The sequence below is a fragment of the Salvia miltiorrhiza genome, chromosome 1 (assembly GCF_028751815.1).
Source record: "Salvia miltiorrhiza cultivar Shanhuang (shh) chromosome 1, IMPLAD_Smil_shh, whole genome shotgun sequence".
NCBI classification, from domain to species: domain Eukaryota; kingdom Viridiplantae; phylum Streptophyta; class Magnoliopsida; order Lamiales; family Lamiaceae; genus Salvia; species Salvia miltiorrhiza.
This window is the reverse complement of record NC_080387.1, coordinates 28,794,502-28,936,333: the sequence shown is the minus strand read 5'-3', so window position 1 is coordinate 28,936,333 and position 141,832 is coordinate 28,794,502. Positions and strand designations below refer to the sequence as shown.

At 38.8% G+C, this 141,832-nt stretch overlaps 13 protein-coding genes, 3 long non-coding RNA genes and 1 pseudogene across 19 annotated transcripts in view; 8 read left to right on the top strand and 9 right to left on the bottom strand.

Moving 5' to 3' along the window:
- Window positions 1–2,012, bottom strand: part of LOC131005811 (WAT1-related protein At1g25270-like) — a 2,519-nt gene extending 507 nt beyond the window's left edge. Inside the window, exons 1-5 of the mRNA XM_057932906.1 lie at window positions 1,819–2,012; window positions 1,130–1,192; window positions 629–745; window positions 303–555; window positions 62–220 (exon numbers count right to left, since the gene is read on the bottom strand). Of these exons, the coding sequence (XP_057788889.1) occupies window positions 62–220; window positions 303–555; window positions 629–745; window positions 1,130–1,192; window positions 1,819–2,012 (786 nt within the window). The remainder of the gene's footprint in view (window positions 1–61; window positions 221–302; window positions 556–628; window positions 746–1,129; window positions 1,193–1,818) is intronic.
- Window positions 2,013–6,970: 4,958 nt separating this feature from the next.
- Window positions 6,971–10,551, bottom strand: LOC131005804 (uncharacterized). The gene is made up of 2 exons (XM_057932894.1): window positions 10,426–10,551; window positions 6,971–7,528 (listed from the first exon to the last, which is right to left on the bottom strand). The coding sequence occupies exons 1-2, from the start codon at window positions 10,549–10,551 to the stop codon at window positions 6,971–6,973; spliced, it is 684 nt and encodes a 227-aa protein (XP_057788877.1).
- Window positions 10,552–21,137: 10,586 nt separating this feature from the next.
- LOC131018594 (uncharacterized) lies at window positions 21,138–25,382 on the bottom strand. Its single transcript, XR_009100087.1, has 3 exons — window positions 24,096–25,382; window positions 21,908–21,970; window positions 21,138–21,399 (listed from the first exon to the last, which is right to left on the bottom strand). It is a non-coding gene; the product is annotated as an uncharacterized LOC131018594 (long non-coding RNA).
- Window positions 25,383–31,960: 6,578 nt separating this feature from the next.
- Window positions 31,961–35,190, bottom strand: LOC131018586 (uncharacterized). The gene is made up of 3 exons (XR_009100086.1): window positions 34,920–35,190; window positions 32,730–32,792; window positions 31,961–32,222 (listed from the first exon to the last, which is right to left on the bottom strand). It is a non-coding gene; the product is annotated as an uncharacterized LOC131018586 (long non-coding RNA).
- Window positions 35,191–42,791: 7,601 nt separating this feature from the next.
- LOC131005779 (zinc finger BED domain-containing protein RICESLEEPER 2-like) lies at window positions 42,792–45,248 on the top strand. Its single transcript, XM_057932864.1, has 6 exons — window positions 42,792–42,949; window positions 43,118–43,422; window positions 43,504–44,097; window positions 44,364–44,441; window positions 44,680–44,897; window positions 45,210–45,248. The coding sequence occupies exons 1-6, from the start codon at window positions 42,792–42,794 to the stop codon at window positions 45,246–45,248; spliced, it is 1,392 nt and encodes a 463-aa protein (XP_057788847.1).
- A 2,292-nt stretch (window positions 45,249–47,540) lies between these two features.
- LOC131018578 (WAT1-related protein At1g68170-like) lies at window positions 47,541–53,925 on the bottom strand. Its single transcript, XM_057947294.1, has 9 exons — window positions 53,386–53,925; window positions 53,110–53,172; window positions 52,477–52,593; window positions 52,159–52,405; window positions 51,927–52,085; window positions 51,710–51,861; window positions 50,505–51,634; window positions 50,317–50,367; window positions 47,541–47,770 (listed from the first exon to the last, which is right to left on the bottom strand). Exons 1-7 carry the CDS (start codon window positions 53,586–53,588, stop codon window positions 51,385–51,387), a joined length of 1,191 nt encoding a protein of 396 aa, XP_057803277.1. The 5' UTR covers window positions 53,589–53,925; the 3' UTR covers window positions 47,541–47,770; window positions 50,317–50,367; window positions 50,505–51,384.
- A 2,790-nt stretch (window positions 53,926–56,715) lies between these two features.
- On the top strand, window positions 56,716–59,501 carry LOC131018573 (uncharacterized). 2 transcript variants are annotated; one of them, XR_009100084.1, is made up of 4 exons: window positions 56,716–56,825; window positions 57,021–57,092; window positions 58,630–58,705; window positions 59,301–59,501. It is a non-coding gene; the product is annotated as an uncharacterized LOC131018573 (long non-coding RNA). The 2 variants fall into 2 exon arrangements; XR_009100085.1 differs by having other exon boundaries at window positions 56,780–56,920.
- A 10,976-nt stretch (window positions 59,502–70,477) lies between these two features.
- Window positions 70,478–71,041, bottom strand: LOC131005760 (uncharacterized). The gene has a single exon (XM_057932827.1). The coding sequence runs from the start codon at window positions 71,039–71,041 to the stop codon at window positions 70,478–70,480; it is 564 nt and encodes a 187-aa protein (XP_057788810.1).
- Window positions 71,042–71,290: 249 nt separating this feature from the next.
- On the top strand, window positions 71,291–76,388 carry LOC131018557 (uncharacterized). The gene is made up of 2 exons (XM_057947275.1): window positions 71,291–73,393; window positions 76,075–76,388. The coding sequence occupies exons 1-2, from the start codon at window positions 71,655–71,657 to the stop codon at window positions 76,082–76,084; spliced, it is 1,749 nt and encodes a 582-aa protein (XP_057803258.1). The 5' UTR covers window positions 71,291–71,654; the 3' UTR covers window positions 76,085–76,388.
- Window positions 76,072–78,014, top strand: LOC131018566 (vacuolar iron transporter homolog 4-like). The gene is made up of 2 exons (XM_057947283.1): window positions 76,072–76,153; window positions 77,236–78,014. Exon 2 carries the CDS (start codon window positions 77,297–77,299, stop codon window positions 77,915–77,917), a length of 621 nt encoding a protein of 206 aa, XP_057803266.1. The 5' UTR covers window positions 76,072–76,153; window positions 77,236–77,296; the 3' UTR covers window positions 77,918–78,014.
- A 2,737-nt stretch (window positions 78,015–80,751) lies between these two features.
- Window positions 80,752–85,191, top strand: LOC131018549 (peroxidase 43-like). Its single transcript, XM_057947266.1, has 4 exons — window positions 80,752–82,557; window positions 82,621–82,806; window positions 82,879–83,041; window positions 84,659–85,191. The coding sequence occupies exons 1-4, from the start codon at window positions 82,336–82,338 to the stop codon at window positions 85,069–85,071; spliced, it is 984 nt and encodes a 327-aa protein (XP_057803249.1). The 5' UTR covers window positions 80,752–82,335; the 3' UTR covers window positions 85,072–85,191.
- Window positions 85,192–85,893: 702 nt separating this feature from the next.
- Window positions 85,894–88,179, top strand: LOC131018536 (putative clathrin assembly protein At1g03050). The gene is made up of 2 exons (XM_057947254.1): window positions 85,894–86,765; window positions 86,853–88,179. The coding sequence occupies exons 1-2, from the start codon at window positions 86,141–86,143 to the stop codon at window positions 87,911–87,913; spliced, it is 1,686 nt and encodes a 561-aa protein (XP_057803237.1). The 5' UTR covers window positions 85,894–86,140; the 3' UTR covers window positions 87,914–88,179.
- Window positions 88,180–88,328: 149 nt separating this feature from the next.
- On the bottom strand, window positions 88,329–88,884 carry LOC131018546 (60S ribosomal protein L31-like; annotated as a pseudogene).
- Window positions 88,885–89,007: 123 nt separating this feature from the next.
- LOC131018540 (mitochondrial arginine transporter BAC2) lies at window positions 89,008–95,099 on the top strand. Its single transcript, XM_057947257.1, has 6 exons — window positions 89,008–89,558; window positions 89,672–89,747; window positions 90,293–90,388; window positions 92,639–93,155; window positions 93,686–93,821; window positions 94,693–95,099. Exons 1-6 carry the CDS (start codon window positions 89,442–89,444, stop codon window positions 94,885–94,887), a joined length of 1,137 nt encoding a protein of 378 aa, XP_057803240.1. The 5' UTR covers window positions 89,008–89,441; the 3' UTR covers window positions 94,888–95,099.
- Window positions 95,100–114,076: 18,977 nt separating this feature from the next.
- On the bottom strand, window positions 114,077–115,156 carry LOC131018530 (NAC domain-containing protein 104-like). The gene is given in 4 exon segments (XM_057947249.1): window positions 114,077–114,460; window positions 114,541–114,562; window positions 114,564–114,792; window positions 114,859–115,156. Coding segments are annotated over 4 exon segments (549 nt in total). The 5' UTR covers window positions 115,022–115,156; the 3' UTR covers window positions 114,077–114,325.
- A 6,799-nt stretch (window positions 115,157–121,955) lies between these two features.
- LOC131018519 (probable WRKY transcription factor 19) lies at window positions 121,956–126,360 on the bottom strand. Of its 3 annotated transcripts, XM_057947245.1 has the most exons (3): window positions 126,063–126,358; window positions 123,681–124,216; window positions 121,956–123,590 (listed from the first exon to the last, which is right to left on the bottom strand). In XM_057947245.1, exons 2-3 carry the CDS (start codon window positions 123,901–123,903, stop codon window positions 122,074–122,076), a joined length of 1,740 nt encoding a protein of 579 aa, XP_057803228.1. In that variant the 5' UTR covers window positions 123,904–124,216; window positions 126,063–126,358; the 3' UTR covers window positions 121,956–122,073. The 3 variants fall into 3 exon arrangements, with proteins under 3 accessions (XP_057803228.1, XP_057803221.1, XP_057803225.1); XM_057947238.1 differs by having other exon boundaries at window positions 121,956–124,216; window positions 126,063–126,360; XM_057947242.1 differs by lacking the exon at window positions 126,063–126,358 and adding an exon at window positions 126,007–126,053 and having other exon boundaries at window positions 121,956–124,216.
- A 4,414-nt stretch (window positions 126,361–130,774) lies between these two features.
- Window positions 130,775–131,468, top strand: LOC131018513 (uncharacterized). Its single transcript, XM_057947234.1, has 2 exons — window positions 130,775–130,953; window positions 131,039–131,468. Exons 1-2 carry the CDS (start codon window positions 130,885–130,887, stop codon window positions 131,423–131,425), a joined length of 456 nt encoding a protein of 151 aa, XP_057803217.1. The 5' UTR covers window positions 130,775–130,884; the 3' UTR covers window positions 131,426–131,468.
- Window positions 131,469–141,832: the final 10,364 nt, after the last annotated feature.

Genomic DNA, 141,832 nt, shown 5'->3' with positions numbered 1-141,832 from the left:
CACCATGTTAAATAAAAAAGGTTATGGTCTAATTTTTCTTCATCCTTTGTAAAATTACTACCATGTAAGCAGCGGTTAGAAGTGTGAGGTTCCACCCCAGTTTCCACTTGCTGCGATCTCTTTCAATGCAAAGAGCATAAACAATAGCTTGAACAGATCCCATGATTGAGGTCAATGCTGTGCTCGAATAATGACATGGATATGATTGACTCATCTTAGTCTGCAGTGTTCTCCAGTTATAAAATAAAATAAAATTGATAAATATAAAAAGAAGCATTTAAATGAATTAATTAATATATTGCCTGAACGATCAGTCCAACTGACGCAGAGAAGCAGCAAGCAAGCGCCAGCAGAAGGCCCAAAACGTTGTTCCCGGAGTTGTGGTGGGCTTCTGCCACGTGTCCTTGACTCTTTTGCAGGAGGTCAATGTGGGTTGACAAGAAATTGACCTCAAACCCCTTGTAAAAAGTCAAAAGCATAGCCCCTCCAATGCTCAAAAGTGTTCCCATCAACTTTGCTTTACCAGCCATGGTCTTCAACCCCAACGCCTCCAGCCTATATTTTTTTTTTTATATACATAAAGTTATATATATAATATAATTTAATTAAATCATAAATAAGAAAATACCGAAAAATAACAGCGAGCACAAGGGTGATGGCGGGAATGAGATTGGTCATCGCTGCGGCAAATGTGGCTGAGGTCAGCACTAAGCTCTCTGCGTATAAATTTTGGGCCATGGATCCTCTGCATTCATTAAAATGCCCAAAATAAATAAGTAGTCATTTTGATTTAGTAAAGATAAAATAAATTTCATCCAAAATAAATTCTCGAACCTTATTGAATAGACAGTCTACATAAAGTCAGCGTGCATGTACGTAAGAGTTAACACAAGATATATGTGTTATGACAAGATGGATCATATGCCTAAAATAGCTATTGTCGTGACTAGTGATTGTGAAATTCAATTTTGCTTCTTTATATGAGGATACCCATTTCTCAACCACAACAAGATCAAAATGTAAGATGCAAGAATGAAACATAATTGAAAATACACGTAGGCGAGTTAAATGGTAACATGCACGAAATATTTCCTATATACATACGCATCTTTTTAGTTTATCAACTTACCCAAACAAAGCACTAGCAAATGCTTGCAAGACAATCTTCCAAGTCAATTTAGGCCTGCTTTTTCTGCAAACACAAACAAAATCTATCATCTCAAAATTGCATTAAATAATATCTTAATTTCAATTTGCATACTTATTTGGTAACCAAATAGAGCAAAAATAATTAAAAGAAAAAGCTTCAACAAAACCCCGACCATTTCCAACTTATAATTCTAGAGAATATAGTCAAAAACGCCATTGGATCATCTTTTCACAAAATTATGAAAACAAATGCACGCGCGCGCGCACAATTAATGTGATAATCTAACTCATACACGCATACATACAAAAATGTTATTCCCTTCGTCCTAATTCAATAGACCACGTTTCCTTATTCGGATGTCCCATTTCAATAGATCACTTAACTCATTATTTACACTAAATGTCACTGTGACCCACATATAATTATCTCTTTTTATTTATAAATAATTTCTTCATTTTTCTCTCATATATATTTTTTGGTCAAATATATCTAAAAAAAAATCACTTTCTCTTTTCTATTTTATTAAAATCTACCGTGTCTTAACTTTCGTGTCCAAGCCCTATGACCTATTGAATTGGGACGGTGGAAATATAATCTAATAGATTTGACATGAACATGCTCATCGCTAGGTATATATGTAGGATAACATTACTCAGACGGGCACGGACCTTTCGAGGAGGAGGGCGAGAGGGACAACCGTGGCAGCGGCAAAGAGGAAGCGGTAAGCGATCAAAATGGGCAAGCTGACGCCATTGGTTGCGACCATTTTGTAGAGGATATTAACTCCGGCGAGAGCTAATTGCACGGTCACCATCATCATCATCGGCTTCAACCCATCCAATATCTTATACAACTTTCCCATTTTTCACCCTTTGCTTTAAATTGACGAGTGTAGTGTCTTCCCACAATGTGTGTATGTGAAAGCAAGGAAAAGAGGCCACGATAACTTGGGGGTGTCTCGAAATTGGAAATGGGAAAGGGAAATGAATAATATTGGACAATAAATTAATGTTTGAGAAAAGTGACTGAAAAGATATGTAGAGTTGATAATTAAAAGGTGTGGCTTCGATGAGAGAGGAGTCGGATTTGTAATATATATATATAGAGGAATTAAGAAGGAGTTGACAATATCAAACCAAATTCTATTCATGCACTTTACCCATTTTTATGTTTGAATGGCGAGATCAAAAGTTCACAATCGCTATACATATCATATATATACATAAACTCCACCTATTTGCTATAGTTGCAAACTACACGGAATGAATAAATTGAACTTGAAAAATTAGGTAAAAATGAACTTGATTTAGAAGTGTGATTTGTACATGTAGTGGTATTTCATTAGAATGTATAGTTATTGTACTTTTTTTCTTCATCTATAAGAGCTCTATGATATTACAATGATCTGTACAGATCATATTGAGTACATAATAAAATTCATAATTATATCATTTATTAATTTGCATAATAGATTAAACTATCTTACTATAAATTAAAATATTAAATTATCAAAATTTCATTCTCATAAAGCAGATAATTTAATGCATTTAACCAAACATAATATTAATATTTTATACTACAAAATAAAATATCTCAGTCAAATATATTAAACCTTATTTGATACTTTTTTTTTTTTGGCAAAGTCATGATAGATGTTAGTAGTTCCAATTCGCTCCCAAGAGGGATCGAACCCGGGTCACTTCACTTAAGTGAGGACCCGGTGGCCAGTGGGCTAAGCCCCCTGGTTGATACCTTATTTGATACTATCAAGCAAACAAGCCCTTAATGCTTAATGTACGTAAATTATGATTATATTGGAAAAACGGATTATACAGAGATTGACTTTGTCGATTACATATATAAGAAAGAAAAAGAGAAAAGACTTTGATTCCTAACATGTCTTGAATCGGACAAACTAAGTCTTAGAGTTGAAGATTAATTCAACAAATTATATGTTGTTAATAAATATGTCAGATAATTAAGCTTAACTGTGTACATGTGATTTAAGATATTAAAAGGAAAAAGGTCAAGAATTTTAAAATAGGGGTAATTGCCTGTAAATCCATAACTGTTTACCCGAAATTGGTTTTTGCTCCTATTTTGGAAAATGTGGCCCCTAAATACATAACCTTTTATTTTGTCTCGTTTTTCTCCTGTCACCGATTTTTTCTTAATCCGACACCGAAAATTACACGGTGGTAGCCAGAATTGATGTGTTGGCAGCCGAAAATTGACACCTAGGCACATTTAGGACATCTGGAAAAAAAATTTAAAAAAAAATAAAAAAACCATCCACATCATCATCTTCCCCAATTCCCTAACTTCCAAACCCTAATTTCCCCCTCCCCAGACCCCTTCGCCCCTCCCCCTTCCTAGACCCCGTCGGACCTCGCCCTCCCCAGACCCCCTTGTCCCCCCTCTACCTCCCCAGACCCCGTCATCCCCCCTCTACTTCCCCAGACCCCGTCAGCCCTCCGCCCCAAATTGATTTCCCTTCGATTTCCGCCTCTGCTTCGATTTCCCAGGCGGTGGTTGCTTCGATTTCTCATTCCCAATTTGCTGCTGATTTTGCGGTCGTGCTCGAAGGATTTGGAAATATAGCTCCTTATGTACTACCGATTCTGCAAGCTGCTTTACGCAGCAAATGCTTCGTGCTGCCATCTTTCACTTCTGTCAGTGTGTGCGTGTGTGATTGTGTAAGTGGGCGGCGGCAGCCGGTGGCGATGGTAACGGCAAGGGCTGCGACGACGGGTGGGGTGGGGGAGGGGAGAGGAAGTTAGGGAATTGAGGAAGATGATGATGTGAATTTTTTTTATTATTTTTTTAAATTTTTTTTTCTACATGTCCTAAATGTATTTAGGTGTCAATTTCCGGCTGCCAACACATCAATTTCGGCTGCCACCGTGTAATTTTCGGCGCCAAATTAATAAAAAATCGGTGATATGAGAAAAATGAGACAAAATAAAAAGTTATGTATTTAGGAACCACATTTTTTAAAATAAGAGCAAAAACTAACTCCGTGTAAACGTTATGAATTTACAGGCAATTACCCCTTTAAAATATATGTTTGAGTCATGGGGTGGGGCGGGTGGGATTTTCTTCTACAATCTTGAGTATGAACTATTAACTAATATACGATGTATATATATTATATTAAAAATAGTAAAACAACACTACTATTATTTACTATATACAATATGTATGCATAACATGACTATAAAATAAATATCACGCGCTTTCTAATTTTTGTTTGTGGAAGGGAATACTAATCAACATTATATATATATATATATATATATATATATATATAGGGTGTGGTTTCAGAGAGAACTACATTATTTGTGAGAACGGGAGAACCATCAAATCTAATGCATCCACTGTAAAAATTAATGCATTTGCTGTTAAAATTAATGCACTAATTTTTTTTTAAAAAAATGCTCCCTTCAGGATTCGAACTCAGGATCTGCATTCATCCAACAAGATGATGCATCCATCGTAGATCTTGATGATCGAATGACTGAAAATGGTTCTCCGGTCTTCTTTTATTTATGGTTCTTTCTTGAACCTCTCCCTATATATATATATATATATATATATATATATATATATAGGGTGTGGTTCTAGAGAGAACTACATTATTTGTGAGAACGAGAGAACCATCAAATCTAATGCATTCACTGTAAAAATTAATGCATTCGCTGTTAAAATTAATGCACTAAAAAAAAAAAAATTGCTCCCTTCAGGATTCGAACCCAGGATCTACATTCATCCAACAAGATGATGCATCCACCGTAGATTGGCTGAAAATGATTCTCCGTTCTTTTTTTTATTTATGGTTCTTTCCTGAATCTCTCCATATATATATATATATATATATATATATATATATATGGTGTGGTTTTAGAGAGAACTACATTATTTGTGAGAACGGGAGAACCATCAAATCTAATGCATCCACTGTAAAAATTAATGCATTTGCTGTTAAAATTAATGCACTAATTTTTTTTTAAAAAAATGCTCCCTTCAGGATTCGAACTCAGGATCTGCATTCATCCAACAAGATGATGCATCCATCGTAGATCTTGATGATCGAATGACTGAAAATGGTTCTCCGGTCTTCTTTTATTTATGGTTCTTTCTTGAACCTCTCCCTATATATATATATATTAGGGCAGCATAACTAAATACTAATAATATAGAATTTGATGATTTGAGAGAGAGAGAGAGAGAGATTTAATGAAGGGAAGAAAACGAGGTTAAATGCTATTTTCCGAAGAATGGAAGAAGAAAGCAAAATGTAATGTACAAATTTGTTTGTTTGTGACATTGTGTCTGTTGGGAGCTGCCAAATGTTTAATGTAGCGGTGCTCCGCAGTCCGCAGACACGTCATAAACCTGCATGCCTTCTCCACTTTTACCTCCTATCTTATTTAAAGCTTATTTAATTTACTCCATTTCAAATTCAATTAAGATTTTATTTTATTTTCTAGACCATAGTATTAGTAATATAGAATTCTCATGATGCGACGCCCGATAATAATTATAATTTAAATAAAATATATAATTAAATTAAATAATAATTATGATGTATATATAAATATTACTCCCTCCGTCCACGAAAAAGAGTCCTGTTTCTCCTCTTTTTTTTGTCCACGAAAAAGAGTCCTGTTTCACTTTTTTGACAAATTTACCCTTATTTTGTTTCACAATTTACTCTTGTTGCCATTGATGGGCCCACCACAATTCTAATTTAAACACTTTTAACATTCCTTAATTAAGTGTGTTTAAAATACATCATCCCCAATTTAACGTCTGGAATTAAAATACCCCACCCCCAATATTATTTCTCAAACTTAGAGTTAAAACTTTGTTTCACATACGAACCCTAAAGTTTCTTGCGCCGCATCACTTTCCTCTGAAAACCCTAAGTTGAGCGCCGCCTGCATCGGTGAAGCTTTCCTCGGCGATTACTCATTCCACCTCCGATTTATCATCGCCTCTCACCCCTGATTGATGGAGCATGAACCATTTCTCACTTCTCTCTGTAAAATCGGTGATTCTACCGAAGAATCACCGGATCCGTTGCCATCTCCGATGAATCTCTATAAATCCAGTGATTTCACAGATTATCCAGTGATTTCACCGATTATCATCATTTATTGAGGCGTTGGAAGCACCCCAAGATCTGGTGGCCGTCGATAGCTTCGTCCAGGATGAAGAAGGCCGGCCATTGGATACGGTGGTGCCTGAAACGGAGGGAGATTTGGCCGTGGATGGCTTCATCCAGGATGAAGAAGGCCGGTCCCTTGATACGGTGATTTTGTTCCTAATTTTCTTATGGGTTGGTGGTGGCTGGCGATGCCTTGCATGCCTTATCTATGGGTGTTTTATGGCTGGTGATGCCTTGCATTTCTTTGTTGTTGGTGTTTGGTGGCTGGTGATGCCTTGAATATCTTATCTATGGCTGTGTTGATGCATTGTCTGTCGTATGTGACTGAAAACCCTGTGTTGATGCACTGTGTTCTTTGTTTTTGTTGGTTAATCCCAATCAGGTTGTAGCCACCACTAGGTATTCCCTAGTTTAGGAGGTTCTTCCTGTGTTATGTGGGTTATATGCTGAAAACCCTGTGATGATTCTGTTCTTTGTTGTCTGAGGGAATTAATGTGGCTGAATTTATGTCTATGATGCAAAATAACATTACATTAAGCTGAGACAATCAAAAGGGTTTACATTACAAACAATCTAGCCAAAAAAAAAAACCTTCTAGGATTGTTTGTTCTGGTAAACCTTCTAGCCAAAAAAAACCACAAAAACAAGAACTAATCCATAAGTGCAACCTGCTCTAGTGAGTGAACCAGTGAATCGAGGTTGTAGATTGTGCCTTGTTCCATTTGCTGCTGTCTTAACTCCTCCAAACAGTCCCTCACGAGTTGTTCTTCCACCTCCAAGCATTCTGGGAGAATCCCAAGTCTTAAGAGTCTTTCCTTGTTGATGTGTGGAATTTTGTAATTGTTGTTGCCCCTGCATTTTATGATTTCATGGTAGCAGCCTTGTAGTGTGAGGAAAACATTGTTTAACTTCATAGGATCAAGCTCTTCAAATGCCTCTTTTACGTTGTTGAGCAGATCATCTACACCATTAGCCAACTTGTCATCTTGTAGTGATTGAATTGCTCTGAAAAACCCTAGGTCATTCACGTTTGTATCCGGCGAGTTTGGTGGTTGGCAAATCAGTTGGATATTAAATCCATCTGACGTGGCAGCTGCTATGAAATCAGGGTCTGTTTGTAACTTCATGTGGGAATTTGCATTATCCCATTGTAACTTGATATTCATGTTTGCACCACGCGGCCACTTGGCTTTAATTGCTGGAATGATCTGAAAAATTAAATGCATAGTATGAAGAAACCTAAATGATGAAGCATATAATGCAATCTGATAGGAAAAAGAAACGATGAATAACTTACTTGGTTGATTAAGCAATCTTTGATTACTTCTTTTGTGATTGCTTGTATTGGCCTTGTTTCCATATAAATTTTAAAATATTTAATTTTATACAATAATCATATGTGTACTACCAAAAAAGCTAGAAGATTAACAAAACAAACCTTTTAATATTCCATAAAATTAATTTTCAAAAATAAAAAATTACAAATTGATTGTGACGAGGAGTAAAATATGTTGCCAGTTGTGATCATGACACATGTGTATCATAATACAAGGAGATGACGATTGATAAAACAAATATCAACACCTAAAATAGTACTCCTTCTGTCCACAAAAAAGTGCCCCATTTGGGTGCCGGCACGGATACTAAGAAAGTTAAAAAAGTTGTTTTGAGTGGGGTAAAAATTACAATAGGGGTAGTTCTAATAACATTGATTAGTTTGTTAATATTTTCTTGTCTTTTAGTTGTTGAGAGTTTAAACAATCCTACTCTTTATTGAGTTTGATTTTAATGTTAAAGACTAGTATTTAATTTTTATGCCTATTTTAATTGTTGTGTTTTTTTAACATATTCATTCTTGTTTTTTTATGCCTTTTTAATGTTAAAGACTATTTAATTTTTATTTTATTGTACAATTGTAGAGAAATCAATTGATTAGTTGGCACTAATATATAAAAATAAAATTAAATTTACTTTAATTTGTCAAAATATAAATATAAAAATTATTATCCACACATATATTATGTGTGGTTTAAAAAAATTAATAGAGGGTGCACACCAAATATAAAAATAAACTTCATTAAATAAAATAAAACTTAAAAAAGAACTACCGCCATATAATAAATGTTACAAATAAATTTTCTGCTACACATTTTAAATGTCAATAATAATTGAAAGTTTCAAATTGTTTCACCTACACATTTTTCAAAATATGTGTGGGTAAAACATCAATTAAGATTTGCATAAATAATTAATTAAAGCCAAATTATAGAAATGTAGCTAAAAATATTTTCCCATGTTTCTTACATGTCAAGAATAAATAATGATAAAAATTCATTACCCACACATAGATAATTTTGAATTATGTGTGGTTAATAACTTTTATTAGTTTGCCACGTTGGCGCAACAAATTTAAAAATAAATTTTATTATCCATAAATAAAACTTAAAAATAACCGTAAAATAATAAATATCACGAAAATATTTTTGCCACACATTTTAAAAGTCAATAACTAATGAATTTTTTTGGTGTGAATTACCTACACATTTTGAAACTATGTGTGGCTAAACTACCACACATTATTATGTGTGGGTAAAAACTCAATTTCTTGTAGTACAGAATTCACACGTGAAGTCGAGTTAATTTTCAGAACATATTTATTATTCCATTGAGCTAATCAACAAACACACATAGCCCAAAAGCCATTAAATCGGGCTGTAGATACAATTTGGAGGGTTTGTGTGTATTTCTTCCACTTGTTTGAGTTTAGAGAAAGAGTAATTTAATTTTGGGGGAAATGGGATTGATTAGGCGTGGGGGAGTTGGTTTCGTAGTTTTAATTAACGAGTTAATTGTGTGGGTTAATTGCATAGATTAAATAAAAGTGTGGATTTATTAGTGAGTTAATTGTGAGGGTTAATTGCATAGATTAAATAAAAGTGTGGATTTATTAATGACATAAGTTGTAAATAAATTAAAAAGTAAATGGTATGAATGTACAAAAAGGTAAACAGCGCACTTTTTCGTGGAAAAAAAGGGGGTAAGTAGGGCACTTTTTCGTGGACAGAGGGAGTACTAATCAACACACTAAATAAAATGATAAATAACACGAGGATTTTACGTGGTTCGATCGTGAAGATCTACATCCACGGGTGGGGTTTTTGGATTTTTTCACTAGATCTTTGGGAGTGTACATTTTACAAGGTGAAGAAATGAAGGAGGGTCCCTAAACTAATAATAAAACTTCTATTTGTATGCATTAAGGTAAACTAATTTATGCTAAGATTAAATATGATATTTGTCAAAATTATAGATTCATTATTGGTTTAATAGAATCAACCAATTATAAGATCCTATATAAAAATATATTATAACACTAAATTAACTCCCATTAAGAAAAATAATCTTAATTAAGAGATTAAAGTATTATTTACAAATATAATTCTAAGTAATAAAAAATCAAAATTCAATCAACTAACCTACGCAACCATCAAAATTGTAAAAATTTAATTTCATAATCTCTCATATATACTAAAAGTTATTGACTTTTCCCCTTTCGATGAAAAAAGGTTTTACTTTTTCTTTTTCGCTAAATTTATTTTAAATAAAATACAAATATACATCTTAAATAAAAGATCATGAAAAGATGTTAATTTGATATATGATAAGTATATAGGAATTAGATTTAAAATAAGAACTAAAACATCATGTATTTTTAGGGGAAAACTGCCTGTAAATCTAAAAAGTTTTCACGAATTCTGAAATTGCACCTATGCTTTAAAATTTACTTAGGATTCATAATCTTTTGTTTTCTTCTAAATTATGTTCGGTCATCAATTTACACCGACGTAGCGGCCAGAAATGACACTATGATGGTCGAAAATGACACTTATATATTGATGAAGCATGAAATCAACCCTTAACTAATAAGCAATAGATGAGGCAGGATTTACGTGGTTCGGTCATTAAGACCTACATCCACGGGCGATCTTCGAGTGTTTTCACTATATTGAGAGTGTTTACATATTACAAGTGTGTTGCTTGAATGAATTACCCTCTTCTTTCCATGTACAAGAGCCCTATTTATAGATAACTAATTGAGCCTAACCCTAAAGCCCATGAAGCCCAACTTGGTGGTAAAGCTGACTCTCGGCAGAGCTGTCTCTGGTTGAACTCCGGCTCTGGCAGGGCGGGCAGCTCTGCTCTGGCAAGGCGGGCAGCTCTGCTCTGGCATGTCGTCTCCGGAAGCGCTGCCTTTGGTAGGGCTGTCTTTGGTTAAGCGGGCTCTTCAGGCATCTTCGACTGCGCTGGCACCTCTCGACTGCGCAGGCTCTTCGTATTCATTTATTATCCCGAGTCTTTAGTTAAACCTGCGCTGGTTAGTTTATTTAATAATAATAATAATAACAATAATTAGGTAAAATGTCCCTGTACTGCTAAGCACAGCGCTGATGGGTATTACAGTCCTCATCAGCTACTCCCCTCTAGTCTGGTTGAACTGTGTCTTCTTTGTTCAACCAGTGGTGTGTGGTGTAGAGTCAGCGTTGTGCTGCTCTCCTATGTCAATTAAACATATATAATTCCCTGCAACTTATTAGATAAAAATTGTCAATCTTTACAAAACAATGATGACAAAGTATTTCAGCACTGCAAATGAACTAGGATAAAAGTGATAGTAGTTTTTCCATTTGATTCTTTGAATGTCATCAATGATGACTGACTTATAAGGCTCAAATTTCCGCAGAGCGGCTTAGTTGCCACTTAAGGCTAATCCATTGTCTAACTTTCGCGGCTTACGATGTTTCTGCGCGGAGCATAGACATTGAGGCCTGCGCTGCCATGAAGGCCTAAGTTTTGCAATTAATGCCTGCGAAGCCACAAAGGGCTAGATTTAGCAATTAATGCCTGCGAAGCCACAAAGGGCTAGATTTTGCACTTAATGCCTGCGAAGCCACAAAGGGCTAGATTTTGCAATTAACGCCTGCGAAGCCACAAAGGGCTAGATTTTGCAATTAATGCCTGCGAAGCCACAAAGGGCTAGATTTTGCAATTAATGCCGGCGAAACCACAAAGGGCTAGATTTTGCAATTAATGCCTGCGATGCCACAAAGGGCTAGGTTTTGCAATTAATGCCTTAGTTTTGATAACTTAGACGATCAGCGCCGCAGATGACTTAGATAATCTGTGGTAGCTTAGACGAGACAATCACACTGACTGCGCTGACATAACCGCACTGGCTGCGCTGATATGCACTGACTGCGCTGAGATAGCCGAACTGGCTGCGCTGATATAATCGCACTGGCTGCACTGAGATAGGCGTATTGGCTGCGCTGAGATAATTGCCTTGACTGCGCTGAGACAATTTATGTAATTTGCGTTGTAGATGACTTAGATGAAGATGACTGCACAGACTGAGATGACTGAGATAGTTACGCTGATAATTTGAGCACTAATTGTACTGAGATAACTGAGATAGTTAAGATGGCTGCGCAGGCTGAGATAACCTGTCCTGACTGCGCTGAGAAAGCTCAGATACATTCTGAGGCTTACAGTTCCGGATCGTGGCTAAGTTATCATTTAATGTTTTAATATCCGCTACGCAGCTGAGTTGCCGTTAAGGCTCAAATATCCTGCTAAGTTTTTCGAGAAAACACACATGGTGGTATATACTCCACTCCCCCCCTTAGTAACATGTGCATGATTCAACAAAACATGTTATATGTATGCTTGTGATTGGTGTTCCTACTTTTGATGCTAGTGATAGCGCTGGTATGACTATGGTCCCAAAGTATGTTATTCAAATTATGTTTCAAGCCCTAGCACATATGCAGAAGGTATGCAACTTCATGTACTTAGTCAATTTATATTTCAAGTCTAGGCACATATGCAGAAGTTGTGCAGCTTCCAAGATATAATTATTATTGCATAAATCCCAGCATAGATAATATAAGTCATGCTTATGCCCAAAAGCTAAGGTATAACATTTTCCAAATCTCAATCATGCTTTGATGAAATAACTAAGATCATGTAACGACAAGTTTTCATTTTTCGAAGTACCTGAGTCACCACTTGTTAGTGGATTAGCTTTTCGTGTTATGGTGATTACAATATTTGTTCAAATGTTTTCCCGAAATATGTTTATCCTGTGCTGTAAGAATCCTCAAGTACCAATGTTAGTAAAACATGAGAGCCCCTCTTAATAGGGCTATAAACCAATTATTGAGAATCAAATTAGAAGACAAGTTATCTGGTCTGTCTTGTTGTAGCAAAATGTCTCATGCAGAGCTGAAAATATTCGCCCAGAGCATCCCGGTCAGAGCTGAAAAATACTCTTTCAGAGCAGCCCGGTCAGAGCTTAAAAATATCCATCCAGAGCATCCCGGTCAGAGCTGAAAATACCCTTTCAGAGCAGCCCGGTCAGAGCTGAAAAATACCCGTTAAGAGCATTCCGGTCAGAGCTGAAAAGTATCCCTCCAGAGCAGCCTGGTCAGAGCTGAAAATATCCATCCAGAGCAGCCCAGTCAGAGCTGAAAAATATCCGTCCAGAGCAGCCCGGTCAGAGCTGAAAAATATCCGTCCAAAGCATCCTGGTCAGAGCTGGAAATATTCATCCAGAGCAGTCTGGTCAGAGCTGGAAATTTTGATCTGGAGCAGCCCGGTCAAAGTTGGAAATTTTGATCTGGAACAGCCGGTCAGAGCTGGAAAATTTGATCTGGAACAGCTTGGTCAGAGCTGGAAATTTTGATCTGGAGCAGCCCGGTCAAAGTTGGAAATGTTCGACTAGAGCATCTCGGTCAGAGCTGGAAATGTTACCTTCCTCGGATTTCACGTTGGGAATATACGCTATTGAAACAGAACAGGATATAATTGTTCCCATGATTAGAACATGATTCATAATCGCACAGATCCCAAGAAAAATGCAAAATCACATAGGTCCCAAGAATACTTCCAAAATAATATGGGTTATTTCGTATTGCACTATATGCACCACCTTAACTATCATTTCTTCATGCAGAGTAGCCGGAAATCGGCCAGGTTCCCAGAAATCAAAACAAAATCTCCAGATGAAGAACCCAAGGACATAAGAGATCGCACAGAAACACACCCAAAATCATGCAAATCTCACACATTAACTGGAATAATCACACGATTGTCCTACTATTCTACACAAAACACACAGTTGGAATGATCGGATGTAGAAGCGCACTCAAAGATCTAGTCTAAAACCCGACTTCTTCTCCAAAGTTTCGCTAAAACATGCATATTTGTTGAAATTATGAAGAACAGTGCCCAGAAAATATCCCCAACTCACGCCTTAGCCCAGATTTCCCACAGACGGTGCCAGTTGATGAAGCATGAAATCAACCCTTAACTAATAAGCAATAGACGAGGCATGATTTACGTGGTTCGGTCATTAAGACCTACATCCACGGGTGATCTTCGAGTGTTTTTACTATATTGAGAGTGTTTACATATTACAAGTGTGTTGCTCGAATGAATTATCCCCTTCTTTCCATGTATAAGAGCCCTATTTATAGATAACTAATTGAGCCTAACCCTAAAGCCCATGAAGCCTAACTTGGTGGTAAAGCTGACTCTCGGCAGAGCTGTCTCTGGTTGAACTCCGGCTCTGGCAGGGCGGGCAGCTCTGTTCTGGCAAAGCGGGCAGCTCTGTTCTGGCATGTCGTCTCTGGAAGCGCTGCCTTTGGCATGGCTGTCTTTGGTGAAGCGGGCTCTTCAGGCATCTTCGACTGCGCTGGCACCTCTCGACTGTGCAGGCTCTTCGTATTCATTTATTATCCTGAGTCTTTAGTTAAACCTGCGCTGGTTAGTTTATTTAATAATAATAATAATAACAATAATTAGGTAAAATGTTCCTGTACTGCTAAGCACAACGCTGATGGGTATTACAGTCCTCATCATATATATATAAATTCCCCTCTCTCCCCTATTGTGTTCCTCCTTCCCCCAATCCAAACCCTAATTTTCCCACCTCATTCGCCGCCCCCATCCCGACGGCCTGGACGCAGCTTAGCAGTGAGCCCGCCCCCGCCTGCTTGCTTGACTTCGGCCTTTACTTGCCGATGACAACAAATGACATTCCCCTCCCTTTGAACCATCTCTCTGCCACCCCCTCCCCCTCACGCCAACCGCAACAAAAGTGGCGTCACCATCGTCATTCCTCCTTTACGTCTTCTCTTTCGTCTCTCTTTCCCCAAATTTTTAAAAAACCCCTAGAAATAGGCGAGGTCATAAATCTCTTCGATTTGTCTACATTCGATTTCCTAAAAGCGGTAGAGGATTAAGGTTTGAAGATTGGGGATGGAGGCGAGTGAGGGGGTCCAGCGGAATGAGCGAGAGAGAGATGGTGAAGGCGACGACCTTCATCGATTGAAGGAGAAGGCAATGGTGCGCCTGCGTCGGTGGTGGTTGTTGCTGCTATCGCCATTTGGCTGGGAAAATGGAGAATGAAGAAGGGTTGTTGTTGGGGGGTTTTTGGAGAAAGAGTATGCGGCGGCTCACCGCCGGGAGGGGGGAAAATGAGGAGGGAGGGGTGGGGGAGGGGAAATTAGGGTTTGGGGGGATTTTTGTTTTTGTTTTTACTTTTTATTATCTTCCAAGTGTCATTTTTTAGTTCAAGTCTCATATTAGAGTCCAACAATCGTTTTCGGCGGTCACAATGTCATTTTTCGACGTCCATGTCAGAGAAAATCGATTATCGAACATGAATTAGAACAAAACCATATGTTATTGATCATGTGGAAAATTTTAAAGAATAGGTGCAACTTCTATTTTTAAATTGAAATTGACTTTGAATACTGTATCAATTATGACCTTATGTTGTCTTCAGGGTTAAGTAACAATTACACCCCTAACATAGACACCCTTATGGAATCTAGCCCCCTATACTTGACATTGGATCAATCAAACACCCGATGTCCCAATTTAGTTGCAATTAAAACCTCCCCCCAAACGATCGTTTAACGATGTTACTTATTTTTTTTTTAATTTATAAGTGGTGGGATCCACCACATCTAATATGAACCCTTTCTTCTTCGCCAAGCTCGCCGGAAATGGCTTGCGGCCATGCTCTGCCTCTCCCCTTGCGCAGACGAGTGTGACGTATAAAGCAAGAACTAATGAATTAATTGAACTATATTGTGTTTTCTCGATCTTAAATCTTGGTTTGGCATGAGAGGGCTAGGTTTTTGTGTTGCGGTGGTGAGTTGAGGCGTGCCATGCGGCTGACCATTCGGATCGATATTCAGAGGGCAAAAAAGAGTTATTCAAGGAGGAGATTTAGGTGGCGGCGTTTGTTGGTAGCCGTGGGTGGAGCAGGCGAAATCTTCGCCGAAATTCACGAAGAATAAGGGGGCCAGGGGATTTAGGGATTTTTCTTGGAATTGGGGGTTTTGGTGATGGAGGGTCAGAGTAGAAAGAGGGATTGACAGGGAAGACAGCTCCGGGCTGGAGAAATGGCGGTGGCAGCCGCCACTACATGTGCAGCAGAGCCGTGACCGCGCACGGCGTAGAGATGAGTGGTGGAGAAAGTCAAGAGAGTTGGAGAGATAGAGAGAGAAGGCGCTGCAAATGAGGTTTCCGTAGCGGCGGCACCCTTCGCCAAAGCAGGAGGTTGCGGATCCATCAGATCTGAATTCAACGCTACTGGTCCCGTCCACCTTGGAAGAAGGTAGATGGAGACGTCAAAGTTGCCGCCTTGCACCTCGGGAGAGGGACGACGCTTGTCACACTCGTCCGCGCAAGGAAAGAGGCTGAGCATGGCCTCATGCCATTTCCGGCGAGCTTGGCGAAGAAGAAAGAGTGGAATTTGCAATATTACATGTGGTGGATCCCACCACTTACGAAAAAAAAAAAGATAAAGAAAATAAGTAACAACGTTAAACGACCGTTTGGGACATCAGGGGCTTGATTGATCCAATGTCGAGTATAGGTGGCTAAACGCCATAGGGGTGTTTTATTAAAAAAAATCACCAATTCAATTGAAAATCAATTTAAAATTGGTTTTAACTGAAAATTTACCTTTTCAATATATTATAGATTATAGATATACAAAATTATTTATTTTAAAATTGATTTTGAATAAAAGTTCCCAAGGGACATTCAAGCGGTGAAAATTCTTGTATGTGGACAACAAAGTCTAGGATGCAAATTCCCTCTCTCCCAAACTCACATGTGTATGTGTGTCTGTATATATATATATATATATATATATATATATATATATATATATATATATATAGGGAGAGGTTTAAGAAAGAACCACTAAATAAAAGAAGAACGGAGAACCATTTTCAGTCATTCGATCATCAAGATCTAAAGTGGATGCATCATCTTGTTGGATGAATACAGATCATGCGTTCGAATCCTGAAGGGAGCAATTTTTATTTTTATTTTTTTGAGTGCATTAATTTTAACAGCGAATGCATTAGATTTGATGGTTCTCACGCTCTCACAAATAATGTAGTTCTCTTTAGAACCGCACCATATATATATATATATATATATATATATATATATATATATATAATACAAAATTATTGAAAGTTAGTTATAAATATGTACAATGAGATCATCAAAACGGCAAATGAAATTAATGAGCTGGCTAATTGTGTCAGATCAGATCATCTATCTCATAATTTACTGTGTGCCACCGTGTTTCATTCTTAATTTTTCTCTTTTATTATAATTTATTATAAAAAGAAGATATTTTATTATATAATAAATTCTAATTAAATATTTATCACTAAAATTTAAAATTTTAAAAACTTATATATCCTAACTTTAGATTTATTAATCTAAGTAATTTATTATTAATTCAAATAAATATAACAATAATTATAAATCCTAATTGGATGATGAGTGAACCGTAGTTAATTATCTTTATAAGATTATATTAAATATAATGAATTCAAATTGAAGAAAAATAATTATAAATAGAGAAATTAAGAGTTGAACACGGTAAATTATGGGACAAAAAAATCCCATCCGCTAATCGTATAGCCTTACACTAATTTATTGATCTTGCTCATTGTAATTAACAAGTATGCTTTGCAACTAAGAATTATTCGAATAGTTTTGGTAAAATGGAACCGTTTTAATTTGCTTGAAGAAGATAAAAGAAACTTAAAGGCAAAATCAAACAAAGTAGGGGTGAGCAAATCTAAATCGGATCCGTTACTCCAATTCGAACCGACAGATTTAGTTTGGATCGGATCGACCCAATCGACACACACGATCCGGGCCGAGTTAATTTTGGGGGACAAATTATTTTTCGGGTCGGTCTGGGTCCAAATCCGTTCGAATCCACTGATTCCGAACCTACTCATACCTATAAAATAATTATTTAATAAATAAATTGAGTTTTATCTAATATCTAACCTAACTAAAACTGATATTCCACTAAAAATTTGGTCCCTATTCTTCGAATTTCAAATCAAAACTTGGATTAATTTGAAGATTCCACATTTGTTTCTATGAATTTGTTGTGCTTGGATTATCACGTAATTGATTGATTTTAATTTATGATTTTATTGTGGTTGTTGATTGAGAATATTTGAGACCAAGAAATATGTTGTATTGAATTTTTCAAGTTTTAATTTTGAAAATTGGGTGTAAAATAGAACAAAACACAATCTGAAAATTCTGGCAGATCGGACCCGAACTGAACTCGATGTTCGATTTCGGTCCGATCCAGGGCTGGTCCCCAACCAATTTTTGATCGGCGTCGATCCATCTTTTTAAAATTTTCGGGTCTTTGATCTAAACGGGTCGATCCAAATCGTTTGGGATCGAACATGATGTTCACCCTAAAACAAAGTCAATAATAAGTGCGCGTCATGGCGTACGTTGAGTTCCATTTAGGGGTGTGCAGCGGGTCGGACCCGGACCGACTCGTCGGGTTTGCAGACCCGAAAATTTTAAAAAAACGGACCGACCCGGACCGAAACTCTCGAGCGGGCCGACCCGGGACCGGACCGAACCTGAGCAACGGGTCCGGTTCGGTCCGGGTCAGACCCGCTAATAACCTAGCTTTTTTGAATACATATAACTCTATGACTAATTTCAGAAAAATGAGTTAAAATAAGTTAAATAAGCAGTACTTAACGGAGTCGGCGTTGGGATCGTCGGCGGCGAGGATTGGGCGGCACGACTGAGCAGGGAGCACGACCCTGTGCCGGCGAGGACTAGGCGGGCAGACTGGAGTCTAGCGCCTCTGGGCAACACAACAGCAGAGAAAACTGAAGTATGGGCGTGCTGTGCTGCGCAGCTAGTCGTCGCGGGCTGGACTAGAGTCGGGATCGATCCGGGCGTTGGGTGGGGCGGGCGGCAGGTTGAGTGGGACTGGGGTGGCAAAGCGGCGGCTAGGGTTGGGTTTGAGTGGGAGGGACACACGCACGTAGGGTTATGGAGAAGAATTGATTTCACTTTTCAGATTTAGTTTCTTTAGGATTAGTTTAGATATGAATTTTAAATTTTATAAATATTATTTTAAATATTAAATATATAAAAAAATAATTAATTTATTAATATATGGGTCGGTCCGGGTTCGACGGGTTTCGACCCGGACCGACCCGGGAAATTTTCGGTCCATGAAAACAGACCCGGCCCGGACCATACATAGCTCTTGGGTCGGCTCGGTCCGGACCGAACCCGTCTGTCCGGCGGGTTCGGTTTGGGTCTGCACACCCCTAGTTCCATTAGGGTTATTAGTTAGCATGAAAAAGAATTAAAAGCACTCTTTAAAAAAAGAGGAATTAAAGCGGATTAAATTCATTTTGTTTTTATAGTTTTTTGAATTTTGAAGGCAGATTTTTTTTTCCCTGATTTGGAGGAAATGTCACAAAGACTTTGGACTTTGGAGTTGTAACTTGTAACGCTTCCCCAAAAATGCCGCATTTATTAAACCACCTGGCAATTGGCATAATGCTATTTTATACATTAATTTGACAATTTTATTTTTCTTTCCTAACTTTATGGTGGTACTTATGATTTATTTATGTGGTAATATGCGTGTTCAAAAGTTATGATGGATTAATATCAGAAAAAGAATTTCCACTTTTGCGAAAAAGAATAATGCGCATGTCTTGCCTAAATTGATTATATATTACTAGTAGTATTGTGTGAACAATAATGCTATTTGGACAAAATTTGTCCGGACAAAATATGATGAAATACTTTATAAAATAAATTTATTTATAAATTTTGGTTCAAAATAAAAAGAAATTTAGCTAGTTTTATTGTTTTCTTTATATTGTATTTTTTGTGATTTTTTAATAAACTTTTTAATTATTATTATTTTTAAAGTACACAAACTACAAATAAAATAACCAAAAATAAAGAAAATGTTAAAAAATTACTAAAAAATTATAATATGGGAAAAACAATAAAAGTAATTAAATCCTTTTAAACTTGAATCAAAATTTATAAATAAATTGATTTTTAAAAAAAAATAATCTTATTTTTGTCCGGACAAATTTTGTCCAAATAGCACTGCTCGTGAACAATAATGCTTCAATGAAATAACCACTCTTTCGTACCGGATACAATTATAACTCAATCACATCTTCAACTATTTGGGCTTATTTTATTTCGTTGATTTTTATTTTTTTTTCTTATTCCACATTCTTTTACGAAGATGTATCATCTTTAATTGCAGTATATCAAAAGAAAAAGGGCTATTAAAAGAAAATTTTTATCACATTTTAATGGAATCGCCTTTGTTATAATACCATGTTCTTTAGGGTTGGGAAAAAAAGTTTCTCACATTTTTGTCAACCATTTAGATGAGATTATTCCTTAAGGTTATGCAAGAATTTCACAGGTATGGGAAAATTCCAAAGGGAGGTAACTCTTCCTTTATTGTACTCATTCCCAAGAAGGAGGATTCAGGGGCGCTTGAAGACTACCGGCCTATATCCTTGATCGGAAGCATCTACAAAATCATCGCTAAGATCCTTGCGGGGAGAATGAGGATGATGATGGACTCCATCATTGCCGAAAATTAGAGTGCCTTCATTACAGATAGATATATCTTGGATAGCGCCGTGATTCTCAACGAAGTGGTGGGAGAAGCAAAGAGAAATAGAAAGGGCAGAATTGTGTTTAAGATCGACTTCGCGAAGGCTTACGACTCCATCGAATGGGATTTTCTTGACACAATGCTGGACCGCTTTAACTTTGACCCTGTTTGGAGGAAGTGGATCTCAGGATGCCTTCAGTCGGCATCGGCGAATGTTCTGGTGAACGGGTCGCCGTCTGGGGAGTTTCACCTCGAAAGGGGACTTAGACAGGGAGACCCGCTGTCCCCATTTCTCTTTCTAGTTGCAGCCGAAGGCCTCCATTCCCTCATGACAAAAGCAGTGGAGAAAAAGCTCGTTCACCCGGCCATTATCGGGAAAGATGAAGTTAGGATCTCACATTTGCAGTACGCGGATGATACCATTTTCATCCTTGATGACAGTGAAAGCAACGCTTCGGCAATGCGGTATGTGCTGGGTATCTTTCAGTTACTCTCAGGTCTCGCGGTTAATTTTGATAAAAGTAGCATTGTTGGGCTCGGTGTTGACAAAGAGAAAGTGGAAAGAATGGCCGCCGAACTGAGATGTAAGGTGGGATCAAACCCGTTCAATTATCTGGGGCTGAAAATCGGTAATGGCTTAAACAAGGTGGTGAACTGGAATCATTTAGTGGATAAGGTCAAAAAGAAGATCCAATGTCACGACCGGTCCTAATTAAGGATAATTAAGCCGGGAAATCGTGGCTAATGGAGGGAGATTAGAAGCGGGGTAGAAAGGGGAATAATCAAACAAGAAAGGATCGTATTTCATCATTGTTAACAACATAGATATCTATAATATAACAGAGTTTTTGTCGTATAGACTCAAATAACTAACAAGTTCGGATAACTCCGACTTATCCAAAATAACATAAAACTTCTGAGTACGCAGCGGAATAAGGTTCTGATTACATGTATGAAGACATGTAACCCTAGAGTTCATTAATACATAATAAGACAAAAGAGTCCCGCTCGTCACTTCATCACCATCGGCAGCTGCTCAACCTGCACATTTAGAAATATATGCAGGGCTGAGTACAAAAGTACTCAGTGGGCACATATGCCTACTATGAAATATAACATGCTTCGTAAAGTTGTAAATTGTCATGCCATCATAAACAGTACAGCAAGGGAGTTTTTCTCTAAAAAGGCCCAAGCTTACTAAATTCATTTGTGATTCTTAAAGTTCGTCTGCAGACTAAGTTCTCTTGTAATCTATCATATCTGGAACTGTGTGCCGGAGAGGTGGCCACCTCTCACGGTCACTTGACCGGCCAACCCGCTAGATGACTCACGGTCACTGGTGTACACTAGCCCTGGCAGGATAGCTATCAACTGCTCAAGACCCGAATTCGATTACATGATAAAAGTCACATCAGATAGATATCATACTGAAATTTAAATATTTTATGGCAAGACAATATTTGAAATAACTTCAATTAATTTAATCATGAAATAACTTGCTTGAACGTAATATTTAAACTCATTTGATATATATGAAAGTAATGCCCACCTGATAGCAAAGCTTTGCTACAGATTAGTGACTCCTTGACGAGCTCTTATTCTTGCGCTCGACCTTTAATCCGAGAAAATAACGTAAGACTTTAAATCGAGGGAAAATTCTCAATTAAATGAGAATGCGTAATTAAACTATGCATGAATCTCGTATGCATGAACTATTATTCTGAGATAATAATCAGGGAATTTCTATTGTTAATCCAGGCTATCGGATTTAAACAAAAGCTAAGTCTCGTCTCATGAAGCCGGATAATTAACAAAAATTAATCCGTTCTCTTCGGGGTGTTCTAATCCGTCAATTAAATAAACCCCGCTCCTCGTAGTCAATAGAAAATAAATACTTCAACTTATTCGCTTTATAATCTCATAATTAATCGGGCTTAATAAATAAGAACAAGTAATGTTATAAAATAAAAAAATAAAATAAAATAAAAAGGCTCAACATAAGGCACATAAGAATCACAATCAAACATCATCAAAACATGCTCTGCTTTTACACTGACTCAACTTCAAAATTTAATCTGTTCAGACTCCGACATCTCCTGGACTCGAGACTCATACCGAAAGAAAGATCTTCGAGTCTAGTTTCATATAAAAAAAAATAGAGTCGAAAACTCCAAGTGGTTTGAGAGATATGACGTTTTTACCACGATCTACCATGTTCGGCAGTTTTGAACAATCGAAAACTTGTATTTTTGAAAAATAGCAAACGTTGTCAAACTGGGCTCAACTTTGGTGGATATCTAAATAACACAATAAGGTTAATACCATAAAAATTTGGAAAGCTAGATCACCCAGGAAGCTACTGAAATAAATGACTCTTTTCTCTGTTCTCTGAAATTCTCAGTAGTAATGTGCAGTTTAGGTTTTACATTTTAAAGAAGTATCATACGAAGTTGGAATGGCTTGAAATTTTACCAGGGTACTCAAGACTCATGTAGGGACTTGCTATAAAATTTTCAAAGCTGTTAGACATCGACAAACCGTCGATCACAGTAGGTCAGTAGGCCTACGAAATTCATATTTATAAGTCCTTAAAAATAATTTATATAAATCAAGAAATAATAGTTTAATCCCAAAAATATTCATTAAAAGTCCATCCTAATTTAAATAAAGAACGGACCTCATTTAAAATAAATAGTCCCAAACTTGTTACGCACATATACTAAATCTTTCACGAAACATCCTTTAAAATAAACTTTGATACATAGAAAATAATTCAACAACTTGAGCTCTTAAGGGGTTGTTTTACAACAGACACCAAATCTACCTCGGATCTCCAAATGAGGCTCCAAAAGACATTCTGGAAACTAGACATTTCAAGGATCATTCTCCAATTTGAATCGAATGAAAAACAATTCAAACGAGCAAGATATGCCCTCTCAAAGATGGGTATTTAACAAGCAAAAATCTGTAAATTTCATATTTCCAGATTACAACCAAGTCAGTGGGCTTTCTTTAAAAATTCATATCTCCCTTTACAAAACTCCACTGGGAACCCCAAAGGTCAATCTGGAAACTAGGGAGAGATCATAACACTCTCCAGTTGGATTTACTCTAAGAACCTTCATGGTTTAGAAGATATGACTATCTAAAGTTCAGTGCACAAAAAGAGTTCAAGTTTGGCAGATTCAGAACATAAATCGGAAAAACCACTTTAAGCTTCACCAAAAATTCTAAAACTGAACAAGTAAGTTCCCAACATGTCAGTGAATATTCAGTAGAAAGATAGGCTTGAGAATCAAATATTTAAGTCGGCCTTTTCCACCTCAAAGTCGTAGGTTTGTAAAATCTACTGGATGGTACATGGAATAAGAACTAGATTTCAAGAATTTATACCGGTTGTTTCCCTTACTCAAAAATGGTGAGGCCGATGTCAAAAGAAAGATACGGGAGTCTAGAGTGACATATTCAAGTTTCAAAGGTTTTCACCGAGTGAAACTTTACTTATGATCTCCCAAAGATTGTTTACCAAAAATGTATTCCAGATGGGCAGTGATGTTTACAAATTCATAAATAAATCATGCGAGCTCTAAATATTCTGAAATTTTACCAAAATATAGAAAATGTATGAAAGATGATACACAATTAATTTGGGAATTTTTGGGAACCGTTTGGATGGCTGGAATCGCCTTGCAAAACACTGCCGGAGCAGTGTGCTTATGGCAGATTCGCTGCCTTACCTCATGCACGGTTTTTCACCCAATAAACTCTAGCTTCGAGTGTTGGGGTACTACTGGACTGGAGCAGCTTGAAATCTTGGCAAAGTAGTTAAGCCAAGTCTTCCTTCTCTTTGTGATTGCTGGTGCGAAATGGAAGGAATGGGTGAAGTGTTGGAGTTGATGGGGAGCAAAGGTAGTGGAGATGGTGGGGAGCATAGGGTAGTGGAGTTGATGGAGTGGGGAACAAAATTAATGGAAAGAAAAAGAGAAGAAAAAGAAGGGAAAAAAAAATGTAGAGGAGAATTATTGATGTATTTTCTCTGTCTCGGTGATTCTGTAACTGTAAGATGGATCGTGTGCTCGTATATGCTTGATACTGTTTATTTAAATAAATCTCGTATTTCGACATGTGATTTCTCACTAAAACCGATAAATTATAAAATGAATCTAAATTAAATCCGTAGATTTAATTCGTTCGTTGTTCTGATATCTAAATTAAATCCGCAGATTTAATTAACTTCCTGAGTCGGAAATAATTCACGATCTGAGTAAAAATAAAATCAAATTTCATCTCGCTTAAATAAATAACGTGACTTTGCTAAGTCAGTTATAACTCTGAAATAATATCATTAACTGCTTTAACAATATAAATTCAGGATCATAAGCTGAATTCATATTAGGATAAAAACCGTTTTCATTCACTGATGAACAAAAATAAACACTCATTACTGGATTTAAAATATATAAAAGAGCGGGTCACTACATACTACCCCTCTTAACAAAAATTTCGTCCCGAAATTTGCATATTTCTTCTAAAACAGTTCGGGGTATTTCTCCTTCATTTTGTCTTCAAGCTCCCACGTGGCTTCCTCTTGTCCGTGGTGTCTCCATAAGACTTTCACTGATGTGATTGCCTTATTCCTGAGTTGTTGTACTTTTCGATCTAGAATGACCTCTGGTCTCTCTTCATAGCTCAAGTCTGGGCAAATGATGATCTCTTCTTGGTGGATTATGTGCTTTGGATCGAAAACGTATTTTCTGAGTTGTGATACGTGGAAAACATTGTGAACGTTTCCAAAGCTTGGCGGTAACGCCAACCTATAGGCTACTGGGCCTATTCTCTCCAAAATCTCATAAGGTCCTACGAATCGGGGCCTAAGTTTTCCCTTGACACCAACCTAGTTATCCCCTTGGTAGGAGATACCTTTAGGAAGACCTTGTCTCCTATTTCAAAACATAACTCAGTTCGACGTGCATCAGCGTAAGATTTCTGTCTATCTTGTGCCTCTTTTATTCGCCCTCTGATCTGGCGGACTATCTCAACCATCTCATTGATCATGTCTGGTCCTAAAACTTTTCTCTCACCCACTTCATCCCAATAAAGCGGTGATCTACATTTTCTTCCATATAATGCCTCATATGGTGCCATATCGATAGTTGCCTGGTAACTGTTATTATAGGCAAATTCAATCAACGGCAGCACTGCTTTCCAACTTCCACCTCTGTCTAACACCACTGTTCTCAACATATCTTCAAGGGTCTGAATTGTCCTTTCAGACTGCCCATCTGTCTGCGGGTGGAAGGCGGTGCTGAAATTTAGCCTCGTGCCTAACTCCTTCTGTAAGCTCATCCAAAATCTAGATGTGAACTTCGAGTCTCGATCTGATGTGATTGACACGGGTACACCGTGTAAGCGTACAATCTCTCGAACATACAACTGAGCTAGCTTGTCTGACCCGTGTGTGATCGGTATTGGTATAAAATGAGCACATTTTGTGAGTCGATCCACTATTACCCAAATGGCAGTGTTTCCTCTCTTTGTTTTGGGCAAACTGGTCACAAAATTCATTGCTATGTGCTTCCACTTCCATTCTGGGATTTCCAATGGTTGTAGCTTTCCATATGGCCTTTGGTGTAGGGCCTTCACTTATTGGCAAGCTAGGCATCTCTCTACAAAGGATGCTATGTCTCTTTTCATGCCTTCCCACCAAAAATGCTTCTTTAGATCTTGATACATCTTAGTACTCCCGGGGTGGGCAGTATAAGGGGTATCATGAGCCTCACTCATGATTTTATCCTTAAGCTCATTATTGTGGGGGATGCATATCCTTCCCTCAAAGAGGATAGCATTATCTGATGCTTCTTGATAATTCTTGACTCCTCATTTCCTTACTGTTTTCCGTAGTTTCTCCATTTTCTCGTCTTTTCTTTGTGCTTCTACAATCATCTTTCTCAAGCTAGGTATTGTTGCAACAACGCTTGCTATCGTCCCTGGTGGTTTAACCACTTCTATGCTCATTTTTCCAAACTCATTGATGAGCTCATTCTTTTGGGTGACGAGGCATCCCAACCTAGATTGAGTTTTACGGCTCAATGCATCAGCTACTACATTGGCCTTACCCGGGTGGTAGTTAATACCGCAGTCATAATCCTTCACTAGTTCGAGCCACCTCCTTTGTCTCATGTTAAGGTCCTGTTGCTCGAAAAAGTACTTTAGGCTTTTGTGGTCTGTGAATATCTCACACCTAACTCCATATAGGTGGTGTCTCCAAATCTTTAGTGCGTGCACCACTGCAGCTAACTCCATATCATGAGTCGGGTAATTCAGTTCATGTGGCCTAAGCTGTCGTGACGCATATGCTATCACTCTTCCTTCTTGCATCAGCACGCAACCAAGTCCATTTTTGGACTCGTCTGTGTAGATCACGTATTCCTTATCAGCTGTTGGGACGGTTAACACCGGTGTCGTAGTTAATTTCTCCTTAAGTTCTTGGAAGCTCTTCTCGCACTCCTCTGTTCAAGAAAATTTTATTCCCTTCCTGAGTAGTTGCGTCATTGGCCTTGCAATTTTGGAAAATCCTTCCATAAACCTCCGATAGTAACCTGCCAATCCTAAGAAACTTCTTATCTCAATAGGGTTAGTAGGCGATCTCCATTCACGCACCGCTTGCACTTTTTCAGGGTCCACTTTAATCCCTTCTGATGACACAATATGTCCTAAAAACGTGACTTCGTTGAGCCAAAACTCGCACTTGCTGAATTTGGCATAAAGGCGCTCCGTCCTCAACGTTTCTAGAACAATTCTCAGATGTTCCTCATGGTCTTTCTCATTCTTCGAGTATATCAGGATGTCATCTATGAATACCAAGACAAATTTGTCTAAGTACGGATGGAACACTCGATTCATGAGGTCCATGAACACGGCTGGCGCATTGGTTAGTCCGAATGGCACAACTACAAATTCGTAGTGGCCATACCTAGTTCGAAATGCCGTCTTAGGTACGTCTTCTGGTCGAATCTTCAGCTGGTGATAACCAGACCGCAAATCAATCTTCGAGAACACGCTTGCTTCCTTGAGCTGGTCGAAGAGGTCATCTATCCTTGGTAAAGGATATTTGTTCTTCAGTGTCACTTTGTTCAGTTCTCTATAGTCTATACACATTCGCAATGTGCCATCCTTTTTCTTCACAAAAAGTACGGGTGCACCCCAAGGTGATACACTTGGCCTAATGAATCCAAGTTCCAAAAGTTCTTGCAGTTGTATTTTGAGTTCTTCCAACTCTTTAGGAGCCATCCGGTATGGTGCCTTCGAAATGGGAGCTGCCCCGGGCTCCAAATCAATGGTAAACTCAATTGGTCTGTCCGGTGGTGGCCCTGGCAGAATCTCTGGAAATACATCTGAAAAATCTCGTACAATTGTTACATCTTCTATGCTCCTTTCAGTTCCCGGTTCTCCGTGCAAGTATACGAGGTAAGCTGGGTATCCCTTCTTCATCATTCTCGTTGCTTGTAGAGCGGAGATGATCATCTTTCTTCTTCCCATACTAATTCCGTGGAAATGTGACGGCTCCCTTCCTGGGGGTCGAAATGATATCCGTCTTTCATTACAAAGGATGGTGGCATAGTTCTCGACTAGCCAGTCCATTCCTAGGATTATGTCCACATCTCCCATCGGTATAACATAGGAGTTGTTCACTACAATCTTGAGTGACCCTATGTTCAGTTCTAGGTTCAAGCACACATGATCTACTGTCGTCATCCCTCCTATAGGTGATGATATACTCAACTCCTGGTCAGCTCTTTCCATTTTAAGTTTTAATGTGTCAACACATGTACTTGAAATGAAAGTATGCGATGCGCCCGTATCAAATAGAAGTACAACAGGAGTATTGAGTAGCATGCCCATACCTGCCAGGTTTCCCTGGTTGTTCTCGGGCTGCTTCTGCCTCATAGCATAGGCTCTAGCATGACGAGGTTTTTCATGTTGTTTCTGTTGTCGCTGCTGTTGTTGGCGGGCCTGTTGCTGATACGGTTGTTGAGGTTGTGGTTGGTACAGTAGCTGTTGGTGCTGCTGTGGCTGCTGATACTGTGGTTGCTGCCTTGGATATGGTTGGGGCAAAGCTTGAATTGCTCGCAGATGCGGAGCCTAGATAGGTGGGTTTGGTCTTGAACCCGTTCCATGTTGCTTATTCGGGCACCGGTTTGCATAGTGCCCCCTTCTGGTTGCAGATATAACAACTATCACTGCCGGCCTTACAGATTCCCACATGACTTTTGTTACATTTGGGGCAATGTGGGGCCCTCTGTTGGTTATTTCCCATCTGTTTCGGTGCACTCTGGCCTCCATAGCCCTGTGACTGGAAGACCCGTCCCTGCCATGGCCTATTCTCGCCTTGGTTCGGGTTACTGTTGTCCCATCTCTTTTTTCCTTTGAAATTCGGATTATAACTTTGATCATGTGGAGGTGCTGGCGCAGGTACAGTTGCAGGTCTTTCTCCAGGCATGGCTGCCTCAATGTCTAACGCTCGGCTGAGCGACTCAGTGTAAGACAATCCTCCGTGGCTTGCCAAAGCCATCCTAATCTCGTGCCTCAGACCGGCACAAAACTTTTCAGCCATCTTCTCATCTGTGTCAACTTGTTCCGGCGCATATCTAGACATATCGCAGAACATCCTATCGTATTGAGTTACCGACATCTTCCCTTGTTTCAGATTGTAAAATTCAGCCTCCTTTTTCTTGCGGTAGCTCTTGGGTATATACTTGTCATATATACCGGCTTTGAATTGTTCCCAAGTCAGGTTTTCTAACTGCTCTGCTGTCATCGTTTTCATCCGTGCTTCCCACCAGAAATCAGCTGACCCAGTCAGCTGAAAGGACATACAAGTCAGGCGCTCTTGGTTGGTGCAACGCAGGAAGTTGAAAATGCGCTCAATAGCGCGAACCCAAGTTTCAGCTTCTGCCGGGTTTCCTGTCCCGTTGAAGGTAGGTGGGTTCTGTCGCAAGAATAATTCTTCAATCCGTCGTTCTGGCTGAACAGGTGATTGAACTATTTCTGGTTCTGGCCCTGTTTCTGGGCCTCTTCCTTCATTTCGGGGAATCCCGCCCCCTCCTCTTGGTCGTCCTCGTTTTGACGGCATTCTATTAGGTCAAAACACAAGTTGTTAATGCAACATCACAAGGCATACTATTGTTCTATCCAACTTCTCTCGGACGCCTTTGCTTTGTTGGCATTCCGATGAGTCGACATATAGTCACCAATGTAATACACAGATGCATATCATCGATTCTGTAAATTATTTTCTTGATTCTCAAATCTCGCTCATACTCTTCCTCATGAAAGTATATAAATAACATAGCGGAAGTGACTTGCCGCAAAAGACTGATAGGGTCGCTACATAGACATGGGAAATTAGTATCAATGAGGACTATTTCATCAACAATTGAATATAGATCTGGTGATCTATCCAAGCATTATACACGATGAACTAGCTATCTAGCAAGGTCATCATGAAAGAGCTCAGTTCCGAAATGCCCTATGAACCAGCATTTTCGTACTAATACTTGTCAAAATAACTAAGCCAATGTAGGGGCATACAAAAGCATCGAAATGATCATCGTTTTTGAAATACACAAATAACGTCCTACTAAATGCACAAGAGAATGTCTGTATGCATTACGTGCTTGACCTTTGGGTTGAAGCATACGTGTTTGACTGATTTAATCTGATGAGTATCTGTTTGTCCTTGGGTCACAGAAAATCTACCAACAACTAGTAGATCGCAATGATTCAAATAACAAATGGCAATTAGGCAAAGTGTTTCGATAATTTGCCAAATAATTGAAAATGAATAACCATAGGGTAGAAATGAATTGACTGAAAGGTCGAAACGAAATGACCTAATAGTCTGAACCCGTTTGGCTTTTCAGATGAAGGTTTAAAATATATAGGTTTAAAGACCCATATATGACGACTACTGAGATTTTGGCCATGTGGACTGGCCAGGTCCGACACAACTACTTCTCAGTCATTCAGAAATACTTTTCCGAACTTGGCAATTCTTGTTCCTTGGCTGCAAAAGGTATATTTGGTCTAAAATCACCACTTTCTTCTTAATATCTTGAACATGTCCTTGAGAATATTCTAGAGCTTCTCAAACTTGGAGTCTGCCTCCTAGTTTAATGCAATCCTTAAACATTTTCTATAGGCGAAATAAGGTAGGCTCGACCTTACTCAATAATGTTCCTCTATATGATCTTAATGTAGTACTTCTAGTACTTAGTGTTCCTTCACATAGCGCTTGAAATGCAACCATATAATTTGAAGCACTCTTCCGTGTTATTGCAAAAGACCTTCTGAATCATCACGCATTCAATAAGGAAATAGCTTTTGCTCATCTGAGCACCTTTATAGGGTATGTGTCCCCATGTGTAATTCTAAGTCATGGAATGACCTTAGTCAATGCTTGCATTCTGGCTACTAAACTGAATGTTTGGTCTAAAATGTTCTAACTGGGGAATGTCTCTGATCGACTAAGGTATGCATACTTAACCTGCTTAGTCTCTCATCATAATCTCAATCTCTTAACTTTAACATCGAACCATTGTCGATATTTCTAGCTCTTGTTAAACTCCAAACCATCTTCAGGAACTCCTCCCGTCTTACGCACTTGTATAGATTTTTCTAGTCAATCATAATGGTTGGTAACTTCTAGTTACCCATGGCACCTATCCTCCTTTCGATTTGTAGCAGGTGATCGTAATCAATAGGGATTCTAAATCATGTCCTTATCTATTGCGATAGGTACTGTAAGTAGAATGGTTCCGAATATCTGAAACTATAAGCTGATAGCTTTAATCGTAATATTATAACATCATATACAAAGCATTTTGACCCCTCGTAAGTCTAACTCTGAAGTTCATACATGAATCATGAAGGTTATCCTCAAGCCATAGCTAGTGATAATCGAGGCTAGAAGCGAGTCTCAGCTTATTAGGGATTAGCTAACTGATTACATCAGTTGCACTCATCACTTATAAGCAATATTGTACTTAAACTATCATCGAAGGCAATAGTCGATTAGGTGCTCCGTCTTGCGTGAACAACCTGAATGAAGAACTATGCCTGCTTCAGTGATTCGTGCGTGGCACTCTGCTTGCACTGCTTTCATTGGATTCTCTTCCTCTTTCTTAGCTCTTCACCATGGCTATAGTGAAATATAACTGAGTTTCTAGCTTCTATCGTTCTTCTCGTAACAGTGATCATGCATTCTTAACGCATCTAAGTTCATTGAGATATCTAATCAATCAATAAAGCATAAAACTTGAATGTAAACATCAGTACATTCATATAAAACGTGAACTTCTCAATGTTTTAAAATCATTACCACCTTCTTTCTTGCTGAGCATGACGATGTGATGAAGTGATGAGCTTTGGCTGACTGACTCATATATAATAGTGATCATACTAGAAAAATGGGCTAACTCTAGGGTTCAGAGCAAATGAACTGCTCTGATACCACTCTGTCACGACCGGTCCTAATTAAGGATAATTAAGCCGGGAAATCGTGGCTAATGGAGGGAGATTAGAAGCGGGGTAGAAAGGGGAATAATCAAACAAGAAAGGATCGTATTTCATCATTGTTAACAACATAGATATCTATAATATAACAGAGTTTTTGTCGTATAGACTCAAATAACTAACAAGTTCGGATAACTCCGACTTATCCAAAATAACATAAAACTTCTGAGTACGCAGCGGAATAAGGTTCTGATTACATGTATGAAGACATGTAACCCTAGAGTTCATTAATACATAATAAGACAAAAGAGTCCCGCTCGTCACTTCATCACCATCGGCAGCTGCTCAACCTGCACATTTAGAAATATATGCAGGGCTGAGTACAAAAGTACTCAGTGGGCACATATGCCTACTATGAAATATAACATGCTTCGTAAAGTTGTAAATTGTCATGCCATCATAAACAGTACAGCAAGGGAGTTTTTCTCTAAAAGGCCCAAGCTTACTAAATTCATTTGTGATTCTTAAAGTTCGTCTGCAGACTAAGTTCTCTTGTAATCTATCATATCTGGAACTGTGTGCCGGAGAGGTGGCCACCTCTCACGGTCACTTGACCGGCCAACCCGCTAGATGACTCACGGTCACTGGTGTACACTAGCCCTGGCAGGATAGCTATCAACTGCTCAAGACCCGAATTCGATTACATGATAAAAGTCACATCAGATAGATATCATACTGAAATTTAAATATTTTATGGCAAGACAATATTTGAAATAACTTCAATTAATTTAATCATGAAATAACTTGCTTGAACGTAATATTTAAACTCATTTGATATATATGAAAGTAATGCCCACCTGATAGCAAAGCTTTGCTACAGATTAGTGACTCCTTGACGAGCTCTTATTCTTGCGCTCGACCTTTAATCCGAGAAAATAACGTAAGACTTTAAATCGAGGGAAAATTCTCAATTAAATGAGAATGCGTAATTAAACTATGCATGAATCTCGTATGCATGAACTATTATTCTGAGATAATAATCAGGGAATTTCTATTGTTAATCCAGGCTATCGGATTTAAACAAAAGCTAAGTCTCGTCTCATGAAGCCGGATAATTAACAAAAATTAATCCGTTCTCTTCGGGGTGTTCTAATCCGTCAATTAAATAAACCCCGCTCCTCGTAGTCAATAGAAAATAAATACTTCAACTTATTCGCTTTATAATCTCATAATTAATCGGGCTTAATAAATAAGAACAAGTAATGTTATAAAATAAAAAAATAAAATAAAATAAAAAGGCTCAACATAAGGCACATAAGAATCACAATCAAACATCATCAAAACATGCTCTGCTTTTACACTGACTCAACTTCAAAATTTAATCTGTTCTGACTCCGACATCTCCTGGACTCGAGACTCATACCGAAAGAAAGATCTTCGAGTCTAGTTTCATATAAAAAAAAAAATAGAGTCGAAAACTCCAAGTGGTTTGAGAGATATGACGTTTTTACCACGATCTACCATGTTCGGCAGTTTTGAACAATCGAAAACTTGTATTTTTGAAAAATAGCAAACGTTGTCAAACTGGGCTCAACTTTGGTGGATATCTAAATAACACAATAAGGTTAATACCATAAAAATTTGGAAAGCTAGATCACCCAGGAAGCTACTGAAATAAATGACTCTTTTCTCTGTTCTCTGAAATTCTCAGTAGTAATGTGCAGTTTAGGTTTTACATTTTAAAGAAGTATCATACGAAGTTGGAATGGCTTGAAATTTTACCAGGGTACTCAAGACTCATGTAGGGACTTGCTATAAAATTTTCAAAGCTGTTAGACATCGACAAACCGTCGATCACAGTAGGTCAGTAGGCCTACGAAATTCATATTTATAAGTCCTTAAAAATAATTTATATAAATCAAGAAATAATAGTTTAATCCCAAAAATATTCATTAAAAGTCCATCCTAATTTAAATAAAGAACGGACCTCATTTAAAATAAATAGTCCCAAACTTGTTACGCACATATACTAAATCTTTCACGAAACATCCTTTAAAATAAACTTTGATACATAGAAAATAATTCAACAACTTGAGCTCTTAAGGGGTTGTTTTACAACAGACACCAAATCTACCTCGGATCTCCAAATGAGGCTCCAAAAGACATTCTGGAAACTAGACATTTCAAGGATCATTCTCCAATTTGAATCGAATGAAAAACAATTCAAACGAGCAAGATATGCCCTCTCAAAGATGGGTATTTAACAAGCAAAAATCTGTAAATTTCATATTTCCAGATTACAACCAAGTCAGTGGGCTTTCTTTAAAAATTCATATCTCCCTTTACAAAACTCCACTGGGAACCCCAAAGGTCAATCTGGAAACTAGGGAGAGATCATAACACTCTCCAGTTGGATTTACTCTAAGAACCTTCATGGTTTAGAAGATATGACTATCTAAAGTTCAGTGCACAAAAAGAGTTCAAGTTTGGCAGATTCAGAACATAAATCGGAAAAACCACTTTAAGCTTCACCAAAAATTCTAAAACTGAACAAGTAAGTTCCCAACATGTCAGTGAATATTCAGTAGAAAGATAGGCTTGAGAATCAAATATTTAAGTCGGCCTTTTCCACCTCAAAGTCGTAGGTTTGTAAAATCTACTGGATGGTACATGGAATAAGAACTAGATTTCAAGAATTTATACCGGTTGTTTCCCTTACTCAAAAATGGTGAGGCCGATGTCAAAAGAAAGATACGGGAGTCTAGAGTGACATATTCAAGTTTCAAAGGTTTTCACCGAGTGAAACTTTACTTATGATCTCCCAAAGATTGTTTACCAAAAATGTATTCCAGATGGGCAGTGATGTTTACAAATTCATAAATAAATCATGCGAGCTCTAAATATTCTGAAATTTTACCAAAATATAGAAAATGTATGAAAGATGATACACAATTAATTTGGGAATTTTTGGGAACCGTTTGGATGGCTGGAATCGCCTTGCAAAACACTGCCGGAGCAGTGTGCTTATGGCAGATTCGCTGCCTTACCTCATGCACGGTTTTTCACCCAATAAACTCTAGCTTCGAGTGTTGGGGTACTACTGGACTGGAGCAGCTTGAAATCTTGGCAAAGTAGTTAAGCCAAGTCTTCCTTCTCTTTGTGATTGCTGGTGCGAAATGGAAGGAATGGGTGAAGTGTTGGAGTTGATGGGGAGCAAAGGTAGTGGAGATGGTGGGGAGCATAGGGTAGTGGAGTTGATGGAGTGGGGAACAAAATTAATGGAAAGAAAAAGAGAAGAAAAAGAAGGGAAAAAAAAAATGTAGAGGAGAATTATTGATGTATTTTCTCTGTCTCGGTGATTCTGTAACTGTAAGATGGATCGTGTGCTCGTATATGCTTGATACTGTTTATTTAAATAAATCTCGTATTTCGACATGTGATTTCTCACTAAAACCGATAAATTATAAAATGAATCTAAATTAAATCCGTAGATTTAATTCGTTCGTTGTTCTGATATCTAAATTAAATCCGCAGATTTAATTAACTTCCTGAGTCGGAAATAATTCACGATCTGAGTAAAAATAAAATCAAATTTCATCTCGCTTAAATAAATAACGTGACTTTGCTAAGTCAGTTATAACTCTGAAATAATATCATTAACTGCTTTAACAATATAAATTCAGGATCATAAGCTGAATTCATATTAGGATAAAAACCGTTTTCATTCACTGATGAACAAAAATAAACACTCATTACTGGATTTAAAATATATAAAAGAGCGGGTCACTACATCCAAGGGTGGAGGTCCAAAAATCTGTCCCTTGCTGGGCGCATTACACTGATTAAATCTGTTCTCGTGGCGATTCTGGTGTATCAACTTTCCTACACCTGCATCCCAAAGTCTATCATTAAAGCTCTCAACTCCATCTTCGGTAAGTTCCTTTGGGGGGAAAGGCCAGTGCGGGGGTAATATCGTGGGTTAAATGGGGAGATTTGAGCTTGGATTTCAAGCAAGGCGGTCTGGGGATTAGAGACATGGAATGCTTCAATCATGCGTTAATATCGAAGTGGGTGTGGCGGTATTTATCAGGAGGGGAAGGGAAGTTGTGGGTGAGAATTGTGAGATCTATTTACGGGGAGTTAGAATGGGATAGTGAAGGGATTGGTGTGCCAAAAAAGGGAAGATCACAGGGAGGGGGAGGGAGGGGATGGTGGCAGAGTGTACTGTCAACAGTCGGGGAGAAGATGGGAAATTGGTTTGCTAAAAACATTGAGAGGGTGCTTGGAGACGGGAATAATACCAAATTCTGGGAACATCGGTGGATTGGATCAAGACCCCTAAAGGAGATCTTCCCTAGACTGTACAGACTGAGTGAGAAAAAGGAGGCCTTTGTCTGCGAGCAAGGGGAGTGGACAGAGGGTTCATGGGTTTGGAAGTTAAAGTGGAGACGGGCTCTCCTCGAGAGGGAAAAAGAGGCTGCTAACGATCTTCTTGATATTATTACTCCTTCCTCACCAATTGCAGGTAAGAAGGATGCTTGGAGATGGAAGGCCACAAAGGGAGGTGATTTCTCTACAAAATCTGCATACGATATTGTCAAAGCCGCAAAGACACGAAACACCAACTCCATTCCCACATCAGAGATCCTCAAGGAAGTGTGGATTACTCCGGCAACTCATAAGGCAAAAGTCACGACATGGAGGCTTGTTAGAAATAGGTTGCCAACCTGCGACAATTTGAGAAGAAGGAATATTCAGATTGGAGTTGAAGAATCCTGGTGCAACGCTTGCTGTCACAGAAGCGAAACTTGCAAACATCTCTTCATCGAATGCCCGAAGGCGGACGCTGTGTGGTCGGGAATCCAACAGTGGCTTGGTATCAACGGACCAAGACCAAATGACATAACGGAGCACCTCGAGGCCTTCACAAATCTGGGGAAGAAGAAGCACATGAAGATACTCCGGGCACTATGGATGTGCATTACTTGGTTAATGTGGAAGAACCGTAACGAAAGTCGGTTCGACGGAAAGACGTGGGATGTTCAAGCTTTAATCAGTGAGATTAAGGTTAGGTTTTGGTGTTGGATAAAGACCTTCAAGTTGAGTAACGCTGATGTTAGCTTCTCATCTTGGATGTCACCGTTTTTAGACCTTCATGCTCTGTAACTCTTTGGCATTTCTGGTGCCATTTTTTCGGTCTTTTATAAAATCCCTTTTCTCATAAAAAAAAAATAGATGAGATTATATTATTACAACAATTTTTCGTGATAATATGATCATGAAATTGAGGGAAAATGGATTCCTTGGAAATTTTTTCCATCCTACCAAAGAGATATTAACCACCTCACATAACGTGAAAATGGTGAAAAAGGCTGAAAATTTATATTTTCAATAAAAAAAAAAACGCATTAAGAAATAAGGTCAATTACACTCTTAGCCCATGTTTGGTTGAGCTTTTTTGGAGGTTGAAAAGAGATTCAATCAATTGAATCCACTACTTCTTGTTTGATTTAGATAATGAGTTAACCAAACAAGCATTAGTGTTCTTATTTGGTTCAAATAGAGAATGGAAAGAGAATGAAATCAAATAAATAGAAGGAATGATAACAAAAAATGTTACTTTTATTGAGTGTTTGGTTCAACAATATGGAAATAATGATACACGGTTTAATGAAAGTGATTGAATATATTGTGAGTGAGGGAAGGGTCGTCTCATCTAAATAATATTGATAATAATAATAATAATTAATTATATTATGAGTGGAGAAAAAGAGCACATTGTATGATAAAATAGGTAAATAAATAAATATATTGGGGGTAATATATTATAGGATAGTATATATAAATAAAAAAGGGAGTATTATTTGTGACGTACCAAGAATCCAAGATAGCAAAAACTCTTTTCAAATACTACTATTAGTTTTTTAAAGTAAAGGTCTATTTCACGAATACAGAAATCTGGCTTTGAATGGGTGGGTTAAAAGCTTGTAGTTGTCTTAAAACAAAGGAGAAGCTAGAAATCGAGTGTCATAGCTAGCTTGAAGCATTCGTTGAGACTTGAGAGAGTATTTGAAGAATAATTTCCTTCTTTTGTGGGGATGGATATATGGCAAGAGTGGATAAAAGAAGAAACAAGCTCAATCGGTGAATTAAACAACACTAAGACCTGAGATCAATTACTTATTAACAAGATGTATATAACTATTAAAAACTTATCTTTGAGATATTCAACTATGTAGGATTTCTTAATAATAATAATAATAATAATAATAATAATAATAATAATAATAAACTGTTATTATTATTATTATTATTATTATTATTATTATTATTCCTCGGAGAGATCTGGAAATCCCTCAGCTCTGCATTTGAGCAGAACATCTCTGAATCTCCGCTGGTCCTTCATTTGTGGACGCCGAAGTCTGCCTTCATCACCACGCTTGTTGCGAAAGCTGACTAGCATGACTCGATTGAATGCTCCTTCGAGTCGCTGCACAATGATTTTGTGGTCATAGTTGGTTGTGAACACTAGCCTCATTGTCCTGTGTATATCGCTTGAAGGTGGGGTTTGTTGTATAATTTTGTGCAAATTTGGGGTAAATCTGGATAAGTCACAAAAGTTTGGTATAGGAAAATTGAACAATATTGAAAGGTTATGATAAACTTTGGATAATCCAAAGGTCATGGGCAGATTGGATTTTAGCTAAAGGTGGTGATATTACACGCAATTATACCTAAATAAAATGGTTATTTAGAGATATTAACACTTTTTTATCATCTATCTCTGCCATATATCGTTGGATAGCATTTTATTTAGAGTTTATAGGGTATAATTTTTTAGAAATAAGCGACCCATTTGAAGTAATCCAATTCCTTGATCCTCATCGTTTCTTCGTAAAGACCTGCCAAACTAGGAGTTGCTCGAGGAAGAGACTCCGATGCTTAAATAAATAGCATATTTGAGAGAATATATCTACAAACTCAGAGAGAGAGAGAGAATATATCCGATGCTATTACTATGTTAATCGATTAGTCGGTAAGGCTGTATACGAACCGAGCCGAGCCGAATACCTTCAGGCTCGGGCTCGGCTCGCGAAATTTTGGGTAGGCTCGAGTTCGACTCGAGCTCGAGCTTTAAAATGAGCTCGAGCTCGGCTCGACAGAATAATATTAAGTTCGAGCTCGATTCGTATTCGGTTCGTTAATTATTCGTTTATCTCGAGCTCGAATTTGCTTGATTTTGGAGCTCGATTTCAAATTCGAATTCGAGCTCGATTTCGAATTCAGGCTCGAGTTCGAGCTCAGCTCGTGTATTAATAATAAATAAAATCTGTTATGTAGTCATTCCAAAAATTTCAATCCACAATGCAAAATCACAAAATAAATCCACATAAAGTATCAAAATTACACAATATTTATAAAACATGGCATTTGATCTTGAAGCTCCTTGCAAATCTCATCCTACAAATACCAAGAAATTCAAATTACATAAAAAAAAATCACAAATGAGTAATACCAAAAATTAGACAAATTCAAAAGAAATAACTTTACCAATATTTTCTTCACAAAACTCTCAAGACATTGTATATTCTTTGATGTCTTGAGTGTCATCCTGTAGAAAGACATATAGAAAAGTTTAGATATAAGAATATACATGAATAAATGTAAGAAAAAACATCAAAATAAATAATAATACCTTCTTTTTTCCCTTAATCCCATAAGTAGCTCGCTACCAATCCCCGGCACAAAGTAACATTTGCACCGTATCTACTACTAGAGAGGCTCGATGTGGTTCTATAACTCGACCACCCGCACTAAATGCAGACTCTGAAGCAACAATAGTAATCGAAATCTACAACACGTCACAAGCCATCTTTGATAATATTCTAAACTACTATTCAATTTCCACCACATAATGACATCAAAATGTCCAGGCTCTTTCCATTTGATGACTTTTTCTTCAAAATAGGTATCCAAAACAGATTTCAAATCTTCAACATCATCAACAGTTTGAAGATATCTAGCATAATTACTTGGATTAGATCCTATCAAAACACTAGCATTGCCCCTTTCACTAGCAATAACATCATTTTCACTACTGCTACTCCTTCCAATACTACTACCAGCTCTATATAGCTCTATATTCCTCAACATACTCAGCATAGAGATTATTTAAAGTCTTACGAACTGTGACTTTAAATAATACTCCGTCAGCTTTAGAAAAGAAATTGCTAGCACAATGCTCAATATATTTCATCTTATTTCTAGGATCTAATGCAGCTGCTATTGAAATCATTATGTTGCAAGATCCCCAATACTTATCAAATTTCTTTTTCATTTTGTCTTTCATTTCTTGCAAGAAAAAGTCACCCGAACCTTCAACATTAGCTCCCAATTTCAATTTGATTTCAATAAGTTGAGGTAAGAAAAGATTGGATGTTGAATACTCAGAACCTACAATAAAAGTGAATTATATAGGCTAAGTATTCACAGACGCTAAATTTTGAATAGAAGTCATTCATAACTATTCACATCAGTAACATGAAGAAATAAAGAAGAAACTATGTACAGAAAATGCTAAGTTAAATTAAAAATTAAATAAACCAGCCTCAAACCTCTTTATAAAACAAATACTTAAAGCATTAAAATACCTGAGATCAGACCAGTATTCAATATTAAAACAAATACTTAAAGCATTAAAATATCTGAGATCAAATCAGTTTCATTCTTGAAATCCTTGTATAAGTTGCAAATAATTTGAACTGTCTTCCATTCCTCTTCTGTAGGCAAATAGATATATGAAACATCCATTTGCTGATATCGTGGAAAGACCGCTTTAAACTCTAAGGCAGCTGACAACATGGTATGTAGCATTCCACCTTGTGCAACAATCCAAAACCAATTTCTTGGAAGACAATTGCAATTGCTTTGCAATTTCACTGAACATGTTGACACGTCCCTCTGAAGCTGTTGACACGTCCCTCTGAAGCTGTTACATATTTCACACTTTCTCGCACCTTGTAAATGATATCTTGAATAGGAGTTAAGCCATCTAACACCAAGAGGTTAAGGATGTGCGCACAACATCTCACATGGAATATTTTTCCACCTAAGTGAAGTGTCCCATTGAATAAGATATTGTCCCTCAATAGCCGAACAACCACATCATTATTCGCAGCATTATCAACAGTGAGAGTCTACACTTTCTTCTCCATTCCCCACTCAGCCAAACACTTCTGCAGCATGACAGAAATTGCAATCCCGGTATGTGGTGGTGGAATGTCATAAAAGTTCAAAGTCCTCTTCTGTAATTGCCAATCTGAATCAACATAGTGACCGGTTATGACCATATACGAGCGGTTTTGATCCGACTTCCAAAGATCTGTAGTCAAACTCATACGATTCACTGACTTCAACTGCACCATCAATTTCTTATTCTCCATCTCGTAAGAAGAAATGCAATCCTTCTTTGCCATAGCCCTACTAATCTTCTGGTAATGAGGCGTGGCAGTTTGCATCGCCAAATTGAACAACTCATATTCTGAAAAGCAAAAGGGCAACTCATGCACAATAATCATGTGCGAGATAATCTCCCTAAGCTTAGAATGGTCGTACTGAAAATTCTGCACCGAAGACACTGTTTCTTTCATTGATAATGTCTTCGTAACGGTGAGATTCTGTTGACCCTTAGATTTCTGAAGCTTGCTAGCAGTGCAATGCGCAAGATGCCTCAAAAAGTGCGATGTAACACCAGTCATGTTGATTGTAAGCTTCGTCTTAAATGAAATATATAAAATTAATAATTTAATGAACTTATTCGCGATCCTATTCGCGAACCTATTCGCGAATAGGCTCACGAACCTATTCACAAACATGTTCGTGAGCCTATTCGCGAATAAGCTCGCGAACAGGCTCGCGAATAGGTTCGAGCCGAACATATTCGCGAGCTCACGAGCCGAACATGTACAGGCTCGAGTTCGGCTCGATAATTATCGAGCTCGGATTCGGCTCGAGTTCGGCTCGTTAAGAAAACGAACTAATTTTAAATGAGCTTTTTCGAGCCGAGCTCCGAATAGTTCGCGAGCGGCTTGGTTCGTTTACAAAATTGAATTAGAATCCTATTCGGCTATTCTTTCCCTAACCCTTCAGACTTCAATTTGAATTCTCGACTACTAGCCCTAAACAATAGCTCCGCTGCGCCGCACATCTCCTCCACAACTTCACAAGTCAGCCACCGCACGTCTCTTTTCTCTCGGCGACAACATCGTCGGTTCGCAGCGCCGCCTTCTCCTCTACAACAACAGCTCCGCCGCCTTTCCTCTCTCAGTCGGGCGCGTCAGTGAAAGAGCCACAATTCTCCTATCTCTCGGCGAGTCGGCGATAACAGAAGCAGTGCCACCATCCATTTTACAACAACAGCACCGCTTCCTTCATTCGTTCCCGACCCCGACTCACACCACACCGCGTAAGTTGCTTAAGTTATTATTAGATGTCATAATTATTAGATACTATATTTGCAAATTGTAGTTGAAATATCTATCTTTTAGATTTCGTTATTTTAACTGAATTTTCTGAGACATGCAAACATATTATATGGCTATTAGGATTTGTGAATATGGCTAGTAGGATTTGTGAATATGGTCTCAGTTAGTTTATGTGAATATGGCTATTAGGATTTGTGAATGCTCTATTAGGATTTGTGAATTTAGAATGTGGCTTTTTTATATTGGCTTATTACAGTTCAATTTAGAATGTGAAACTTGCTGAGTATTAGAGTAGCAGTGAAAGAGCCACAATTCATATTGGCTGATTGCAGTTAGAATTATATATATAGCCACAATTCATATTGCTCTCAGTCCGAAAATAAAGATTTGTATTCTAGTTTAATTTTGTTACTTTCTTGTGGTCTCAGCTATCAAATGTTGACTCCAAACACTGAATCAGCTCAAGAGTCGACTACTAGTCCGGCATTTGTATCTCCTAGTGTAGATGCTTTGGATGGAGGTACACCACAAGTGGATACGAGTCAGACTCAAGCTGAAGATGTTGCTGAAAATCCATTTCAGCCTAAGAAAAGGTAGAAAACATCCAAAGTTTGGGAGGATTTTAAAGAGGTAGCTATCCCTAATTCTTCTACAAAAAAAAAAAAAAAAACTGAGTGTATTCATTGTAAGACGAAGCTTACAATCAACAAGACTGGTGTTACATCGCACTTTTTGAGGCATCTTGCGCATTGCACTGCTAGCAAGCTTCAGAAATCTAAGGGTCAGCAGAATCTCACCGTTACGAAGACATTATCAATGAAAGAAACAGTGTCTTCGGTGCAGAATTTTCAGTACGACCATTCTAAGCTTAGGGAGATTATCTCACACATGATTATTGTGCATGAGTTGCCCTTTTGCTTTTCAGAATATGAGTTGTTCAATTTGGCGATGCAAACTGCCACGTCTCATTACCAGAAGATTAGTAGGGCTATGGCAAAGAAGGATTGCATTTCTTCTTACAAGATGGAGAAGAAGAAATTGATGGTGCAGTTGAAGTCAGTGAATCGTATGAGTTTGAGTACAGATCTTTGAAAGTTGGATCAAAACCTCTCGTATATGGTCATAACCGGTCGCTATGTTGACTCAGATTGGCAATTACAGAAGATGACTTTTAACTTTTATGACATTCCACCACCACATACCGGGATTGCAATTTCTGTCATGCTGCAGAAGTGTTTGGCTGAGTGGGGAATAGAGAAGAAAGTGTGGACTCTCACTGTTGATAATGCTGCGAATAATGATGTGGTTGTTCGGCTATTGAGGGACAATCTCTTATTCAATGGGACACTTCACTTAGGTGGAAAAATATTCCATGTGAGATGTTGTGCGCACATCCTTAACCTCTTGGTGTTAGATGGCTTAACTCCTATTCAAGATATCATTTACAAGGTGCGAGAAAGTGTGAAATATGTAACAGCTTCAGAGGGACGTGTCAACATGTTCAGTGAAATTGCAAAGCAATTGCAATTGTCTTCCAAGAAACTGGTTTTGGATTTTTGCACAAGGTGGAACGCTACATACTTCATGTTGTCAGCTGCCTTAGAGTTTAAAGCGGTCTTTCCACGATATCAGCAAAGGGATGTTTCTTATATCTATTTGCCTACTGAAGAGGAATGGAAGAGAGTTCAAATTGTTTGCAATTTTCTCAAGGATTTCAAGAATGTTACTGATTTGATCTCAGGTATTTTAATGCTTTAAGTATTTGTTTTAATACTGAATACTGGTCTGATCTCAGGTATTTTAATGCTCTAAGTATTTGTTTTAATATTTGTTTTATAAAGTGGTTTAAGGCTAGTTTATTTAATTTTTAAGTTAACTTATTAGCATTTTCTGTACATAGTTTCTTCTTTATTTCTTCATGTTACTGATGTGAATAGTTATGAATGACTTCTATTCAAAATTTAGCGTCTGTGAATACTTAGCCTATATAATTCACTTTTATTGTAGGTTCTGAGTATCCAACATCCAATCTTTTCTTACCTCAACTTATTGAAATCAAATTGAAATTGGGAGCTAATGTTGAAGGTTCGGGTGACTTTTTCTTGCAAGAAATGAAAGACAAAATGAAAAAGAAATTTGATAAGTATTGGGGATCTTGCAACATAATGATTTCAATAGCAGCTGCATTAGATCCTAGAAATAAGATGAAATATATTGAGCATTGTGCTAGCAATTTCTTTTCTAAAGCTGACGGAGTATTATTTAAAGTCACAGTTCGTAAGACTTTAAATAATCTCTATGCTGAGTATGTTGAGGAATATAGAGCTATATAGAGCTGGTAGTAGTATTGGAAGGAGTAGCAGTAGTGAAAATGATGTTATTGCTAGTGAAAGGGGCAATGCTAGTGTTTTGATAGGATCTAATCCAAGTAATTATGCTAGATATCTTCAAACTGTTGATGATGTTGAAGATTTGAAATCTGTTTTGGATACCTATTTTGAAGAAAAAGTCATCAAATGGAAAGAGCCTGGACATTTTGATGTCATTATGTGGTGGAAATTGAATAGTAAAAAGTTTAGAATATTATCAAAGATGGCTTGTGACGTGTTGTAGATTTCGATTACTACTGTTGCTTCAGAGTCTGCATTTAGTGCGGGTGGTCGAGTTATAGAACCACATCGAGCCTCTCTAGTAGTAGATACGGTGCAAATGTTACTTTGTGCCGGGGATTGGTAGCGAGCTACTTATGGGATTAAGGGAAAAAAGAAGGTATTATTATTTATTTTGATGTTTTTTCTTACATTTATTCATGTATATTCTTATATCTAAACTTTTCTATATGTCTTTCTACAGGATGACACTCAAGACATCAAAGAATATACAATGTCTTGAGAGTTTTGTGAAGAAAATATTGATAAAGTTATTTCTTTTGAATTTGTCTAATTTTTGGTATTACTCATTTGTGATTTTTTTTTATGTAATTTGAATTTCTTGGTATTTGTAGGATGAGATTTGGAAGGAGCTTCAAGATCAAATGTCATGTTTTATAAATATTGTGTAATTTTGATACTTTATGTGGATTTATTTTGTGATTTTGCATTGTGGATTGAAATTTTTGGAATGACTACATAACAGATTTTATTTATTATTAATACACGAGCCGAGCTCGAACTCGAGCCTGAATTCGAAATCGAGCTCGAATTCGAATTTGAAATCGAGCTCCAAAATCGAGCAAATTCGAGCCGAGCTCGAACTCGAGCTTGAATTCGAAATCGAGCTAGAATTCGAATTTGAAATCGAGCTTCAAAATCGGGCCGAGTTCGAGCTCGAGATAAACGAATAATTAACGAACCGAATACGAATCGAGCTCGAACTTAATATTATTCTGTCGAGCCGAGCTCGAGCTCATTTTAAAGCTCGAGCTTGAGCCGAACTCAAGCCTACCCAAAATTTCGCGAGCCGAGCCCGAGCCTGAAGGTATTCGGCTCGGCTCGGCTCGGCTCGGCTCGGCTCGGTTCGTATACAGCCCTACCGACTAATCGATTAACATAGTAATAACATCGGATATATATTCTCTCTCTCTCTCTCTCTCTGAGTTTGTAGATATATTCTCTCGAATATGCTATTTATTTAAGCATCGGAGTCTCTTCCTCGAGCAACTCCTAGTTTTGCATTGTGGATTGAAATTTTTGGAATGACTACATAGCAGATTTTATTTATTATTAATACATGACCCGAACTCGAACTCGAGCCTGAATTCGAAATCGAGCTTGAATTCGAATTTGAAATCGAGCTCCAAAATCGAGCAAATTTAAGCCGCGCTCGAACTCGAGCTTGAATTCGAAATCGAGCTCGAATTTGAATTTGAAATCGAGCCGAGTTCGAGCTCGAGATAAACGAATAATTAACGAATCGAGCTCGAACTTAATATTATTCAGTCGAGCCGAGCTCGAGCTCATTTTAAAGCTCGACCTCGAGCTCGAACCGAACTCGAGCCTATCCAAAATTTCGCGAGTCGAGCCCGAGCCTGAAGGTATTCGGCTCGGTTCGTATACAGCCCTATGTCTGACATATAATAATACTAGTTACTTGTTTATTTATAAGTTATATAAGTATCTTATATTAATATACATATATATATATATATATATATGTATTAATAACAAAATATAAGTATCTTATGTTAATAAATAGTAATGTATTAAAGACATCTTTATAAGTTATATAAGCATCTTATAAATTAGTTGTATGATTATATATTTAATATGTATATATATATATATATATATATATCTTATATAATTAATAAATTTCAAATTATAACTTCTATGATTAGTTATAACTTATAAGTTATATTTTCTCTCTCAAAAAATATTATAAGTTATGTGCTTATAATAATAAGTATTAATGTATTATACTAAAGCCTAAAGATATCTATATAAAATATGATTAATATTATACTAAAGATGTCTAATTATATATCTTGTACAAAAAATTATGTTATATAAAAAATTTCAAACTATAAACAGTTATATTTAAGTATTTTAAAAGTTAATTGACTAATTAAGATGTATTTAGCTTATATAATAAATATTAAATTATAATTAGTAAATAACAATATAAGTTATCTTCTTTTAGAATTAATAAAATAATTATAAATATAAGTATATATAACTAATTAATATTATTATAATTATATTTCTAATTAATGATGAGTTATAATTTTTAATTTATTTTTAATAAATAGATACTTTGTAAAGTTACTGAATATTATTTTTTTAACTATTATAATTATTTAGAATATTCAATAAATGAAATATATAAAATTAATAATTTAATGAACCTATTCGCGAATAGGCTCACGAACCTATTCACAAACATGTTCGCGAGCCTATTCGCGAATATGTTCGCAAGCCTATTCGCGAATAAGCTCGCGAACAGGCTCGCGAATAGGTTCGAGCCGAACATGTACAAGCTCGAGTTCGGCTCGATAATTTTATCGAGCTCGGATTCGGGCTCGAGTTCGGCTCGTTAAGAAAACAAACGAATTTCGAACGAGCTTTTTTCGAGCCGAGCTCCGAATAGTTCTTGAGCGGCTTGGTTCGTTTACACCCCTATTAGTGGGTGTTTAATTTCGTGTGAAATTTCAGACAAATCCAAAGTTTGTGTATTTAGAGCCTAATATATTTCATAAATAAAAATACATATACATATATACAATCTCGCACATCCAGTACAGTAGAGAAAAGTAACAACAGATTTCCTGGGTTTCATCTCAGAAAACAACAGGTGATTTATTTTAATTATTCAGTAATAGTATATTATAAACTGGAATCTCGTCCCACTTCTTAGACCAAGTTAACGGTTCTTCAGAATTCCTAAACATCAATTCAGATGCTCATTCGCTTGGAGTCCTGCCAGTGTTGAAATAAATTTTTAAAAACCAAATCATTAAACAATACTGAGTATCAATAGGTTGTTTGGCAGGACTTCAATATGGATGTAAATGTAAATGAATTGCAAGATTGGAGATATAAGTTTCTGAACAACAAAATAAGCACATCAAATCTACATCTAAAGAGCTACCAAAATCAATTAACCAAAAAACACCGAAAACCAACCCTGTCACATTGTGTGTTGGACTAAAACATGGCCATCAAAGATAGGAGTCCAGGCACTCATAAACAGAACTCGAGATTTAAAACCAAACCCCAAAAAAAGAAAAAAACAAAAAAAAAAGCTCGAAAATGAGATGAACTGAAACTAATTGTATATTAAGAAAGTGGTTCTTTTGATGTGTGATCTTGAGAATAACTGTTGAAGCTATAACAAATTAATCAAGCAGCTAAGGGCGTTTAGTTTGGTGGATGAGATAAGATTATTGATTAGATTGAAAGCTTTAGAATGGAGGATGAGATAAATAAGATTGTGATTAAATAATTCACCTTACTTTAGCGTGATAAATACTCGCTCAATGGGATGATTAGAGTGCGAGCTGAGTTACGCATCACGGCCTAATCATGCAAACCAAACACTTGATTAAATTGTATTTTTTTAATCAGTCATGCCTTTATCACTCAAACCAAATGCCTCATTTGTGTTTACATTGCTAGCCGAAGGATATTTTTAGTTCAAGTGGTTCTTCTCCTCCACAAGATTGCAGTTGCAGATATCTCAAATAAAGCAGCACTCAAGAACAACAGATTCTACACAGAGCTCTTAAACTTCACAAACAGACACCATTATGGGGCCTTCCGTGAGACAGAACAACTATCTTCTTATGTTCCAAGTTGTCTAATTTTGTACATATCATTTTCACTTGTATTTACTTGTTAATTAGCATAAATAGGTATGAAACTACTCATACTTGTTCCCTGAGATAGGAAACTTAGGATCAACACAGATTCTTGACTATGTCTGATCAAACTTTGGTTAGCTATTCAAATAAAGTAAATATCACTCTTTGGCTCATCGTTTGAGGGTTTTTCGAAAATGTTCCACCCTTAGGCTAATTACAAAACAATATCCATCATTGCATTTCTTTTCTTGTTTATGGCCCGCAAGAAAATCCGCTGACTGAATGTTGATGTGTTCCGGCGGACATCCACATTGTCAATACACGTGGACCATTTTAGGTGAGTTTGAAGTTTTGTTGGAAATTTTAAAAAAATCCACCTAATATAATCACACATTCAGAAAATAAAAACGATATACAAGAAATAAAATTTAAAAATTAAGTGAAGATATGTTGTTGTTGTGGCTAGACTCGCTGCTCCGAGCTAAGGGCTCAATGTTTGATTGTTATCATGCGTGTGTTTGAGAGAGGAGGTAATCAAGGTGAAAGGCAAGGAGGAGATTGACGGAGGAGAGAGCAGCAGGCGGCCACAGCGGCTCGATTAGCTGCTGCTATTTTGTAGAAGAAGATAGAAGTGGGGAATTTTATTTTCTGTGTTCAATTTTCGAGAGAGACAAAGGAGGTGGGTTGGAGAGCAGGAGACGAGGGGGATCAAGGTGGCGGCGGCAGCCGTGCCGCTGCAGTTCAGCCGACAATTTGAAGGAAGCGGTGGCAGTGGATTTAGGAAGAAGAGTGTGGTGGCGTCTGTGTTGTGTGTTGTTATGCGCACGTTTAGGAGCGAGGGAGAAGGAGAAGCATAGGTGAGAGAGAGACACCGGTGGCGGCGGCTGCTGAGTGCTGCCGGCGGCGTAGTTGTGGGAGAAGAGAGAGATATGGGTCCGTGCATGTGTGTGCGTGTATGTGGATGTCTACCGGAACACATCAATTTTAGTGGTCGATATTTTTTTCGGGCCACAAACAAGAAAAAAAATGCAACGATGAGTATTGTTTTGTAATTAGACTTAGAGTGGGACATCTTCAAAAAATGGGCCAAATAGTGGCATTCACCCTTCAAATAACACTCAAAAGAACACCTTGGAATATCATTAGATCCTTGTCATAAACCATAACAAGAAGAATATACTTGTATTCACTCCTGCTGTTTCTTTCTTCCATACAACCATTCGTAAGATTTTGGAGGCTTATTAGTATGATCGAGGGGAAAAGAAATAAGAAAACATGACAAGGTGAATATAAACAGAGTGGTGTGTGGTGTACTCATATTTCTGCACCTCATTTTCATTACATTTTCAAATTAGTCGATCTAAGCAATGAACCCAGGCGATACTACCTCGTCAGCTCACTAATTTTACCTAATTCTTCGGAAAATCCTACTTCTGTCCCACATAAGTTAATAGAAAACTAGTGCTCTGCATCAACCCTTCCCTAATTCGAGATTCGTGAATAAATTCTTCAAATCAAATCATAACAAATCATACTACGCGAAATGCTAATTACCATAACAATTAAGTGTTATAATGGTATTACTAAGCCACAAATACAACATAGCCTACGAACTTGGACTACAGAATCCGTAAAAATCAGTATAGATCGAGCGAAAAATACCTGGACTGCACCTTATGTCGCACTTTCGATTGCATCGAGCCGAAAGTCGAGCTGCACGATCGAAAAACGAAAAGAAACAAGCAGAAATTATAGAGGATTATTATTTAATTCAAATTAAGTTTTCTCACGACACCAGAAGAAATATAAAATGGAAGAACTGAAAATTGAAGAAAAGAGAGTTTATTTACGGTCAGGAAAAACGCAGGCAGTGGTACAGGCGTCGTTGCAGTCGGAGGCGTCGGAATTTACGGCCACCATATTTGCTGAGATTATGAGCAAAATCACGCTCAATATTATTGCTACCTTCTTCTCCATTTCTCGTCGATCAAATCTTATCTGATCTGAGTTTGATAAGCTTTTTAATGCTGAAGAATCGACACCGCTTTATTGGTTTTTGAAAAATAAAAAAAAATGACTACATTAATTGGGCGGCGCCAAAGTTGACAGTTTGACCATGGTGGGATCACGCAGGAAGTGGAAATAATATCTTTCAGAATTGCTGTATTTGGTGGAAACGTTTAATCCCGAATTTTGTCTTAGTTTTTTATTTATATATTTCCATACAAAATTAAAATAATTTTTTATTTCTTTTTAGAATTAGGAGAGTTATCTAATATATTGGCGGGACCACTGCCAACCCAAAATAATTTTCAGAAACATAATAAAGATGCAAGGGCCAAGTGTATTAATCTTTTTCCTTTGGAAAATAAAAAACACAAACACTGATGTTTGAACATGCACAAAAAATGTTGGACGCGTAATTATGTTACTTTAATGATGACTCATATGATTAGTATTAATTCATACTGGAGTATCTAATATCTTCTCGCACTTGCTTCAAAAATTGAAAAAAATAAAACAAACAAATATCATCCAATTGAAGCTAGTGGGCTAATAACAAGCAAAATTAAATAAAGATTAAAAGTTACCCAAAAGCTAAGAGCGGTGGGGCAAAATCTAGCTTAGCTTTGATGGGTTATACAAAAATAGTTGATCGTATTTCATAATAGCAATGCACTCAATGTGTGTCATTTTATAGTAAACAATCCCTAAATGAAACCGATAAGATCAAGGATATATGTAAAGACCCCCTAAAACTTCAGAGTTTCCCTGAGAATCACTTCTCTCTTCTTCCTCCCCGGCCGACTTTCTACTGCTGCTGCCGCCGCGACTGCTTTCACTGGGCGGCGGCGGCATGGGCATGTTGACACGCACCTGTTCACTCTCCGGCATCAGCTGCGATATTTTCTTGAGCTCCTTCCCTTTACCCCACAACACCACGTACAGTCCCGCCACGATTAGGATGGCCCCTACCAACCTGCAATTTCCATAAAATTCTCACCTCACTTTCATTCATATATTTCAATCTCGCATTTCATTTTCAAAAACATACATTCCCACATGCAGCTTCTCCTCCAAAATCAAGGATCCCGCAATCGCCACGATCACAAGCAGCAAAGGGTTGAACACCGACACGAACAACGGCCCTCGCATCCGCACGCACCACGCCACCAGAGTGAACATCACTCCAGACCCCAGAATCCCCTGTTCCATGCAATGCACTTGTCACAATCACACTCAACATTGTTGCATGTAATGTAACTACTTACAGCAACAGCTACTGTGAGAAGCCTAATATCCCATCCCATGATCCAGTTGCTCCAATCCTTCTCCGTGCACACGGCGAAGAAAACACCTTGAATCGAGGCCCACGCCGTCATCATCGCGGTGATGCTGTAGGGGCATGGATACTGCTCCGCGGCCTTAGCCTACCACCAAGAAACAAATTAATTAGGTTTGTAATGTAACATCAACTTCACGAGTAAAGACATGACTGCAAACCTGAACAATCAACCAGAAGGAGTAACAAACGCAGCTAGCAAGGGATAAAAGTGCACCCAAAGCAAGATCATGACCACTCTTGGGTTGATGGTGAGATGTAGAACTTTCCAGAAGGTTTATGTTGGTGTTCCACATATTCAACTCGGGCCCCTTGTAGAATGTGAGGAGCATTGCTCCACCTATTCCCAATATGGTACCAAAAGCCTTGGCTTTGCCTGCCGATGAATTCAACCCCAGCTTTTCTAACCTACATATACATTCATCAAATTCTTAGTTCAACCCTAGCTCCTACATTTTTATGTGTATAAATATAGCTACCTTAAGCAAATCGCCACCATAAATGTCATGGCTGGAATCAAATTCATCATGGCGGAGGCGAACGTTGCAGAAGTCAGAGCCAAGCTTTTCAGATACAGATTTTGTCCCAATGATCCCCTGCAGGAATCATAAATTAAGACGAAATGAAGGTTTTTTGATGGATGAAAATTCTGAAGCTTTTTGCATATAATTGCAAAATCTAACTCGATTTCATGTGACAAAAAAAATTTCTGAATACATATTTGATTCATTTCTACTTAATTTGAATTCCCTACAAAGTCTCATCGATCATAGTTCTGATGAGTTGATGGTGTTTTCGTGGTGTGTGGTTGTGAAGAAGATGCCAAAAAGTAAAGTAAAGCAAAGCAAGGGTCTTGAATTGCGGTGTCTAGCTAACTGTGTAGATTGCAACAGTTAACAACAAAGTAGTGGTAAAAGTCGCACATTGTCACAAGAAGCACTCACATAAAAAGTAGGAATTTTTACCAACGCAATTAAATTTCAACGCCATTTCACACACACACACTAACAATAGTTTTGTGGATCAATAATCTCGAAATTGCATCTTATCTTTTTTCCAGAAGAGTCTGTAATTTACTATGACGAAAAGATGAACAAGGCGTCTAGACGTACCCGAATAAACCACATATAAAACCGTAGAAGATTATCTTCCACGTAAGCTTCGGCCTCGTATTCCTGAAAATATATAATCCAAAACATTCATATATATATATATATCTCGAGTTTTCGTCTACGTCTTTCATTCAAGAATCCAAACTATCCAATGGATATAATTTCATTCAAAGCGTTACATATATCAATTTGCGAATATTATTGTAATTAATGTGCAAATTATTATACAGCCGATAGAAGAATAAAACAAACAAGCGAAAAAAAAAAAAAAGAAACCTTTCTACAAAGAATGCAACAGGAAGGATAAAAGCAGCTCCAAACATAAATCTGTAGGCCACCAAAACTGGGAGACGCATGCCGTCATTCATGGCCAACTTGTAGCAGATAGTCGCCACGGCCAATATTATCTGAACCAAAATCATAATCAAAGTGGGCTTCAATTCATGCACATTGTTGCATACATTTGCGCAGCAAGCCATGGCCTCTCTCTCCAAAAAAAGACGAACAATAGGAAAGAGAGAGAGGGAGACTAAGAGAGAAAGGAAGAAAGACTATCGAAGAAAATCACTAAGAAAAATAAGGGTTTTGATAGATGTGGTGTATCTAGGTGCTGATTGTTCCTGACTTTTGAAACTAAATCTTGAGAGAGAGAGATGTTTTCTCAAAAGAAAAACAAACAAATCTTGAGAGGTTACGAAAATTGTTGATGGCTATGAGAGAGCTATTTATAAGTTGTACGTAATCCTAATATACTGGGAGAGGAATAGGCATCAAATCTCGACTTATGATATCCTTAAATTTATAGATCGAGTGATATGGAAGATTGAATGGTTTGAGCTGTAATTTAAAAAGGAGAATTTGGTATACGTATGTTTTAACAAAAGACATTTATTATTGATATAGACTGTTGTAATGGGCTTCTACATGATGGGCCTATCATTGATAAAGAAAGGAGGTTTGGGCTGAGAAGAGTAGTAGGGGTGATTAGGCTTCGCGGGCTGAGCTTTAGTTCCGATTTTCTACGGCTGTATTGTGGGTATTAGGGTGTAATCGAAGCGAGTCGAACCGAATAGTGGAATGCTCCAATTTGATTTGTTTAGTATCGAATCGAATCTCGAACTTTACGTACCAAATACTTTGAAGCTCACGAGCGGCTCACGTGCCTAATCGAACCTATACAAACTTTCTAAATTTATATTTATATATTGATTATTTTATTTTAAAAATAAATTATTTTATTCAAAATAATAAATATATTAATCATTTTCTTATAACAAATAAAATTAATTAGAGATTTAATACAATTATTATTAATTTTAGTGGATAAATATAAGTTGTGTCTACTAATAATTTATATTTTTCAAGCTGAATCACTTGACGAACATGTTCACGAGCTAACGAGCCGAATATTATTAAGCTCAAGTTTGGTTTGTTTATTTATCGAGCTTCTCTAAACAAACTTGAACGAACTTTTTTCGAGCCGAGCTCCGAATAGTTCGCGAGCGGCTTGATTTATTTACAGAGATTGGATGCAGAAAGTGAATAAAGTTTGAAATTTTACTTTGCTAAATTTAGGGGTGAACGTCAGTTCAGTTCGGTTCGGTGCAAAATCGCACCAAATTTTGAAAAGCGAAAATCAAACCGATGCTAAATTTGAAAACCGCACCGCACCGATTGGGGGTGTGAAACCAAACCGATAAAACCGTCGGACCGATGCAATTTTTTTTTTCTCAAAAATCCCTATTAAAATCTATAAAATAATTTTTTAACCCTTAAAATCAAACATTAACATGAGAAAAACTAACCAAAATTTTCAAATGCCAAATCCCAACAAACATAATAATAAGTCTACAAGTTTTAAGGAATTAAAACATCACAAAAACACAAATTCAAGTTTCAAAGTTTAACAACATAAGTTACATAACAAGTCAAGAATATTTGTCTTCAATTCTTCTTCCTTCAAACTTTCTTTTGCTTGAAACCTTCAAGTCTCTATTTCATCATCATTGACTTCACAAACACACTTTACATAATTTAAAATATAAACATATAATAAAATATTATGATATTTATCGGTTCGGTTTAAAATCGCACCAAAAACTGAAAACTGAAACTGAACCAAAAATTTTCGATTTTCAGTTTTGGAACCGAACCGAAAACCGCACCGCAGGTTCGATTTTGCGTTGCGGTTCGATTTTTGCTCACCCCTAGCTAAATTTGTAATTCACTCCATGCTCTTCGACCCTTACAAAAAGCAAAAATAAAACTAAACTGCGATTCTTTGAGCATCTCTAATGGGAGGTGCTTAAATGGTGGTCCCCACCTTAGCACATCCCATCTCCAATGCAAAGATGCTTATGGAGGTGCTTACATCCTCATTTCTATCTAATTCCAATTCTACACTTCTATTTTAAAATTCCAAATTTTCATTAAAAATAAAATATAACATTACAATAATTAAAATAAAATATAAGATTTTATAATTAAAAATATTACAATAATTTAAAATTGGGGTAGTAACCTGTAAATCCATAACGTTACACGGAATTGGTTTTTGCTCATATTTTAAAAAGTCTCCTTCTAAATACATAACCTTTCATTTTTGTCTCAAATTTGTTCGGCGACTGATTTTTTCTTACGTCGGCGCCGGAAATGACATGGTGGCAACCGAAATGGACAAGGTGGCAGCCGGAATTCTCCACTTGGCACATTTGTGACATGTGAAAAAAAAAATCCACATCATCATCTTTCCCAACCTCACCCACTCTCAAACCCTAGTTCCCCCCCCAATGAAGGCGACGACAGATCTGCATCTGTTGAAGGTAGAGAGAGGTGTTCTGAAGAAGCTGCGTCTGATTTACTGCCAAAATTTTGCTTATTACAGGCTGCGACTAAGCTATTTACTTATCTTAAATAACAGAAGAATACCAACATTGGATTCCTCATTCCTAGATCCAGATTATCCTCTTTTGTTCCAAAAGGACCATGCACTTCAATTTTATTGCTTTCTTCTTGTGAACAGACAATGCTTTCCTAGGCAAGTCCTTGGCCACATGGAATTTTGAGTTTTGGAGAAATAAGAATTTTAGAATTGAGATTATTATGCTTTTGCAAGTTGAATTTGAGGTTGCAATTGCTTGTTTGATCCAAAAATCTGTACTCGTGATCAAATAATTCAGCTTATCTTCTACAGATACGATAAATTTCGTCTTGTAATACCCGTTCCTTTTTGCTAAGTTTAGAATAATTTTTGAACTTAGATATTAAGTTGATTCACGCCGGATAAAAGAAAATTAATTTATTTTTAATTCCAACAAAAATGATTTACAAAAATATTTGTAAATTTAGTTATTGAATTTATATGCATTGCATATTTATTTAATTTAGCATTCAAGTATTCTTCACGAAATATTTATTTAGCAAACCCTGAAGTATTTATTACAGTCCCGATATATTATTTATGTTCCTAATAGCCACCCTATATCATGATTATTTTTAGCATACATGTATTTATGCAGACTAATAAAATCCTCCCATATCTTATCCTCAATCCATTACTCATCAATGGTGCTACACTACTCACCAATTCACTACTTCCACCACCAACGTTAACATCACTACCCACTCACACTTTCCACCCACACTACACACGATACCTTGCCCCCCATTTCCTTCCACTCACCATTTCTCCTACATACCAAGGAACAAGTGCAGAGGTAAGAACTGCAATCATAATTTCATAATTTAATTCTTACAACCTTCAGCAACTCCCAAGCTCTCTCTCTCTAAAAAAAAAAACGCCACTGCCCATGTAAGTTTGGAACTTTGAAATTCTTTCATTTTTTTCCTTGTCTCTCTTGCAAATTTTGAATAAAGCAACATCTGAAATTCTTGTACAACTCCATTCACAGAACTCCATTCACAGAAGCTTAGTAAACAACAACAAATACAACAACAAACACCAGCCGAAACCTCATCAAAAGGTTATAATTCTAACTCAATTAGTTTACTTCCTGTGCTAATTGAGCCTAAAGCAGAGAAACAAATCCATATTCATCATCTCACAGATATATACATATATATATATATATATACATTCATGTATGTGCATAAGCAAGTACTAAATAGTTTTTCAAGTCTGTTAATAAACGAAAGAAAGAAAAGAGGAGTCTTGATCTTGATTTAGCTTGCTTTCGAGTTTGAGGCGTCGAATCGGTTGGTTGTTGTTGCTGCTTGTATGAATCGAGTCAGGGGTGGGAAGAGGTTGGCTGTGCGTCGACGGCGCAGTGACGAGCTGTTGCTGCTGCTGTCGCCGAGAGAGAGACCGAGGGAGGCGGCGGCGCTCGTCGTCGCCAAGGTGGAAAGAGAGAGTTGGGGGTTAGGACGCTGGTGGTGGTGGCGTGAAGCCGCTGCCGTCGTCCGCTGGATTTTCAGAAGGAGGCGACAGCGGATCTGCTGCGAGGACGCCGGAGGCGACGGAGCTCCGCGGCAGTTGCGCCTGCTGCGTGAAGGAGAGAGGGCTGGGTGCGTGAGTTTGTGTTGGTGCGATGAGGGAGATGAGAGAAGGGAGAGCCGAGAGTATTCGCCGTTGCTCCGGCGAGCTTCCGAGGCGGCGGAGTTTCTGGCGGAACCGAGGGAGAGAGGGCTGAGCGGGGCTGTTGGCGACGTTGGGTGCGTGCGTCTGTGTGTGAGAGACGAGAGATGGGGGAGAAGGGAGTCAGGGGACGGCGGTCGGGCGGCGGAGGCGGCGCTGCTACCTCTGCCGGAAAAGAAGAGGGTGTTGCTGTATGCGTGTGCGTGCGTTTGTGTTTGTGAGGTGTGCGTCTGATATGAGAAGGGGGGAAGGAGATATGGGTTTGAGTTGGGCTAGGGCTTAGTTAGAGTGTTGGGCTTTGGGGTTGGGTTTGAAGTTGGGGAGTGGGCTTGAGTGTTGGGCCGGGTATTAATTAGTTTTTGGGCTGCGATTTTTTTTATTATTTTGCTTGGGCCGATTTTAATTAGTAGTGGGCTCGAGTCATGGGTCGATTTTTATGAGTATTTGGGCCGAGATTTTATTTATTTTTGTTTCAGTTGGGCTTTTAATTAATAAATTTGTTGGGCCTTATTTTATTTAAGGACTTTGGACTGCCTTCAAATTAATTAAATTGGGCTTTCTTATTTTTAATTAATTGAACTATTATTAGTTTGATTAATTTATTTAAAGGATAATTTTCATAATAATATTATATTATTATTATGTGCATATTTTAAGTAATTACTTATTATATGCTAAGCATGACATAATTTGCATTATATTTTGCAATAAGAATATTTATGATTTAATTGGTTTTATTATAATTCCAATTATTAAAGAAATATGAGTAAGAATATTGTTGGTGTTCTTAACTCAAGAGAAATGTTTTCAATTATTTATTCATTAAATTTTGAAAACCCGGCTAAGTGAATCATAGAATATTAAGCACTTCACCATGACTTAAGATTAGAATTCAAGGAGACCTATTGAGAATAGATTTCTTGTAGGCTTTGAGCATCAGGAGGATTAGCACTGCTATTCCGATTCAGAGATAACGTTAAACGACAGGCTTTGCCTAGACAGGTGGGCTTATTTTTCAAATGTATGATTTAGCTATTGAGCTTAAATATTCGTGTAATATAAACTGTTTATCCAATAAAATATTTTTGTGCACTCTACCATGTTTAAGGCTCGTACAGTTAATCAATTGAGGTTCTCTTATGACCTAACACGTTGTTTGAGAATTGTGTACACTTGTTAGCTGACTCGGTGGGTTGATCTCCATCGGGCACTAACCAGAGGCGTTATAAGGGTGCTCGACGGGATGTGTTCCGGAGCATAGAAATGATAGGCCTGTCTGGATTAATTTCCGAGGTTTATTATACTTGACTGGGTTACGCCCTCAGTTCAAGTCAGCGGGAGACAGAGATCCGTCGGTGGCTAGAGGTCCGGGATCACAGCGAGTAACAGAATGGAGTGTGCAAACGCGCGCAAAATAATTAAGTATATATATATATGAAAATGTTTTAACATGCATAGAAGTTATTTCTCTTTAAAACCTTCTATGTCATGTCAGTAAGATTGGATAAACTGTTCTTCAGATTATGAAATGCTTTAAAAGTTGCAGCCCACTAAGTACATTAGTACTTAGCCCAAAATTATTTTCAAATGTTTTCAGGTTAATGGCTGGTGATGACGGGGCAGAGCTGAGGCTAGAGTTCAACTCCTTATTTTAATTTCCGCTGCAGAACTAGCCAGTATCTGTCTTTTGTTCCTTAACTTAAGACCTATTATGTTGTGATTCTAAAAACAATATCTTTTGTTGAACCTAGACTATTAACTCTCAAATATTTTGATCAGTGATTGTTGGTTATCTGAAGCATGACACTAAACTTGTGATCCTGAAGTTGTTATATTTGTTGATTGATTTGTATCACTTGAATACCTGTCTTTCTTCATCCAAATGGGCTAAGCCCGTTCGTTATCCCTTTTATTCGGATTTTCACAAGGATTTTCCCTTGTTCATTTAGATGATTAGTTGTACCCCAATTATAGTTATTGTTTCAAGAATTGGGGTGTGACACGTCTCCTATAATTGTACTTAAAACTATGGTTGTCTTAATATATTTGGAATCTTTTAGTGGGTATTATCATGTTTTATGTGGATTAGTTGAACTAAAGATAAAAAGAAAAGAGAAGCATCTCATGGGCATTTATTGGATGAACAATTAGAAGATTTTGCAAATAATTGGTAACGGTGATAATGTGTAAACCTAAAGAAATAAACAAGCATTTTTTTTATGTCTAGTATTTGGTGCAATGGAGAATGTAGCATGGAATCGCGGCAGTTGGGAGATTGAATTTCGGTGTATATATTAACTAGTGTATCACCCGCGCATTGCGCGGTGATTATAATTTTAGACTCAGGTGAGTTACACATATAATATACTTTCTCCGTAAGTACGACACTTTTGATGGGCACAATTTTTAATAAAAAAAGGATCCTACCATTATAAGAAATAAAAGGTTGAGATTAAATTAAGGATGATATTTTTGTAAATAAATGATATTAGTAAGGATAAAAGATAAAGAAAATATGTGGGACCATGTCTTAAAATGGAAAGTGATGTAATTTTTGGGGAAAAATAGCAATTAAACACCTTACATGAGACCTCTACGATGTTTAGCCCTCTATACTCGACAATGCATCAATCAAGCCTCCCTATGTCCAATTTCGTTGCAATTAAACCCCTGCCCCAAACGTCCGTTAAACACCTCATGTACAATGCGCGAAGAATATTATGTGTTGTAAACTTAAATATTTTATTAATAAATACAAAGATTTTCAAATATAATACTTTTATTAAATAATAATGAAAATGTGAAAAATTTAAAAATATCATATATATTTTTTTGGAGCTTTATATTTAATTTTGGCAAACTCGCGCCCGCACTGGGCCCAACCCTCCCACTCCCCTCCCCCCCCCCCCACCCCCACCCCCAATCGGACACAGTATCATTTTTTATTTTTAAAAGTGTTATATGTATGCATTAAAATTATCATTTCTAATGTATTATCATTTTTTATATAAAATATTATTTGCTTTTATAAAAGAATATCACATGCGAAGAATCATTTGCATCTAAGAAAATTATCCTTTTTTTATAATTAGATGTGTCATTTGCATGTATTAAAAATATAATTTGTAATGTATCATTTATTTTTATACAAAATGTCATTTAGTTTTATAAAAAAAATAAAAATGCATAGGCATTATCACGATACATCACACAATATATATGAAACACTTTATAATTATTAATATAATACTATTGAATTTTAAATTTAATATTTATAGATATAAAATAATAGCAAATAACAAAATATAAACTTATATAGATTAAAAAAATTAGTTAGATAAATCAAGATAATTTTGAAATATTAATAATCAAAAGATATAGAAACTTATTTTTATACCCGTAAAAATAATTGTTATGATATACTACTAAAAGACATGCATTAGAAAATAAAATTATTTTATTTAACAAATGTAATTCTGAACAAATCAATGGTAATAGAATAGTTAATTGTGAAATAAATCACGAACTTATGCATATTTTGCAAATTCAACTTAATTTTTTTAAATTTTATGTGGTAACTTATGCATATAAAGTATTTGCAAATTCAACTTAATTTTTAAATTTTATGTGGTAACTTATGCATAATCATCTATATTTGACTTTTAATTTCATTATTTTTTTAACATATGTTAAAATTTTAATTACATAATAATTATTACTGTTTTTTTTCTATATTGGTTAGTTAACTCTATGTAATTTTAGGAATATTTTAGTAATTTATCATATATAGGCTTATATATTATATATACAAAATGGTGAAGCGAGTCACTATATACAAAAGTAGGGATATTATATATAAATATATGTACTTTAATTATTTTGAATTTAATGATCAGTATGTCCATATATATAATTTAATATTAATATTGAAATAGTAGAATATGGGCACTAACAATTTTCGACGATATATAATTCATAATTGATTTGATTTTGGTATTATTTATTGGATAAAAATGATTTTAAACTTATGTATAATAAGTAGATGTACTTTAAATTTATAAGTAAATGACTATGCTTGATAACGTGTACGTATATATAATTAAATACTTAATATTCAATTAATTGATTAAAAATATTATTTTAATGTTGAATTAGTTCAACATGTATGATTATTTTATTTTTTTTCAAAAATTATGTTGTTTTTATTTATTTTCACGATGAAAAGCGTTATGACCTTTCCGGCTGGAAAACCCTAGCCGTCCCCATGCACACCTCGTCGACGGCCGCTGCTACGTCGCCGGCGATGCTTCACGATAGAGCGGGGCTGAATCTTCCCCCCGTTTCCAATAACTTTTCTCCTTCTCGTCACGATTGCCTTAAAAATTCTGTCTCGGTTTCACAGCCTAGGGTTTCTGCGCATGTTTGTGAAGCGGTAGTTAGCGAGACCTTGGCGACGGCTATTAACCGGCCAAGATCTCCGAGTAACGAAGCGGAGGGGGCCTTGGCGATGGCTTCTAACCGACCAAGGTCTCCGAGGGAGATGGGAATTTTGGCGACGGCTTCTAACCGGCCAAGTCCCCAGTCGAATTCGCTTTTGATGCAGGAGAATTGTATTGATTCGAACTCTTTCCGGCCTACTTCGATCTCGTGTGATGACGGTGGAAATCACGCGATTGCTGCTGAGGATTTGGCGAGGGATTCCACCAAGGTAATTACTTCCTTGAATAATACCATCATGGTGCGTGATAACCCTAGTTCTTCTGAAGCGGGTCGTCATACTTATGCGATGGCAACAGCTCCTAAATCTTCACGGAGGCCGGATGTTTTTGCGCATCGTTTCACGGCTTTGAGGGCGCAAGTTTCTGAGCAAGGATTCATTCTTAAGTTGCCCGTGGAATTTTGTAAAACTCGGCAGGAAGAGTATAAATTTTCTTTGATTGGTCGTATTCTTCTCAAGAAAGGAGATAAATCGAGGCCTACTTCGGCTATTCAACAGGAACTACAAGCATTATGGCAAATCCCTACTCCCTGGAAATTAATTCCTATGAGCAAAGGTTTTTTTTACTCTTAAGTTTCAGACTTTGGTTGACAAGAAGATTGCTCAGACTCGAACTACTTGGGAGCTGTCACAGGGATCGCTTCGGCTGAGAGAATGGACGAAGGGTTTCGATCCGTATAAGGAAATCTCTTCTCTTTGCCAAGTCTGGGTTCGTATTTATTATCTTCCAGTTGAACTTTGGCACCCTGAAGTTTTCACAGCTTCGGCTTACGGAGATGTAGACCACTTTGCCAGAATGTTGATTGAGGTCGATCTGGCGCTTCCTCTTCAAGAACACATGTTTGTGCAAGGGGATGACGCTTCTTATTATGTGGAATTTTACTACGAACAACTGCCTCTTTTTTGCTCGCAATGCAGGATTACAGGGCATAGTAGGGATAAATGTCGACGTTTTAAGCCGGTTGGGAATAAAGTTAATACTACTAATACGCATATTGGCGCTTCTGCTGGGCAGGACTTGGAAGTTGCTAAGATGCCTAACAACATAGAGAGTGCGCCTTCAGATGATGTTTTTATTCCGGCTAAGAAGGTGTCTCATTGGAGGCCGAGAGATAAACTTGTCACTACTCATGCTAATGGTTTTGAGACCCTTGAAGAAGATGAAAGCATGGCGCGAATGAAGGAAGTTATTGGTCTTGATTTATTGGAGAAAGTTTTCTCTCACAAGGATGGGGTCGTTGAAGATTATGAATCTGACGAAGATGGTTCGTCACCCTCTGGGGGTTCTAGTCCGCGCTCAAGGGGATTTTATGTACAACGTAATGGAGCTTCTCCGTCAGATGGTTTGGACTCTCAAGTTGATAGCGGTGAGACTTTGGCGACGGCATATAACCGGCCAAAGTCTCAGGTTCTTTCAGGAAATGAGGAGATATTGGCGACGGCTTCTAACCGGCCAATATCTCCTACAAGTTCTGGCAAAAAGAAGACACCGAAGGCGGCTGTTAACCGGACGACTGTTACTATAAGTCCTGGCGAGAAGGAGAACTTGGCGACGGCGTCCCGGCCAAAGTCTCCACAAACTCTGGACAATATTCGCATTCGGTACAGGATGATTGCAACAAGGCCTTGGCGACGGAGTCACAACAGCCAAAATCTCAAGCTTTTTCTGGAACGAAGGAGAGGTTGGCGGAGAATGCTCACCGATCAGTTTTTCCACCACTAAGGGAAGATGTTCGACAGTCTGTTTCTGTTCAGGAAGCAGCTTTGGGCGCGGGGCTTTTGGATACCAGGAATTCTGGAGCGCATGAGACATTGGCGACGGAGTCTAACCGGCCAATGTCTCCAAAGCTTCCGGAACAGATCGTAGTCGATCCGGACACCAGAGCTCAGAAAGCTGAGGAGATTCGACAACAGAAAATGGTTGCTCTGGAGAACAATATTAAAGGGCAACGGGCAAGTGAGCTGGTTTCTAAAGAACAAGTTAAAAGGCCCCGTGGGCGGCCTCCTAAGTCTGACAGGAAACTTCCTGCTGATGATGGCATCAAAAACAGGTTGAGGAAGCCGCCGGTGATGCCAAATCCGGATTCGGTTTTGTTGATTGACAGCAAGCTTAAAGCATCGTTTGATGCTGGGAGTCAACCGAGGGATTATGTGGTGGATTTTAGCGGATCTCACAGTGCTCGTTCGATGAGTAATATTGCGTCGCAAAGCTGGGCTGATGAAGTGGAAGCGGCTAACGCCGCATCTGAGTAATTTTTTCTGATAAATATTTTTACTTGGAATGTCCGTGGTTTCACGGATGAATCCAAACGTATCCTTTGGGAGCATTGTCACAATTTTTCGCCGATGATTGTTGGTATTATTGAGCCAAAGTCGGATTTCAGAAAGCAAACTTCTCATTTTTGGTCTTCTATTAATCTCCTACCTGGTCATCAAAATATGAGGCAAGACAAATGTTCTAATATTTGGATTTTCCATCACCCTGATGTGGATTTTCGGCTGGTTTTTTCTTCTGACCAGGTGATTATTGCCGACTGCTCTTGGAATTCTTTGGATTTTCGTGTGGCGGTGGTTCATGGTGCTTCGACTTATGTGGAGAGACGGCGACTTTGGGCCGATCTGCTACGTTTTGCTTTGGGTAGTATGGTGATCATAGGCGACTTTAACGCGGTTAAGGGAGCTCACGAGAGAGTCAGCAGCCGTATGCCTGATCGGATTTCTTGCCGGGATTTCTGCTCGTTTATTAGCGACCTTGGTTTTATTGAATCCTCTGTTGTGGGTCTGCATTTTACTTGGTCAGGTCGTCGTTTCATGTCAAATCATGTTGAGTCTCTGCTGGATCGGGTCCTGTATTCTGATTCTTTCTCGGATTTTTGGTTCTTCGTTCACACTCAGAATCTTGCTAGGGTTACGTCTGATCATTCACCTATTGTTTTACAATGTTGCTTGCCACCTCAAAGGCACCGTCGTTTTTTCAGATTTCTCAATATGTGGGTGTCTCATCCCAGTTTTTTGAGCATGGTGGGTAATTCTTGGTCTCAAGATTTGGAGGTTAGGTGCCCGATTTTTTTGGTTATGGCAAAACTCAAACGGCTTAAACGGGCGTTGCAGCACTGGAACAAAAATACTTTTGGACATGTTGACAAGTTTGTGGCTGCTACTCAGAAAGATTTGATGGATATCCAGATGAGTATTTCTTCCCAAGGTTATACGGATGACCTTTTTGACAAAGAGATACAAGCACATGCTAATATTAATGTGGCGCTCTCCCAGAAGAGCAATCTGTTACAGCAAAAAAGCCGGGTGTCTTGGTTAAATGATGGGGATCGAAACACTACTTTCTTTCATGCTTCGTTACGTTATAAACATAAGCCTGGTAAGATTCAGTCTTTGATGATCGATGGGAATATGGAGTTGGATCAACACCGTATTGGGGAACATATTGTGGATTATTTCACAAATTTGTTTACTGATGATTCGGGTTCTAACGTTGACATTACAGCTATTGAGGCAGTTATTGATCATGTTGTTTCAGATGAGCATAATGCCATTCTTTCGGCTATCCCTACTGATGAAGAAATTTCTGCTGCTGTTTTTGGCATGGATTCTAATAGTTCTCCAGGTCCTGATGGGTTCTCTGGTAAATTCTTTCAGGTTTGCTGGGATATCGTTAAGGATGATATTTGGAGGGCTGTCCGCGCCTTTTTTCTTAGATCTTATCTCCCTACGGGCTGCAATTCGAGCACAATGGTTCTCATTCCGAAGAAAAAGATTGTGGTTTCGGTGTCGGACTTGAGACCGATTGTCCTATGCAACTTTTTCTTCAAGATTATCTCTAAAGTGTTGGCTGGTAGACTCAGCTTTGTTGCTTCGATTTATGTCTCTCAGAATCAATTTGGGTTTATTCAGGGTCGCTCTATTCATGACTGTATTCTTCTGGGATCGGATGGTTTAACTGCATGCGTCGCACGGGGCGTGGTCAGAATATGGCCTGCAAAATCGACATTAGGAAGGCTTTTGACACCCTTCGTTGGGATTTTCTGCTGAATGTGCTTCGAACTTACGGGTTCGATGGAAGATTTATTAAATGGATCGACATCATCCTACATTCTGCCAGATTGTCAATTCTCTACAATGGTCAGATTCATGGTTATTTTGGTTGCACGAGAGGTGTTAGACAAGGCGATCCTCTCTCCCCCATCCTGTTCGGCATTGCTGAAGATGTCCTTAGCTCCCTGTTCATCAATTGTGTTGCCTCTGGTCATCTGACTCCTATGTACATGACTCGTAATATTGCGTTTCCCACCCATCTTTTATATGCGGATGATATCCTGATTTTCTGTAAGGCTTCTGTTAGAAATGCTAAGACAATTAAGAAGATTCTGGACTTCTATAGCTGGATGTCGGGACAGGTCTGTAGCAATGAGAAGTCGCATATTTATTTCTCTTCCAAGACTTATGCGGTCTCAAAGCGTGTTATTTTGCGGGAGATGGGCTTCATGTGCGGAAGGGCTCCCTTCACTTACTTGGGAGTGCCTATTTTTCATGGTCGTGTCAGAGCTTCTTTTTTTCGACCGATTCATGATCGGATTGTGGCAAAATTTTCCAGATGGAGAGGCCGCCTTCTTTCCATGGCTGGCCGTCTTTGCTTGGTCAAATCTGTTATTCAGAGCTCTGTGACTCATTCTATGTTGGTTTATAAGTGGCCGAGATCCTTGATACATGAGCTTGATGAGAAGTGTCGAAATTTTATTTGGACTGGGGATATCATGAAATCTCCGTCTTGCTCGGTCGCGTGGAGCCGAGTCTGCGCTCTTAAGGAGGAAGGGGGTTTGGGTGTTCGTTCGTTCTCTATTATGAATAAATGTTTTCTGATGAAGATGGCTTGGAAGGTTATATGTGGCAAGGGTTTTGGATTCCAGATGCTTCATTCTCAATATTTGGATGTGTTTGGAAGGATGAGGTGTGATTCTGCTTCTTCTTCGGTTTGGCTGGGTCTAAGAGATGAGGTTAGTGCTCTGGTGGATAATTCTTATTGCTATGTTGGTGATGGGACTTCCACGAACTTCTGGTGCGACGATTGGTTAGGTTATAAGATCATTGAAAAATGTCGTGTTCCTCATTTTGTTGCGAATCTTCTCGGCCATTCGGTGAGTGACTATTTTTATGATGGTATTTGGCATTTTACTCAAGAGTTTATTAATAATTATCCGGAAATTGTTGCCGACATCTTGGTTATCCCTCTTGGCAATCATAAGGACACTCGCTTTTGGAAACCTTCTCTGCATGGCGCTGTCACTGCTGCTCTCGCTTTTTCTAATAATTGCCATAGGTTTCCTAAAGTAAGCTGGGGCTCTTGGATTTGGAAACCTTATATTCTGGTGCGTCGTTCTTTAATCTGTTGGAGAGTCCTTCATGGACGTCTGCCGACTTATGATCGTCTGATCAGACACGGAATGATTATGCCCAATCATTGTGTCTTTTGTTTCGCTGCGGAGGAGACCATTGATCACATCTTGTGGTCTTGCAGCCAAGTTCGTACTATTTGGCTTGAGTTTTTAACTTGGTTTCAATTCACTGATGCTATTGTGGCTCCAGATATTCATAGTTTCCTTGTTCGTGCTTGGAGCCATAAACTGAGTTCTCAGTTGGACTGCTATTGGAGAGCGGGTATCATCGGTATGTTATGGGCTATCTGGTCTCTCAGGAATTCTTGCATCTTTGATAATGCAAAATTTGATCATCGACAAATCATTCGTCTGGTAAAGGTGTCTTACAAAGAAATGGAGAATAACTTTAAGCTCGGGCATATGAATAATTCTTGGAAGAAATATTCGATCCTTCGAGCTATTGGGGTCGGTTCGCGCGCTGCACCTCCGATGGAGTTTATAACGGTGCATTGGTGGCCCCCGGCTTCCCCTTGGATCAAGGTTAACACTGATGGATCGGCGATGGGCTCCCCTAGAAACATTGCTGCGGGTGGTGTCTTCCGGGACAACTTCAGCTGGGTCCGCGGTTGTTTTCATTACAAGGGGGAGTGGGGTTTGCTTTTGAAGCTGAACTCCTTGCTGTCATTAAAGCCATTTTAATAGCTCATGACCGGGGCTGGCATTATCTTTGGGTAGAGTCGGACTCAACGTATATCGTTCATTTGCTTTCTGAGCGTTCTACGGCGGTTCCTTGGCGGTTCGTGGCTTCTTGGAACAAAGTTTTGAGCATTCTTTCTAGTTTTCAACTTCAAGTGTCTCATATCTATAGAGAAGGAAATAAACCTGCTGACATTATGGCGAACTATGCGAGAGAGGAAGGATGGTGGCCCCACGCCATTGAGGAAATTCAGGTTGCGGTAAATCTGGATATGGCCACTCATAGCCACATCCGGTTGAGATGATTGTTCGAATGGTATGTTGTCGCTCTGGTTGTCTTGCTGGTTGGGGTGCGATCTGCCTGCTTGTTCTGCTCGGAGTTGGAAGATCTGCCTCGCGCTGCTGTCGGCTGCTCTTCTTGAACATTCGGATAGTCTCAGGAGGTTGCTGTCTTCGGCTGAGATGGTTTCTGGTTTTGCTGGAGCCCGCCGGTTGTGGAGTTCGGGAACGCCGAGGTGCTGCGTGGAGTTTAGTTTTTTGGCTGCGTTTTTGTTCGACTTCGATGGTTGGGTGTTCAGCGTCGTTGGGACCTTTCGTCGAGCACCTGGAGCCTGTTCTGGGTTCGGTTGGAGTGTCCTTCGTCGCACTCTTGGCTCGCTGGTCTGCATTCTTTTTTCGTCGAGCACCTGGAGCCTGCTCTTGGCTCGCTGGTCTGCATTGGTCGAGTGGAGATGGTTCTACAGGAGTGGCGTTCGGTGGAAGGGCTGGCTGCGCCTGTGCCGCTGCCTTTCCTCGTCGGCTCTGCCTTGGCGAGCTCGGTTCTTTTTCTAGTATGGTTTCTCTTCTTTTGTTAGTTTTTGGCGACGACGTCTCACCGGATGAAACTTTCAGGCTTTTGGGTCCGCTCGATGGGATCTATCGGCGACGGCGTATAACCGGCCGTGTGATCCCTGTTGGTGGACTGTTCTTTTCTTGTTGGGAGCTATCGGCGACGGCGTCTCACCGGCCGTGTAGCTCTCTTCTTTGGCTTGTGTTGGTGACTACGGCGACAACGTCTAACTGGCCGTGTCACTTGGTCTTTGTTTTTGGGCATTTTGGCGATGGCGTTTCACCGGCCTTTTTGCTCTTGTTTCCGTTTCTTTGTTGGGGAGAGAGCCGGGATTGTTTGGGGACGATGGTTAGGCCGGAGTTCCGGAAACTTTCCCTTCCGCTCTCTCCTTTTTCGTTTTTATTTTCCAGTAGACGGGTACTCTTTTTCCTTTTCATGGTTTTTCCCTTTGGGTTTTCCATGGAAAGGTTTTAATGAGGCTCGGCCCTTAGTCTGCTTTTCTTGTGCTTTCAAGGGTTGTTTTAGGTTTTTCTTTTTTTCTTTTTCTTAATAAAATCGCAATTTAACCTTAATTAGTTCAACATGTATAGAGAGAGAGAACACTTTGGGGCGTAATAAAAATGTTCAATTATGTAATATATATATATATATATATATTACCTTTTTGAAAAAGGAAAACATTTAATATTGATAATATTGAATTACTTTTATGAAATTGAATTAGTTTTGTTGTATGAGATATTGAACTACCTTATTTTGTTTAGAGGAATTAAACTGCCGGCAGTTTTGCAATCAACTAATTTTAAGTGGTTTAGTGGTGATTCTAATTTTTTCCCATAAATTCCAATTATATCCTTGCAATTGAAATTATTTACATTTACTTTGCTTTTTATATATATAAAGATATTGTGCTGCTATTTTTAAGATAATTGTTTTGAATGAGTAAGATCTATGTTTATTTAAGGAAAACCATGACCTCTTAATTTTTTTCTCTTTTCATACTTTTATAAAATGAACAAAGGGTGAGAATGGTCTTAATTTTAATTTGCTATTTCATGTTTTTATGAAATGAACAAAGGATGGGTATGGTTAAACATAAGCTGATTGTTAATTTATTCGTTATAGTCTAGCACATTCTAATTTTGTTTTTCTATATTTAATTATTTCATGCAATAATTAATAAGCACGTGTTAATATTTTTTAGAACTATAAATTCATCTTTTTTTTTATCAGGCAAAAGAAAATAAATAAATTGAGGTACCAGCAGTACCCAAAGCAAAAACAGAGTACAAAATATGAAAAAAGGGGGAAGGAAAAAACGGGTCTCAGGGCCCAAAAACAGAAAGCCTCAAAAACAACAACTAACCATCCAAGTTCACCGCAACAAACCACCGCCTGAAATCCGGAGGGGAGGAAGACACCTTGAAAGCTGTCCTCCACCCCCAAAGCCTGTTCTTGATCTCCGCTGTCATTCTCTCTTTGCTCCACGTACCTTGATTGAATTTACATTCGTTTCTCCCTTTCCAAAGGCACCAAATCGTACATATCCAAACTCCGAGAAGAAAAGGAGCGTCCTTCTTGTTTCCAAGGTTAACAAAAGCCAACAGATGATCTTTCGCCTTATGATGTCTAGCTGATTGTTTCCCCACCCATCGTAAAATATGGTTCCAAATTTCATCGGTTTCCTGGCATTCGAAGAAAAGATGGTCGATGGTTTCATCTGCCCCTTTGCAGAAGAGACAAAGCTTCTCCGAATCCTGGATAATCACTTGTCGCTTGCGAAGATTGTCACAAGTAGGAACTCTCCCTTTCAACACTTTCCAAGCTGTTGTGATCGCCTTGTATGTAGCAGGAGCTTTCCAAATGAGACTCCACTCTTCGATTTGTCTGCTAGCCGACAAGGGACAGGCAGCACAACTCACCATTTTGTAGGCAGAATTAACCGAGAAGAGCCAATTTGAAGAACTATAAATTCATCTACAAAGTTCATCCATATAGATTGTCTTTCTAGTTTTAATTATTTTGTAAGGCAATAAGCACGTGTTAATATTTCTTAGTATCAATCTTTTTTTATTTTGAGAGATTCTTAGAATCAATCTTAAAAAAAGAAGAAGGAATATCTAGAATCATAAAGTTATTTACGATGTTAATTCATATCTTTAAACATTTAGTAAGCACGTTTTGAATATAATCGAAGCCGCTCCAAAAGTGAGCTGAGAATTCATTTGCTCATATCTTAAAACCTTAGGTTAAAACTTGTTAGAGAGATGTTAAAAGATAGAGGTATAAAACTCAAGATTTCCGAAAGGGGAATTTCCTCAAATCATAAAATAACCCTAGAAGAATTTTCCCTCTTTTTTCTTCACCTGCCAAATTTCGGTGGGCAGTAAACTACCAAAATTATTTTCCATGAAACAGTTTTCTCCTCACCGTCAATCTCTTCTGCCAGCAAACGGATTGCAAAAATATTCTTGATTTCTCCAAAGTTCAAATACAAGGAACTGTCAATTTGCTGTTGAATTCCATCACTTTTCAGTTATGGCACCCGCCTCTTCTTCTTCTTCCCCCTCCAAGAAGCTTCTTATCACAGATCCGAAGCCCAAACCTGGCCCCAGTTCCGCCTCCTCCTCCTCCGCCACCAGCACGCCGCTGCCGGCGACGGAGAAGAGGACCCGTGATCAGCCCAATTTGTCCGATTGCCATTGCTGCGGCCGCCGGATTATCCAATCAAACCCTAAGGACCGCCTCCACCCGATGGACAGCGTTTGGCGGATAGTGCTCCTCTGCAGGAAATGCCGCAGGAGTGTTTCTTCGGGCCAAACGTGCCCTTACTGCTTCCAAGCAACGGGAAGTTCAGGTGATCTTTGCACATGCAGAGTTTGTCAACGCAAAATTCATGAAGTGTGTGTTAGGGATTATGGGAAATGCACACCTTGGTGTTATTTGGGAGCTGGGTTTGAGGGGTTTAGGGTTTGTGTGGATTGCTGGGTGCCTGAATTGCTCAAGAATTCGGTTCAGGTTTTGGGAAGTGAGAACAGTGGTGGGTTAAAAGAAAAGGGTGAGGGTAAAGATTTGTTGGAGAATGCCGAGCAGAATGGAAAGTGTGGGGTGGAGAAGAAGGTCAAGAAGGCGGTGAAGGCCAAGGATCAAGTGTCAAGGAGGGGCAAGGAGGCGATTGATGAGGGTGATTTGGTGGATGGTACATGTGATTTGCTTGCTAAGAATGACAAGGATAGTTTGAAGGCTGGGAGTTCAAATTGTAGTGGTGAAACTGAAGTTGTAGATGATGCCGAGTTGGCAATTCAACTGCATCGAGTTATAAATAGTTCACCAAGAATTTTGAGGGGTGTGCCATTGGAAAACTCCAATGATGTGGGTGGTTCGAAGATTAGGAAATGGAAAGGTTTGTCTTATAAAAGATGCAGTTTAGGAAAAAGATGCAATGGAGATCAGAAGCTTGACATCTGTGCTGATAGTGCTGTGAATGGTTCAAGTATTGGTCTAAGTGGATTAAGCCTAGGACTGATACCTTATAGGCGGGACAGAAAGCGAAAAATCTGGTCAATAGACAATGAGAATACTGAAATTTCTGAATCAACATCTAGCCTGCAAGCAGCATTGAAGAACTTGCATTCAGATGAGGCTGGGGTTGAGTGCTCGGATGAAGCTTGGGTTGGGTGTTCACTTACCAGTGGTGATGATACATCAGAGGATCCAAGTTGTGAAAATATTGAACAAAGTAATTCTTGCACGGATGGTAGTAGATTTGGGCAAGACCTTATAACTTACAAGCGCTCTAGGTTTAAGAAGAAGGTATTCCAAATGAATGGCCTGATCGGTGTTTCTGGTGATAGCATCCCTTATGGTAACCATGGAGTGACCTTCAACTCTGAGTTTTGTCTATCTGATTTTGCGAACCTTAATACTAGTTCTCTAGTCAAGAGTAAGACTGAAGGAATTTTGCTGAGTGGCAGTTCTGAGACAGAGCAGGATCGCTATCATCTGAAATATGTAAAACGAATACCAGGCACCAAAATTGACTCGAGTTTCTTGCATTATGGTACTTTTCATGCCACAGACCGCTATCTATTTAAGTACGCTAAGAGGGTGAAGAGTTCCAACTCCAGCTCAAATTCTGAAGCTAAACTGCATTCTAATGCTTTTCGGGATAAAATTGGCATCTCTGCTACAAGATTAACTACTAATTGCTCTGTGGAATCTAGGACTCTATCTGATGTTTCATTTGACTCCTTTACTGTTGATGCCACAGTGAACAGGTAATGAATTTAGTTTCTTTCTTTGGGCAATAGAGTGTATGTTGTGCATTATTGACTGCTCTTATGTTGCTTACTTCTCCTTTATTGTAATCATTCATCCATCATAAGCATAGGAATTTCCAACAAAAGTTGCTCTTGCTTCTTTAAATGGGCTCTCTGGTCGGTTGGTTTTTGCTTGTTATGCAGAGGATCTGTGTTTGCTGACAATAACATCTCTCTATGATCTATATCTAATCTAAAAGGATAATATGTGTTATTAGACTGGGTTTTAGTCTTGGAGACCACTTAAGTATGATTTCCTTTATTTCTAGGACATGCTTAGTTTGATAGGAAGTTGAGTTTCTTAGAATTTGTATCTTTGACGTTGTATGTGGTATTTATGGAAAATTTAAGGGATATATGGGATGCAGACCATGACTTGACATTTAAGCAATCAATTTACCATTCCCTTGTGATTTTGTCACCTCAAAAGCTTCGTGGGAAAATAAGTTATTAGGACTAGGAAAAAGTCATGCTGATTATTTCTTTTTCGCTTTAATTTGACTTTCCTGCTTTGGTTTCTGTAGGCCTCTCTTCTTTAGGTTAAATCTTCTAATTTCAGTACTTTGTACATTATGTTCTTATATCACAAGAACTGTTATGAAGCCCTACGTGTGTGTATGTTTTAAATCATGCAAACAATTGTGTATATGTTGCAATATAAAGCTGAAACAATTTGAAGAGAGTTTGAAGAGGCACAGGCTACTGTTTGGTCCTCTGTAGCACAGACTTGAGGTCTAAGGTCGAACACCCTCACACAATGAGAAACTAACACGATACCAGAAAAAAAGGAAGTGGTGAGAGAGAAAATTGTAGGGTTTCTTTTCTTCACTTTCTATTGAGATGAACAAGAACTATTTTGAACCTTAAAACATTTTCATTTGTTCAATTGGGAACCTTATCATGCACTCCAGCTACAGTTAATTCATTGTGAATTAGATGTCCAATTTGTGTATTATTTAAGTTGGGTTCCCATCAGATTTGGAGTCCATTCTAGATCAAGCAAAAAGTTTCCAGGCAGTTTGCTTGTATGAGCTTTTAGACAAGGTGGTCTTTCAACACACCAAACTAGTGGCTCTTGCTTTGGGTCTCTCAATTATTGGTGGAGAAGGAGTTTCACATGTAAGGTTCGAGTTAGAAGTAGTTCACTGGACAAGGGAGTGGGTTGTGGTTCTGAGATGTTAAATTACTAAGAACAAATAGGTAGTTGTATTTCTAATTTTAGCGTATCTTGTGAAAAATAGCAATAACATAAATGTTTTTTTTTTTCACTATTTGAAGACATGAAAAATTTCAGATGAAAGTTCTGGATCCTTTTCAATTTTTGTACTTGTTAGGTCAAGTTGAGTTCTAATTTTTGTGAAGAAGTTGAACCCATTAGTATGTCAAGCAAGTTAAGGTCCTAATACCAGTTGCACAAAAGTCCGTGCCTCTAATCACCTGCGTCATGTGATAATTCTTTGCAATGCATTGTCTCACAGTATGCACTTCTGTAACAGTTATTTGTTATTTCATCGAGTTATGACTAACTCTCAAATCTGAGATTCTGAGTTGATAAATGTTGATCAATCGAGTCATAAACTCTACAAATTGGATCAATGTCCCCATAAAGAGGGTTTCGGAGAAGACATACTTCAGCATAGTTTTCGTAAGTATTATTTAACCATGTTAAACTGAAAGAAAATCGACTGGACTTAGTCTTTGATGCATAACTGATTAACTTCTAGATTTATTGTTTTCTTATAAACTTTTTTTGTGGTAAATTAACAATTAAATTTAAAGACCGCACCATGGTGTACTCGAACCTGAGACCTTTGGCTTAAGGCATTAACCACTGTATCACTAGGCCAACACAAGCACACTATTTTTTCAATTTCTGCCTCTCTTTTATGTAATATACTTGTGCCTACATTTTATATCATTCAACAAGTCCATGATGAGATCTTTATGACATTCTGAGCAGCTTAAGATAACATTGTTGAGTTTTTTAGATATCTCCTATCCAAATATGACCTAATGACCTTACAAAGATCTGCTTTATTAGTATGGCTCACATGGAAGAGCTTATATTGACTTATAAAGAAAAATGTTTTGACTGTTCGTAGAAGTTTCTATATTATCACTATGCTTAATGTGTTCAGCATTATGGAAAATTATGTATCCCCTCATTTAGTGCATTGTGGGGCTTGTTACACAATTCTTTTTCACTGTAAGAAGTATCACTAGATTTAGGAGTTAGGACCTTGAAAGACTTAACAATTAACATGGGTGCTCAAGTTGCAGATGTATAAGTTTGATTTTGTTATACATCCACTATATATTTGCTTTACCTTCCAGGCTTTGACTTGTCATGGATCTAAAACAACTATTCACCTAGTAATATGCACCACACACGATTTTACATAATAAAAAAGCATGTGTGGTAAGCTTTTCCACTATATTTGTTAGGATCCAACTGTATGTTGTGAAAGGACATGAAACCGACATATGATATTGTTGTATGATACTGTATGTTAATGGTGTGTAGAATAGGCATCTTTTTGGCGATATTTCAGCAGAGTGATCTCACAAAGTTGTTCAACAATTTTGTGGTCGGAAAGTGTGGAGAATGGTCATGTCATAGTTTTGCTCTTGTTGTGCAGGAAAATTTAATGAATCCAATGTTGGGGGCATCCTTCAGTGGCTTGGCAGAAACTGTAAAAATGGCTTAGAGTAATAAGGGTACTGTTTCCTGCTGCTCTATTTTTGTTTGACTACCCTGTGCACATTGTTGTTTTGACAAATCCATGTAGTATTTGACGAGTTAAGCTGGCAATATCAGCCTCTTGCTTCTTCATGATAGCATGTTTCATCTGAAGTCTGTATTAGTAGAAATAGTTAATGTTGTGGCTATCTGGCGATGAGTAGAGTTCATGTATATAGCCTTTTATCTTGGATCAGAACCCCCGTTGTTTGCTAATATGAGAATACAACAGCCGTGGAGGAACAGAAAAAATGAGAAAGTTTCTGTAGCCTATATTTTATCTTCATCTATCTAACAATGGTATTAAAAAAAACATTGACATTTCCTAATACATACACACATATACATATATGTATATATCTAATTCATATTCTTAACTACGGATCCATGAAAAGTGACACATGGCCCTTGCTCTACTGACCCCTTCAGAATAAGTCGACGGTAGTGTACATTGTTATGAGGATGTAGAATTTGCTTCCACAATCATATTGTAGGCTGGAAGCAAATATTTGTTCGAGTGTTGTTGCATCAATAAGTAAGAATAAGAGCCTATTAGATCTTTCATGTATTTGTCTCTAGCAGTTTGAGTTTGTTAGACGAGACGATTATTGTCGTCAATACCTGAAAAGTGTAGCTTCATGTAGCAGAGCACAAGCTTCATGTTATATATATATATATATATATATATATATATATATATATATATATGAACACACTATATGAATATGTTAATGAAGCTTGTGGATTTTGTGTGGGATGCACACTCCCTGAAATATTTTAACGATTTATCACCCCACTTAGTGTGTGCATAACACTCTTGTTCATATTAAATATCTTGCCCTTTTGTGTGTTGTCCAAAACTCTCCATTCTTGCAAGTGCTTTGTGATGCATCCATCCATCTTCATATATTGGTCTTCATTTTATATGCTTCTTTTGATTGAATATCTTTAGGTCGACCAAAGCACACAGATGTGGATTAAAGTTTTATATATGTTTTAATTTTTATATATTTGAAAATTGTCAGACCTCTCTATTTATACCCCTCGTTTTCATACTCAGCATCCTCAAGCAACCATCTTATATTTCCTCACTCCCTCCCACCCTCTCTCTCTCTCTCTCTATGATGGCTTTCCCAAACCACATGGAGATTACGATCCCAAGAGAGAATGCAGAGCAAAACCATGGTAACATTAGGGTTGTCCCTGAAGTAGAAGCATTTGACTTGTCACTTAGGGCACAATGGCTGCAAGCTGCTGTGCTAGGAGCCAACGACGGGTTTGTATCCGTTGCATCACTGATGATGGGGGTTGGAGTTGTTAAAGACGAAGTTAGGGTTGTGATCCTCACTTTCTTGGCTGGAATTTTTGCTAGTGCTTGCAGTATGGCGATAGGGGAACTAGTCTATGCCTCCTCTCAGTTGGAAGTAGTGATAGCTCAGATGAAGAGAGATGGTTCAGCCAATCCCTTTCAACCTGCTCTCCAATCATGCTTCGCCTTTTCAGTGGGCGCTTTCGCCCCAATTCTTGTGGCTGCTTATATAACTGAATATAGTGTTAGGCTAGCTGTGGTCATGGTGGGTGCCACCACTGTGGGCTTGCTGGCGACTGGCTGCCTTGGGACGGCGCTAAGCCGCAGTCAGGTGGGCTCTTCTTGTGTTAGGGTGCTGGTGGGAGGCTGGATGGCTATGGCAATTGCTGTTTGTTTCTCTAAATTACTTGCTGCTAGCGGTATGGAAATGTGATGTCATTGAAAATTTGTCGTACCAATTTACTCGTTGACAGAGTTATTTAGGAATTTATAATAATTTCAACGCAATAAAACGAACTATTAACTTGCAAGTAGGTCTAAAAAATTCTCTTTCAAGCACAAATTGAATCTATATTATCTTTAACTATGCTGGGACGGCAATTTGATGCACTAATTCTCCTAATAATATCTTTAATTTTTTTTAATGTGGTTGGCGAAGGACAAAATGATATCATAAAAAATGGTACAAGTTCTCGCAGAGAAAGAAGTTAACTTAAAAGGAAAAAACCTCAAAGCAATGCACGGATGGCAGCTGTTGGAATCACCCAAAAAGAAAATATGCACTTTTACCATATTTAGTTTGCATTCCTTTTCATTTAATGTACAAATTAGTACGAATAACATTGACACTCGTGTGTTTCTAAATTAAATTGGGTTAATAGCCAAAAATTACACGAACTATCACCAAATTTGTAAATTGCACATGACCTTCAAAAATAGTTTCAGAATACACCACCTTTTGATTTCATTGCAAATTGCACATGCGTTGACCATCCCTTAAATTTTAGATGACGTGTCTCCCGGAATTTGCAGACGTGGACACGCCGGCGATCATACAAAATGACGTCGTTTTGTGAAGCTTTTTTCAATAAAAAAAATTAAAAAGGAAATAACGATGTTGTCAACCCTTCCCCTCCGCCGCTCACCCCTTCTTCTCCAAATCTCGCCTGCCGCCTTTCTCCTGGGCCGGCGAACCGCCCAAATCCAGATGAGGCGTCGCTTCTCCAAATCTCGGCCGCCGGCTTCCTCCTGAAAATGAGGGGAAACGGTGGTGGCGGTGGTGGTGTAGAGCAGGTGTGGTATAAACATTAAAGGTGATTCTATTCACTTTGATGAAATTGGGGAAATCATCGGCAAATAGAGAGGGGCAACTACCGGATACCGAGCCTCTCCGCTTCCCTCATTTCCGACTTGGGATTTTAGTGAGAGGTTTTGAAATTGTTGCGTATCCACAAACTCTGGAATTGAAGATGCAGACGAGAGAGAAGGGGAATTAGTATTGGAGACAAGGGGGGCTTTCGGCTGGGCTCGGCGGCGGCAGCCTTCCGGCTGCGCGGTCGCCGGGAATCGACGGGCAGGAGGCCGCGATTTGGGGATCTAGGGTGTTGGCGGTGGAGAGACTCGCGAGGGCCGTGATTTGGGGATCTAGAAGGCCGAGACTCACGATTTAGAGAGATTTATTCCCAACCATCGCCGCCACTGGTACTACAGCTACAGAGACTTGCGAGAGCTGCAGCCACGGCGCTCCTGGCGGTGGAGGAAGCGGCAGCGGCGTAAGTTAACTGATGAAGCTTGCTTCTCCTCTTCTTGATGCTCCTCTTCTCGGAACCTCGATACTAACTTATAGTTACCGCTTCTTTGGCACTGCCGAGGATGAGGCGTGGTGGGCTGGATCGTGGGCGTCGGAGAGGGGCTGGCTTTGGGAGGTCGGTGGACTCGGTGTTGGAGCGGAGGGGTGTTCTTCAATTTTTTTTTATTTTTTATTTTAAAGGAAATTCTTTAAAATATCAAAAGAGAAGACAACTTTTAATTTCTATTCAAAACGACGTCGTTTTGAATACGTGTCTTGCCAGCGTGTAAAAAATGCCATGTGTCATGCCACGTCATGGCCGGTCAAAGTTAATCTTAATTGGAATTTTCGTCGTGTGCAATTTGCAATGAAATCAAAAGGTGGTGTATTCTAAAGCTATTTTTGAAGGTCATGTGCAATTTGTAAATTTGATGATAGTTCGTGTATTTTTTGGCTATTAACCCAATTAAATTACACAATGAATTACTCTGTTCCACTTCAAACAACCTAATTTCTATTTTGGGTTGTCCCATTTTAAATAACTCAACCCAAATTTAGAAATAAAATTGGATTTTTAACACTTCTTTTTGGATTGTCCCACCACCACTTTACACATTTCTTAATTTTCGTGCTCAATCTTTTTAGATCATTTAAAGTGGGACGGAGGGAGTATAATATAGTAAGTGGAGAATATAAATCGAGACTTCACGAAAACTCATATTAATTAATAGCCTCAATTCTAGAGTGGATTTTTAAAATGACCACTTTCATATTGTAAAAATAAAAAATGTCCACTAAAATAAAAAACTTAAAAAATGGCCACTGTTACCAAAATACCCTTCACATTAAAAATTAAAAAAATGTCTACTTTACATCACCGCTTTAAAAAATCCCGCAATTCACAACCAGTGTGAATTCACAACCAAATTTTTTTGGTTGTGAATTCACACTGGTTGTGAATTGAGAATTCACAACCAGAATTTTTTGTTTGTGAATTCACAACTAGTCGAATTCACAGCCAAAATTTAATTCACAACCAGTCGAATTCACAACCAAAATTTAATTCACAACTAGAATTTTTTGGTTGTGAATTCACAACAAACGAATTCACAACCAAAATTTAATTCACAACCAGATTTATGTTGGTTGTGAATTTACAATCAGTCGAATTCCCAACCTGAATTTAATTCACAACTAGAATTTATTTTGGTTGTGAATTCAAGTAGTTGTGAATTTGAGTTTTTAAAGTTTGAATTCACAATTAAAACTGTAATTTATTTTGGTTGTGAATTCGAGTTTTAGCTGTGAATTCATAGATTTGGTTGTGAATTCAAGAATATTAAGTTGTAAATTCATCGAGCTAGTTGTGAATTCAAGAACATTAAATTGTGAATTCATAGATCTAGTTGTGAATTTAAGAACATTAAAAATAAATACAAAAAAATCACTTTTCAAAGATGCTTACTTATCATATTATCGTTTTAGACATAATTTATATTTCAAAACCATTTATCAATCAAAAAATATATATAGAAACATGTTTATAAAAAAGAAAAAGAAAAAATAAAATAAAATCTAATTATACTTTCATTTAGACAAATCGTCAAACATCTTCCCCTCAAACTCAATGAGTCGTCTTTGACAACTATAACGAGCTTTTAATTCTGGAGACGCAGCCACCACCACAACTCCAATCTTTATCCCTCACTTGACCAATTTCTTAATTTCTCCCGTAATAATATCCTTATCCTGAGCCCCGTAGTCCAGCCTCGTCACTGCATTGAACAAATCGGCGTAGAGCTTCCCCAGCCTCGGTCGCTCCGCCGACGCCTTCGCTTGAATCATCGTGTACATGTCTTCTTTGAGAAGCGACAAGCCCGCCTCTTCTCCACCGCACCCTCCATCTCCTTCACCACCACACCACCGCCTGTTAATCACCCCCAAAACAAACAATTTTCTCTAAATCCTTGCAAATCCCTAAGTTATTCGAGGAGATCTGCCCGTGGCTGGAGGCGAACAAGAGACAGAAATTTAGGGGAGGCAGAGGACGGGTGGAGGATGGAGGCGGAGGTAGAACACGCGGCGGAGGACACGGCGGAGGATGGAGGCAGAGGATGTGGAGGACGCGGCGGAGGCGGAGGCAGTGGAGAGGCCGATGAAATGAGAAAGAGAAGTGAGAGAGCGTAGAGAGAGATAAGAGAGAGTATTTCTGACTGGCTGGTGTGGCGGCGCTTCACGGCAGGGGGCGAAGCAGGAGATGACGGAGGCGACGAGGCCGAGGCGGCGGTGCTTCGCCGGCGATCTGAGCTCGAATGCAGGGAGGGAGAGAGAGAGAGAGAGAGAGAGAAGGGGGAAGGAAGTGTACCGTAAGGGAGAAGAGAGAGAAAGAGAGTGGAGAGAGAGAAGAGAGAATGCGTACCTGGAGAGAAAGAGAGAGTACATATTTTTAAAGGAGGGTATTTCCGTCTTTTCAATCAAAAAGTGGACAGTTTTTATTATTTTTATCTTAGTGGACAATTTTTATCTTTACAATATGGAAGTGGATAGTTTTATATATTAACTCTCAATTCTATTTCTAAATTATGTATTCTTATAATTAATTTTAATTTACAAGAAAATTATTTATTTATTACTCCCTTCATTCATGAAAATCTGTCTTATGGAAGGTCGACATAAAAAAGTGTTAGGATAAATTTTTGTGGATGGACGAAAATGACCAATTAGGACAAGTTTTTGTGGACAATGGAATATAGTTTTAGGTGTTATTTATTTATTTGAGATTATTTAGATAATTAGAATATACGTACGTAGCATGTTTTTAATATGAAGTGTGGGCGCAGCATGTATCGTTTTGGTAGTTCAGTGAACGTACATAAAATTTACAGTAAATATCCATTTAAAAAATGATTTGATGCATTGAATTATTGGTATAAATTAACAGCTCTATTCGATCCACATCTTAGTTAATTACAACAGCAGTGCCATCAATTTCCAGAGAAGAGAAGTCCCTTCCTTGTCTGGCCATATACATATATATGTAACAATTAACATATATATATGTAATGCTCCATATATCTATCATCAATAAAATGGGGGTTTTTGTGGTATTGGTTTTGTTGAAGATGAGCTACTTAGTGGCAGCGCAGCTTCAAGTGGGGTTCTACGCAAAGAGCTGCCCGAACGTGGAGGCCATTGTGGGCGGCGTAGTCCGTGAAGCCGCCGCCTCCGACCAGACCAGCCCCGCCGTCTTGCTGAGGCTCCACTTCCACGACTGCTTTGTTGAGGTATGTATATGACTTGCATTGCATGCATTAACTAAGTTATTAATAATGGTGATGATGAATTAGGGTTGCGATGGGTCGATTCTGATCGATAATGGGGCGGAGAGCGATGAGAAGCATGCGTTTGGGCATCAAGGGGTGCGAGGCTTTGATATCGTGGAGAGGGCTAAGGCTGAGCTGGAGGCCTTGTGCCCTCGAACTGTTTCTTGTGCGGATATACTTGCTTTGGCTGCAAGAGAAGCTCTACTTTTGGTAAGTAATATTTCTAATTCTAATTAGTCATGTTTATGTATATGAGTTTGATTAATTAAGTTTGTTGATTAGGCGAAAGGGGCGTCGTATGAGGTGGAAACGGGGAGGAGAGATGGTGTGGTTTCGAATGTAGAATCGGCAGATAATATGCCTGATGCGACCGACTCTATTCAGACCCTCAAAACCAAGTTTCTCCAGAAAGGTCTCACAGAAAAGGATCTGGTCGTCCTTAGTGGTACGTCTCTCTCTCTTCTCTCTAGAAGAGAAGCAAAGGCATGCAACTTTTGTGGGTGTTATAGTCGGTACGCAGTCTTAGATAAATGACTCCATGCCATTTTCTATTCTTTTCCAACTATATATTTTCATTCTACTCAAATTAATTTAAAGCCATCAATTTCAATTCTCAGATATCATGTTAATCATGTTTTAAGAGTTAATCATGGTTGATAGCTGAGACCTTGCGTGCTTCTTTAAATGTTTTAAGAGGTTTAATTTGCGGCACCATCTTTTAGTATTTTTCAAAAAATATTTTGTTATATAATAGTATTCGATTAAAAATAATGAGTTATTTCGCTGGATTTTTGGAATTTTTAGGCTCACTCAAATATGAAATAATGTCATTCCACCTAAGAATCCAACAAAGTAACTCATTATTATGTTATTAAATTTAGTGTAACAATACGTTGTGGTTTTTTTTTTTTTTTCTTTAAAATAACGCTGAAAATTGGAGAATTTTTTTAATAGAAAACAAAAATTGTGAATATTTTTTCGAATTCGTAGAAACTTGGGTACACAAAATATTTCTTAAAACGGAAGAAAGTTATTGTTATTTTGTTTTTATTTTTTTGTAATTTTTTTGTTTTATTTTCTTTTCGCTCATTTTCACTTGAAGATGTGTTTTCCATGTGACGCCGTCGGAGATGCCGTTGGCGGGTAACAACGGACTTCTTTCCGTCGGCATCCGCCACACTTTTTTGTAGTGAGAAGGCAAACTTCATCTTCTTTGAATTTTTCCTCTCCTATATTTTAAATTCTAATTTTTTACTTCCATGCTTCAATTTAATTAATGAATTCTGGGCTTTTAGGCACTACTATTAAAAATTAAAGTACATGGCACAAAGTAAAAGGAGCTATAAGCCAAAATATTAATATGCGCATTTTCTTCTTATTGTTTATTATTTTTTATTTTTCTGACGGTGGTCTTATATTATTGGTTATCTATTTAACACATTTATAATTTGAAATATAACAAACGTCCGATTTATTATCCAATTGGTCCGATCTGGAAATTCCCAAATCTTTATAATCAAAATCCCAACTTAATAATTACGGAAAAATTAGGGATGATAATGTCCATGCATGTGATCATAATTATAATGATGGGCCATAAAAGGAAAGCACTGAAATTAATTAGAATAGGATTGATACATGACGGGCATGTGAAAATTAAATAAAGATGCAAGTTGTGATGATCACCACACGCAATATTGGAAACCATTATCATATACATGTAAGATATTTTTGTATTACTTTAATCGCTTTTTATGTGAAAGAGAAACTATTTATATGATTATGAATAGCCAATGTCGGTCCTACGGGTTTAGATCATGATGAGTCTTGTCCGCCTGTAGACACAGATTTAGTTTTATTATGAGCAAATGAAAAAGTTTTTTTAAGAACTATGTTGCATGATTTAAAAAATTATTTGTGGTTAAAAACTAAAATAAGAACTATATTTGCATGATTGTATATATATGCGATAAATTTATAACTTGTTGAATAAATTCTTGGTTTAAAGTTTCAATCTTGTTAGTGATAAATTGACGAAAGCAATTAATTTGGGGGATTTCAGGTGCGCACACAATCGGCACAACCGCATGCTTCTTCATGAGCAACAGACTCTACAACTTCCCGGCCGACGGCGGCTCCGATCCGTCGATAAACCCGTCGTTCCTGCCGGAGCTAAAGTCGATGTGTCCGAAAAACGGCGACGTGAACGTGAGGCTGCCGATCGACAGGGGTAGCGAGCAAGTATTCGACAGCCAAATCCTGCAGAATATTAGGAGCGGCTTTGCAGTGCTGCAGTCCGACGCCGCCCTCTATCAAGACGACGCCACCAAGGCCGTCATCGACTCCTATTTCGCGCCCTTGTTCGCGCCGTCTTTCGAGTCGGATTTCGCCGACTCGATGGTGAGGATGGGCAGGATCGGCGTGCTCACCGGACTGCAGGGCACCATCAGGCGGACTTGTGCAACTTTCGATTGATTTATTATAAATGAGACACCACCAATTAGGGAATTTCGTTCAAATAAATCATCATATTTTGTAAATTGTATTTATGGATTAAACATTTAGTTGTATGGATTTTATTTGCATACTGCTTTCTGCTAAGTTCTTTTTTAATTGGAAGATTCCTTGAGAAAACGTTAAACCACAGTTTAGGTCGGCTTTATTTTGCTCGTTAGAACTTTCATTGCCAACGAAATCGATCTAATCTTAATAGTATTAGTTTCATTTTATTATAGATTTGTCTTTTCAAAAAGTTATCACAACTTCAAACTTTCATAATTTATGTGGTTAAGTTTGATTCGGTCTTAGCGTCAGAATAGGTGAGGAATTATTGACACTAAACAAAGAATTATTCAAAACCTTACCTAATATGATACAATTATCTTCTCCCTTTTACAGGTCATGTTCATATTTGGTTGGGTTGTTTCGTTTTTATCAATATATGGAGTATATGTTAATGAAAAAGAGTCATAGAATAAAGCATAAAATCCAAACATAATTACGAGAAACCATTTTTTGCTGTTGTTTTTAGTCACTCTTTTAATTACTTAGAACATACAAATCTAGTATCCACAATTTAATGCATTTAATTAGTGTTTAATCACAAATTTAGCTGGAGTTAAAAAGACGAGATTACCCATTAATCAGTAATCATGTAAAGTGACTCAAAATATCCTAGAGTTATTCCATAAAGAATGATAATAGTATTTGTATTTGTACCACAAACTTGACTTCCACTGGGCGTCCGGATTTCATGCTAAATTTGAGGTCAATTTTTGAAACTCAAATAACCAAAAATCAAAGAGGAGATGAAGAAGATTGTGAGGAAGATAGAGAGAGACACAGAGAGAGAAGAAGAAACAAACAGGAGTTGTACCTGTTTTGATTCTTGAATCGAAAAAGGTAATTCTCTTCTCCTTTCTTCTTTCTCCGCCCCTCGTTCCACACAACATTGGATCCTCATTCTTGCATCCTGAACAAGTGAAAAAAAGTTGAAGAATCAATCAATCTCAGCAAATAAGAGTTCATCACCGTTGGATTGCGCATGGCCCCGAGCAAGATCAGACAAGTTATCGGAGCAGTGAAGGATCAAACCAGCATTGGCCTGGCCAAGGTCGCCGGTAGCAGCTCCCTCTCCGACCTCGAAGTTGCCATCGTCAAAGCCACCCGCCATGGCCAGAACCCACCCAACCAGTGCTATGTGGCCGAGATCCTCAGCCTTACGTGCTACTCGCACGCCATGGTCAACTCATGCATCGGCATCATTGCCAGGCGCCTCAACAGGACCAAGAACTGGGTGGTGGCCCTGAAAGCGCTCCTGCTCGTCCAGCGCCTCCTCTCCCAGGGCGGCTCCGCCTTTGAGCAGGAGATATTCTTCACCACGAGGCGTGGGACGCGCTTCCTCAACATGTGTGATTTTCGGGACTCATCAAGGAAGGCATGGGACTACTCTGCGTTTGTCCGCACGTATGCCTTGTACTTGGACGAGCTCCTCGAGTTCAGGATGCAGGGCCACGCGGAGAGGGGCAGAGATTATAAGGTGGAGGAGGAAGAGGACGCCGTGGTGGTGAGGGCTCCTCTGGTGTCTGAGATGGAGAATGAGGCCGTCTTCTGCAGGGCTGATCATCTCATGCAACTTCTTGAGAGGTTTTTAGCATGCAGGCCAACAGGTATATGTATATTCATAATCATATATTAATAAAATGTACCTAAATTTGAGTAATCTTTGTTAGATGCTTATAAATTTTGTGTTGTAGGTGGTGCTAAGCATAACAGAATTGTGGTTGTGGCACTATATCCCATTTTGAAAGAAAGCTTTCAAATCTACCATTGCATAACAGAAATACTAGGGACGTTGATAGAGCGTTTTATGCAGATGGACGTACCTGACATGATGCAAGTCCACGACATCTTCTCTTGCGTCTCCAACCAGTACGACGACCTTGATTGCTTCTACAACTGGTGCAAAACTGCCGGAATCATGCGTTTCCCCGACTATCCTAACGTTGAGAAGATCTCCCAGCCAAAACTTGACATGATGAACGACTTCATTCGCCACAAATCATCTATGCTGCACACCAGGATGGCCATTGAGCCAAAGCCCGGCCCCGCTGAACAAGTGTGGACAGAGCCTCAAAAAGCCTTGTCACCAATTATGGAAGAAACAGCAGACCAAGTAAACGTCACTCCTGAACCACAACAAGATAAGAAAACTCAAACTCAACAAGAAGGTGATCTACTGAACCTGTATGACGACGCCCCAACGCCTCAAGATTTAGGGGATCAATTGGCTTTAGCCTTGTTTGATGGCTATCCGCCCACAACTGCTCCTGCAAGCACAATCCCGCCGTGGGAAGCCTTCAAGGATTCCGAATCAGGGGATTGGGAGACGGCGCTAGTTCAGTCTGCCAGTCATCTGTCAAACCAGAGGCCATCTCTTCCTCAAGGCTTTGATCCATTGATTCTTGATGGCATGTACCAATATGGGACAATGGCACACATAGGAGCTTTCTATGCCACCGGAAGTGCTAGCAGCGTGGCACTAGGGTCTGCCACACAGGCCTTGCCGGCACTACCATCACCAGGATCCAACACTTACTCACCACACAACGACCCTTTTGCAGCTTCTCTTGCCATAGCGCCACCTGCCTACGTGCAAATGTCTGAGCTAGAGAGGAATCAACGGTTGTTATTACAAGAGCAACTATTGTGGCAGCAATATACAAGAGACGGCATGCATGGACAAGTAGGATTAGCAAATTTGCAACAATACAACTCTTATCAATACATTCCAAACGTTTACGGTGCAGCATGGTAAGCTTCTACCGAGATTGTTTTGCATAAACATTCCAACTACACACACAGATGAAGTGAAGAGAGAGCCGGAAACTATGAAGAAAATTCTGCAACTAGTGATTTTTTTGAGAGTATCTAACACCAGTTAGATAAGAATCACCACCAGAACAAAATTGCTTCAAGACATCTGTTGGAAGAATATGAACTTGTTCTTTTCCCACCAAGGGAAACAAGATTGTGTTTTTGATGGTTCCTAGTTTTCAATTTTAGCATCTTTTACTTGATGAATTGTGAGTTGAGGAAAGCAGCACAAGTTTCTATGATTCATATTGATTATGCTCGACGCATGCGAGACACTCGAGAAGCATTGGCATTGCAAAACCGCATCTCGAAATTTATCACATAGTTCACTGAGGATTTCCATCAAACATGTTGCATGCTATATCAATTGTTTAGAATCAAACTAGGAAATTCCTGTCAATCCAATAGTGAATAAACAAAAAAAAAACACAGTAAATAGTACCAGAATGAATTCCAAATGTCGTACAAATGTAGCAAAACAGGTTGAATTGAAGAATCACTAAACATAAAAATCCTGGAGTAGAGCAAAATAAAAAAAAGTTAGTCTTCTTCTTCTTCTTCAATGACGGCAGTGCCCAATCCCTTGAAGCCCTCTTGTGGAATTTCGGCGACGGTAACCAAAGAGTAGAGCTCCTCCTTGGCATCCTCATCATCGTTCCTCTTTCTTGCAATTCGGACACGAATCCTTCTCGGAACACTGTGGATTCCACGGCTCCAAATATGTTTGTTCAACTTGACATCAATTCTCACATCTGTAGTTCACATGGCTTTCTGGGCAAACTTTCTGATTTCCTTTATAGCATTTGTAGCCTTTTTTTTGAAGGTGCATCCATGGAGGCGCTTGTGAAGGTTGATGGTGTACTCCCTAAAGACCACCTCCTCCTTCCTCACCTTGCTACCCTTCTCCACCATTTTCGTCTTTGCTCCTAAACCTAAACTGCCTTCTGCTTAGGGTTGGTGGAATAAACCTAAATTCTGACTCAATTATATATTCTTTAAGTTAAATTTATAAGCTCTTTAAAAGAAGGCAAAACACAAAAGCCCATCATTTGAAGGAAATAGGCCCATTTAACTCGGATCGCAACATATATAAAGCAGAGGCTCAGAGATGAACTGAAATGAAAATGGAGAAAAAGGGGACAAGGACAAGTGTAGAGCGGGAAATATCAGCTGAAACGTAGAAACGCACAGCGTCGCCGCCGCAGGCTAACTGAGTATTAGTTATCGATTTCTGCTGTTTTCTTCTCTGCTGCTCACAATTTCGGTTTCTTCTCGAAGGCGAGCGGTGTTCAAGCTTTTAGGCTCAGCCGCCTAGGGCACAGGTAGCATTAGCTTGAGGAAGATGGAATTTAACTTCGAGAATGGAGACTTCGTGTAAATCTCGCGGTTTTTGGATTTCTCAAAAACTGACGTGTAAGAACCACCGTCGTTGAAATTTCGAGTGAGCTCGTCAGTTTAATTCTGTGGGGATGAACGAATTGTTGAATAACAAGACATTCGCGGTGCACGCCGCGGCCGCCGCGGCGTCCGTGGCCCTAGGCACTGCCGTGACATACCCGCTGGACACTCTCAAAGCCTTGATGCAGGTTTCAAATATGTAAATCGTATCTTTACTTGTTGCTTTTGTAGATATCCATGGACAATCTTTGTCGTTATTCTTACTAGATCACTAATTACTAATGTGATGCATTAAAAACAGGTTGGCTCCACTGGTAAGAGACCGTTGACTGCGGCTGATGTTCTTTACAGAGTGCGAGTTTTATCAGGATATTCAGGTAATTCTGAAGCTACCAATCTCTTCAAAGATTCAGTCTGTGAACCGAGCATGCTGAAGTATAATATTACTTCATCTTCCTTGTACCACTTTCCGAACCATGCTCATATTTGTAACTATAAAAGTTGTTTTTCAGTACTTGTTGATCATATTTTTTGTGCCTAGGCCTTGTGCTTTGCGTGGGATCAGAAACTGTCTAAACTAGATACGAATTATACTCAACCTAAAAAAGGAAAAAAATGTGGAGGACTGAGATGAAAGGGAGAGAATTCAACAACTTCGTAACATTGGGAAATGTGGCAATTGTCAGCTTCAAGATATCTATGTGTTGTCAAGAACAAGCAGGAATCTGAAGTTAAGCTAAACTTGATAAAGAAAAAGAAAAAAAAAAACACCCTTTCATGTTGGTATTTTTAACTGGATCTGTTAACAACTTAAATATAGTCTGGTTTCCTTGCACGGCGAAATGTGGTTCATACATTGCTTATACAAGCATAAAATTCAGTGCTGTGGCATTCAAATTTTTGTCTTTCATGTTTATGTCAGGTTTGTATAATGGCGTTGGGTGGCTGATTATGGGAAGAACATTGGGTCTTGGTGTTCGCTTTGGCGTTTATGAGATATTGACCGCATTCTACGAGGGTAACTTCAAATTTTCTGTGTTTCTTTTGTTCATTTTATCTTCTCTTTGTGAATTTTGCTTTCTGGCCATATATGCTGGTGTCACCTCTGCATTGATTAAGAGATCACTCTAACCAAGATAGCAGAACAAATAAAATTAAGTCAGTGATGAAGACTTATTAGGAACTAAACTGACACACATCTTTATGACCATAGAGTACTGAGAATGTAATCTCAAGGCACTTGGCGCCATTAGATAATGGTACCTGCCTTGGGCATGAGTAATATGCAACGCAGGATCCATGCTAGAAAACCTGCATGTACAGTTTTTAAGAAACATTTTTTGAGTTAAGTTGAGCCTTTTTAAGGCTTCCTTAAAATCGTCAACTTTTAGCTTTGTCTATATGATCACATGCAATAATTAAACTAATTTCTATCAAACCAAAAGAACTTGAAGGCATAAGGATAATTACTGAAACTAGTACTTCAATTAGAGAAGCTCTGTCAAGCATCATGATTTGTATGCTGGTCGATGCCAAATCATTAAAATGAAAAGATTATGAGGCGAAGAAAGGTAGAAGCAGATGCTTGTAGTGAGACTACAAAAGAGTAGTGATGGTAAGATGAATGAGTTAGAATCATAAATTTCTTTGTGTAATCAAAATCATTGTTGGGAGGCGATACAATTAGAAAAATCAGTAAACAGCTTTACGAAAATTCTCTAATTTTGAGTTGGTGTTACCATAGTTATTAATCGCGCATCGCGCACAATCGTGCAAAGCTATCCTAGCGCTATCGCGCACGCTATTTGAATATATTGCACAGAAATATATAAAAACATATATATCATAATAATAAGAAAAACATGTATAATATGTCTAGTTAATAAAAAGATACAGTCATAAAAACTTAATTTCAGGGTTTAGGGTTGAACTTGCTATAGAATAGGAACTGAATATGAGAAGAGGAGAAGAAGTAGAAGTGATGAATATGAGAAGAACGTGAAGAGATCAGGAAGAAGTGAAGAACGGTTCTTCAAGAACCAAAGAGTCTGTCTGTCGCTTGGGATTAGAGGAAGAAAGAAACAGAAACGTAAAACTTTAAAAGAAAAGAACCGAAGAGTCTATCATGCAGTTGGAGTTGGACAATCAGAGCAGACTTAATTTATAAGTTATCTATAACTTTAAACCCTAATATTAAAAGCCCAAGCCCGTGCAGTATATAATAGCCCATGCAGAAAATTGTTCAATAGCGCTCTATTTTGCGCAATGCGCGATCAAAATAGCGCATATAGCGCTTGCTATTAAACATTAACCTCTGCATCTTGATGCGGTGCGATATGCGTGCGCGACGCGATGCACGATTGCTAGCGCGATTTGCACTATTGATAACTATGGGTATTACAAGAAACATCATTGTCTTAGTTTCCTTCTCTCTGCTTGGGGGCACTGAGCCTTCAGTGGTGCTATGCAGCTGACAGAGATTATGTTCTATCTTTAATCTTTTTGGTGATAAAATCACAGTGTGAGAAATGGTCTTCTATGCTTAAGTAGGATTGTAATACTCCCTCCGTCCCAGAAGACTAGAAGAGTATGCTTAGTTTGTTCAGCACGCGTTTTAATCAATGTTAGATGAGTGTGTTGTGAGTGGAGAAAGGGGTCCACTTTTGTGAGTGGAGTGGATAAATAATGGTAGGTCATATTGGTAAAGTTGTAACAAGTGTTGAAAATGAGGATAAAAATAAGGGGTTAGGGGTGGGGCCGTGTCCAAAAATGGGTTTTGCATGCTTTGTGGGACGGATGAAAAAGGAAAGTGAGCATACTCTTCTGGGACGGAGGGAGTATGTGTTTGATCCATCAGTTTTTTGGTAGGATTCAAATATGTGTTTGACCTTTGCAGATTATTTCCTTGTTGGCACTTGCTTCAAACGTTTCTCCTTTCTTACTACCGCTAGTTGAAGGAGTTCGTTCTAATGTATTTCCTATTTTGATAATATGTTACTGGTTCTGTTCTGTGGTTAACTGGTCTTTTGGCTGAAGCTTCTGCTGGTTTAACCCTTTGTGTACTTTGTAACTACTGTATTGAGTCATCAGCTGAACATCTCTGTTCCTTTCCGTGAGGCATGTAGACTTACAGATTAATGCACGAGTGAGAAATATTAGTATGTTATGGTAGCGAGACTGCTTCTTCTTCATTGTGTTGTGTCTTTCTAACCATATTTTGTTGCATATTAAAGATGATCTTTTGCTTACCCCAATCTTTCCTAATCAGATGGTCGTGAGGATGATCATTTACTTCTCTCTGAGGCTATGCTGGCAGGATTTGCTTCTGGAACTGTTGAATCACTTGTAAGCTCTCCATTTGAAATGATTAAAGTTCGTGCTCAGGTTGCTTCTGCTTCTCGCATTACAACCCCGCCTTCCATTGTTGAAAAGAGTGTTGTTCCTCCTTTAGTTTCGAGATTACTTCCCAGATGTTCCCTGGATATGACTGCAATGAGCAAATCCATTTCCCTTTTGTCCACCTTGACCACTAGAAATGGAAATATATTGGATTCTTTGAAAGAGTACCCATGGATGATGACAGGATCCGGGAAACCACCTCCTGTTAGCAATGTCCGAACATTATTAGAAATCGTTTCTTTGGAAGGTTGGACAGCTCTGTGGAGAGGTTATAGATCTGGTATAGTGAGAGATTCCATTTTTGGTGGCTTATTTTTTGGAAGCTGGCAATTTCTACACGAAGTCATGCTCAACTGGAAAGCTGTGAATATGGATCCTATTCCAAGGTTTGATTTTCATCATTTGCTGATTACCCATTATGTGATCAATTGATCTTTCGAAAGAAAGAATTATTTCCTGATTTTCTTACCTAAAAGCATGTCCTCATCAGGTCTGCATATTGTTGCAAATAAAGAATTATTAACTCATCAGCAGTTCTGAGGAAAATATGATTTCTGTAATGATGATTCTGTAGAGATGTGAATCTTAAAGGCTTTCCATTTTATGGATTTGGTTGCTAATAACTCAAGATTTCTAGCTTGCGTTCATGGTTGCCGGTATATTGAATTTTCCTGCTAGGTTCTTTACTTGCAAGTAATGTAAAAATATCAATATGTGATAGCTATGTCCGCAATTGCAGTCATGATGGCATTATTTATTTTTTTCTTTTTATATTAAATTGTGTTGTTATTAGTCAGCATTTGTTTAGCTTCAGTTTTAAAGGTCTGCCTGTTTGTGAATTTTGTAGGACATAACTAGAATTGTGTTCAAACCGGCTGTTATTTATCTTCTTTCCTCACTCTATAAATGATTTCAGGTATGACAGTGAAGTTGGCCCATTGTCTCCAGTGGCTGTTAGCCTCTCGGCTGGAGTTTCTGGTGCCTTTGCTGCAGCTGTTTCACATGGTTTTGACACAACGAGAAACCGATCACAATGCACTGTTTTGCCTAAGGTACGGTACTTGACAAGAAGAGAGGTTATAATCTAATATTGGTTTCAAAAGTGAATTCCACTTCATATTTAGAATGTTTCTACTTTTGTTTAATGCTTCCTTTGGGTTTGTATTAGCATTATCTTTACATACGTGTTTGGTGTTTGGATTTCCCTGAATGTTACTTTGTGGAGCATGTGCAAAGGTGTCAAGTATATACACTGAATTAGCAGAATGCTGAACTGTGAAAGAAAATTTTCCAGCCAAACCTTAAAAATAAGCCTTCAGCATTTTAAACCACTATTTTCTGTAAGTTTGTATTACATTGTTGATTTAGTACCAATATCATGTGTGATATGAATTCGGTTTCCATGAATGCTTGCCTATCATTTGTGCAATAAATAATGGTCAATATCACAATGGATTGTCATTTCCTTCCATGAATGTTGAACTCTCTGTAGAGACATATTTTGTTTAAAGAGGCATTTGCTGCTCAGGTTGTACCGTTTCTTTGTCATTGCAACCTATTGGCATTATGATTCCAAAACATTAGATACAAACATGAAGGTATCTCCCATTGTGGTTAACTTAAAAGGTTCTGCATTTATGTCCTTTGTATGTATTTGAACTAAAGTTTATATATAGAAAGCATCTATGTCCCTACTGTATCTATTATCAAGAAATTGTTTTTTCTGCATGAAAATCCAACGGATGTTTCCATAGCTACTATCTCAGGTAGCTTGGATATCCATGAAGACTTTAGTTAACAGTATGTTTGCGCTGCTTATTCTTTTCCCTGTAAACTCAAATATGAAGACCTTTCCGGAACTGTAGTTTCTTCTCGATTTTTCCTCTTGTGTGAGTTTTATAATTTCAAATTTTCCGTTTGCAGTATTTATTATTGGAGAGGAAATTTTTGATGTGGCCTAAAAGAGGAAATAGATTTGAGAGGCTCACAGGGATCCACCCGGCTGACAGAAATTTACTGCTGAATGGCATAGGGTTGCGGATGGCCCGTTGTGGACTCGCATCATCTATCATCGTCGGAAGCTACTTTTTTGCTATCAATCACTTGGTGCCTAGTTAAAGAGTCCTTTATTTACAAGATCCATATTAAAACCTTATGGTCCTGTGAGGATTTTGACTGGGCTAACATACAAGGGAAGAAATTCCTTGAATGCTTCTTATTGCAACCAGCTACTGATTCTCTTTGCTTGAGTATATATTGTTGTTCTGGTAACAAGTATACATGCAAGGTTTACACTTTGGAATAACACGGCTGCTACAGAGTTTACCTCCTCTTCGTAATGTCAGGTTCATATATCCTTAATCCTTTTGGCTGGATACATTTTTTCTTTATTGCTTTTGTCTCATTACATGCGAAGATCATCCCCTAGAACTAGTGAAACTCTTTTTATATATAAGTTGAGGGCTCCCTTTCTGGATCTTGAGCCTTGAAATTTGTTCTCTTGTTTACCATAAAAGTCCATCTAGTCCACATGTTTACATAGAAGACGTATTTCAGTGGTAAGCTCTATTTAACAGATCAACAATGGAAAGAATATGTCATTATTAGTCAGCGTATTCATTAAATACGCTTGTAAATTAGCGAGCATAATTGATAGGTTTGAAAGTTTGTGGGGGGCATGCATTCATTCAAGTTTTGGAATTTCGGATGGTTACAGAAATGGACCCAGTACTGCACTTGAGTTTTTTTAAGTTTGTGGTATAAGTGGTACCTCCACTTTGCACAAGTTCGTGTCTCATGAATGCCGTCGCCTTTTGACACCATTCTCCTGTACTTTTAATCTGAAGTAGTTTCAATTTGACTGTGTTTAAGCACCTTCTTTGACCATTGATGCTTCGAACCACGGATGACGATGATTAGGTTTTCTCTAGGGCTAGGCTACCTATATTTGGTCAACTATGATTCTAGTTTTCGATGCTCGTCTCTTTGTTTGTTTCCATATCATCACAGGTACAGGGTCAAATATGAAAGGTTTGGTTTGTGGTTGATGTCAAAGCCTTGTTCTTCTCTTCCCCTTTTTGGTGTCTCTGTCAATGAAACTGAAAAACTTTGTGAACAAGTTGAGATTGGGCCATGAGAGGCATGTCTTGTGTAATCATTTGTAATGCCTTTCAATTCCATTTGGTCTTTTTCAAGCAAAGTTCCAAACTAAAACAAACCACCCTTTGCACACAATTAATTCATCTCTCTCTCTCATGCATGTGCCTTGCTTCTACTATGTGAACTCTATGTGGGTGAGATGATTACCAAGCTAACTTAGAAATGATACACACTTGAACATGATTTACAATTTTTTTTATAAGTTTCTCTCTCATCCTTAAGATGAATAGATTGAACATCTAAGAGCATGGAATATTTATTTCAAGTAGTGAACCTCAACTTGAGACTTCGCCTTCAGCTTTTGTATAATGAATGAGTGAGATGGGTTAAAATGAAAATTCATTTTAAAATATAATTTCCGAATCATTGTCTTTCGATTACGAAGATTTATGGTGAATATACCACTATACTGAATGAATTTATGGTTCTAAATTTGTATTTTACAGGGAGCAAAAAGTTTTCATTTTTTAATTTATACATTTTCACATCAAATTTTTACAGATTCCACAAACAATTTACGGTCCAAGACCAATAGAACTGAAATTACGGCTTTCCATGTCTATATAATTTGGGTTCTAAAAAAATATCTACATGATTTCTTTATTTATTAAATGGGACATGTCGGCAGTGTTTATTTCTATATATTGTTTCTTTTTTTAATAATATTGCACTTATATTTTTTGTTGACCTTTTTGAGCAACGGATATTATAATATTAACAGGATCTGGATATAGTTGTTGAGACCAATTAAATAAGGATGGAGTATGAAAAATTTCAACCTAGGAACATCATAAGCCGCATATGTCACCTCTATAGTTTATATGAAACTAGGAAAATATACATACTTGGATACTTGGTCTTAAAGTTACGAATTGTCGTGTGTTCAATGTGTCGGATTTTGATTCAATATATGTACACCATTGTTTGTAAAGTGAAATAGGAAATTGAAATTTTAACATTTCGAGGAGTTTATTCGGATTATGGATTTATACCCTATATATTTTGCTAATTGGTTGTACGATTTTTTTAAAATTGAAATATAAAGTATTAGCCCGCTTCAAATATATATATATATATATATGGGAGCGCTCCAATGAGACCCCCTATTTTTAGTGAGACCTGAGACACGATCTCGTACGTTTATTTCATTAATCCTATGGCTGATATTGTATCTAGTGGAAGAATTTTTTTTCTCATGGTTCGAATCTTGAAGGGAGCGAAATATTTTAAATTTCGTTATTCATCAGTATATACTACATTGTTCATCATTATATATTGTCTTGTTCATTAGTTTATGTCTTATTCATTGTCTTCAGTGTCTCACGAAAAATAGGGGGTCTCACTGGAGCACGCCCCTATATATATATATATATATATATATATATATATATAGGTTCAATGAAAAAGATCTAAATGAAAGAAAGAAGAGAGAAGTAATCTCATCCGTTGATCTTATCTAATTTAACGGACATGATTTATTCACGCCATGTTCAACGGATTTTTTCATTGAACATTCGTGAACATATACTCCCTCCGTCCCTGAAATAAGTTTCTCTTTTTTCTTTTTGGGACGTGATGAGGAGTAATATGTGCAGAGTAGGGAAGGAATACGAATCAGAGGAATCGACCCCATTGGCGGGATGAATATGGCAGAGGAGATACACTCGCCAGAGAAGTCACCATCGTCAGGGAAGTCATCGTCATCAGAGAAGTCAACTCCGTCAGAGAAGTCACCATCCTCAGAGAAGTCCTCCACACCAGAGAAGTCATCCATGTCAGAGGAGTCCTTCATGCCAGAGAAGTCATTACCGCCAGAGGAGACGCCCTTGCCAGAGAAGACGTGTTTACCAGAGGAGTCCTTCATGCCAGAGATGTCAACATTACCAGAGAAGATGCCTTCGCTAGAGGAGACATTTTTTATCAGAGGAGTTGTTAAATGCGCGGGAAGGTCTCCCGCGTATTATCGAAATTACCAGCGTACCCTTCCACCACGCAAGACGCATGCACCGAAGATGTTTTTACTATTTTACCCCTCCGCTTGTAAATCTATAAATAGGGCCCGAGCTCGTGTACTGTTACTTACGCTCTCTTATATTTTCGAATACAATAGTTGTTTTTCTCGTGCAAGGTTTCCGATCAGCTATTTTTACTCTTTCCAGCCTTCTCGACTAGGTAGAATTTTATGTTTTCCCTTTATAGATTTAGGTGTTGGCTACGTTAAACACCAACTGGCGCCGTCTGTGGGAAGGCTACTGAATTAAGACGTGAGGTTACGGTCGCCGGCGTACGCAGATCTGTGAATTCAATCGGATTTGCGGGCGTTGGCACCGATTGGTCCGATAATCCGGATATCCAGCTGTGTTTAATCGTTTAATTGCGTTTTCTGGTTTAATGTGTGGTTAATCTGCTGAGCTCTGCGTTGATTTGTGTTTTGGGTGCATGGGGAAAGGTGGCGACGGGCGTAAAACATGAATCAGGGGAAATTTACGTTTATTTACCGCTTGTTTGGGGTAGTTATCTGCGAATAAGGGGTTCTCTTGTAGAATTGAGGTTCTCTTCACCGATCTAATGTTTTGCATGAGGAAATTGTGATTGGGTGCTCTGTTCCGATTGTGTTCGTCGTTTCCTTATGGATCCCCGATATTTTGGGTTTATGTTGCTTGTATGTGGTTGTTTTGCGTGTTAATACGATAATTGTGGGCGATCTTCGTGTTTTACCTTGTTTTCGGTGAAGCGTGTGGTTATTACTGTTAATTCATGGGTTTGCATCGATAATACGCCGATTAATACTTTGCTTCTGTTGTGCTCGGGTTCGCGTTGCTAATCCGTGGGTATTCTTTGTTTGCAATTGATAATTACCGTTACTTCCTATGTTTTGGTGACTAATCCTCGCTTTGTATCGCTGAATCGGGGGTGATAATCTGTTTTTGTTATGTTAGTTCTGCGCCGGGGGCTTATAGACTTTTTTCGTTTAAGGGAGGGGGTTTATGGGCGTTTTCCATGTTTTTCGTGGTTGATCTTCGATTTTGATGATTGAATTGGAAGTTCTGTTCTGTTCCTGGTATATTGGGGTGTCTTGCTGGGGATCTATGGGTTTTGTGGCTAGTCTTCGATCTCAAGAGTATTTATTGTCGTCGATGCAAGGGATTTACCTCAGTAATATGATAATTAAACACTTTGTCTTAGTTATGGTGAGATCCATATTGTTGTTTTGTGGACGATCTTCACTTATGGGAAACTATTATTCATGTTCTCCATGTTTTCCTTGATTAATCTTCATATTATGGTAGTATTTTACATAATTCTTTTTGTTATCATGTTTAATGAATCGTGCTAACATGTCTTCTGGTGGTTGCTCTGTTTGTACTTATCTCTGGGTATCTCGCGTCTGCTGGATTTTACTGAGGGCTCTGTTTTTCTCAATCTATACTCTGGGTTTATTTTCCAGAGTGTAGAATTATTCGGAACCTTTTTAACGGTCTTTGTACCGGTGCTCGGGATTCTTTATTGGATTTCTTATATTGGGACTCCCATCGGTAACGGAGGGTTTGTTCTTTTGTCCTTGGGACTTTTCTCACTTTGCTTACATGTAGGTACTATGGGATCGTCAGATGCTCACCGCAACCTGGAGAAGGAGTTCGACTCCGCTGCTCTCACCACTGAGGTGCCTGCCTCCTTGTTCACTGGCCTACAGGGCAATGCTGCCTTCGCTGCACCACCAGGGTTTCATGCTATCTCCGCCACTCCGTTGACAGGGCTGAATGCAAGTCTCCAGAGATCTGCTCTGGTAACTCCGGGATCTGATATGCCAAGCTTAACTCCCGCGCCTGGAGCGGGACAGCTTACGTTCGGGTCAATGGAACAGATGATGGCGCTGCTTCACTACTCCGCTGTGCGTCAGGCACTAGGAACTCCCATGTTGTCCACTGTTCCCACTGTAACTCCACTGGTAGGAACGGCTACTTTGCAGGGCACTGAGGCTCCACCTCCCGCTGCTCAGGAGGTAAACACTTTAGCAATCAACAAACAAGCTGCGATGCCTCTGGAAGTGCAAGGGGACCCGGCTGACAGGGAAGTGGAAAGAAGACCAGAGGGGAGCCGGGTCAGACTCAACAGTGTTGTGAGAAAGGAGAGGGTTGACGAGTCTGATAGTCAATCCGTCTCCTTGGTGTTCGAGGAAGAGAGACCGAGGGAGAAAGCTCGGCTAAAAAACCAAGTGTCTCAGCTGAAACATCAACTCCAGGATCTGGAGGAATCACTGAGGGAGAAATCCCGAAGGGAGGACAGGGAACAAAGGTCAGGAAAATCGCACCGGGTGGAGAAGTCCCATCGATCGGAAAAATCGCGCTATACAGAGAGGTCAGAGGAAAGAGAGCCGGAGTATTCCTCTGGCAGACATGAATATAGAGTCCACAAGCGCCACGCTCGTGATGCGCCCAGAGACAGAAGGGAGCAGGGGAGGCATAAGGGGGACAAGAGAGCTAAGACATCAAGGCTCCACCCGATCAACAATCGCAGTCCTTTCTCGGACGATATCTTGGCAGATACCTTACCTAGAAGCTACAAGCCCATCTCACTGGATTACGATGGCACTACCGATCCGGAGGTACACCTCAATCGGTTTGAAGGGTTAGTTACGCTGCACATGTACACGGAGGGCATTAAGTGCCGAATCTTCTCCACTACTCTTACTGGACCAGCTCAGTTATGGTTTGGAACGTTGCCCCCAAATTCCATTCATTCTTTCGAAGAATTACAGACTCGTTTTTTGCGGCAGTTCGCGAGTTCACGAAGGGTAGGGAAGTCAGCCCTTTCGCTGATGGATATTAAGTAGGAGCAGGGAGAAACGCTACGGGAGTACACAGCGAGGTTTAACCTTGCCGCTCTGGAGGTGCCAGAGGCAGAATCGCAAATTAAAAACTGCGCCTATGTCAGAGGACTCAGGCCGGGGATCTTTTTTGACGAATTACAAATTCGACCAGCAAGGGATTTTGATGACATCATGGCAAGGCTATCGGGTTATCTACAGTTGGAGGATGCAAAAATGGCGAGGAAGGTGGAAAATGAGAAACACAGAGTCAAGAAAGCTGAGGAAGCACCCGAAAGACAGAGACAGCAAGAGTGAATGAAGTAACGCGGTTTACCGAATACACGCCCTTGATTAAACCACAAGAAGAAATTTTTCATCTGATAAAGGATCAGCCGTTCTTTAGGGCACCGGGGACCTACCGGACTGGGCCGCCGCAGGAAGGGCCTAACAATAAGTTGTGTGAATATCACAATTCCTTCGGGCATTACACGAAATATTGTGGGCACCTTAAGCACCAATTGGAGTTACTGGTGCGTCAGGGATATCTCGACCATCTCATTGACAGGGGAAATGAAGGTCAGAGGAGGACTGATCAGAGAGATCAGCGAGATCAGAGGGATCAGAGAGATCAGCGAGATCAGAGGGATCAAAGAAATAACCGGGATCAGCGGCGAGAACAGGGGAACAACAACAGAGATCGCAGGCTTGATGACAACCAGGATAATCGCAGAGAGGGGGCAGACAGGCAAGCTCTTCCTCCCCCCCCCCCCCCCGTATAGAAGGGAAGTTCACATGATTTGTGGGGAAAACGGGATGCCCACATCAAATAGGGCTAAAAAGCAAGTCGTCAGAGCAGTTAAAACAGGGTATTATCCTAAAAGGGTCATGGAAGTCACCAGCACGGCAGAGGAGCCGGCAATCACTTTTGGAGCAGAGGATATACGCACATTAATGTATCCGCATGATGATGCGCTGGTCATCACGGCGGACATTGCCGGCTGCATTATTCACCGTATTTTCGTGGATTCGGGCAGCGCTGTAAACATCTTGTATAAGGAATGTCTCCAAAATATGGGAATTAACGCTCATGTTGAGCCGACAAATGCTCCTTTGTTTGGGTTTGGAGGAGAGATGGTCATGCCCCTGGGGTATGTAGAGCTACCGTTGATTCTCGGCAATACAGCTGCAGGCAACAAAACAAGGATGGTACGGTTCTTAGTGGTAGATATGCCTAAACCCTCGTACAATGTCATACTCGGCCGGCCCGCCTTGACGGCGTTCAGGGCGGTTATCTCTTTGTTTCATCTAAAAATGAAGTTTCCAATCGAGGGAGGAAGAGTGGGAGAAGTTTGTGGCGATCAAACGACATCAAAAGCATGCCACGTGCAAATGCTCACACAGTCAGCAGGGCAGAAAAGGGAAAGATGGACAGAGGGGTCGAACGCCCGGAAGTAGGGGAAAGTGGGCGAGGTGCATGCCCCAGCAGAGGAGCGCCAAGAGTTGGCAGATTTATTAAAAGACATAGACTCCACAGAGAAAACCGCGCTGGTGTCCACTAGCGATGTTTGCAATATGATAGAGTTATTTCCAGGGAAAGAGGGTTTCCAGACTAAGATTGGATCGGCCATGAGTGATCAAATCAGAGAAGAGCTCATTGGTTGTCTTCGGCGAAATGCGGATGTGTTCGCTTTTAGCACCGCAGATTTGAAGGGAATCGATAGAAGGTTGGCGGAACATTGCCTCAACGTGGACCCTAAGGTCAAGCCGGTAAAGCAACGGACAAGGAATTTTGGGGCTGAAAAGGACGCTGCCATCAGAGAGCAGGTCTATGAACTATTGAAAGCTGGGCATATTGTGGAAGTGCAATACCCAGAGTGGATCTCAAACGCGGTGATGGTACCCAAGAAAACGAATACTTGGAGGATGTGCGTGGATTTTAGAGATTTAAACGCTGCTTGTCCGAAGGACCATTATCCTCTGCCAAGGATTGATCAATTGGTGGACTCTACTTCAGGATGTGCCTTATTATCCATGATGGATGCGTACCAAGGGTATCATCAGGTAAAGATGAACAGGGGAGACATCGCCAAAACGGCCTTTGCCGTCTGTTGTGGAGTATATGGGTGGAAGAGTATGTCGTTTGGTCTGAAGAATGCAGGAGCCACGTATCAGCGGATGATGGAGAAAATTTTCAAAGAACAGCTTGCTAAGAATATCTCAGTATACGTAGACGATATGCTCGTACGGAGTAACAGGGCAGAGGACCATGTGTCTGATCTGGAAGAGATCTTCACAGTAGTCAGAGATCACAGACTCATGTTGAACCCAGCCAAGTGCACTTTTGGGGTCACCACAGGGAAATTCTTGGGGTATAAAGTCACGCCAGCAGGGATTGAGGTCAACGCCGACAAGGTCAAAGCTATTTTAGAAATGACACCGCCCAGAGGAGTCAAGGAGGTGCAGACTCTGAATGGGTATATCACTGCTTTGAGCAGGTTTATATCGCGATCGGCAGAGCGAAGCATGCCGTTTTTCAAAGTGTTGAGGAAGGGAACCAAGTTTCTATGGACAGAGGAATGCCGAGCGGCGTTTGAGGATCTTAAAGTATACCTAGCAAAACTCCCAACTTTGACCAAGCCAGTTCCGGGAGAAACGTTGTATCTATACATAGCTATGGGGGAGGAGTCAATCAGCTCTGTGCTAATCAGAGAGGAGGGAAGTCATCAGAGACCCATCTATTTTGTCAGCAGAATTATTCAGGGCCCTGAGCTCAACTACACAGAGATCGAGAAGGCTGCTCTGGCGGTCATGATCACGGCAAGAAAGCTGAGGCCTTATTTCCTTTCGCACCGAGTGGTGGTACGCACGTCTTTACCTTTCAAGCAAGTTTTGGGGCGCCCGGATTTGTCGGGAAGAATGGTCAAATGGGCCGTGGAATTAGGGGAGTATGATGTAGAATATGAGCCGAGAACAGCAATCAAAGCACAAGCATTGGCAGACTTCATACAAGAAACAACTCGCCGTCCTATACCAGAGTTTTGGGTGGCCTTTGTGGATGGGTCCGTGACGAAAGAGGGATGTGGGATCGGGGTTTATATCACTTCACCAGGTTATGGGACATACCAGTTCGCCATCAAATTCACTTGTCGGTTATCCAACAATGAAGCAGAATATGAGGCCGTGGTCAGAGGGGCTCACATCTTGTCAGAGCTTAAAGCCGAGTGTGTCATTATAAAGACAGACTCCCAGCTGGTTGCACAACAGTTCTCGGGAAGTTATAATATCAAGGATCAGAGGATGAAGGCGTACCACACCAAAATCAACGAAATGAAAGAAAAATTCATGGAATTCAAGCTCGAGCAGATTTCACGGGAGGAGAATACAAAAGCGGATCTACTGGCGCGAATGGCTAGCGCGGTGGAGCAAACTTGGAGTGATGAGATTATTCTACTCTGTGATACCCGAGAGATGGAGACTTCGCAGGTGTTCTCGGTAGAGATCAGGGATGATTGGCGGGCTCCGATCATACACTTCCTAAAGACAGGGGAGCGGCTAAGCAGAGAGTCCAACCAGAGGGCCCGTTATGAGAATTACTGTCTAATCAACGATCAACTCTTCAAACGATCTTTCACTCAACCTTTGCTAAAATGTTTATCTCCAGAGGAAGCTAATTTTGCTTTGCAAGAAATTCATGCAGGTTGCTGTGGTGGTCATACGGGATTTCGGGACCTTGTACGCAAGATCATTCGGGCAGGGTTCTATTGGCCTCATATCAACCAGGAAGCCAGAGAGTTCGTCCGCAAGTGTGAGCTTATCAGAGGCATGCCGGGAGAATCAACATACCAGGGGAGCCCATGGGGGACATGTATGCTGCTTGTCCGTTCGACAAATGGGGCATTGATATAGTCGGCAAGCTGCCTACAGCACCTGGAGGGAAATGCTTTCTCATTGTGGCAGTAGACTATTTTTCTAAATGGGTCGAGGCTGAGGCTGTGAGCAAGATCGATGAAGTTACAGTGGAACGCTTTATCTGGAGGAATATCTGTTGCAGATTCGGAGTACCACGAATCATTGTGTCTGATAATGGGACTCAATTTACAGGGCAGAGGATCGCGGATTTCTGTGATCGAATGGATATTACACAGAGGTTTGTCTCAGTGGCTCATCCACAGGCAAATGGACAAGTGGAATTAGCTAACAGGACCATGTGTGAGGGAATCAAGAAGAGGCTAACTTAGAGCAGAGGGAAGTGGGTGGAAGAACTGGACAGTGTTCTCTGGGCTTACCGAACTAGTCCAAAAACGGCAACAGGGGAGGCACCATTCACGCTGGTGTACGGATCTAACGCGGTGATACCAGCAGAGGCACGACTAGAATCATATCGGATTACCACATATAACACTGAGCACAATGAGGAGCTCCGCCGAGCAGAGCTGGACTTGGTGGAAGCACAGAGGGAGGAAGCCCGTATCAGAGCGGCCAAGTACAAAGGCATCATCAAAGCGGGATATGACAAACGGGTCAGAGTGAGGAAATTGTCAAAGGGCTATTTGGTTCTCAAGCGCGCTGATGCGTTAAAGGCGGTGGGCAAGTTCGAGGCCAATTGGGAAGGGCCATACATCGTCACAGAGGTCTTGGGAGGCGGTGCGTACATATTGTCGGATTCAGACGGCAGAGCTCTCCCCAGACCATGGAATATAAACACACTCAAAAAGTTCTATGTATAACTGCTTCTTAGCAGGAGTAATCACTTGTAGACCGGATACTCTTTTTCCCCACAGGGGTTTTAACGAGGTCCGGGGCCATAATATCAATAAAACAGATATGTGGTTCTAGGGAATTCCCTGGTGTTGTGTTTGTTTATTTCAATTCTCATTTTCTTACATTACATATGCTACTTAACATGTTCGTGCAGAGCACTGCACATGTCACCAGAGGGGGGAGTAGGGTGTATACCCGTAGTCCCCAATTTTTAAATTCAAAAATTGCTTCTCAGCAAGCCAAGGGAAAAACAGAGGGATCATGCTTCACCAGAGCAGAGGGGTTACACCCAACCAGAACAGAGAATGTCCCTGACAATCGTAAGCCGCGAAAGTTGGTTGTGCCATCCGGGCCCTCCATGCTCCGCGCAGAGGTCCCTGACAATCGTAAGCCGCGAAAGTTGGTTGTGCCATCCGGGCCCTCCATGCTCCGCGCAGAGGTTCCTGACAATCGTAAGCCGCGAAAGTTGGTCGTGCCATTCGGGCCTTCCATGCTCCGCGCAGAGATAGCACTTAATCGTAAGCCGCGAAAGTTGGTTGCACCCCCCGGGTTTTCCATGCTCCGCGCAGAGGTTGCTTTAACCGTAAGCCACGAAAGTTGGTCACACCCCCCGGGTTTTCCATGCTCCGTGCAGGGTGTTCCTGTCAATCGTAAGCCGCGAAAGTTGGTTGTGCCGCCCGGGCCCTCCATGCTCCGCGCAGAGATAGCACTTAATCATAAGCCGCGAAAGTTGGTTGCACCCCCCGGGTTTTCCATGCTCCGCGCAGAGGTTGCTTTAACCGTAAGCCACGAAAGCTGGTCGCACCCCCCGGGTTTTCCACGCTCCGTGCAGGGTGTTCTTTCAATCATAAGCCGCGAAAGTTGGTCGTGCCATCCGGGCCTTCCATGCTCCGCGCAGAGGTGGCACATAATCGTAAGCCGCGAAAGTTGGTTACACCCCCCGGGTCCTCCATGCTCCGCGCAGAGGTTGTCCTTAACCGTAAGTCACAAAAGCTGGTCGCACCCCCCGGGTTTTCCATGCTCCGTGCAGGGGGTTACTATTTAATCGTAAGCCGTGAAAGTTGGTCGTGCCACCCGGGCCTTCCATGCTCCACGCAGAGGGTTACTATTTAATCGTAAGCCGTGAAAGTTGGTCGTGCCATCCGGGCCTTCCATGCTCCACGCAGAGGGTTACTATTTAATCGTAAGCCGTGAAAGTTGGTCGTGCCACCCGGGCCTTCCATGCTCCACGCAGAGGGTTACTATTTAATCGTAAGCCGCGAAAGTTGGTTGCACCCCCCGGGTCTTCCATGCTCCGCGCAGAGTGCTCAAGCTTGAATGGGAAGCAGCATGGATGGGAAGCAGCGCGGATGGGAAGCAGCTTGGATGGGAAGCACGAAATCGCCAACAAAGAAATCAACCAAATCCTCGTCAGAGGAGGCGGTGAAATCCTTTCCAGAGGAATCAACCAAATCCTCGTCAGAGGAGGCGGTGAAATCCTTTCCAGAGGAATCAACCAAATCCTCGTCAGAGGAGGCGGTGAAATCCTTTCCAGAGGAATCAACCAAATCCTCGTCAGAGGAGGCGGTGAAATCCTTTCCAGAAGAATCAACCAAATCCTCGTCAGAGGAGGCGGTGAAATCCTTTCAACCAAATCCTCGTCAGAGGAGGCGGTGAAATCCTTTCCAGAAGAGTCAACCAAATCCTCGCCAGAGGAGTCATCACTATCCTCGCCAGAGGAGTCATCACAATCCTCGACAGAGGAGTCATCACCATCCTCGACAGAGGAGTCATCACAATCCTCGACAGAGGAGTCATCACAATCCTCGCCAGAGGAGTCATCACAATCCTCACCAGAGGAGTCATCACAATTCTCGCTAGAAGAGTCAACGGAATCCTTATAGCAGAAATCAAAAGAAATCCCAAGGGAGGGGATCAGAGAAGCATCAACAACAAGCGTAACAAGTCAATTCAAATCAGCAGGGGAAAGACGGGAATATAAACTCAAACATCAACGAGCAGTAAGAACAACGTAAAGAATGAAGGGAGAAAAGCGGCACAAGCAAGAAAAAAAAAAAACTTCACTTGAATATGCCAGTGAGGCAGAGCTATACACCCCAAAACAAGAAGTAAGTATCCAATTTATACAAACTAGAGAAATTACAAAATTTGTCATCAAGTTAGGCAGGAGGGACGGAGGCATCCGCAGGGGAGATAAAGGAAGCAGGGACAGAGGCAGAGGAGACCAGAAGAGGGACACCACTTGCGGAGGGCTGGCTAGCAGAGGCTCCCCCTGCAAATACTGGCAGCATGCCAGCTTTCTTCACTTTCGGAAGACGAGCTCCCAGATCCAACAGCTTCGCAGCCTCCTGCACATACAGATTCTCATCTTTGTACAGGTCAAACAGCTGATCCACTGCAGCAGAGGAAGAGGCGGAGTCGGTGAAGGCAGAAGATGTCAAGTCAGAGGGTAGGGGAGGCTCCATGCCGAACTGAGAAAACGTCCGGGTGACCTGGCCAGAGGGATCCCGCAGCCGATTTACAAAGCGCACCAGGGAAGCGGAGAAAGCAGGCATATACATGGGAGCAGAGGGCAACGAGTCAGATCCAATCCCAAGAGTAAAATAGGGAATGGCCTTCTCCAGCACTGGATACCACCACTCTGGCTTCCCTGGAGAATTTGCAGGGATTCCCATCAGCTTATTTATCTCCTCATCCTTGAGGTTGTCCATCAAGGCGTGCAGGTTCAGGGTAGCAAGTTGCTCTGGGGTGGCTCCCGCCATCTCCAATGCCTTTGTAGCAGTACGCTCTATCACGTAAGCAAAAAGGGGTCCGAAATCCTCCAGGTATTCGGGAGTCTTTTTGAAAGCCTCCAGAGTGTCTTCCAGCATCACCCCCAGGAAGTGTTGGCCCTGTGGAGATAAGAAATACTCCAGGCGCTGATCTCGTACCCCCAGGATATAAGCGCGATTCTGAGCTTCTGCAGATGTCTTTTTCCAATCACGCCGAGTCGCATTATAGGCCTGCTCATACTCTGCCTTGAACCTGGCAAGGCTCGTATGGCTTTCTTTAGTTGCTCTGGTCAATTCAGAAACCAGAGAGGACTTCTCTACTTCTATTTGAGCTAGCCGGGCCTTCAAATCAGTAATCTCCGCTTCAGCTTTACTCAGGCGTTCCACCACCCCAGCGACAGCATCGTCACGCTTGGCAACGTCCGCTTGTTCTTTCTCTCTCTCTCTTTCTCTGCCACCTCGTAGTCATGGATGCATTTAACAGCCCCCCACATCCCCGACTCCACCTGCAAGAAAATAAAATGGGTTCCAACAAAACAATAAAAGGTTAGTAATTTAAAATTTTTAACAAAGAGTATAAGATGCAGGATACCTGAAGAGCCAACCGGCAGAGCTGAGTAGCTAAAGCCGGTCGGGACAGCTTCTCCATTTTCTCTTGGTCCTTTGAGTGGACACGAGCTATCAAGGCATCAATCAATTCCTGCCCCGATAAACTCGAAATCGGCCCAGGAACAAGATCATCTGGTTCATCAGCCGAGGGCACCACAGCTTTGCCCTTACCCTTTCCACCGGTCGAGGGGAGAACCTTAGAACCACCAGCTGACTTCTTAGCTGGCCCCTTGCCCTTGTCCCCAGCAGAGGGGAGAATCTTTACACCACCAGCAGACTTTCTTGCTGGCTCTGAAGGTTTGCCGGCCTTTTTCAGGCCCTCCTGTTTCTCCTTCTCACCTACAGAGATTAGGGAGCCCCTCTTCCTTTTCTTCGAAAGCTCAGCAAGGGGGGCACCGGGAGCTGAATCGGGCGAAGGAACCTCATCAGTAATATCCACGATTTGGATATCTTCTTCACAGGTGCCAGCGGCATCACCAGCGCTGGAGTGTCTACCCCTATGAACAAGGGCTCCCGCATCAACTTCCTCCGCGTCAAATGGACGCGAGGCTTCCACATTCCCCTCTGGGATTTCAACTACAGGAGGAATAGGCTGCTCCGAGGGATTTGTCCCGGAAGCAGAACCACCTGTGCCACGTTCCCCGCTGCCAGCAAGAGAGGGAATGTCGGGCAAGTTGTCCCCACACTTGCGCCTCCAAGACATATCTGCAAACCAAAATTTCACAACATTAAAATCAGGGTAACAAAAGCTAATATGTTTTTTAATGTATATTTTTTACCTATTGATTTCTCTGGGTACAGGGGAAATAGACCATTGTATGCCAGAGATGAATTATTCTCAGCAAGGTACCTACAGTCTAGGGGCTGGGCCTTGTTCATAGCGTTAAGGTGGGTTATAATACTCTGGTCACGGGTGGAAGGGACCTCGGGAGAAGCCGGTTTATAAGTAGTGCGAAGCTTATGCCATTCCAACTCCAAAGCGTGATAATCACGCCAGGTGCCGAAAAGGGTGCGCACATAACAATAATGCTTCAGGAAGCCCTTATCGAAAGAATTCAAAGAGGAGAGAAAAGTAGTAGGATGTTTTGGATGAGCTGCAAAGCTATACAGGGGACTGCCCTGCATGCGAAGGGTCTGGGTCTGACAGAACAGTTTTGCGGTGTCCCCAACACCGTGAGCCCGGCACAAAACATGGAAGGCATATAGCCTTCGGATAGCAGAAGGGGCGACTTGAAAGAAAGGGATGTGAAAATAATTACAAACATCGACCAGCAAGGTAGGAGGAGGGAGCCTTAAACCAGCATCTATCTGGGCTTTCCAAACAACTATCACCTTGGGATGGCGAAGGTTCTCGGGAGGCGTTGAACCCTTAGAGAAGGCCTCGAACTTTAATCCTTCAGGACGCCTACATTTGCTTCTCAATTTTTCCACCTCCGCGACACTAAGACGGGATGGAGGAACACTTTTGGGGGGTTGGGGGGTCTTCTTCCCCTTTTTCTTAGGTGGAGGGGGAGGGGGCGCAGTTTGAGATTCGTCAGAAACAGAGGGAGAAGGAAGATTTTCGAGATCTTGCTGCGAGGGGGAGGAAGATGAAGGGTCTCGGGCAGAAGGAGAAGGCGAGCGAGAGGGTTGAGGGGCGGAGGTGCAGGCCATGATGGGAAATGCCAATCCTAGGGTTTCTAACACGCTCAATCAGAGCACCAACAGTTATACCACTACGCTACGATTAAACACAAAATTGTAGTGAAGAGGATGCGCGAGTTACCTAGGCCAGAGAAAGATGGACGGTAAAACCTGGAGCGGAAGGGTCGCGGGAGGATGCCGGAACAGTGAGGGAATCGCCGGAAAATGCAGAAAAATCGTTCGGAAAGCTTGGAGAAGAAGAATAGTGAAAAGTGGGAGTTCGAATCGACTAAGTAATATTGTACGCGGGTAACCACCAGCATACGGGATGAACGACGCGTGGCACACGGGAAATAATCGACGGATGAGGATTTCTACGGAGAGACGAAAGGACGCAAAGGTTAAAAAGTAACCTCGGGGTACGGGAAAAGTACTGTAGATCGGGCAGGCATTTAATGCAGGTGACGTCATCCACGCGGGCGAGTCCTCTGGCTAGTGGCAATACTCCAGAGTGAACTAGCCAGACCAGGGAGGGTGGGAATAATAAAAATACCAGAGGGCAATTTACAGGGTTTATCTTTGCTTTCTTATGAAATTAGAGTGTTTATATCTTTATGACTTGCAGGGATCAGGGAAAACATCATAGCACCAGCTTTAACAATACTACAATGGTTGAACACGAAGAATACCCGGTTCAACCAGACTAGAGGGGGGAGTAGTTGATGAGGAGTAATATGTGCAGAGTAGGGAAGGAATACGAATCAGAGGAATCGACCCCATTGGCGGGATGAATATGGCAGAGGAGATACACTCGCCAGAGAAGTCACCATCGTCAGGGAAGTCATCGTCATCAGAGAAGTCAACTCCGTCAGAGAAGTCCTCCACACCAGAGAAGTCATCCATGTCAGAGGAGTCCTTCATGCCAGAGAAGTCATTACCGCCAGAGGAGACGCCCTTGCCAGAGAAGACGTGTTTACCAGAGGAGTCCTTCATGCCAGAGATGTCAACATTACCAGAGAAGATGCCTTCGCCAGAGGAGACATTTTTTATCAGAGGAGTTGTTAAATGCGCGGGAAGGTCTCCCGCGTATTATCGAAATTACCAGCGTACCCTTCCACCACGCAAGACGCATGCACCGAAGATGTTTTTACTATTTTACCCCTCCGCTTGTAAATCTATAAATAGGGCCCGAGCTCGTGTACTGTTACTTACGCTCTCTTATATTTTCGAATACAATAGTTGTTTTTCTCGTGCAAGGTTTCCGATCAGCTATTTTTACTCTTTCCAGCCTTCTCGACTAGGTAGAATTTTATGTTTTCCCTTTATAGATTTAGGTGTTGGTTACGTTAAACACCAGGACGTCCCCCAAATAAGTTCCTCTCTCTTTCTTTCTATTTTTGGACAACTACCCCACCACTAATAATACTTTATTTATTCTTATTTTTCACTTTTTCACCACTCACAATACTAATTATAACACTTTTTCACCTTTTCACCACTCCCAATGCTAATTATAAGTAATTTTTTCCACTATCAATACACTTTACCACTTTTTTTTAAGACCCGTGCCGTCCCCAAAGAGGAACTTATTTTGGGGACGGAGGGAGTACAATATTTTTGGGGGTTCTGGATTTCGACCCCCTGTATGTTCAACGAAAAAATCCGTTGAACATGGCGTGAATAAATCATGTCCGTTAGATTAGATAAAATCAACGAATGAGATTACTTCTCTCTTCTTTTTTACATTTATGCCTTCTTCATTGAACCTTGGCCTATATATATATATATAAAGTAGTACTATTGTGAAAAAATTAAGGTGGGCAAGGTGCACTGATGTAGATTAGATTGTTGTGAAAGCAACTTATTATTTTTGGAAAGTGGTTTAAATGTGTGTGGCTCCTCATAAGCAATGCACGTGCTTAATGCGATATATCTTGGCTTTATCCAGTTGATTTTGCTGCACTACTATTTCATTGTTCACTCATTTTGTCAAATTTCATCTCTCTATTTTAATTTCTATATCATATTACAATATTGCCCTTACATCAAATATGTTTAGAATATAATGGATAAAAGAAGACTTTTTTTAATAGGTATAGGCAGAAGTTTCAACTCAAAAAAGCAAGAAAAAAAAAAAGACAACAATTTATAGAAATTTAATTTGAATTGAGTTCCGATTGTGTGGGGATATGCTCCCGTACTCTTCTGAACTTGAATAGACAAAAGGGCAAACTTATCACAAAAATGGTGGACGCATTTTCATTTTTTTTTCCCATTGATTTTATATTTTTGGGGAGTTGAGTGTGATCGCATCAGAAATGACAGAATGCTTCCCTAAGCAGCCACCAAAAAAAAAAAAAAAGAGAATTTGTATACCTTATGTTTGTGGTAAAAGACTAGTACCAAATGCCAATCATAGTATTACTAAAATAATTAGAAAAGTAAAAGAAAAGGATAATCAGCCAAGAGGAAGCTGAACAAACTATCAAAGAAAGTATACTTAAATATGTCCATCCAACCCAACAAAGAGCCCACTATTCCCTCCTATGAGCAAATTAAATAATTTTATTTGATCTAAAAGTAGTAGTGTATAATAAGGATGAAAGATTCAAATAGAATTGCTTCACCTCTTTAATTGGATGTATATATTTCGATTTCACGGCCACGTTCTATATGTGGCATTTTACTGGTCACTGAATGCTTAATTAATTGTCACATTATAATAATTAATATATTAATTTGCTGGTCACTGAATGCTTAATTAATTGTCACTTTATAATAATATATTTGATTGTTGTAACCAGGGGGCTTAGTCCACTGGCCACCGGGTCCTCACTTAAGTGAAGTGACCTGGGTTCGATCCCTCTTGGGAGCGAATTGGAGATTAGAGATATAAGGTGGACTTTGGTGAATGGAGAGATAAGGTGGTTCTTGGAGTGGATAGGGAACTAATTACTAACATCTAACATAACTTTGCCCGATCAAAAAAAAAAAAAAAAAAAAAATTGATTGTTGCTACAATCCAGGCAAATTTATATGATAGTACAATTTTAGGAACAACCATACATGTATATATAGCATTAATTTTTTTTTCTTCATTATTAATTTATTAATTTTTGAGTTGGATATATATTGTATTTATTTATATTCAACATAAAAGTAATCAAAAAGTAACGATGATTCAAGTGTAGACTAGAATTACAAAGCAACACATATCGGCCATCAATCTTTTCAAAATTACTTCTCCATTTTAAATAAGTACTCCCTCAATGCCGCCGCTAAAAGTGGTTTGTATTCTATTTTGGACCGTCCCACTATAAATAGCCTATTTTCATAAATGGCAAAGTTTAACCCTTTAAAAAGTGTGGATCCTACCACTTTTAGCACATTTACACATTCTCTTTAATTCCTGTGCCGAAAAGTTTTGAACCATTTATAGTGAGACGGAGGGAGTATATCATATCCTTTGCATGGATATATATCAAGATTCTAATTCCACGTGTCGTAACATCAAGGCTGCCACAATGCCACATGTACATTCCATGTCACCTCTCTTGCATTAGTTTTATCCAAATACACAAATTACCATCTTCTATATATCGAACAAATTAACATCTTACATGCATTCAGCTCGCACATTCCTAATTAATAATCACCAATACATTTTCTCATTTAATTTCTAAAAAATAAAGCTACCTAGATAATTTTTTTTTTTTGGGTATTCTATTTCACCAATGCATACTAAATATGCACCGATGGAATAAGATACAATACAGAGGCGAGATAAAAGGGAAATACAAAGTATATATATGTATATATTGGGTCAAGAATTGGGCAAGCTAATTTCATCAAGATCATCCAATGAGAGGAAGACTTCATCCAAGCATGAAAGCTCCGTCCCGCCACCACCATCGTCGTCGTCCTCGTACACACGACAGAGAACCCATTTACTACGATCCTGCAACGAAATTAATATTTCCCATAACCATCAACATATATATTTTCAAAAAAAAAAAAGAAGAATGAAAAAACACTTACAATCTTGGAAGAAGTCTTTTTTTGCTGATGAATTTGAAACTTTATATTCATGCATGATCCAATTAGTCTTGACACCTTGCGAAGGCTCCCCGATATAAAAAGCACAATATTTTTTGACACCAACTTTTTTGCCAGCACTGGAAAAAATGGGGTCTTCGACTCCTATTGGTTGCCAATATCCAGTCTCTGTGATCCTGTTTGGTGTTCTTCTGCTGTAAAAATACCACTGTCTCCCTTCCGACATGGCTTTACCTACATGCACATTAAATTATTTATTAAAACCCTAGAGAGAATGAAAAAAGAAATACTCCTTCATACCATCTAAGTCCCAAGGATCATAAGGGTAAAGATGAAGATCAGGGATGACATCTGGATGGTAGGGTAGCAGCGCCGCCTTACGGTGGAGGAAGTGGACCAGCAGTTCTTCATCGGTAGGGTAAAATCGAAACCCCGGCGGCAAGTTCAACTTGTTATCTCCCATTCTTCCACTTTACTATATTTGAACTTTCTAGTGTATATTGATGGTCAAGCTAAGGGTGATATTCAGGTATTTATAGTGAGAAAGAGTGAGTGTTGACGTGAGATGGAAGATGTGTGTGTGTGTGTATCATCAAAGATCCAAGAAGGCATGGTTTTTATTAAAATAATAATAATAATATTTAGGGTGGGTGTGGGTGTGGTGCCATCCCACTCTAAGACGGCGGGTGCACAACTTTGAATGCTTTTCAAGGAAGGAGAGGTGTGTTGCCATTCAAGGGAACGAACCTTGTTTTAATTATGGGAAATTTGATATATTTTGTAAGTGATATTTACATAAAATTAGAGGGAGGTGTGCTTGTTATATCACACTTGGTTTGATGTTCAAGAGTAGGTAAGAATAGTTGGATCATTGTTGGGGTGAAAATTAATATATATTCAAACAAATTAATTAAAATTAGAGTTGTGCAAGCAATGAATTTGAGGGTGTCTTGTGTTGGTTGTTTAATTTGATATGGGGAATTCATGGCTTGATCGATCACATTTCATCATGCTTATATCATCAACCCCTCATGCCTAAATAACACGTGGCATTGCGGCAATGGATTTGGTTTTGGGGCCCTTTGATCTGATGTGAGAAGCCCCACATAAGGGGAAGTGCCCATCGCCAAATTATTACAAATAATTACTTAAGATGTCCAAATTATTGTTTTCCATTGCCTTAATTGGTTGGGTTTTACCGATATTTGTTGGTTCGGCTTATGTCCACTTTTGGAGATGGACAACATACACAAGCTTCATTTGGGATATATATCAGCACAGCTTTCATGTAATTGAATGTAAATCTCTTAACATAGTTTTGGGATATGATAGGTGAATGGTGATGATATTTATGTGGCTCTAATTAGATTAAATTAATTACCACAAACAAACAAGATCAACTGGATATTTCCAAGCTAGTGCTTATCTAGTTAAAATCAATTAATGAGGGGCTGTGCCTTCAAGATTTATATTTTTACCAAATTAATTGAAGGACAAGTTTATTTGCATTCCATCAACTCAATGAGTGGGTTCTTTGAACAAATTAAAATATAGATAACTTTGAAATAAGAAAGTGTGAACAAATCAAATGAAAATAATTAAGTAAAGCAACTTGAAAAGCCAATTTGCTTGTGTATAGTAGCTTTGACGTGATCCAAATTCTATTTATTTTCTTATAAAAAAATGTATGTAAAATAAATCTTTACCTCACTAATCCAAGTTAATATCCGGCTGATTTAATTAGTATATATATTATACAGTTTATACTATTACGTGAAAGTTGAGAACTACTAGCCAGGAACGTAATTAATTACTTTTTTGTGCAAATAATTTTTTTCTATTTTTTTTTTAAACTTTTTTGTGGAGGAAATTTTTAGAAAAATGACATCAAACCCAAAAGAATAAAGACAGACCAAACTCAATATAATGCATAATACACGTGAAGTAGTCCCTATCATATTATCTACCCCATAAAATTTGCACATTAATTGTTTATAACTATAGTAGAAAAGATCATATCTCGCTAGAAACAAATTGCACATGTAACATTGCATTCCACAATATATATAGTGCACCATCATTACTTTCTTATCGTCCATATATATATATATATGTACAACATTAATTTCTGTGTCCCAGATTCTCCATTGCCATATCCTTCAAATGGTGGCCTCTATAATTGCATCTTTTACTCCCACAAAATGACAGATAATATCATCAAAAAAATAAAATAAAATGGTAACAATCCAAAATGCAAACATGCTAAGAAATTACTATAATTAATGTGAAGAAAAAAGAAGAGGAGATCGGAGTTCATGTTAATGGAAAATATGCCGAATTCTTGAAGCCTTTGGTGTCTAGAAAAAAACAAAATCTGTTACAGTGTGCTGGCTTTGTTTAATTTTAATTATTTTTGTATCTTGTGCATGGATTGTATACTTGGTGATGAGTAATTTGAATGAAAACTTTATTTACATATAAAAATTATTAAGATGCTTATCATGCTTTGCAGTCATAGTCCCAAAAATAATGTCATCGCCACTGTTTTCACTGTGTTTTCAATGCCCCTATTGGGAGCATTAGCTATCAGATAATCTTCTCACCTTTTGGTATGAAAATTTCATGTGCAAATTAAAAATAAACTTAATTCTTACAATAATTTCTTTCCTTCTTAATATGTATATAAATAATATTGCTATTAGATTGATGGTTCAGCTTAATTTAATCTTTTAATATTAGAAATTTATCTCCGACCTCATACATTTTCAGAACAATTAGAATTCACAATTCTCCATACATAGTGCATCTTGACATCTTCTCCAAACTACGTAAATTTGTGATGCAAATAGTAAATAAGGTTGGGTTGGATCAAACTAATCACAACATAAATTTTAACCAAAGTTAATATAAGTGCATACGTGCATGGTATTTCACATAGTTACCTTAGGATTATATATCTACATGGTGTGTGTGTGTGTGTGTGTTCATATTATAATTCTTTTCTAAATATATAATTATGTAGAATTGTAGTTTAATTGTAGTGAGAATGCCAACAAATTAAGAACTATATATTGTCGGCTTGTGGTTGGTAAATGACTAATGCAAGCAAATCTCAAGTTTAAATGACTTAGTTTCCAAACATGGAAACTTGAAATAGAAATGTTTCTAAACAGAAAACAACAGATTAATTATTAGATATTGAAGTGAAACTATACCTACCAAATTAGACAAAAATTCATGTGTCTTAATCCCAAACGCACATATATACTGGTGCGCCTACTGTGATTCTGCTTAATTTAAATACTGGTTTTATAATATCAATCTTCTTATAATTTTAGCTAGTAAAACAGATGTATGAGCACAAATGACAGTTTTTACATTTCGTAAACTGTACAAAATTGTATCCTCATAAGTCACATTTTATTATTATTATTATTATTATTATTATTATTATTATTATTATTATTATTATTATTATTATTAAAAGTGAGTAATATCCTTAGTTATTCTTATTTTTAATGATAGTTTAATAATTATATATATATATATATATATATATATATATTTCATCTTTCTATAGTATATAAAAACTAAGTTGTTGAAATCGTACATATATAATATATGAAGATGGAAAATATAAAAATACAAATACAATTATTGTAAAATGCAACAAGAATTATGTTACTGTGAATTTAAGAAATTTGGTTCTCATTTCTCAAAATAACTTTATTTTTTATTAGATTACGTTGGAAACTCATATGCTGCTATTCACCAAAATTATTTAGATTTAAGATAATAATTATTTTATAACCAAAATTCTTAATTAAAATTGTGACATATATAGTTTTAATTCATAAATTATGCATGTATTAATTAGCTAGATAACTAAGGGCTGCAACTGAAAGAGTGTAGTGGTGAATAGCAGCATATGAGTTTCCAACGTAATCTGATGGGCCCAAACCACCCTCCCAACGGAAGGTACAACTCCACAAAAACCCACTAACATATGTTACAAATACACCACTCGTTGAGACGATATATACCTTATCACTATTTAGATTATTTCAAGTAATAAAAAAAAAGGAGGTATTAATTGTGTACATTTTTGTGTGCCTCGGATATTTATCAAATATAAATAAATAGCAATTAACGTTGCAATCGGATCGGAGAGGAGTTGTTATCAAACTCGCAATCTATTAAGAGGCGTATTAGAGTTGAAATGATCAGTTTGAATGAATAATTGAATATGATGTGAGAGAGTGGTTTATCATATATGGTAGTGTCACTTCTGCAAGTGAAAATCCACTTTATATAGTTAGTGGCAAAACAAAACCATCTTTATCCTTTTTGCCTAACTACTACTTAATGCATTTTCATCAATAATGCTTTATTATTATTGCGTCTTCAGGAATCTCCAATAATGGAATTTGAGAGGCTTACATTTAACTTTATAAAAAAGATGGATTACACAAAAAATGTTTAGGCAATCCATGATGACATATTCATATTGTTTCTTTGCTCCTTTTTTTTTCTTCATTTTTTGAATTATTTTTTTCCTTTTTCGTTATGGAGCCTATAAATATATGTTTATGTTTAATTTTATTCAAATTTCCTCTTTGGCTAATTTTATTCAAATTCCCTTTGATAAGATCTACAGCCAATGTGAATTTAAGTTGAATAAATACAGCAAATCAAAATACGTTTTGAAATATTAATTAATTGCTCACTTGGGTTGCTCTAATTGTAGTGGAACTCATTATTAAAAAAGGTTAATATTGTTTTATGTCCCGAATTTTTAATATTTTAGTTTAAAATACCATGAACTATCATTTTCTCCTAACAAACCTTAAAATTTCAACATTTTCCATAACTATATAAAATTTGGGGACGAAAAGATTGTTGAAATTGTTGGCCCAAACTAAGGCCCATTCCCTAGCAGCTCATTACCCTCCTTCAGCCCACCAATGACAGCCTATCTCTAGGGTAAAATTCCACGAAACAAAATTGGAACTCTAGCTGCCTCTCTTCTTCTTGTTCTTTTCTCCATTCTCTATGCGTTCTAGTGTGAAAGAGATGAGCTCTACCAGAATCTTCAGCTCACCTCTTGTCTTCTTTGTGTCTTGATCGAAGTGTGAACAAGCTTAATGCTTGTGTGTCTTCTTCGTCCGATCTCTGCTATATCTGTGTGGGTTAGCTGTAGTGAAATTGAGGATAAACTTGGTAGTGGAGTTGCTAGAACGTTGTGTTGTTGGAGGAGGACTACCTTTAGGTTTGAGAGAGACTGAAATCTGAGCCGAGAGGCAGTTGCTGTTGTGTCGTCTCCTGACAGTTGTTTCAGCATTGTCTCCGAACAGCTGCTGCTACTTTGTCTCCAGCAGCCACCCTGCTGGTCATTTTTCTTTATCTCTCTTTGTTTAGCTCATTCAACATCTGCACACACTAACACGTGGTTTAGATGTTGTGTTGTCTAACTATTCCTTTTGGGGGACGTTTACTTTGCATGATATGCACATGATTGAGTATTTTTATCCTCAATAGTAGGATTTCTTTAATCACACTCTTTCAATGGGATAAGAATCAAACAAAACTAGCTTAAATGATAGAAATAATCAAGGACCTTGGGATGTTCCAAAGTTTTAATCCACCAAAGTAAACAAGATATTAATTTTACTATTTTTATGTATCAAGACTAATCCTTTAAAGTAAACGCCCCAATTATTTGTGCAGGATTTTAAAGAGCACGTCTAGCTTAGACTGTCAGAGAGCTAATGTGTGCATGGTATACACAAAAGCTCCGTGTGTCGCTAAGCATTAGGGACGTGATAAAAATCAGGCTTCGGCGTGTGAGAACAGTGAACCAACGACGAGGCGATACCACAACAAAGATGATAAAAAAACCCTAAACCTTTATCTTTTCCAACAATATATGGTGATTCCTAATATGATTTTACAACAATGACGTTCTCCAAAATATTTTATCTGGCGATAAGTCATCTTTCCATCACTTAATTTTGTATAACGGGACATTTTATATAAAAAAAAGTAAAAGTTCGAAGATTTTTAAGAAAAAATGAAAGTTTAGAATAAATTATGAAAAAACGCTGAAATTCAGACATAAAACACTATTACCCTTACAAAAAACACAAATTGTAATCTCACCAACATTATTTTAGATCAAATCTAGCACGTATTTTTTTAAATTTGTTTCCTTGCGCGTGGTATGCAAATATAAATTCCTTCTCTTATAAAAGATTTTTTTTTTCATTTTTTTTACGATTGAAAATTAGAACGTTAAAAATAAAATTTCGGTCGTTAAATTTAACGACAGAAAAAAAAACGGTCGTTGGATCCGGAACGACGATGCAAACAGCGACCACCGAAAACGGTCGCTAATTCGGTCGTTAACACGATTAACGATCGCTTTTAGGGTAATAACGATCGAAATTTCGATTGTTAGAACCGTGTTTTCTTGTAGTATGAAGATGTTTAAATCATAGCTTTTGGAGAAGGGAGTTATTGAAAAGAAAGTGAAAATATAATATTTCGTGTAGTTGAGAAAAATAAAATTATACTAGAACACTGAATTCGAAAAATTATAAAAATTTTCACTCATTTTCACTCCAATGTTGGATAATATTATCCTAAAGTAGAGGTGTGAAAATATTTTTCAATATTTTTCTCAGCTTTTCATCTCTAGTAAACATATGATAAAAAAAGAATGTTAATATTTTCTCACATTTTCTTATCCATCATTTTTCAATGAAAATTTTATAACCAAAGTAAATGCACCCTAATAAGTCAAAAAATTCTTAAATTCTGATGCCACCATATCGAAAATACTTTTTCCATCCATGAAAGAAAAATCTCATTTAAAGCTGGAAACAAATTTTTTTAAAAATGTTAAAATTATTGTTAATAAATAATGTACAATTTGTAGGAGTAGTGTTAGTATAAAAAATTAGAATAATATATATTATTAGTTAAAAAATGAAATAAAAATATAATTTATTGCTAAATATAGGAGAGAATGTAGAATATGACAGTTTAAAAAGTGAAATGTAATTTTTTTGTGGATAAAAAAGAAAAGAAAAGAAAAGAAGAGTAAGTAGAACTCTTTGTTTTTGTGAATGGATGGATGGAAGTGAGTAATTTTGGTAAAGTCTACTTATTTTAGTAAAATGCGCAGACTATTTATGTTCCATAATATAGGGCATATGCCTAAACCAAAAAAGTATGCAAATATTAAGCCCAAAAAAACTAAAAACTAAAAACTAAAAAGGAACTACAACTAAATTCTAATTATGTTTTGAGATCGCATTTTGGAGCAATAAATGTAACTAATAAATCAAACTACATTTGGTGTCCATCAAGTGCATGTGCATGTGCATGCAAAATCATTCAGTAATTACAACTTTATTGAACATTAAATTCTATTTTACAAGATAACACAAGAACTCCCACAATTAATTTAATGAAGAATTTACACAATAATTTACAACTAGGAGTTGGCATAGATCAGCTCATTGCATTACTCAGATTTCCCCCAAGCAACGAGAGTAGTCCGCCGCCGTGAACTCGGCCCTCCGGCCCAATCAAATCTAAGCTCTTCCCACCGCTGCCGCTCCTCTCCGGCTGCTCCGGTAGCTTCGCCTTCATCGACAAAGGAACCAACACCTGAGGCGGGATGAGCTGCTGCCTTTTCGCCGGCTTCTCGAGCGAGTCCGAGACGACGCTGACACCGGATGACGAGCACGTGTTGTCGAGCGTGCTCCCACTTGCATGTACCAACCCGTGGAAGAGCCCCGGCCCCAGCATCCCTCCTCTGTTCGTCTCGAGCAGGCTCAGGCTCAGGCTCGTGTGCGCAGCGCAGAGGCCGCTCCTCCCCCTCGCGAACTTCTCGCACTTCCCCTCGTCCCAGCTGCAGCGCTTCCCTCCACCGTGGGCCTTGCAGAAGTCTGTACTACCCTGAGCACTCTTGTCACAGTTCTCAAACTTGCAGCGCTTCCCACCGCCGTGCTTCACACAGCAATCCGTCCGGCCACGGGCACTCTTGGTACACCCCGCGACAGCGCACCTCTTCCCTCCACCATGCGCGACGCAGAAATTTGTGCCCCCATGCACGCTCTTAGGACATATCCCCCCGCCATCGAACATGCAGCGCTTCCCACCCCCATGCCCTTTGCAGAGGGGAGTATTGCCCTCGGCGCCTTTGTTGCAACCGGCAAATACGCACCGCTTCCCCCCACCGTGTGCTTTACAGAATGCGGTGCTCCCCTGAGCACCCTTGGCGCAGCCAAGGAAATGACAGCGGCGCCCTCCGCCGTGAGAAATGCACAGACCAACCTTCCCCTCAGCGCTACGAGCGCAGCCTTCAACCTTACACCTCTTTCCCCCACCATGTCTGATGCAAAGACCAGACTTCCCTCGAGCGGCCTTGGTGCACCCTCCTGGATGCGAGCAGCGCCTTCCCCCACCGTGTGCTATGCAGTGATCCGTGTTTCCCTCAGCGCTTTTAGTGCAGCCGAGATGCTCACACCTTCTCCCTCCGCCGTGAGCTTTGCAGTAGGCCGTTTTGCTCTCTGCGCCTTTGTTGCATCCGGGCTTCTGGCATCTCTGTCCACCCCCGTGCCCAATGCACAGGCCCGTTGCTCCTCGTGCACCTTTTGTACATCCGCTAAACTTGCATTTCTTCATATTACTGCCTCTGCTATTTGAGGACACAGCAGCATTATCAGGCTCGGATATGGCACTCAAGGAATAACTAGAAATCGCTGAAGGCTCAGAAGTCAGCTGGGAAGTTTGGTGATGAGATTGAGAACCGCGTTCCAACGACTTACTCGTTGACCACAAAACCTCCGTATTTTCAGCTCTTGGTGCCAAAATAAGTTGGGTCATGTACCCCCCTGATTTCTTGGCCGAAGTAGAGCCCTCGTCAACAATAGGAACTGCAAACCTGCTGCCGTCTGAAGGTATTTGATGAGTTGCATCGCGAGGGCTGTGGTTGGAAGCCGAAAACTCAAGTATATTCGTAACTGCATCAGGACCGCAGCACAAACCTAGTTTCAACATTAGATCACGTTGAAAGGAGAGGCTGCGATTAATCATTTCTCTAGATTTGTTACCTCCGGAGGGTGAATACTCATCAGAATAAGCACTTGGTGTCGGGCCCAAACCAAGAACCAACTTGCATCCATCATCCGGAGCAGCAACCTGAACACTGTTGCTGGTTTGACTGTTACCGATTGTGACAGTCTCACGTGCCCCGTATCCAAAGCCATCTAACCTTAAAGTAGTATCTCCAGCATTACCAATCTTTGTGAAGTCGCTAGAGATAGAGGGATACATTTTTATTTTATTTTTTTCCAGCTCCCACCAATCAAATTCCTATACTAAATTTCTATAAGAGATGAATGGCTACCAGAGAAAGAATGCTATTGACTAAATTTTTAAAATCCATACACTAAAATGAAGAAAACAGGAGAAACAAACCCGTACAAACTACCTCCACCGCTTACAAAACCTGATGTATCCGATCTATCCATTATCTTCCTGCCTCGCAGAAGTGTGGTGAGAATATTATATCGGAAAATGTGGTAAATCCAATATGCTATACATTGATTTCCACTGGAAATACAGCATCCTCAACTCATTCAGGTACCTGGCAGAAGAGAAGAAATAGTTCAGTTTTATAACAAAACACACTCTCGAATGCCACAGAATCACAAGTTTCAGAGAATGATGCACGGAAGTTACAGGTAAAACGCGTCTAACAGATTGGAGCTGGTAATCAAAGAATACTGCAGAGATTAAATATACATGAGGATTTATGATGGCTGATGCATCATGAGATAACCAAAACCTATCATAAAGCATCGAGATATTTGTACAAAAAAGCAAACACAGCATCAAGGAAAGGAGAATCTAGACTACCATTATCAAGACTATGAGAGTCAAAAAGGTTCAGGCAATCTAAACATATGTAAGCACGAAGAAATAGAGTAACCTTTTCCAACATCTTTTCTAAGGTAGATTGATCCATTGGAAATGGATGATAGTGCGAACACAAAGGATATAGTGAATCTCATTTTAATCATGTATTCAGCACCAGATAAGAGAAAAAGTGATATTTGTTTGAAATTATTTTCTCAAAAACATTCTCAAAACTCATGTAGGGTGACAGGGGGGAGGAAGCGGGCGAGGTACTCTGAAGCTGCAAACAAATAAGGAGATCCAAGTATTTTAGCTTTGTGGAGGTTATAAATTTACACATGTTATGAATTCTTTTCTTTTTCTTTTCTTTTTTTTGTCAATCTTCTCTCTAATCTTTTGTGTATGATACAAGTAGACATATAAGAAAAGAGGGCTTTCTACTAGATATGAGGAGTTGCCAACAGAGGCACTCAAGCTCTACGTAGAACTCCTTATACTCAAGAAACATAGGAGAAACAGGACATACATTTCCACTCAAAACTTAATTGAAAGAAAGTTAAAATGAAGAGAAAACAATACAACTGATTCGTAGATAGAACTTCAAATAGATATAATGCAATTACAACAAAAACGAAAAACTGTTTCAGCCCATTCATGTTCTATTAAGCTTCTCCATTACTTCAATTGATGACAGGGCTTAAGTACTTGTATTACAAGTTTCACAACTAATCCCAAGATCATAACATGTTTGCATTCATGGAATTCATCTGATCGATTTTTAGTTCACTTGACCATTATTGGAATTTTTTTATTTTTTTTTAGAATTTACATGATTGAGTTTGAATTAGCGATTTCCGAAGTTTCTGTTTCGCATATACTTCCTCATGCTGCTAAGTTAACAAATTTCCTACTTCTAATCTGCACACAGCTATAAAATATCTTCAACAAAGTTGACTTATTTCAATTTGAAACCAATTCTTCATATCTAATCAATTAACCTCGACTTCTTTACTACTCCAACTTCAACACGAAATTCATCAATGAAATACTAGATCTGGAGATTAATCAGATTCAAGATAATAAATTGAATCAAATCCCACTATAGAGTTCTTCACATCCGTATTATAAAATTAAAGGGGTACAAAAGGCAGCAATTATAGTTTACTAGAATAATTTTTTTGCAACAACAGTTTACTAGAATAATATAATTTCACCGAAAAACACAAATTTACTTCATTTTTCGCCCAAAGATATAAGAGAAATATAGCCAAAAAAATCAGTTCAAAAACGGTCATAACTTCTCGCAGCTCATTTACTAGCATTTTCCCACAAAATTCAGTGATGGAAAGTAACAATTAAAAGATAAAGCTTTCTTCTGGTAATTCCCGAATAAAATTCAATGAAGAAGAAAAGGTTCAAAACCAGACGACATGCATATCTATGAACACTATAGCATCTAAAATCTGCCTCAAAACATAGAGACAGAGCGAACGAGCGAGAGAGAATGGAAAAAAGCACCGCAGCTCAGGAACAGAATGTTACAAGCTAAAAGTAAACAAAGGGGGAAAAAATACCCTTTCCAGAAAACTTTCCACGAATATAGAAAGTCTCTCGAGTCTCAACCCGTAGCAGAAGGCCCCCAATTTTACCAATCCAGTTAGAGAGAGAAACATACAAGGGATGGAGAGAGAAACAAGAGAAGGGGAGGGTGAGGGAGCAACAAGAAGTGGAATAATCCTACCAAAAATTATAGAGAGAGAGAAAGTTAATTAGGCGAAATGGAGAGTTAAATAGTTCAAATCTGGATTAGGGCACCCTAATTCTTAATTAGTGGAGATTAATTGACGATAATGCCCATGATAGGCAGCAGCTAAAACAAACTGTTTGCTACTCTGGACGGTTTTAAGCAACAAACCACTCACTGATCTCGACATTGCATGCTTTTTGGTGAAAGCGATTGGCGTTTCTAAATACCATTTTTGCCCTCGGTTTCATAGAGCATTTGACTAGCCGATAAGGTTATTTCTGACTTTTCGATATTCCTGTTGTAATCAAATGGATGCCCCTAGCTGACGTCACGAAATTTTTAGTGGCGGAGGTGGATTTTCGTTGCCGTGCCCGAATCAACTCCCTTTAGCTGTTCAGCACGAAAAAAAATAAAATTGTGATTTTTCTCAATTAAAGATCACAAAATTTGGGTATGAATATTAAAAAGTGTTAATAGGAAAAAATGCCCACTTCCTTAAGTTTTTTGTAAAAATGCCCTAAGTTATCATACAAAGCATTCTATACTCTAATTATGTGAAGTGCCTAATTTACCCTTTGATGTTGATGGATTTGCTTGGTTTTTTGTGAAAGTCTTACACATTTGACCGATTTGACAGCCGTCGGTCATAAAAGTCAATGATTTGACAGCTATCAGTCAAGAGTGCATATGATCGGTGGGTGGCTAGATCATGTGTCCGGCCGGGCGGACACATGATTTTATCAGCCGGACACATGATTTTATCGGTCGGACACATGATCCGACCAATAAAATCATATGTCCGGCCGGTGAAATTATGTGTCCGCCCGGCCGGACACATGATCTAGCCACCCACCGGTCATATGTACTCTTGACTGATAGCTGTCAAATCGTTGACTTTTATGATTGATAGCTGCCAAATCGGTCAAATGTATAAGACTTTCACAAAAAACCAAGCAAACCCATCAAATCAAAGGGTACTTAAAGAATAGGGCATAGAATGCTTTGTATAATAAGATATGGCATTTTTACAAAAAAAGATAAGGAAGTGGGTATTTTAAATTTTTACTCTATTAAAAATTAAATAAATTATAATAAAATATTTTCTTTTTTAAAGATACATTTACTCAAAATTTATGAGAAAAGAAATGAAGATATTAATTTTTAAATGAAAGAAAAAATAATTATGTATGAGTCACAATGATATTTGGTGTAAATAATGAGTATTGTGTGAATATTTGCTATGCATTGATTTTCTATTATCAGAAATTGCCTATTGAAGTAGAACATTCATATATGAAAATATGATCTATTGTATTGGAACGAATGTGATAATAATTAATTCACATACTTTATTTCTATGTAGTTATTGTCTTAAGATATGCTCCATCCGTCCCACCTTCATAGTCTCTTATTCCTTTTTTAGATGTTCCACAATATAGTCCATTTTCTAATTAAATTAGCATTAAATTTCTTTTTTTACCAAAGTAACCTTATTTAAATATAGTCAAACATAGAATAAATAAGGGTAAAATTGAATAATTACATATATTTCGTATTTTCCAAGTACTACTTGAATTTTCCAAGCACCATTTATTGCATTTTCTTAATATGTGTGAAAAAGTGAAGTGGACTATGGAGGTGGGATGGAGAGAGTAATTGTGAAATCTTTTCATAAAAAAAAGACACTCTCTCAATCCACGAAAGAACTTTCTAGGAGAAAGTGATAGAAGTTTAAGAACAAGGTTGTTGACTGTATTGAGAGTGAAGAAAATGGTGTTGACGGTATTGAGAATGATGAAAATGTGTTTTAATTAGCATTGGATGTGTGACAATCAAGGATGAATGAGATATTTATAAATGATGATGTATAGTCCAAAAATAGGTAAAAAGTTCTTTTGTGGATGTTTTTTTTTTTAATAAAAAACAGAAAATTGACGGAAGGAGTATAAATATGATAGGATTTAAAATTGATGACTTTGTAATACATGAAATAGCTGATACAAAGTAACATTATTTTTAATTAATAAACTGGACTCTAAGATAGCCTAATTTTGTTCGGTGAAGAAGAATCTGCCACTAATAATTGACTAGGTTTTGCACTATTTGGTGACGTAGAGTACTTAATTTGGTATTCTTTGTTTTATTAGTTATAATATGTGTTCAATATAAATGGCGACTTTTAGCGATATATGTTTACAAATGTATACGATTAAAAGCCATTTTTCCAACGAGAACCGACAGTCGGCAAACTACTCGGAGTTGTTTTCTACTCCATAATATTTTGCACGTCATTTACGCATTAAATAGTCTAATAAATAATACTCCACTTGGTATGTATTAAGAAGTAGATGGATATCCAAAAACAATAAGAATGCGGGTAGAATCATTTATATTTGGCGAAATTCATTAATTAAGCATAAGTATTACTCCCTCCGTCCACGAATTAAAGCCCCATTTGAGGGTGTGCACGGAGACTAAGAAAGCTGAAAAAAGTATTGTGGATGAAATATAAGGGTAGTTGACTACAGTGATAAAGTAGTTGACTAAAGTGTTAAAGGTGTTGTGTGGTGGGTCCACTAGTGATAAAGTGTAATAAAATATAGAATATAAAAATGATAAAGTTGTTGTAAGGTGGGTCAATTAGTGACAAAGAGTAGTAAATATAGGAAAAGAAGAAGAGTAAAAAGATACATAAAGCACAATAGGACTTTAATTGGTGGACAAAAATTTAAGTGCAAGTAGGGCTTTAATTCGTGAATGGAGGGAGTAGTATTTGGAAATAATGAGATAGAAAGAGAAGATAAATAAGAGCGTGGGTGTCACCAAAATATATAGGTGGGAGTTTAATCGGTGTTGGTAACACAATTTAAGTTGGTGTGGGGCCGGGTGGGGTCATTGAGGAATAAGAATTTGTAGGCTGGCATGGCACGGGGCTGCTCCACTGCCCGTTCGCTACATCCAATACGACATCTTTATTAGTTGGAATCTAGTCGTACGCTACGTGTCCGTCTCTCATTGGCTCATCATCAATTATTTCCTCGAATCTTACCACATCCTTTATAACTCGGGTGCGCATTCGATCCGTCACTGCGTTTTCCCCCTTTCATTCTTTCTGCTTTTTTTAAAAAAAAAATCTTACTCACATACCAATATAATAAGGATAATCTTGATTTATTTAATTTATTTTTAAATAAAAATAGGATTTAGTTATTTTATTATATTCTCTACATTGTACTTATTTTTTTAAATTTTTTTTGCATTTTTTATTTTTTATTTATTTTTTAATAAAAATAAAAAAGTTACTAAAAAATTACAAAAAATAACTATAATGTAGAGAATATGATAAAATAACTAAATCTTATTTTTATTTTAAAAAATAAGTTAAATAAATTAAATTATTTTCTACTTAGGTAAATTGTGGGTGGCCACAATGTGGCTGTTTAGCATTACTCTTTTTTTTTTCCTCTCTCTCTCAACAAATTAGAAATAGTAAATACTAGACAGAAATATAAATAGACAATTTCAATTTGAGGATTTCATATACATAGGCATAAAAAAAATAGGCTGAGAATTTAAACTACCCACATTGATAATATATCTTACAAAATTATTCATCCATATAATATACTTCCTCCATCCCACGAATCTCGAGTCAATTTCTTTTTTCGGCCGTCCCACGAATCTTGAGCCATTTCTATATATAGTAAAAATAAGGGGTTCTAATTAAACTTATCTTAACTAATTGTGTATTTTTCTACTTTATCACTTTTCTATTTTATTACCTACACACTTACCTAATCACTTTTCTACTTTATTACATACACATTTAAAACACTAATCTTCAACTCCTTAATTCCCGTGCCGAAAATAAGTGACTCAAGATTCGTGGGACGGATGGAGTATCTTATAAGACTACTCAAAGCACAATTGATGTTGACAAGTTTGCATGATTTTTTGTAAAAGTTCTTACACTTTTCTTACACAAGTATAATTGTGTAAGAAAATGTGTAAGATAGGTAGTTAAAAAAATGTACAAAATCTGAAAAATGTGTATTTATTGTAAAGTCACGTCACTTTGTAACCCTAATAAAAACCCTAAGTTTGAAAAAATTGTGGGCATGTTTGTGTGTTATAAAACATTTATGCAAACAAAAAAATCATATTTATGTATATTGTGAACAAAAAAATTCAGAAGTCAACGAACACAAAAGTCGCCGAGAAACCCTAGCCGGCTGCAGAATCCGCGCGGCATTTTCACGCGCAGATTCTGCAGAGTAACTACACAACAAGGGGATATAATCGAAATAATTCATGGCTAGTTGTGTAGTAATTGAACTTTGGAAAATGAGAGAGAATCTTGCACCTTTTGACCAAGATTTGACGGTCACGGGTTCAATATGAGCCAAATTCACGGCTTAGGCAAATAAGAATCTCATGCCCAGTTCAATCAAATAAATTCACGGGTATGAAATGGGGTAGGGCCTTTCAATTAAATTTTAGGTTAAATAGAGAAAAAATGAGCCGCTCAACCATAAGTTCCAGACTTGTTATTTGTTTTGACGACAAGTTTCGTTTGGTGGTTAAGTATAGTTAACAACAATGGGGCAAGTTCTTCGACCATCTCGCTAGGGGACGATGATTTTTCGCTGATGGATCTGGCAAATCCGAAATTCTTCATCGAGCTCACAAAAACAAACTTGAAGGAACCCTTCTACATTGTGAGTCATTTATATGTTGTTTTTTTCCCCCTTTTTTATTACGAGTGGCCTAAAAAAATACATGACATTAGAAAAATGCATGCAGACGATGTCCAAAGAAATTTGGGAAAGTATTGACGAAAATGAACTTGTGGTGCATCTGACGAACAAGAGGAATAAGTGGGAGACGAGGTACATAAACCATCCGGGGAAGAAATACATCGAAGGCTTCGAGTTTTTGATGGACAACGATCTTGTGCACGGTGATATTCTGGGCTTTGAGCTGACCAACAAGACTCCGGTGGAGATGAGTCATTCGGTCTACTTTAATCGGAAATCCCGAGGGGTTGGAAACCCTGATATGGCAGAATTGACGCCATCCGTGAGGCTTTCGGTGGAAGCGGCTTTTCGACTAACAACCCCATTAATCTCGACTGATATGTACCTATTTCCCTTGTCGAATTATTGTGTAATATGTATTGTATCTTTATGAACCCTCCAGTTTTCCCTAATAAAAATCCTAAGTTTAGAAAATATATTTTAAAAAAAGCAAATAGGGTTTCGAAGGCACGTTTGTGTGTTATAAAATATTAATACGCAGGCAAAAAAATTCATATGTATGTATATTGTGAACAAAAAAAATTCTGAAGGCAACAGACAAACAAGCCGCTGAGAAACCCTAGCCGACTATAGAAGGTTTCTTGGCGGCTTTTTTGTCTGTTGCCTTCAGAATTTGTTTTTGTTCACAATATACATACACTTGAATTTGTTTTGTCTGCGTATTAATGTTTTATAACATACAAACGTGCCGTAGAAACCCTATTTTTTTTTTTTGTTACACATTTGACTATAAAAATGTACTTCCAAACATTAAGGACCGAAAATCATTATAATATTTTAACTTTTGAATTTAATTATGTAATGCTATATGACATCCCCATTTTTATTTTATTTCGGCTATTGTAATTAATACACGGCTGTATATCTATAATAAAGGAGGAATAAATAAAAATTTTCAAGAAGGGATCTCATGGCTTCTCAAGGAAAACCAAAATCACGCCTAATGTAAGGAATCTCACGGCTTTTGCGACTGGTTTGACCAAAAGCCGTGCCTTCACGGGTTCCTACTTAGTGGGTTGGGAAATAGGAAAGTTAGGGCCCACTACACTATTATTTAGGTTAAATAATAGTGATAGGAAATGGCTACAATCACATTCTCAAAAAAATTGAAACGGAAAAATTGAGGTGGCTCTTGCTCGTCGACGGCTTCGTGATTTTGGAAACTTAGATGATTGAGGACCACCGACAAGGTAAATAAGAACCAAACTATATAGAAACTTCCATTACCGAATTGCCTATGTGTTTATCTGATTATTTAATCAAGGGTTAATTGCCGCTAAATTCAAAAGCTTTTTAAAAATTCGCGATATTCTCACCAACTTCAAAATCGGCATATAAATACATGAATTGAAAATTCGTTCTTAATGTTCCCAAAATTATTAACTCCGGCGAGATGAGGTGGCAATGACTAATTATGTGTCAAATACATGGCTATTAGGTATTACATGTCATTTTTTTCATTTTTTTAATAATCTTATTTTATTAAAAATAATACTTTATTAATAAATTAATTTACAAAAAAATAAAAAAATCCTACCCCCATCCCCAAACACCCCCAACCCTACCCCCTTCCCCAACCCCCCGACCACCTACCCCCTATCCCCTCTCTCATCCCTTCCCCTACCCCCCCAACCACGCCACCACCGCGCCGCCGTCATTCGTCTGCCCAGGCAAACGCCACTGCGCAAGGAGGCCGTGAGGAGGGTTGCTGTCGCCGGGAGTTTTAGAGAGAGAGTGGAGGGAGGCAGGCGCGGTCAGCGGTGGCGGCGGGCTTTCTGCTGCTGCGGCCGCCGAGTTCAGTGAACAGAGAAGGGGACGAGCGAGACGGAGGAGGCGGCGCTCTCGCCGTCTCCAAAGAAGGAGACGACGTGGACGGTGTGAGGTGTGGGTTCTGTTGTGAGAGGGATGAAATGGACTGAGAGAGAGTTGGAGGCGGCGTCGATCTACGAGCAGGCGGCGGCCAGAGATTCGAGGGAGAGGGGAGGACCGGCGGTGGCTGGCTTCAGCTGTGGTGGCCGTCTGGTTCTGTAAATGGGGTGAGGCGAGGGAGATGCCAGAGCACGATTCATGGAGGGAGATGCCAGTGACGGCTCCGCCATCTGAGCTTGAAGCTCTCGCCGAAAATCACAATCCCAATTTTTCTTTTTTTCTTTTTTCTTTTTTTTTTTAATTGTTGTTGGAAATCAAAACGACGTCGTTTTCTTGCACCGCCGACTATGCCACGTTGTATTTACGGTAGTCCACGTCACCTTCAATTTGGGGGTTTTTTCTGAGTTTGGGAACATTAAGAACGGATTTTCAATTCATGTATTTATATGCCGATTTTGAAGTTGGTGAGAATATCGCGAATTTTCAAAAAGCTTTTGAATTTAGCGGCAATTAACCCTTTAATCAATTCTCCAAACTATGTAGGAACCCAAAGTAGCGAATAAGAACACAACCATTCACAGCTATGGCTTCTTCTTCAAACCAAGTAAGTATTCTACCTTTTAATATCGTGATATTATTTGTGAAATTTTGGGTTGGATTTAAATGGTAGTTTGAGTAGTTGAAGATTATATTTCGAAAGAAATGCTTGTATCTTTCGTGAGTTTTGAAATGAATTGTTTATATATTTTTTTTCGAGGCGAAATTGTTTAGATAATTGAAGCATATTAAATTTTTTAAATTGTATCTTTCGTGACTTTTGAAGCATTTTATTTGTTAATTTTGTGTAGTAAATTTGTGTTGTTTTTGTGTTAACGATTTTTTTTTGTGAAAAAACAAATTTAGAATGGAATAATTGTGTTTGGTTAATTGAAATAAGTAAAAAAAAAAACAAATGGTGCAAAATTCGAGTTTTTCTAGTGTAGGATTATTGTATTACGCATAAAATAATAACGTTTTTTTAGGTTTTTCATAATAATAAAATTAAATAAATACTCCCTCCGTCCATTTCAATTGACACTTTTACTTTGGGCACGAAGATTAAGAATAAAGGGTTAGGTCACTTGGGTGTGTAAAGTGGGTGAGGACCATTTGTTTAATGTGTGTAGAGAAGGTAGGACCATATACTATTTTTGGAAAGTGTCAATTGAAGTGGGACAAAGAAAAAAGGCAAGTGTGCCAATTGAAGCAGGACGAAGGGAGTATTACTTAAATTTAAACAATCGAATTTAACCAACAAGCCATCGAGAATTATTTTTTTTATAGCACGAGCTGCGGACCGTGGAAAATCCGACGACTCGTGCTCTAAAAAAAAATTCTCGGCGGCTTGTTATTTATTTAGGATTGTTTAATGTTTTTAATTACTTTTCGCGTGCTTTATGTTTTAATAATGCATTATTTGTTTATTATTTTATGTTTTTCAGAATTCATAACATTGAATAAATATTTTAAGGCTATTAGACTTTGAAAAAAAATTGTATTGTTATTTTTAGTGAGGTTTAAAATAGTGGGAGAATCCTGAAAAGGTCACTCGCCGCCCAAAATTATTCATCTCACGCCACTAGCCGTCGACGAGCCATTGTCCGACTAGTTGTGAGAGAAGCTTAATTTTTCGCGGCTAGTTTGGTTTTCGGAATTCCCCCACTATTTTTAGGCTACTTATGCTGAAATTATTAATATGGTATGTGTGTTTGTTTAATGAAATTGAGCTATTTTTGGTTTTGGAATAGGAGATTATCCCTTAGTAGAGGCCCGAGACGATCAATCGTCCTAGGACAACGATTAGTACGTACTATAAGACCAAGTACCTGCAGACAATAATGCGGAAACTAATTGACATTGGGGGTGATGTACTGGAGAACACATTTCGACAGGGGTGCTTTGGTATGTTGTTAGATTGGGCGCCGGGCCTAAGGATGGCAATGGATCCGAGACTCGGTCCATATCCGTTGATCTAGACCATTTTTTCTGGATCTGGACCTTCTAAAATTTGGACCCGGCGGATCTGGACCACTCTCTAAATTCTCGGATCCGGATTTAGAGTAGTAGATTTAAAAACCAGATTCGGTCTAGATCCAGCCCGTGGACCCAGTTATATTTAAATATATAATATTTTTATTTTTTATTTTTATCTAGTCGAACCCTAAACCTAATTTCCTAAGTTCAATTTCCGAATCCCTACCCTACATTTCGGCCCAGTCCCCAGCGCCGCTCCTCTTGAACCTCTCCAGATCGGAGTCCTCTCCTCCCCCACCCACTGACTGAGTCGCTTCCCCACCGGTCCGACCGTACACCTTCGTCCACCTCCAGTCTCGGCCCCTCTCCCACCCGAAATCCCTCTCGGAAGTCGGCCCTCTCCAGAATCCAGATCAGACTTGAGCCGTCCGGCGGGCCATCCACTGAGTCACAGCAGCCGCTCCATCTCGACCCCTCCAACACAGCGTGAACTTCTTCTTCTCCAGCCCACCACTGCGCCGCACCAACTCCGGCCGCTGCACCAACTCTCCGATCCACCTTCGCTGCACCAACTCCGGCCGTTGCTCCTTTCCTCAGGTAAACCTTCGAACATGTTTTGGTTACAAATTACAGAAAATGTTTACACTTTACAGAAAAAGAGTTCAAAGGAGTTCAAAATTAATTAGTCCATTTATAGATACAATGTGCATGGAATTGTGGAAACTATCAGCAATCACATTTATCTATCTATTTTGTGAGTGAGGTAGCTACTGATCATGTTCTAATTTATGTTTACTAAATTACTAATCGGTTCTACTAGAACAGTTGAGAAACCAATGGGAGATGCAATTTGGTGTTTTGTCACAAGTAGTATAGAATCTATCAACTTTAGAGTAGCTAAGAGATGATTATACATCAAACTTGGGTTGGTTTGAAATCTTGTGGCCAAAGAAGTTTTGATTCTTGATATGTTTACACTTTACATGAAATATGAATCACCATCTTCAAATGTAAGCAGCTTGATATGTGTATATGTGGTAGTGTATTAGGATTAAAATGTTGTTTGTTTATTTTTATTTTTTGTAGAAAATGGAAGAAGAATCCATTAATTCAAATAGTGAAGCGGTTCACTCTCAAACACCAAAAGATGGGGCAACCGACGAGGTTGAAGGCTTTGTTGAGCTTCAACTTCAAGATGACAATACCACCGAGACTTCGAATGAAAATGAAGCAAATCCAATGAGTGTTGGTACTAAAAAACCAAGTAAGAAAGTCACTTCTGAAGCTTGGGACCACTTTGATAAGATTGTGGAGAAGGGTGTTACAAAGACGAAGTGCAAATATTGCAAAGCTGTTTTATCTTACAAAGTTTCCACGGGAACTTCTCATCTTCTTAAGCATGCAAGGAAAGTGTGATCGGGAAAACACTTGTGAATTGGAGTTGGTCAAACACAATTGAAGGTTAAAACTGAAGCTGATAGGTGCACTATCTTGGAATTGAAGGAAAATGAAAAGCCTGCTAACTTTGATCAAGATACTTCAAGAAAGGAGTTGGTTAGTATGATAGTGATACACGAGTATCCTTTATCAATGGTGGACTTGGATTTAGAAAGTTTGTGAAGAGTCTTAATCCATCATTCAAAATGATTTCAAGAAATACATTGAAGAGTGACATTGTGAAGAAATACAATGAGGAGATGAGCTCTTTAGAACACTTGTTTGAACATAATGACAGTAGAGTTGCAATAACTACGGATATGTGGACTACTTCCAATAAAAAAAGGGCTATATGACAGTGACATCACACTTCATTGATCAACAGTGGGTTCTACACAATCGAACATTAAGGTACTAACCTTATTATTTATTACAAATGCTAATTTAGTATTTATTTCTTTTTAGTCACTTCTTTATTTGTTAGTAACTATAGATTATGTGTTTATTTAGGTTTTGTTTTGTACTATCTCCACACACTGCTCCGATTCTTGCAAATGTCTCGATGGATTGTTTGTCTCATTACTCATTGGAAAATAAAATTTCATCGTTTGTACTTGATAATGCCACCACTAATGATGGAATGATGAATATTTTGAAGGATAATTTGGAAAGTAATTTTCTATTACTAGGTGGGGAGTTTTTGCATTTGAGGTGTAGTGCTCATATTTTAAACTTGGTTATTGGGGATGGTTTATTAGTGATTAGTCATGCTACTGAAAAAATTTGAGATTGTGTTATTTTTTGGATGTCTACTCCTAAAAGGGTGGAAAAGTCAGATGAGACTTGTCGACTTTTGAACATAACTCAACCCAAACGATTGGTTCTTGATTGTAAAACTCGGTGGAATTCAACTTACTTGATACTTCAAACTGCTTTGCCTTTCAAGGATATTTTTACTAAATTGAAATGGTTGAATAGGAAGTTGAAATTTGTTGCCCCTAGTGAACATGATTAGATGTTGGCAAGTCTTGTTTGTGAGAAGTTGGAAATTTTCTACAAGGCTACTAAAGTCTTTTATGGTAGAAATCATCGTACTTCTAACTTGTTTTTTCGAAAGGTTTGTGAAATTAAACTTACTTTGAGGAGATGGATACATAGTGGTGTTGAGGTCATTAAAACTATGGTTGACATTATGATTGAGAAGTTTGACAAATATTGGGAACATGTGAATGGTATTTTGGTCCTTGCTACCATTTTAGATCCGAGAAACAAACTAGATTGTGTGGAGCACTATTTCAAGAGGTTGTATGTGGATGATGCTGAAAGGAGTTGAAAAGGGTTAGGGAGAATTTGGATAAGCTTATAGTTGAATATCAAAAGAGAAATGAAGGGAACAAGAGTAAAGACCAATTAGGAAGAAAGAGGGCTAATGATAATTGTGGGAGTGATGAGGATGAGTTTGCTCAAGCTAAGATAACAAAGAAAAGGAAGGTGAATGTGAGGGGCGAGGTTGAGCACTATTTGGATGATGATCCTTTGCCCGATAATGATAATTTTGATATTCTTGATTGGTGGAGAAGAGATCAAACATATCCCACTTTGCAAAAAATTGTCAAGGATGTTCTTGCTATTCCCGTCTCTTCGGTTGCTTCGGAAAATGCTTTTAGCACCGGTGCAAGAGTGGTTAGTTCTCATCGTTCTAGACTTCACTCTCAAACTGTGAAAGCATTGACGTGCTTGCAAAATTGGATGGTTGATGATATCAAAGGTAATATTTTACTTTTATGGTACTTTAAATTTTATTATTTTTATTATTAATATTATTGTTATCTCTTTTACTTGTATTCATAATAAAATTTTTCTTTTTTCCAAGGTAAATTGGAGGACACACATTCTTGTTCTACTGGTACCGAAGATTGTGATGAAAATGGAGATCAAATTGATTATATTAATATGGTATTTGATTTTATTCCATTTTATATTTTTACAATTGAAATAGGTTTTATTTCTCATTATATTTTGTTCTTAATTTCTGCAAGATGTTGATGATGTTGAAAGTAGCTGCAACATGGAAGACATCTTTGAGGATTACAGAAATTGATCGTTTCAAACTTTCAATATTAGGATTATTATGTTTTTTCTTATTTTGGATTGTTTGGTTTTAAATGGACTATGGTGTTCTTATTTATTTTGGATTGTTTAGTTTTAAATGAATTATGGTGTATTTTTTGTTCTTGAATGATTGTTGAAACTTTAGACAATTGTTTGATTTTTTTTTAATGTTTAATTAGCTTAGAATTTATTTTAGAAAATAAAATAATATGGATCCGAGTCTGGACTCGAGACCCTGTGGATCTTATGGATTTGGGTCTGGATCCCATTTTTTTTATCCAATAAATTTGGACCAGATCTGGATCTAAGTAAAAAAGCATGGATCTGGATCTGGACCAGGCAGGATCCGGTCCAGATCCGGCCCATTGCCATTCCTAGTCGGGCCCCAAGTGCAACACGACATTGCACCATGTTGTCTCTCGTCAGATTAAGATAAGAGGCGTCGGCAAGGAGGATGAAATCATCTGGTTCTACATCAATGGAAGGAGGATTTCCTTGTCATTCGGGACGTCGCCTTTTGATCCTGAGGCAAAGCACGATATGAGAAGGGCACAGACCTTCAAACGATTTTTCAACGGGTAGCATATGTCAGTCGGGGCATTGAGCGATAAATTTATGGCCCAGCAGGTTCACAACCCTACGGCGGGATATACCTTCGTGCGGCCCACTTGTTGGTTCTACACGCATTCGTTTTGGGAGTGGACTTTCCACGACCCGTGGAGCCCTGGACTTGGGCTTTAGTGGATGACTTGCAAGCGTTTTCCATATTTTATTGGGAAGCGTACGCATATAAAGCCCTGAATTACTGGATGAAGAATATCCTGCAGAAATTTCTAAAGCCGGGAAGTACCACTTCTACGGTCCTTCTTGGGTCCTATTTGTTTGTGCCCCCATAATAAAAAAAAATTGGAACCGTCCCTGACCGGGCCAACATCATTCTGTAGCAAAATCCCACTGCAATCAGCACGACATGAAGTTCTCCGGGAAAAACAGTAGCTGTGTAGCCAATAGGCTGACAACTGCTGGAATTGCAAGCTTGCAGGCATTACAATGTAAAGAAATGTAGAAGAGCAGAATTACACGGAAATAAACTGAATAGAAATTACAAGAAAATAAAACCAAAAATAGTAGCCGAGTCGAGAAGGATCCTCTATTCGCAAGACGAGATACGCCCCAGTACTACTCCCGGTCTGACGTGTCGTCTCCAAAGATGAAACGACTTCGTCTCGTGGGTAGCAGCACCGCAGTCGAACGAGCTGCGGTGAACTAGAACGAGGCGAGAACAGAGAGCTCTGACTATGAATGTTGAGAGTGCGTATTGTGTTGTGTGTTGGATGCATGGAGGTTGTCCTATTTATAGGCACAAACCACTTTATGGGGGAGCCTGCAACAATGATTTCCATTTATAGACCAACGGGTCCTCTTGTCGGGACAAGTTCTCGTGTGCGCGTATGAGCCCAAACGGATTGGGCCTCATTCTTTGGGCTGAGAAATTGGTGGTCCAAAAGGATAAGGTCCGTTGGGAGCTAAGGGTAGGCCCAAAGACCAATTGTCAAGATCCAAGTCCAAGTCCACAGCCGAGGTCGAGGGTCGGGTGCAGGGGACTGGCGGGCGGCGGCGGCGGCGCGCGCGTGTGGGCTTTGCAACCCATCACTTATGCACACAGTTTTATTACATGTATTGATGTAATAACTTATATATTGTAATAATTACAGTCCACAAACTAATGTGGGATAAGCATTATTACCCCTTTAATGCTTATCACTTTTCCACAAGTACTCAACTTTAATTAATTATTTTTTACTCACCGAAAAGTGGTTTTGAATAAATAAATATACTACGATCATCTACTCGAAATATAGATCGATCATGTGCCATTTAATTCTGTTGAATTAAATATTTTCGGTACTCGAAAATTAGTCAAATATTGGTCAACTTAAAACCAATTTCCTACGACAACCAGCCGCAAAGATCTTACCCTAGAATCACGAAGGATAAATTCTACTCCCAATGTTCGACCTTCTTCCTGGAATGCCACATTCACGTCCAAGCGAAGCATATCCCGCGGCGGACGCTTTAGTTAAATTTAAATCCTAAGAAACACAAGACAAATTATTGTAGCTTATATATAGATTTAGTATTAAAACGACATTAGATTATAGGGCTCGTTTGGTGCTCAGTAAGGGATTAGTCAATATAGTTAGTAAACTAGATTATTAGCGTGGATAAATATGTGTTACTAATATTGGTTGGTTGTTTGCTATTATGGTTAATTAATCATGATTTTCGTTTGGTATCTAGATTAGTTAAGCTTAAAAATGGACACAATTGCAGGGCAATATTAATTATCCTGCGTAATCCGAGGGGGGAGGCGGTATTAATTATCCTACATAATCCGAATTTTTAGCTCAGGGCCTTCACATATCGCAGGACCGTCCACATAAGTATTATAGAATACCAAAGTCTTTACTACTCTGTATTAACTTAACTAATATGCTGTAAAACCCAAAACCAAACACGCCCTTAATGTTTGAGGAATGCGTTGATTAGATTTTTGAATCATCGAAACAAATTAATTATGTTGTATTAGTGACGTCAATACAAAAATGGGAAAAAGTGCAGATTGGCCCCCGAAGCAGTAGCCGTATAGCGTATAACCCCTCTTACTCACTGTGTGTGCAACTAAGCCCCTGAACTCCGAGAAAATGGTGCAAATTCCCCCCTCTGACCTAACGCCGTTAAGTGTCCGTTAACGTTTGGGTTTAATTGCACCCTCTACTTCAGGGGTGGATCTGCACCTTAATTTTTTTTTATTTTTTTATAATTTCAGCAACCCACCTCCGGCATCAACTTAACCGCCCCCCGTACTCATCGGCTCCAAGTTACACTTTGTCAGCTCGCATGCGCTCAATCTCTTGATCGTCGACTGCTTACCGCCGACATGCAGCAGCATCACCAACTCCAGATGTGGACCTGGATCGAATCCTGCTTGGTCCAAGTCCACCGTATTTTTTTACTTAGGTCAGGATCCGGTCCAAATCTATTAGGTCCAAAAAAATGAGATTCATGTCCAGATCCATTAGATTCACAGGGTTTCGAGTCCTGACCCGGATCTATTCCTTTTTCTCTTTTAAAATAAATTTACAAATATTAAATTAACCAAAAATAAAATCATAATTATTATCTAGAGTTTTAATAATTATTCAAAAATAAATAAATAAAATTTAAATATATATTATATAGATAAATATATACACAGTTAATATCATAAGATAAGCCTAAAAGGTTAAGGTGTTGGACGAGATGCTGTTGTGCGGGGCGGTGAAGAAGCTGGTGGCGTTGTTGCATG

What these genes read in the sequence shown, in the direction of transcription:
- LOC131005779 (XM_057932864.1), top strand. Translation starts at nt 42,792, where the DNA reads ATGTTGACTCCAAACACTGAATCAGCTCAAGAGTCGACTACTAGTCCG. An exon ending in CCATTTCAGCCTAAGAAAAG is followed by an intron (nt 42,950 to 43,117) that starts GTAGAAAACATC and finishes TTGCACTGCTAG; the next exon opens with CAAGCTTCAGAAATCTAAGG. An exon ending in GCAGTTGAAGTCAGTGAATC is followed by an intron (nt 43,423 to 43,503) that starts GTATGAGTTTGA and finishes ATGTTGACTCAG; the next exon opens with ATTGGCAATTACAGAAGATG.
- LOC131005804 (XM_057932894.1), bottom strand. Translation starts at nt 10,551, where the DNA reads ATGCCAGAGCAGAGCTGCCCGCCTTGCCAGAGCAGAGCTGCCCGCCCT. An exon ending in TGGGCTTCATGGGCTTTAGG is followed by an intron (nt 7,529 to 10,425) that starts GTTAGGCTCAAT and finishes TTAATTTTTCAG; the next exon opens with ATCATTCCAGCAATTAAAGC.
- LOC131018566 (XM_057947283.1), top strand. Translation starts at nt 77,297, where the DNA reads ATGATGGCTTTCCCAAACCACATGGAGATTACGATCCCAAGAGAGAAT.
- LOC131018513 (XM_057947234.1), top strand. Translation starts at nt 130,885, where the DNA reads ATGGATCTGGCAAATCCGAAATTCTTCATCGAGCTCACAAAAACAAAC. An exon ending in TGAAGGAACCCTTCTACATT is followed by an intron (nt 130,954 to 131,038) that starts GTGAGTCATTTA and finishes AAATGCATGCAG; the next exon opens with ACGATGTCCAAAGAAATTTG.
- LOC131018519 (XM_057947238.1), bottom strand. Translation starts at nt 123,903, where the DNA reads ATGTATCCCTCTATCTCTAGCGACTTCACAAAGATTGGTAATGCTGGA.
- LOC131018536 (XM_057947254.1), top strand. Translation starts at nt 86,141, where the DNA reads ATGGCCCCGAGCAAGATCAGACAAGTTATCGGAGCAGTGAAGGATCAA. An exon ending in TTTAGCATGCAGGCCAACAG is followed by an intron (nt 86,766 to 86,852) that starts GTATATGTATAT and finishes TTTGTGTTGTAG; the next exon opens with GTGGTGCTAAGCATAACAGA.
- LOC131018540 (XM_057947257.1), top strand. Translation starts at nt 89,442, where the DNA reads ATGAACGAATTGTTGAATAACAAGACATTCGCGGTGCACGCCGCGGCC. An exon ending in AGTTTTATCAGGATATTCAG is followed by an intron (nt 89,748 to 90,292) that starts GTAATTCTGAAG and finishes TGTTTATGTCAG; the next exon opens with GTTTGTATAATGGCGTTGGG. An exon ending in ATTGACCGCATTCTACGAGG is followed by an intron (nt 90,389 to 92,638) that starts GTAACTTCAAAT and finishes TTTCCTAATCAG; the next exon opens with ATGGTCGTGAGGATGATCAT.
- LOC131018557 (XM_057947275.1), top strand. Translation starts at nt 71,655, where the DNA reads ATGGCACCCGCCTCTTCTTCTTCTTCCCCCTCCAAGAAGCTTCTTATC.
- LOC131018549 (XM_057947266.1), top strand. Translation starts at nt 82,336, where the DNA reads ATGCTCCATATATCTATCATCAATAAAATGGGGGTTTTTGTGGTATTG. An exon ending in CAAGAGAAGCTCTACTTTTG is followed by an intron (nt 82,807 to 82,878) that starts GTAAGTAATATT and finishes TTTGTTGATTAG; the next exon opens with GCGAAAGGGGCGTCGTATGA. An exon ending in GGATCTGGTCGTCCTTAGTG is followed by an intron (nt 83,042 to 84,658) that starts GTACGTCTCTCT and finishes GGGGGATTTCAG; the next exon opens with GTGCGCACACAATCGGCACA.
- LOC131018578 (XM_057947294.1), bottom strand. Translation starts at nt 53,588, where the DNA reads ATGGCTTGCTGCGCAAATGTATGCAACAATGTGCATGAATTGAAGCCC. An exon ending in CCTTCTGGTTGATTGTTCAG is followed by an intron (nt 52,086 to 52,158) that starts GTTTGCAGTCAT and finishes TCTTGGTGGTAG; the next exon opens with GCTAAGGCCGCGGAGCAGTA. An exon ending in TTCTCACAGTAGCTGTTGCT is followed by an intron (nt 51,862 to 51,926) that starts GTAAGTAGTTAC and finishes TGCATGGAACAG; the next exon opens with GGGATTCTGGGGTCTGGAGT.
- LOC131005760 (XM_057932827.1), bottom strand. Translation starts at nt 71,041, where the DNA reads ATGGTGAGTTGTGCTGCCTGTCCCTTGTCGGCTAGCAGACAAATCGAA.